Raw genomic sequence first — 142,987 nt, 5'->3', positions numbered from 1 at the left:
TAATACACAGTTTAAACAGCTTCCACAATCTCCAGCACAAATAAGCAAAACTAGTCTATACACTTATGCACACACATGTGCACACAAACACAGGCACAAACTGACTAAATCATTCTCTTAGTGCTATCTGATGGAAGACTGAGAGATTGCAACATGGATTTGTCAGGAATAATTTCTGCCGATGTCATGATAAAAGCTTTTGTGTATAGCAGTAAAATAATTATTAATGACTCAGTGTCAAAATGTAAGGATCACCAAATGGGATAAACTGTGTGCACCTGGGAGGGGTTGCAGGTACATGGGAAGATAAGCTTTGAATTCAATAGGATCTTTATCACCAGGAGAAATGGCTTAACAAAAGCAGATTGTGAAGTTAGGAAGGACTAAGTGCTAGTGTTGTGAAACACTAAATACTTGCAGAATTATAAGATGGAGAACTATTCTGAAGCAAAGAACAATTTTATAAAGAAAAGCAGGAACTTTTAATAGATTGTCAGTAGAATAATATTTTGCAGTAGATCATCCAAGTCAATAACATTGTTGACTTGGAAAAGCATCATAGTGGTATGTATTAAATATTTGTCAAAAATAGGATGTTTCCACATGAAAGTCCTTATCTAGACCTTATTTTTGGTCACCATCTACCCAAAAAGCCCATTTATCAGCTGGAAAAATCCAAGGAGTTGGGAATAATAAACAACCAAATATCCAAAACACAGAACCTGTGAGCAAACCTAAAAGCAAAAAGTTGTCATGGGAAAGTCTAAGGGAAGACCCGGCAGCACTCTTCAAATATGTAAAAGACTGTGGCAAAGAAGATGGAGCTCTTGCTGTTTACCTCCACTGGCAACAGGACAAGAAATAATAGGATTATGTTGGAATGAGATGTAGGCTAGTCACTGCAAAACCTCTCTGTGAAGAGGGCTAAGCATTGAGTTGGATGATAGACTTTCCATTACTGAAGACTGTTAAATGGCAACTCAGTCCAACATCTGTGGCAGATGTTCTAGGTAGAGGAATCTGTTCTAGGGCAGAAAAAACTTCTAAAATCTGTGAGGAGTCAATTATACAGGTTAATTTTTCTGAATAAAAGTAATTTTCATATAAATTCAAGTCTCCTTGTCAGTGCAAGGTCCATCCAGCATGACCTTTGTCATGGTTCCTCTGTGCTTTTAGCCTTTGTATACCTTCCTGTGCTATAACAAATCCCACCAAAGCATGTGAGGTGGCGTTGTGAGTAAACAAAATGGTAATTAACATAAATTACATTGGTGATGGAATTCATTTTTTTTCCCCTCCTCCGCCCAGTGGTTAAAAGCCTCCTTCTGCTTCAGTTTTGTGTCTCACAAAACAGGCATTGTTCCCAACAGAAAGATCAAAACCCAGATCACTTTTCAGTTTTGCTGCCCAGTTGACTTTCACATGCAAACATTAATGGAAGTCACTGAAGCCTGATCTGTGTCCAGGAGAAGTTTCACAGCAATAGCATGCCATTCTATGTTCATGTTTTTTTCATTTCAAAGGCAGACCATCACATTGTGCTGCAATTTGAATTTTGTAGAGAAATCTTCCTCTATATGAGCTTGTTTTTCTATTTCAAGGCAAGATGTCTATTGCTGCTCCTTTCTATTGAAGGTAGCCAGTATTTGAGGCCTTTACAAATTCATTGTGCATGTCAACAAAGTAAATTAATGGTAAAACATACCATATTTGCTCTAAACCGGAATACAATGAAGAATATCCTTGTTTAGGAGCTTTGGTTGTGGTTTGGCACTGTGAATTGTTCACTGGTAGTATTAGTTTAGAGCATTAACAGTGATGTCATCCCTTCCTGTTCATTCTTAACCTGTCTGTGTCACTCTCCCACCCCATTCAACAGAGTGCCTCCACTCCAGGACCTTTTGCTATGCCAGCACATTTGTTTGCACAGCTGCACTCAAGACTGGATTGGGTGACTTAGCTTTGCTGGATTGTTTTTTAGCTGGATCAATTCCTTGATCTGGTTTACAGGGGGGCCACATGAACTTCTATGCTGACATGGCTGTGGCGCTGTAGATCATGGTGTTGGGTAAGAGGAGCTGCAGGCAGTGAGTGGAAGGGGCAGAGAGAATGTCATCAAGATTATTTGCAGCTACACACACACTGCAGATTCAAACCACCACCTCTGGCTGTATTTTCATAAGTGATTAATACTAGAGAAGCAAAAGTCTTACTGTCTTTTCCCTTCTTTGATCCTGCTCTCCTCTCTACTGGCCCTGCTTCTCATCTACTGACCATCTTCTCCCTTGCTCTGCCACAATCTCCTCTCAACTTTTGTGTGAGTTATTTAAGTCACTAACTCAGCAGAAAACTATTTGAACTCTGCATTTTGATTTGTTTTCAGCTTGGTTAGCTTTCTGCCAGGCTTGTGGCAGGAATGAATGTATTTAAAATATCAGTATATTTATTTCTTTGTATTTCTGCCAGTAATGTGGATAAAAAGCATCACACAATGGACGGAATTATAAAAGGTGTCGTGCTTCTTCAGATTCTTCATGTTCTGTGTCTCTCTTTTTTGATTCTTCCTCCTAACAGATGCCTGGCTTGTAGAGTTGCAGTTCTTCCTCTGCTACATCTCACATGGAGCTTTTGCTTCCGTGAAGATGACCTGAAGGCATCTCACTGAAAACATATCCCAGAACAGTCTTATTTCTTTTTTTCTGCACTAGGAAACTAGGAGACAGTTTCAAACAGACTTTTGAGAGAAAGCCTGTCATGGTGGGTAAAACACCAGCCTAGGGTCTCAGTGCCATTCTTGTGTAACCTAGGACGAACCAGTAAATCTTCCCGTGCCTCCATTCCAACAAACTATAAATCACAATAACTCTTCCTACAAAATAGAAATAAGAATAATTCTTCTTGTCACCAGTCCTGTTTATTAATATGCCATGTTAGCTTATGTGCTTGTCAGTAGTGTCTAACAAAACACTAAACACTAATAGGTACAATAATAATAGTTCCTATATGAGATGAAACTACTACTTCAGCATTTTTATTACCATTTTATTTATTAGTTAATTAATTCTAAAGTCTTTCGATTCATCCATGTAGAGAACAACTAGAGAAGATTTTAATCCTCCTTGATTCAAGCTGGGCCTCCTGAGGTCCCAGTGCCCTTTCTCAGCAGTTAAATATCTTTAGTGCCATCTTCTGTACGGTAGCGGTATATCAAGTGCGATTTCTTTAATTGACATCCCAAGCGGTGCGGCAATAAGCTGAAGTGACGGCATTGTAGCCTGTTTTTAGGCTGACTGTCTAAACAGAACTATTGTCAGCACAGCCATTCATCACCGGCGTCGCCTGTTTACAGCTAGCACATAACAGCGGTTTAGGGGTCTTTCCACTATATTGTGTTTGGCTGAACAGCTATGATCAGAATAATCCTCTTCTGTACTTCAAAATAGATGCTTAAATTAGAAATAGCATGTGGTAAAACACTGATTTGGATCAATACTGTAGGAGTGACTCAGGTTCAGACTAAGATCAAGATATATCTCCTTAACTTATTAGATCTTTTAGCATTTCATAAAGCTTGGTATCTATTTTTGATCTTCTTTCTTTGTACCTTGCCATGCAAACCTGGTTCTTCTGATCTAAAAAATACCTGCCTGTCTCTTCTGTCTCCACACCTCTTAAATTCAACTTTGTTTCTGTGACAGCCAAATCATACATTGCTAAAGGCCTGTCTATGTGTGGAACAGGGGTTGTCACTGGTGTGGAGGCTTGCACAGAAAATGAAAAGTGGTACTAAAGAAGGTAATTAAAGGAAGTTTGTAAAAACATAAATGTCACGTTTCAGTTTTATTTTGTTATCTAGCATTAATGACAATGGAGGGAACCCTTTAAACATAACAAGGACGTAGGAATTTGAAGCACACTGAAGGGGCATCTGGCCACTGGCAGTGCTGTGCACTTTTAAAGATAAGTGGCAATGAGGAGGCTTGCAGGATGGCTCTTTTATGGGAACCCTTCTGTCAGAATGTTCACATGAAGAGAGACTTTCTATCATCATTGTATAATCTCAGGATATTTTCCTTCTGAATAAATTAATCAGGGAGACAAGCTCTACTTTTCCTATTTCCCTCTTACATGGGTTCAGATCCTCACATTCCAGTATGTGACTAACAGCCCTCCATACCTCCTTAATATGCTTTCATGCTTGGGCTTTCACCAGTACATAATTGGATCTTTATTTTTAAAGCTGCTGCCTCCAAGTTTCCCCCAGGGATTTTGCATCCTTGTCTATCTCATTTTCTGCAAATGTTCCAGAGGATTTTTGGCAACAGCCCAAACCTCTTCTTGTAAGAACCCAAAAGGGAATTCTTGGAAAGGCAATTGTTAGCTGATGGGTGTAGTCCAATGGTAGGCAAGCACTGTATCAGATTATCCGTGTTTAAAATGTATTGAATCCTGTCTTGGAAACCTGTGGCAGGACTGAAAGGCTGCTCTAGAACCTCACTACAGTCCCGAGCAAAAATATTTTTGTTACAAAAAGCTGTCAAGGCTGGTTTGTACAGGTGGTGAGAAATATGACTTAAAAACCTTCCAGAGAATGGAAAAGCCATTGTGGAAACACCCAATGCTTCATGCTATTAAACCTTTTGGACAGATTGGCGAAAGTGTGAGAGCTCTCTCTATCTCTCCCTAAATCAAACTTCCTGTTCTTCAGCTGATCTGATGAGCCAAGGTACTTGACTGAATGAAGAAAGTTATAAGGCAGGAATTACTGGGGCTGCTGGGATTATTTCCCGTACCCTAACACAGCATTTCATGCCCCACTGTTTCAAGATCCACACCATGATACTACTACGCTTAGAATCATGGCAGCACTGTGTTCCAGATACACCACTCATCTCTGACCAAAGCAATTTGTCCTTGTGCCACCAGTAGTGCCTAGATTAACAGAGATCTTCCTCCCTTGTGTTTTCAGCTGAAAGGGTTGTAGGAAGCAAACAAGCATTGCAGGGATTCAGGAACATGGTGATGGTCTGTTTCAGTTTGCCACCAATCATCTGCTGCGCACAGCTTCTCAAAGCAGTTCAAAATTTTTCTTGGATAGTTTTTTTTACTAAAAACTACTGTACTACTAAACTGTTAGAAACTATTTACTACACTACTATTACTAAAAACTTTTTACTATAAAACAGAACAGAGAGCTTGGGAATGACCCGTGTTGGTGAAGTTTTCATCTCTGTAGGGTAGCTATCAACAGAAAATCATATGTTATTGCTGGAGAATTGTTGAGTTGTCATGCTAGTTCAAGTCATTCTGTCTAATGTGTTCCTTTCTCAGGACAACACTAAAGAACACACAAAAGCCTAAATAAACTACAGGTGGCAGTAATATTTTTGAGTACTGATGCTGAAAATATCAAGACCCACCTTTAAATCACCATTTTGAAAATAGTTGCAGCCAATGTGTTCTTTTTTTTGAAGGGCCTGTGCACAACAGCTTGACAGCTAATCTTGACTGAGGAGAGTCTGAGGAAAATAAAATTTTAAAAGACTTATCTGTAGTGCCTAACTCACTGTGGTGCTCAGTCCCAGGTACAGGCTCTCAAACTTTGAAGACTCAGGCTTTTCATGTATAAAACTTGTCAAATTTTGTCTTGGAATGCTTCAAGGAGTTGATGCAATGCTGCCTGTACTCAGTAAGTCAAAGGACAGTAGCCACTGCCCTGAAGCACCCTGGGGGTGGAGGCCCTGTGGGGTTCTTCACGCAGGATGAGCAGCAGTGGCAGCAAAGTTAAAACCTTCCCGTGAAGAACTTTTTTTACTTTGGGGGTTTGTAGTTTTTGCTTTAAGATACACCTAACGCCTCACAGGTGAAAGCAGCACTGTCCCCTTCGACACTCCCGGGCCCTGAGGACGCCGCGCAGGAGCCCAGCCGTACGAGCCCGCCAGTGGGCGGCGCTGTGACAGAGCGCACGGGAGAGCCGTGATCCTCCTTCGGCGGCTGTCAAGGTGCGGCAGCCGGTGTCGGCGGCCCTGACCCGGTTGCCTAAGCGGCCCCTGTCCGGTTTGCAGGCGGCGCGGGGCGTGCAGGTAGCGAGAGGCTCCCTCCGCGCCGCCTTCGAGCGCAGCCCCGTGGGGCGGGCGGGCACCTGTCGGGGAGTGGGTTCTTATGCTTTTGTCCCCTCGGAGGAAGAGCCTGTTTATTTCTCAGGAAATGCCACCCTGGCCCGCGAAGGAGGATGGATTATCAGCACAGTGACAACGTTTTAAAAGCCCGTGAGAGACAGGCAAAAGCCCCGGCCCTTCGAAAGAGGCTGAGTGTGATGCCCACGGCTCTGCCAGTTGTAGGAGGCGGGCAAGGGGAGGGGAGAGAGAGAGGGAGAGAGAGAAGGAGAGGGAGGGAGGGACGGACGGAGGACAAGTGTCCAGAGCCTGCGGAGCCGTCATAGGTCCCCTGCCACAGGCGGGCTGTGGGCAGCTGCCTGCCCTCCCCAGGGCGCGTCGCCCTCCGAGGCAGCAGGTAGGGAGCTGGGCACTGGGCTCCCGGCGCGTCCTGCCCCAGCACCACCGTCGCCGTCGTTGCCGAAGCCCGAGCGAACTTTGGGGCTTTTTTTCCCCTCCTAATTAAACGAGCTATGTGCCAACACTGTCCGGACTCTTCTGAACGAGTTAATGTTTTGCTACTTAAAATAGCCTTGCTCCTGCAAAGCGTAAGTAGAGCAAGCCTGGGCTGTGCCGCTCGGCGGGCGGGCCAGCAGCCCGGGAGACTCTGCTGGAGGGGACGTAGCTGCGGGCAGACCTGGAGCCTGCTCTGGGGAGGGGCGGTGGGAGCCGGCCTGGGGCCTGTGGCCGCTTGCCGTCCCCCTCGACCCTGAGCTGGGCTCCAGAAAGGCAAGGCGAGCCTGAGTTTTGTGGATTGTGCTGAGGAAGAATAGTGAAAAGGGCTTCTGCTTTAATTATCTCCTGGTGTAAGTGTTCTCTGTTTCTGCCCCACCGAGGGAACCGTATACAGGCAGCGGTGCTCGCAGAGGGAACTGATAACTGAGCCTGGTGTGGCAGCGAAAAGTGTCCAAACCTCACAGAACATGCAGCGGAGAGAAAAGCACCAGATACCATTTATGTCTGTGATTGCTGCGGGCATGGCCCACAGAAGTGTGCATGTGTAGGGGCATGCTAACTTGTTCCTCAAGGGTTTCCACTAGCATTCGAACACGGATGTGCTCTTCAAGACATTCTTACAGTCAGGGCAAAGTTAAATCCTAAATAAGAAGAGAGCCAGAATTGCTGTCGGCCCCGTAAGTGGTCCATCATTCACAGAATGATGGATTTCAGGAGTGTAACCCAAGATGGTTCTGGGGTTTCTCAGGGTGAGCGCTGAGTTACCTGGCCCTTACAAACACTTTCTCCTGATAGTGGAGTGGCTTCCCTGCAATGACCAGGCTTTTACCTTTCCAGTCACATCTGTGGTCTGAGAGTTACCAAACTGCCAGTCACACACTTGTTCACTTAGGGTTCACATGGGTTGCAAAGAATCTGAGATTAGTAAATATTCTTTGGAATATAGTTGCAGCTTGTTTAAGTGAAAGTTTGCCAATGTTATAATCAAGAAAAGTTGTTTTGTTCATGGTTTGGGGTGCTTTTTTTTGTTGTGTTGGTGTTTTTGGGGTTTTTTTGTTTGTTTGTTTTGGTGGTTTTTTGTGTGTGTCTTTAAGACACTGGCATAGGTAATGCAGAAAGAATTGAACTGAGTAGCCAGAACTACTTGAGTTTCCCTTCAAGAGAAATTAAAAGGGAAAATCCTACTGGAATATGTTAGAATTAAACTATAAAAAGATTTAAATGGTTTCTGTAAGACAAAAATGTACTTTAAGAAGTTTGAACAGGGTATATAGCACTGTGTTCCTTGCAGTTACTGTAACCTGCCTGAAGTCCCCTCAGACTGATACCTGTCTGTTGGGGTACCTGGTTCTCTGCAGTGAAAAAGGGTCTTGTGTCTCTGAATGCCAGAAAGTCTCTTCTCTCCTTTGTATATCCAGGGCAGGGGGCGGGACACTCTGAGCTGTGTAGTTTTTAGATCCGTGTGGCTCATCGTATGTGGCACCTGACAGGTCTGTTTCATTCATGCTTCACTCGGGATGTAGGGACTGTTCCCTCACGTTTGATGGCTATTCCATAGTCCCCTGGTAGCTCCACACCCTTCACACCTTTCAGAGTTTCATTGGTAAGTTACTGTCTTTTGATTCCAGTGTAGAGCTCTAAGATAGCATTTGAGTATTCTGGGTGAGAAGAGGGGTTGCTTTTTGTGGCTGTTTTTCTCCTTCGAGTAGTGAATCAGAGCAAGACTTTGTTATGCCAGGGAACAGAGTAGATTACAGGTGGGGTGTAGCTCTCCTGGGCTCAGCCCTGCACTCCTTGCACTTTTCATTTACTCAGGCCAAACTTTCACCCAGAGGTAAGTGAAGCCAAGAAGAAGTGAAGTTTCATCTGGGGTTTAAGAAGGAGGATCCACAGCAGTAAAGTAAGCTTAAGGTAATAACACGGTCAGCTGGGGAATTAATTTTTAACAAATGTTTAAAATGCAATGAAAGTGATAATAGATGTGTTGGAAAATATGACACTCTAAGCAAGAAGAAGGGTGTTTTTCAAGTCCTTATTTAAATAGTTTATAAAGCTAATTATGAAAGCTCATTTGTGACTTATGGCACACCCACCATTGTGTTTCATATGTATGTACAGGACCAAATACCATTAGCTTCCACTGGAAATTATAGTAGCTTATTCTGTCCCTGCATATCTGCCAGTTTGTCTGGAATGACACAGTCATGCTACAGACTGTGCAGGGTGACTGCTTTTATCAGATTTAAGTTAGCAGTTAAAAACATGGTGGTAATAGAGATGCCTGATTGTTCATGTAAAAACAAAGGAAATACGGCAACTTGTTTTCTCTTTTAACAGCATTTTTTCTCATACTGGTTTATAAAATCTAGCTAATTTTGAAGATAAAAACTTAAATCCCAGTATTTTAGACTGTCACAAGAAATGAAAGAAAATGTGGACCGAATTTAAGAAATCTTATTTAGATAAGGACATCTGTTATATTTCTAGGTAATTGCTAAGGGATATTTTTTAGCTGTACTAGTATAGTTATTTATGTGTGTACATATGTGTCTATAAATACATAAACATGTACACGTACAAGTAAAATTATAAATACTTAAAATATCATATTTCACATACTTGATACATCATGATGAACCTCTTCAGTGACATAATGAGAAATAGAAATAATAACTGGCGAGTACATAGATGCCACCTGATAATTATTTCTCTCCTGTAGAGGGATATATATGGCATCACACATAAACACACCATCCAGAAAGTGTATTTGTGCATGTGCTAAACTTAGTGATTAATAGCACAGCATTGATTCTTAAACAGAAAGCCATCCCAGTTTTTATGAACTGCCCATTTTTCAATATTTGTCTCAGAGGAATGATTTTCCTAGTGACACAAACACTGTATGACTCCCAGTTCTTACTAAATTATCTGAAGGCTCGTGAAATCCTTGCTTTTTATACCAGTGAGTTAGATTGCTTTCTGAGAGATTCTTTGTCTTACCTAATGGATATTTTTGCATGAATGTCATGAAATGCAGATAAAGATGTTTCAATTCTTATCTGCATATTTTCCAAGCACAGCAAAAGAAAATCTTTCCCTTCACAATCCTTATGTAAGCTTACAATTTATCAGTTGCCTTGCTCTGTATTTCAGCAAGAGTGAGAGTAATACTGTACAATTGAAGTTTATGTCATACTACAAAAGCTTGGAGTTGTTCTTAGCTGAAATACTGAGTTGTGGCTGTTTAAACTTAGATATGGGTGTTTTATTGTTAAACTTACTGGTGACAACTCAAATATTCTGTGAGCTCTGTGAGCTCCCTAGTTTTATTTTATGTGATTTAATCATTATTTGTATCAAGGCAAAATTCTTTATGTGATTTTTGGCTGAGTTATGTTTGCTTAAAGAATATTTGCTTGGAAAACTTACTGACACTGAAGAAAAATACAGGACCTGGATTTCTGAGAACCCTCCAGCCAGTGGAGATACGTATCTTTGCATTGCTCTTAGAAATTACGTCCTTCCTGTATTTATGTACCACGGGTAATACACATTGGTAGTGAAGGCAATGACTACTGCAGTTCATCTCTGTGTGGTTAAGATGCTGTGAAGTATCTGATCACTGTTTAAACACTTCTCTTTGTGTACAGGGTCAATTTGCACACTCTGATCTACAGAAATAAATTTTAAAATTCATTTAAGTAATAGAATAGCTTTTTATAAGTGTGTATTTTAAGAAATGCATCGTGTCACACTTTTAGTGTCCTGAATAATCTCAAGCCTGGGCAATACTGCCCTGTAGTAAAAAGAGAACAAAAATCTTAAGTAGTGTTAGTGAATGAAGGATGACTGAGAATAAGTTAGATGGTATTATTTGTCATCTTTACTCTTTATGTGTTATTTTTCTTTCATTAATCACTAGATAATTCTTCAGAAAAGCACAACTCCCCCCCCCCCCCGCTTTTGTTGTAGTCATCACTTGGTGATCTTAGTAAGAGATACACCAAAGTGTACCTCTGGAAAAAAAAAAAAGATTCCTACTTCTGTTCACCTTACAGTGGAGGGTTTATAATTTTTCATGAGTGCAGATTAATTTTTTTTGAACAATAGAAGGTACCATCTGTCTTTATAAAGAGCAGTGTGTGGCCTCTGTGCCACTGGATACAAAAGTAATGGCAGCCATTCTGAAAATGGACCATAATTTAGGAATGAAAGAAGATTTAATGTGCGAACTTTTGCTGATAAATAAACTTCTTTTGCTGATAAATAAACTTTTTATTACAAGTATTACTAACAGAAGAACAAGCCACAACTTTGACTACTCATTATCTGAGCTGCCTATTTTGCTTGGTCTGGATAGAAAACAAAAAGCGAGGCAGAGGGAACTGAACTGAGGCACAGAATAATGCAAAGGATAGAAATGAAATACTGAACATAGGGTTATGCTAAACTAATTGAATCCATCAAATATCACATTATTCATTTTGCTGTTACTACATTTTCCTACTCAAAATGAGAACATTCCCAAATAGCAGATTAGTTCTGACCAAAGATGAAACTAAATCGAGTGTATCTTCAAATGGTTTAGTAAAAAAGATACAAAATTAATTAATTATTCTGTTAAAAATTAATACTGTTCAAGACTAAAATTACTTCACCTTCCAAAATATTGTAAACTTCACAAAATTAGGATTGAGGATTCAATTTTAGAATAATATAAATATATTAAACTAGGATTATAAAACCAAAATATTCTAACAATTTATTCAGTTTTCAGTTACTATTTTGAGAATAAAAAAAAAAAAGATTTAAAATTGTTTTAGGACCTGAGACACTATTACACAAAATTGACATTTCATTGTTGTTATCATCTACAGTTTATTGTGCTCTGCTGGAAAAGGAATTTTGTTATATTAAAGGAAATGTGTTTTTGTAGAATATCAAATTTCTATTTTTTAGGGGGAATTTTTGTTAAGTCAACTTTGTGGGGATAAAAAGTGAATTAGTATTCCTGGATTTACAAAAGCACAAAATATGAATCGGTGTGTTGTGTCCTTTTGTGTGACAGTATGCTATTTTGCAGTTATTGGTATTTCATTACCTCATAGTAAAATCAAGTTATTAAAAAGGTAACTTGAATAACCTTAACTAAAAGACTTACAGAAGTTCACTACAGACTTTGGAAATGCTTCATCTGGAAAACCAGTGACATCACTGTTGGAAATCACAGTAAATGTAACACCAAGGATAGTACTTTTTCTCAGTGGTAATATACTACATGTAACGATGAATGTCTTTTCTTCTTGGGAATGGCAAGATACATGGGTATTTTGACAAGAGTATAAGTATAAAAATAAAAAGATTAAAGTGTAATTAAGTCATATTTATGAAATATTTGGAGATTTTTAAACATGAAGATAATTAGACTTTTCCAGTAGCGGTGGGAGTTTTTTGTTTTCTTTTGTTTTGTTTTGTTTTTTTCCCCATGCGAATTGTTATATTTGAATGATAATTATTATGTAAGTATTTCTGAAGGTATTGAAATTAGCTGAAAGTTTTGCATTTTGTTTTCAGTTGAAGGTTGACATATAAAATACAGGTATGTTCATTAGAAGAATAAAATGTACTTCTTACTTTTTCAGTGATATCCAGTGATAGGACAAGGGGCAATGGGTGTAAACTGGAGCATAGGAGGTTCCATGTGAACATCAGGAAGAACTTCTTTACTGTAAGAGTGACAGAGCACTGGAACAGGTTGCCCAGGGGGTTGTGGAGTCTCCTACGTTGGAGATATTCAAGGCCCGCCTGGACAAGTTCCTGTGTGATGTACTCTAGGTTACCCTGCTCTTGCAGGGGGGTTGGACTAGATGATCTTTTGAGGTCCCTTCCAACCCTTGGGATTCTGTGATTCCAATATTCTTACATACGTTCCAATTAGGATCAGGCCAAGGATAACAGAAGTGACACCAGCAGGTAACAGCTTGTTTCTCAATTGAAGACATCTTGTGAGAAATCTGATCTTGCACTTTAAACCTTTCCAAATCAGAAGTTCTGTCACTGCCTAGAATTGGACATAAGAAGCCCATCATACAGGAATTGTTGGAAACTACTGAGAAGCTATACACCAATTGTTTGTCACAGAGTGAATGTTATAGGGTGTAATTTTGTATTTCTAAGAAAATCTCTGTGCACACTTTGTAAAGTGCCTTTTTTTTTTTAATAATGTTGCAATAGAGGTGGTTCAGTAACACCAGGTGTCAGGACAGTAAGGAAAATGCCATAGAAACATTTCCACCATTTCTCTCAGAAGTTCTGATACTTCCCAATATTTCAGGTTACTCAAATAATTAATTCTTTTTAGAAATCAACAAACTCAGACTTGACTAGGCTTTGAGAACATGCTTGGTGGTGGTGTACACATTCCAGAATTAAACTGTAAATTCCATAGGCTTTGAGTAATTATTTTTCTGTGTTTGTGCAGTGTGAAAATAGCAGAGACTTGGACATTACTAACTTCCTGAATGCTGGAGTAAATCCCAATAACAATAGCATGTTTAGAGTTAGGCAAATTTTGCATCACACTCTGACACAAGTGCAGTTGTGTTAATAGAATATTCATGATTGGAATATTCAGTTAAGTGAACTGGTTTCCACCTGTTCTAAAAACAGGCAAGTTAAAGGCATCTCAGGTGAAGGAAACAGAAATAATGTTTTAAAAATATTTAAATCTTGTAGAAGTTTTAGTTATAGATCTTTCTTGCTTGGTGTATATTATATATATACATATATATATATATATATATATAAAACACATGTATGAACCAGGTGTAACACTAAGCATCTCACTTCTGTGCTCACCAAAATCCACGGTTACATGGTCATGAGGCTTTGTTGTTCCTACCATAAGTGTGCCATAGTCTACAAGGAAGTGCACTTAAGAATTGTCATTTGTTGAGAATCAATCTGATGTGCCCCAGCATCGTGCAGTTGTAAGATTTTTTTTTAACACTGCTCTAATTGCTCTAATGTTCTTATTGTAGGTTATAAATCTGAAACGATGGGTGACTGGAGCTTTCTGGGGAGACTGTTAGAGAATGCACAGGAGCACTCCACAGTTATTGGCAAGGTTTGGCTGACGGTACTGTTTATCTTCAGGATACTGGTGCTGGGGGCTGCTGCTGAAGAGGTCTGGGGAGACGAGCAGTCAGACTTTACATGCAACACTCAGCAACCTGGTTGTGAAAACGTTTGCTATGACAAAGCTTTCCCCATTTCTCACATCCGCTTCTGGGTGCTGCAGATCATTTTTGTGTCCACTCCAACCCTCATCTACCTGGGCCATGTGCTGCACATTGTACGAATGGAGGAGAAGAGGAAAGAGAAAGAAGAACTGAAAAAGAAGGGGAGCATCAAAGACAGCAACTACCCAGGAACAGCAGTGTCTGGCAGTGGTGGTGGAGGAGGCAGCAATAGCTTCAAGGATCCTCTTGGTAAAAGGGGAAAAGAGAAGCTCCCGATCCGTGATGAACGTGGTCGAATCCGTATGGGGGGTGCCCTGCTCCGTACATATGTCTTCAACATAATTTTCAAGACATTGTTTGAGGTGGGATTCATTGTGGGTCAGTACTTCCTATATGGCTTTGAGCTAAAACCAGTTTATCAATGCAGCCGCTCACCTTGCCCACACACTGTGGACTGCTTCATCTCAAGACCCACTGAGAAGACCATCTTCATCATCTTCATGTTAGTGGTGGCCTCTGTCTCCCTACTGCTGAACATGCTTGAGATATATCACTTGGGGTGGAAGAAGCTTAAGCAGGGCATGACAAGCCAGTACAGCCTTGAGATGCCTGTTGCAACAATGACACCAGTCATGGTAACAGGGGAGTCCAAACCTGTTTCCCTGCCACCACCAGCACCACCCGTGGTGGTAACAACTGTTGTGCCCACCCCTGTTCTGCCTGACACCCGTGCTGTCACACCATTGCTGGCCCCAGTGACCATGGCACCGTGTTATGCTGCGGCTGCTCCAAGACCACGACCCCCCTCCAACACAGCCTCTGTGGCCAGCTACCCTGTTGCTCCACCAGTTTCTGAGGAGAGGCATCGTGCTGTGACCCCCACACCCATCTCCACTCCCATTACCATCCCAACCCCCATCCCCACACCAACACCAGCTGTCATCAACTACTTCAACAGCAACAGCCATGCCCTGGTGGCTGAGCAGAATTGGATCAACATGGCAGCTGAGCAGCAGGGGAAGGCACCCTCCAGCTCCACAGGAACCTCTACCCCCAGCAGTGTCCGGCACCCTCTTCCAGAGCAGGAAGAGCCACTGGAGCAGCTACTCCCACTCCCAGTGGGGCCGCCCATTACTGCAGCCAACAGTGGCAGCAGCACCAGCCTGAGCGGCGCAAGTGGCAGCAAGTGGGATGTGGAGGGTGAGGAGGAGCTGTCAGAAGAACGGCCTGTCTCTCCTGCCTGCACCACTGTGGAGATGCATGAGCCACCGCTGCTCGTAGACACGCGGCGCTTGAGCAGGGCCAGTAAGTCGAGCAGCTGCAGAGCCAGGTCAGATGACCTGGCTGTGTAGTGAGGTCGCCTCTCCTCCGAGGAGCGGGTGGTGGAAGGCAGAGAGGGCAGGGGAGCTGCTCGGGGCAGCCAGGCCTCGCATGGTGGGATGGCCTGGGCTTCAAACTTTGACGCTTGCTGTTTTTGCACTCTGTGAGTTGTAGTGGGAAAAAGTATCAGCATTTTCTAATAGGTCAGGGGTGACTGAAGCACAGCCAGAGGACTGATCCTGCTTCCCTTCACATGTCGATGGCAGATCTCCGAAAGGCAACTGTAGGGGTGGTCTGCACAGATAAGAGGTGGTGATGGTTGCTGGTCATGTGTCCAGAGACTGAATTTCATCTGAGAAAAATGTTAATATCCCCAGTGCCCACGTGGCTGCCTGTCATCTCCCTCTTGCCCTTGCCTTCACTTCCACCCTTCTTCACATAAGCTCTACACAAGCAGATTCTTCCCCTTAAATCTATCATAGCCCTGTGGCAAACATCAGGGTGGCATATTGCCTACTGGCACCTGTCACTTCAAAGGACCAACTTGCCATACTAAAGGTGACTCAGTCTCTTCCATATAACATGACTTAATGAAGCTTTTGTGCTCATGGCAAATTGCCAGTGTGGTCCTTGGCCAGGCAGAGTTTAGGTAACCCCTGTAATAGATTTTGGAGGTTCATCTTTATATAATTTTTTTTTTTACTCTTGACCTGTTAGGAAGTGTTCAGTTTGACCTTCTAGTCAGTGTTTGCCGACCATGATCACACCATGTTTTTAAGCCTACAAATATGTTTGAGCATGTTTGATTATAATTTTAGATGACTTCTGAAATTGCTTAGAGGAGGACAGGAATTTAAACCACACCTCAGAAATTATTACACAGAACAATTTCTCTTCAGAAAGCAAGGATTATGATTTCAATACATTGTGGCCCTATACATTGCCCATGGACAGACAATAGGATAAAGTACAGCTCTGCATTTTAGACTATTAGGTATCGGCTTAAGTTTGTTGGGAAAATGCTTTTTAGAAGTAAACTTGAGTGCATATTTTTTAGTATTTTAATATTTTGAGAATGAGTTTTGATCTGTAGGTTTAAAATTACTAGACTGTGTAATTAATCATTTTAGTTTGATCTTACAAGAAAATGTAAGGAGAAAGACACTTATTAATGGTAAAATTCCCAAAGCAACATTATTTCCTTTTGTATTCTACCCTTTCCTTTAACTACAATCTGTTGTGTCTTACAGGTCAGTGAAAAAAGATTTAGACAATATTGTATTGCAGTAAAGGTGGCTAAAATATCTGTACCACATGCTAGTGACTTGATGGGTCTGTTCTGATCAAACTGAAGTAACTTGCAGAATTTCCATCCAATCTAACAAGGAGCAAGATTTGGGGATGGATCTTGCAGGTCTTATTCAAGCAAAGCTAACATTCCCATGGAGTCTTGGGAGCCAGAAAGAATGTAGGTTTGGGGCCTTAAATAAAATCCGTTAAAATCCTGCTTTTGAAAATTATGTTTCCTTTGAAAAATGGGTGGAGGAAACTACTGGTATTTTTTTCTAAAGTGCAGCTTTCCTTACAACTGCCTCTGATCTTTATTCCTTTGTAATAAGTACTCTCACAGACATTAGTCAGAATTTTGAATGCCTGATAAGGCTTAGGAGAGTTTGGGTACAAAAGGAATGCAGGATTAGGCCCAACTTCTGTTCTAATTAAAATCCAAAAGAACTGAAGCTTAGAGTCAGTCCTATTGCTGCTATAAATCAAAAGTACTGTAATTGGAGAAGAACAGTCAAACACGCTGGGCTAACCCTTTGCATTTCAAAGTGTCTGGTCTGGCAGAAGAGTCCTTACTCAAGCAAGTCATGGTCACCCTGTGGCAAGTAGTTACAATTGCCAGTTACCTCTGCTGTTTAATGTTTTCCTGAATGTGTTTAATTTATTCAAGTGTTAAAATATATTCCCAGCACTCAAGATTAAACCTGTATTTTTACTGCTTTCTGAGTAGACACAAGTAAACACTGTGTAGTTTCTCATGATCAGAAGCACTGTTCTGCAACTCTTGGCCATGATGTCTCATTACTTCCTTGACCTGCCTGTGATGAACCAGGTGAGAAGTCTTTCTGCTGCCACTGACCTTGGGGGCAGACACTGCATTAAAAATCAATGTACAGTAGTACAATAAAGGTATTTTCTATTAGGTGTTCAGCTTCAGGCATGCTCTCATGAATTTTCTGTGTTATAAGCCATAAGAACCCTTTCTGCAAGAAAGATACAAGCTAAATTCTACTTTATATTGTATCCATGCAACTATGCTGAACTTAAGACTAAAGTTGATCAAGTTGCTTAGATGTAAGCAAAGGCATTTTAATACTCAAAAATTTGTAGATTTACTAGCATCTATGCTAGCAGTTATGTAAGTTTTGCTAAACACCAAGAACTTAGGGTTGCTGAGATAAGGCAGTATGCATCTCTGTATTTTAGCATCAAAATTCATGGGCTATGTTTTCCTTTCTTTTATGCTTCTAAAGAATAAAGTCGAAGTCTCTCTGGAGTGTATTTATAGAAACAGACCACCTGGAATATGTGGGATATTTGTATCAACGCCTGAGAGCAAAACTGACTTTTTGTTTGATGGAGCTCTGAATCTTGCAGTTCTTACTTTAGAACAGTCCTCACAGAGTATGTCCTACAGGATTGCATCTGTATGATATATAAAATATAATAACAAAGATAGGTTTAATTTAGGATCAACTGATGCCTAGTCTACCCTTTTCAAATTAACGTGGTTAGACCTGCAGAGAGTTCAGGTGCTTTTGTGGTATATGTGGTATTTTCAGGCAGGGTAACTACTGGAAAGCTGTTAAAGATAATTTTTCCTGTTAGGTGAAGCTTGGGGGGAGAAACGTAACTCCCCTAAAAACCCCTAAGAGAGATCTGACAGAGCAGCCTCTGCATCCAAACAGTACTGGTCTGAAAAAGCAAAGCTACAATTCACAGGTTGTGCTTTTTAAGTCAGCTTAAGTTCCATCACGTAACTATACAGAGTCAAGCCTTTTCATTACCTACAATTTCATTTGGAGTCCAGTAATTTTTTCTTCACTTAAGCCCAGATAACTCTTGGCAGAACTCCCCCTTAGTGCTTACTAATCACTTTCAGCTGCTGTATCACATCTGGAATCAGGTTTGATGGGAAAAAAAATTCTATTGGTGTGGCTGATTTTGAGTACTTTACACATGAATCATTACTGAATTCTACATGCTATGAGTAAAGCATAACTATGAAGACTTCCATAGTTCTAGAAAATACATACAAATGCCAAATAACTTGCTGAACAGAATCTATTGGCAAATACAATCTGCTAATTTCCAAGGGAATTATACTTGATTTAGCCTAGGCAAATGGCTGTTCAAGCCACAATCCTGAAAGATCCTATACATGTACATGAGACCAATAGGTAAGTTATTGCAAAATTGGAAATGAGAACAGAATTATGCAGTTTTAAGCAAACTGGAAAAAAAACCCCAAATACTCATATTTTGCTCTTCTCTTACTGGAAGTTACAAAAAAAAAAAAGCTAAGGTAAGCTGTGGAAAAGGAGAAAACTGAGAAAAGGATACTCTTTGGACAAATTACCATGCGCATAATGTGCTACTCTTTTACGAGTAAGTCAGTTCACTGGCACTAGTTGACCCTGGTTGGAGCATCGGGGGTTGGACTACATGACTTCCAGAGGTCCCTTCAAACCACCACAATTACATGAAACATATTTTCCAAATCACTGATTTCATTAGTACATTTTTCATTGTAGTTTCACAAAGATACAGTAAATTTACAGGAAAGAAATGCACAAATATGTAAGTTCTTGGCCATGGATGCAGTTGATCTGGTTTCTGTCACTGGGCTTCATTAATTAGTGCAGCTGTCAGATAACACAAAAGAAAACAGTTTAGCAGTTTCAACAGTTTAGACCCCAACATTTCTTCCCTTTGTATTTTGATTAAATGAAGACAGCCTGCTAGAACCTTCCCTTTATTAAAGTGGAACATGAAAATCAGTTTCTTGTATTTTCATAGATAAAAAAGTGCTCCTTGAATTTGTTGGTCCATGCTAGCATTGAAAAATCATAACTTCTTGGAAATTGGTAGCGTGCACTGAAAAAGCTGGCGAACTGTGCACTTTTCTGGTTTAAGTTGTGTGCAAAGTGGTACCAGAGATTGCTTTTCCTCAGTGTATTTGTCTATCAAGGCACTTAGAGCTAATTAAATGTCTGACATTTTGCAGCTCTTGAGATTATTTTCTGGTATGAATATGTAAGTATAGGATCAGTAAAATAAGGAAAGCTTTAAAAATCAAATCAGTACTTAGGCCCTGTTTTGGATAGTTGTGGGACCATCTCCTCAGCTGCTACAAACTGTTATACTCCACTGAGTTCATGTGGGTGTCAACAGTTTGCAGCAGAGCATTGAGCCCCCAGGTCTTTTTGTTTAATACAAGCACTAACACCATGGATTTGAACAGGCTGGGGTTTTTATTATTATTATTTTATTCCAAATGTTTTACTTTTTCTTGTGAAATGTGTGCTCTTGTAATTTTGATTTTCTGAAGTTTACATTCAGTTTTTGATTTCAGATTGCAATTTGGATAAAATAAACAGTTTTCTAAGCTTACAGTTATATAAGAAGTGAAAGAATGACTCTGCCAATATATTAAACTTAAGAGAGAAATGTCTTGCTGTAACACAGGAACTCTTCAGACATAAGACAGTCCCATTAAAGATGGTTTAACCTAATAATTGATCAGTTTTCTCTGTGTATTTAAAATATGGGAGCAGGATATATAGGGAGCACACTATAGAAAAAGATAACTTTCCATCATGAACTCAATTATTATCAAATAAACTAAGGTTCATTGTTATTTACATGCTTTCTTGTGTGTTTAGAGGTTCAATGACAAAGAGTAGCTGTGACATATATCCTTTGAGCGCTAAATTTACAGCCTGGTTTAAAATTCCAAACAAAATAAGTTGTGGAGAAACATTGCACTGTTACACTAGACTTTTCAAAAGACCAGTGTTTTGCTTTCTAGCCAAAACCATGGCTCTGAGCCTGCAAATACAATTTTATGCAAGTTATTTTTACTCTTGCAATTAAGACCATGAAAGGTAATGGGACTACTTGCATAAGCAAAAAAAAAAACAAAAAACAAAAACACTGTTGTGAAAAAGAAATTGTAGATTTGCATTTTAAGTTTGTTGTAAGATGCCGATCAAATTCTAGAAGTTTCAGTCCTTGAAGAGTTAAGCAAGATAATGTGAACATATTTTAACATGGAGAATATATTTCTCATTTCCATTGACACCGTTTCTCACAGTCAAAGGGTTGTAAAGCATAAGAAAGCTTACTGAGAGCTTTCTTGTGCTTATCAGATGTTTGTCTTTTACATGACAGAATCTGAGAACAAACACAAGTTTTCTGGGCTGTCAGGAACTTGTAACAATAGAAACAGCAAACAGAAGTATTGTCTTCAAAGAAGTGCCTTGTATATTAAATTCTGTAAGAAACACAGTTGATGTAAATGTTAATTTACCTCATATGTTTACAAAATTGTGACTAAATAAACTTTTTGTACCATGGCATTGTCTCTTTTAGATTAAATTTTCATGGTTGTATAGATGGGATTTTAAAATGGTAATGCATTTCTGTTATTGAGCTTTTTTAATTACTGCAGCTGTATTGCTAAAGAGAACTCACTTGCCTCTGACCGAGAGCACTTTTTACTACAATGTATGTGGCCAGAATATGTTGCATACTTTCTGTTCAGATAAAAGATTCATTTCAGAGTTCCACAGTTTTGTCATTGAAGAACTGCCAAAATACTCCCAAGACAGCTGACAGCATCAGCTGGTGCAGATGCAGCTGTGCGCTGGGCTCTCCCTCCCTCAGGACACAGCTACACCATCATCACCTCACAGCCACTGTCTCCTAAAGAATTTCTGACTGGAGTATGAAATATGGATGTTCTACTCTATCTCTGCAGGTTTTTGTGATGGTGTGGGTACTTTGCTGCCACATTGAGCAAAGCAGCTTGATGGAGGAGAGGTAAAAGTTGTACCCCTTTCAGGTGTCATCCACAGCTGTGTCAGGGTGCAGCACAGAGCCTAATGGTAATGGGACGAGGTGTACTGGGGGAGCTTTCTAACCTCCTCCAGTAAATCTCAGTACAATTGTGCTGATAGCCAAATGAGAGCATCCCCCACACCCTTGTACTGCTGCTATTGTCCCCAGGGCACTGGCACAAGAACAATCAGCTGGACTTTAGCAAGCATTTTCACTGTGACTGCGCTGAGTGGGATTTAACTAAGCTCATCAGTGCTTTCCCACTCCCTATCCCAGCAGGAATAGGAATATAGATTGTCTCCCAAGGAAACAGATGTCAGATAGTCAGGTCTTAGTAAGGATGACATTTTCATCTTTTATGGCAACTGGATGTGCTTCAGGTCTAACCATCTTTGTGTCTATTTTCAGCTGACAATAGAGTAAACAGATGCTTATCCAATATCATAAAATTGAAGAGAGAGTCTTCCCATAAAGACGGCCTAGGAAGAATGTGTTATTCCTGGAGTGTCATAGTCCAAGAAAACAGGGTGTTTGAGGAAATACACATTTTAGCACTTACAGGTATGTGATATTAGATATTATGGCAGATTACAGTTAACTTTAAGTACTGTTACTGCATTAGTAGAACAGTTGGATTCCACCAGCTGTTCTTCATTGTGTAAATTGTTTGGATTTTTTAATTTTTAGAAACAAATTAGTGGCATATAGCAACAAAACATTGTCCTTCATGAGTAGTTACCTCCTTTCCTTTTTCTTGTGATAGGCGATCTGTGTATTTTTGTGTCACTAGCAGTAGTACAGGGTCTATCAGAACGATTTTAGTATCTAGAGGAGAATCTTCAAGATGTGGGCTTTCACCGTACCTTGTTTTTAAGGGTGACTGTCAGCACTTGTGAGAGTGGCTACAGATGTGGCTAAAGCGCCTGGTGCCATCGCGAGCAGGAATAAGCAGGTTAACACCAAGGTCACAGAGATCAGTGTGGACTCACTGTGTTTGTCTGCATCACTGACATAGCCAAATCTAACCTGTGTTTGGTGGGTGCTTTTTCTCAGTCAGATCTCTGTAATTTTTGAGATTGTATCTGGAGAAAAAAACCAATCAAATGAATACTTGCAGTTCTTCATCCTCGTTATTTATTTGTCCCATGAAAGTATGGTAAAATATATCAAAATCTCTAGATCTTTGAATTTCTAAGTAGTGTGAGACATGGCTTTTTAAAGAGTGCCTGTGCTATCTAGAGTGTATGTTTGAAAATATCAAGGGCTTAAGAATTTCAGACTCTCAAAAGAACAATACACTTTTCTGTGGAATACATTTTCCCTGTGTTTGCACCAGATTCACCAAAGTCAGTCAACAGATGGAGTAAAGTGAAATAAAACCTTACTTTCCATGTGAGCTTGTATTTCTATACCTCTCAATTAAATGAAAACTGAACCAGAAGAGCACAAAGTTATTAGGTATCATACATCTCACTGCCCAGTTGGAGAAGATTAAACTTTCTAAAGATTTTGGCTTTAAGGAATGTTGTGGTCTTCTGAGCAGATACTAAGGAATAATCATGGTTGAACTATCCAGCCACACAGAGGAACCTAATGTTTGCTTTGCATGGCTCATGTTGTAGGGTTTGCTATGTAAATTCTGCACAAAATGCAGAACTAAGCAGCTGAAGATGGTTTGCTCAAGCCAACTAATTCATGTTTGGATTATGGATACTCTGAGGGGAAAGTATCTTCGTTATGAGCAGCGGAAGATGAGGAAAGGCAGAAACATTGAGTTAATAGTAGTTACATTTCTTTTCAGTTCCAGTGAGAACTGGAAAGAAATGTTTAATACAGAACTGTAACAGGTCTCTAAAACAGAGGTGGCTTTCATACCCCCATTCATGTGTTTATAGAAAAACTGAAATAGCAAGCAAATCTTTACAAGCCTACAAAAAATTATGTACCAATATGTCTATTCCTGTAGAAATAGCAGTTTGCTTGGACAAGTGCATTTTGAACTGAGGAGAGCCTTTGCACACTGCACACAACTCCGTGAGTTCTCTTACATTTGGTTTTGGATTAAGTGAAAGAAGGCAAGCTTATGACAAATCTGGTTGCAAGAAGGCATCTGAAGGCAAACTAGGACTACAGAACTAGATACTAGAGATGAACACAGTAAACAGCTATTTTTTATTTTCTTTATTTTTTGCCTTTAAAAGAAACATCTTGGATGTAAAAAGATCACTAATTGTTGAATTTTCACCACTGTCCTCCACAGGTGTTAGTGAGGAACTTGTAGTCTCCTTGCTAACAATCAGTTTCTGTCACCTGGCTTTGTTCTGCCACCCATTACTTTTTGAAAAGTTTCTTTCTCTTCAGAAAGATTATAGGCCCCAGAAAAATGCTTTCAGGAAGAGGACTGTCCCTGTTCCTGTTGGCCTGGTCTGTGAAATAAGCGCTCATCACTGCAAAATGATAGTTCAGCTGACATTCAGAATTTCAATTTCCCAAGGAATCCTGAGATTTCAAATCAGAATGCAATATATATATTCACAGATTCTTCATGAAACCAAGTCTGAGAAATTTTCTCTCAAACATTTTGCAATTAGAAAAATTTCAAGAAAATTTTGGAAGCAACATGTAATTGTGGAATTCAGTTATTTTTCTACTTTATATTATTTTAAAATAATATAAATGATGTGTGTGAGGCAGCTGCACCTCATGAGGCATCAAACCAAACAAAGTGGAGATGGTGATGATAGGGTGATTTCTGAGCTCTTCCTTTTAGGCACCTAAATTGCATATATAGTTGTTTTAGACACCTATTTGTTAATTTGAATCTTATTCCTTCATCCTTGGGTTGAAAGCTTTCATGCCTAGAATGCTGAAATGCCATCTCTTTTGATAATTCAAATATGAAAATAATCCTGCCTTGAAATCTGAAGAGACTATGGACTGCTTTCCATCTATGCATAATGGAAAAGCTTAAACGTATTTGCTTAGATGTTGAAATCTGTTACAGCTAAAGCCATGACCTAACTTTCTAACAGTTTTGTGTATCACTGAATTCTTTTTCCCTACAGTTGCTATATCAAGTCATGCATGACATTGAAATGTGCATTACAAGTTTTTTGGTGTATAGGAGAAGTGCAGTGATCTGCATGTAATTTGGGCAGCGGTCTTTATTTTCAGCTGAAAGAATCCTCTCAGTTGCAACAACGTAAATCCAGTATAACTCCACCACACTGGTGTAACACAGATAAGACTTTCTTTGTGTTTAAATGACTGCAGTGAACAAGATCAATTGCAAAAAGAATAGTTCTTTTTTCAAGAAAGATCTGCAAGTTCAGTACATAATAAGCCAAATTAATCTCCACTATACACTCATTTCAGTGGTGTTGCAACAGGAATGAATTTAGCCTGAAGCAACTTTAAAATAACTCATATAAGCATACACAACTAAATGTATTACACTTTAAACAAACTCAGCATTGTCTACAGCACCGTTGGTCCGCTGAACCTCTGAAGCTAGGAACTAGCCATTGTGTGCTGAGTTTGTTTAGACAGTACAATTTTTGTTCAATTGGCTACATCCGTGGTATTTTAGTGACAGCAGAAATATTCTCTTTAGCTACAAAGTGACTTTGTAGCTGTCAGACAGGATTTTTATTCTAGGATGTGTATGCCTTAACTCTTGTGTAGTTGGAAAGAAAATTATAACCCAATATAGAGAAATAGTTTCACAGGTTTGTTTCACCAATTCTGAAATATTTGAGCTTAACTCTTTGAGTTACCCCTTTAATTAAAAAGGGATTGAAATGCTCTTACAGAGGAAACCTCATGAGTAACAGGAGTCAAAGGGTGTGAAGATTAAACCAAATCTGACCCAGAAAGAATTAACTCAGCTTTAGACAAGTTAATGTAACATTAGTTTTTCTCTGTTTTCAGGCTTCATTTCTGTATAATTTTCAGTTATAAATGTTACAAGTGACACCAGCCATTGCTACACCCATTGAGCCCCTCAGCCCACAGCGAGTGTGGTTCTTCTGGAGATGAATGTCTGTTCAGACTCCACCAGAGGAATACCTGGAATTCTTTGGGGCTTCAGTTCTCTGACCATCTTGACTGACCATTGCTGGATACTCTCCAGTTTCTTCACACCCCCCTTGAACCGAGGGCCTTGAAACTAGACATGGTACTCCAGGTGTGGCCTCACTGGTGCTGAGTAAAATTAAGCCAGATTTAAACATGTTAGGGCTGTTCCTGGTAAGAATCCTTGCACTAAGAAGAATATAATCTTCTGTGTTGTGCATTGTCTATTTTCCTGTGTTGTCTAGCAAATGTCTTTTGTTTCTGCTTGGGTTTATTGACTGTGTGTTGTCACCTCATCAAACACAGAGATTCAAGTCTGTCTGAAAAACTGACTATAATGATGTAAGGTCAAGTCCAGATCTGGCAATTCTGCTTTTGGCTTGATGGGGTGGGGACAGAGGAGGTAACTGAAGAGGTTTCAGCAGGCCAAGGGCAATTTCCATTTTTTTCTTAGTTGGCCACTCTAGAAAGAGTAAGGTCACACTTACCACTTTGAATATTTATAGGGTTTCCTACAGCAACATGGTTTATAAATAAGTAGGGATCTTAGGGCAGCTTTCAATAGCAGAGAAAAAGGAAGTCTAACCTTTCTCAGGGTTTAAAAAGCTGCTGCTTGTGGTGCTTTTCCTTTGATTAGAGCTCCAGCCAGTGCCTGTGGTTCAGCAGATCTGCCTGGAAAACCTGCTCACACCCTTTTTTTCTTTTTAAAATACAGTTAACTTTCAAGTCCTTTTCACCCGCCCCGAGACAATCTTGTCTAATCTCCTCTTTGCAATGTCAGGCACTATTGTCTTGGCAATTTTTAACCCTGTCTGCAGTAAGGTTAATGGCCATATTGAACTGACACATTTGAACTGACCTGCAGCCAGCCTCTGGCATGTCTGTGGCTTAGCAGACTTTCTCCGGTATGGCTGCTGTGGCAGCCTGGAGTTAGGCAGAATTTAGGGCCCAGCGGTGCTCAGTCAAGATGATCAGGGGACTGAAGCCCCAAAGACAGGCTTAGTCAGAGATGGGCTTAGTCAGGTGTAGTGAAGGCTAAGGGAGGATGTAACAGGAGTCTAAAACTTTATGAGGGAGTTACAAACACAATAAAACCAAACTCTTCTTGGTCACGGCAAATGATAGTGTAAGAAGAAGCAACAGCCAGAGGCTTGGCTTGGGACATTCAGAATGGACATTAAGATAGTGGATGAGATGGGATAGTGCTCTTGGAATCCTTGGAAGTATTGAAGACTTGGCTAGACAGAGACTTGGCTGATCTAGTCTATATCTAGTGTTTGGGATGATCCCACTTTAAGTGGGAGGCTGAATTAGAGCTCTCCAGAGGTCCCCTTCAACCTGACTCCAGGGTACTTTTTATCTCCTCTCATTACACAAAATCACGAAGAAGCAAAAGGCATTTATGCAACTCTGACAGATGGTGGTTGCCTAAAACACGCAGCCCAGGTGTTCCTCTGATGGAGTGTGAACACACAATGATCTCCAGAAGAACCACATTCATTGTTGCTACTTCCAAATCATCTCCAGCTTTTCAAAATCCCTGTTTTTTAGTCTGCTCATCAACACCTAAATATGAGTTACATAAAAAATTGAGAGTTCAGTTTACTTAGGACCAGTGCTACCCATCTTTTTTTCTGAACCTAACCCTCGTGTAAATATGCCTATAAATTGATTTAGCTTAACTCTACCGTGAACATTCCCTTAGCGTAATTTTAAGCAGAATTTTATAGGTGATTTCTTGAGACAAACTTAAAACATAGCCTCAAAGATAATAGTCTTAAAAGATGCAAACTTGAAAAGTGCTTGGGTTACACTCTAAAGTCAGTCATGAAAAATGAAGCAGTCCAATACATACTAAATATCTCACAGATAAACACACATCATAAAGAGATTGAGACATAGAAGCCTGATTGGTTCTGGGACAGCTTCCGAGAACAGAGATCTCTGCCTGTGAAAATTAAATATTTTTTGATAGGGTGGCCAATATCAGCAGGCATGGACATGGCAGGCTGAAAGTATGCTTTGCCTCTTTCATGGCTCAGAAACATTTTTTTCCTTGAATTGTTTCATCAAACACTGAGTCCTTGATTTGACTCTTGCTCTGGCACCAGTCACCAAATTATTTCATTTCATGCTGTCAGGCATCTCTGTACTCTGCTGCAGTGATAGTGTTGACACAGCCCCACACACTGGAATCTGCTCACTTCAGGATGTTTATCTGCCTGTGGCACGAGCCCAGTCACACTGAGACCCTGTGCAGCAGTTTCTCTGGCCAGATTTTCTGCTAAATGTATGATGGGTCTTTCTGCATTTTCCCCTAGAGAAGCTGACTGTGGAGCAGGTGAGTGGGTATCTCACTGACTCCCTGAACGAGAAAGGACATGCTCACAGAATACATCCATGCTTAAATTATAAATATTTTGTACTAGATAAATAACAAATGAGTATCTGTGATATGCAAAGGGAACCTGTTTGTGTTTAACTTTTTCCAGCTACTGGCCAATACTTTTGGCTGAAAGAAGTCCCAGCCAGAGTCCTCATGTGCAATGTTCCTCTGTGTTGCAGACAGAGCCCTTTGTTGTACATCATCACCAGCACTTGGCTAGCTGGCTGGTCTTTTGGCAAGCAGTGCTCAACTGAATTTTTCAAACCCTGCTTTTCAGGCTATGATGCCTAATTTTCACATGTAAGAAACTAAGATATAATTCTATCAGTCTCAAAGCCACAATTTGTTGGCTATCTTTACATAAGCACCAAACATGGATAACCCTGAGGAGGAGAGCTAAAGAGTTAAATCTAAAATGTAGAGTAGTCACCAAGCAAGTATTTTCCCCTTCTGTATACAAGGCTGTGCAGAGATAGGTGTGAATGACACAGTGAAGTGAGCCTGGGAAGCATAATGTGCTTTAGTCCTGCAAGCTCAGCTGGTCTGTTTAGAAGAGTAACTGCAAAGTACTGGACACCAAGTCAGAAAAACACATTCTGAGTATCAAAAATCCACCTGACCTGTTGACTTAACAGAATATTTTTCAGTATCTTTGAGTTCATGTCAGAAAGGGGAAGAATTGAAACTGTGTATGTCAGCCCGGCATTTCTGAGGACGGCTAGCTGGCTGGAATAACTTTTTCTAAAAGTGACCGCCTGCCAAGACTGGATTGACACTGTGGGTAAGCTTTGGCACTCACTGCCCGTCTTATGAACTAAGTGTAGTAGCTTACCTTAATACTGACTCTTCTCCAAAATGATCCCCCAGGATTTTAGTACATTCTGTTTATGGTCAGTCTTAATCCCACAGCTATGAAACCTCACTTCTCTTAGCAATGCCTTTGCATTAACCTTGAGAAAGTCCTGCCACTGCTCAATGCCTTCTTTTCCCCATTTGCAAAAGGTGACCATGACTTTTCATCTGCTTTAAGAAGTGTTTTCACATCTCCAGATGAGAAGCCTTATATTGTACAGAGATACTTTCAGTCACTGCATTCCTGAGTTGTCTTTTACAACCTACTAACTCTGCCCCAGAACCTGTCAATGGACAATAATTACCTATGGTTAGTTTCAGAAGGCAATTAGCAATTATAGATGGCAGTGTGTTCTTTGGAGAATCTCAGGAAGTGGAGAGAAAATGCTTTAGAGTAGGCTTGAACATGAACCAGACCTTGGACAGAATGGTGCTGGGACTAGGAAGAGCCTCTGGGCAGTGGATGTGACTCCATCCAGCCTGCAGCAATGGGAATGGTACCTAGCTGTTTGTCTCCCTTCTCCCATGCAGATGTTGACACTGAAAGCAGCTGTCACAGGAGACAACTTGCTGACATTGCTAGAAATGAGGTCAAGCCCTGAAAGTGCACCAACACTTAGTCCTTCGCTCTTACTCCTCTGTTATGCCAGCACTTGAGAGTCCAGCTGGGAAGTGTGAATGGAAAGAAAGTTCTTCATCTGATCTGTTGAAGAGGACTTCAGCATCATCAAATTGCTGTTTCCCATAGACAGTAACTTTCAGCTTTGACAGAAAACTTGAGGGAAAATAGTTAACACAAAGAGAGAGATTAAATGCTTCTAGCATCTTGTTAGGAAATTAATTTGACATTGGTAAATATCATATTTCCTTTGATGTTGTGCCACACAAAGAGGATCAGAGATTATTTCTTCTAGAATAAATTAGCAGTAGATGCTGCACAGATATGACACTGGTGTACTGCAGATACAGCTCAGTGTTAAAGATAAGATACTAAAATACAAGGAAATGCTGAGGGGTGCAAGGGTGAAAGATGCAAAGACTGAGAGATACAAAGATACAGTGATGTGAGATGTAAAGACAGAACCAATGCCAAGTTGGATGTCGGCACATGAGATCGGCACATGAGATCGGCACATGAGATCTGGAGATCATGTTGTGGCTACTGCCCGGAAAAGAAACTGCTGCTTTCAGCTCTGTTTTGAGAAAAAGTAAAAAATTGAGTGACATAAAAAGTAGGATGTTGTAGCATTTTATAATTTACATGCCTGAATCTCATTTAGTATGACTGTGTTTACTGGCATTGGCCTTATGTGAGCTGTAAAATAAATGTCTAAATCTGGTAGAGGCAAAGCAGACAATGTCATTAGGGCAATGAGCTCAGGCTGCCCTGATACTTTAAACTGATTTACTTAAATATCAACACCACCATCTTTTTTGTCCATAGACCTTACACAAGATATTTGCTTCCAGGAACATACTCTTAGATAGAACAAGTTATGGCTATCTTTTTTCAATTTAATCATCTCTGTAGATTTTGCAATCTTACTGATCAATCCTGAAGGAGATTATATTGCTGATACCACTGATCTGCTTTGCCAGGAATAGAAAAACTAGAGAAAAAAATAATTTGCTAGTATTTGGGCTTGTATTAAATTTGTTAGATTTTTAATTTGCATAAATCTGTCAATATTTTACAGAACCGAGCCAGGTAACTTCAGAAAGCATTAATTCAGTGTGAAATGATTCCGCATTTCAAAAATCTGTGTGATGCAAAGTTCCTGCTCTTGCTTCTCCTTTCATAGATTGAGTAAGAACCGTGTGTTTGAAAATCCAGGTATCTGCATGGTCTTGCTAAGATGGTACCCCCACATAGGATGCTCCCTTATAGGAAGTTTCAAAATGGGATATAACCATGAGGAAGGCATATATGGTGAACATTGTCCCAGTAATGCATGTTGAACAGCTGGGTTGGCAGCCATTGGTGAATTACCTTTAAGATGGAAAATAACTTTCTAGTATATGGATTTGATCCAGAAGACTTGAAAGCTTCCTCACGTTTCTACATTTCTGAGCCCCTGGAAACAAACTGAAAAATTGTATCCAAAAGAATTAAACTGCTTTTAAAATACTGTCAAAAGATGCATTTCCCACACTCTGATTTCTACTTCCATTGTACCTTTTCTGATGCTTTACGTTTATTCATATTGCCAGTAAAATAAAGAATGATTCTGAATTTCAAAAGGGCCATACCTGCTGGAGACCTGCACAAGGTTTCCTCTGCTGGGAGAGTTAATTCTGCCTAGTTTTGATTCTACCTGGATTTTCCATGTGCACAAACCAGTAGTCTGTGTTCATCTTTTCACATGTCAGAAATATAGGCTGCCTAGGCTCCTACTTTTCTCAGAAAATGACAAGGAAGAACAATAGCCCTTTTCCTAGAAGGTTTGTGTGCTCTACTCCCTTCCTACAGAGCTGATAATAATCTTTGCTATTACTTCTAAAGGGCTCACTCAGAAGTGCAAGGGCAGTTGATGATGAAGCCCAGAGCAGTTCATCAAGTGCAGAGGATGCCTGGATGGTGGAATGGCAATTAGCATTCTAAAGGCCTAGCTACAGATAAACAATCTATCTTAGAGCAAAAACATATGAAAGTTTAGTCCTCATGTCACATTTCTTGCTCCCACCCCCTATTTTCCCATGTGAAGGGCAGAACACATCTCATCTAGCACTGGTTGCCCACTGCTCACCTGGTCCATCCCCTTCAAGCAGGGTCATCCAGCAGGCAATGGGGAGACAGTGGTATTTCCAGACAGCCATTTTATTCCTTGGTCCTCTCATTCCCCAGTGCATGACAAACCATTTCTCCCAAGTTTCCTCTGACAAGTGCTTTCCTAACCCAGGGCCAGCGTGTCAGGACTGGTGAGCCATGGGCATGAAACCCACCTCACTCCCACACAAAGGAATGGGACCTCAATGTCCATTAGGAGAAATAAAACGCTTTTCTGAGAAGTCCTTTCCTAAGGGAGTATTTATATAACAAATAATTCACTTTTCTGATGTGCTTGTTTGCTTATTGTCATACAATGTGCTTTGCTTTAGATACAGCTTCACTGGCATACTTTCTGCCATTTTAGCTGTTCATACAGCTTTTGTTAAGTGCCATTTCATTAAGGTCAGAGGTTGAAAAAACACTGATATCACAGATTGTCCACACCCAGCATCAGCTGAATAGAGCTGCCAAGGGCAAACCAGCTGTATGGGGAGGCCATGAACACTGTATAGACATACTTGTGAAGTTACCTACAGAGCAATGAGAGGTTTTTCTCTGAGAAGATGGCTGATTCAAGAAGATTCCAATGTTGAATGAACCTTTCTGGTTTCCTAGGGAGTATCTGGGTTCAAAAACTTCTACACACATGAAAAACATAATTATTGCTCTTGAGGAGGTAACAAGGATATATAACCAGGTGTCCTCTGATATTTCTCTTCCTCCAGTTTCAGAGGGCAACACCTTGCCTTGAAAAGTAATTCTCCTGGGAATCTTGAAGGAAGATGCTGTCATATGCTGATTAGCCAATGAAGAACAAACTGTTATTGTACTCTGAATGAACTTTGAGTTGCTTAGGTTTTTTTTTTCTGTTGCTGAGGATTGGTTCTTCTAATACTGTGCTGCAGTCTCAGTCTTTCCAGCAAGCTTTTCTTTGACTGATCTTCCTTTTAGTTTCTTTAGTCCTTTTCAACTTCATCATTTTAAACATAATAGATTTCCATGTTAATAATTCGGATGGGATACTGTATTGCAACGTCCTAGCAGTACTGTCTTTAGCTCAGCAGTAAATCATGCAGCTCCAAGATATCGGAAACCATGGACATGATTTCTGGTAACACACAGTAGTATTCCTTTTTTGTTGACCTTCATTTCCCTTTCCTTTTAGTAAAGCTGTGTGAAGATGTTTCTGATCCAAAGAACACATTTTGAACTCCTGTTGCTGCCGTCACTATAAGGGAGACAAAAATCAAGCAGAGAAAGTATTGTGGGCACAGCAACCAGGAGCTGCATTCTTCATTTCACCTACACTCTGCAATCTTATTCCTCCATTTGAATTTGAACATTGTGTCATGCTCTTGTCAGCTATTCAGAGATTGAAATAATGGTAGAAAGGGGTTCACATCAAGAAAAAGCCTGTATGAAAAATGCAAATGATACATAGCTGACATATGAATCATATTTCCTGGCTGCAGTTGCCTGGCTGTCAGGGATACAGAAAATTATTTTCTGCTGTGCAGTCAGGTCTGTGTCCATCTTCTCCAGTAACTCCTGTTTCACCACAGACGTCAGCATTTCCCTGTCTACAGCGAAGACAGTGCCTTGGACTTCAGAAACTTCATATGCTAACTCAGTATGATGATTTCCTCTGAGAATTTTGGCATGCATGTGAATATTAATGAGATGCAAACTTTGTAAATATTTACTTAAAAGAATTTGATTGTAGTCAGCATAGGAGACATCCTGCATCAAGAACTTTGGGGAGATTTTCCACAAATACAGAGTGTAAGAATGATTATATGGTTGAAGAACTAGAGTAAGACTGAGACACAGGTTTGGGCTCCAGCTTCGCTGCAGAATTCCTGTCTGATCTGGTTTGAGTCCTTTGCTCTCTTTCATTGATTGTTGTTTGGAAACATGAAGAATTAAAGCTTTTTGTCCTGTTTTGTCTTGATAGGTTGGCTAGTATCACCCAGACATGCCAGACCACCCAGAGACTGTGTCCACAGTTTTATCATTGAAAAAGTTTACCTGTCTGCTGGCAGTTTGAGTGCTTCACACTGATATTCTCATTTCCCCCTGCCAGAAGTTACTGCCCTTTCCTACTTCAGTGAATTAAACTAGATAAGAAATGAACTAAATTAGTCATGTAAGGCAGAATATACTCAATAGGTCAGCTAAAAGATCTGGAAAATAGAGATGGTGGGCAGACTGGCCCCAAATGGTGCAGTGTTGTAACCATGAGTTCTGAATGATAAAGCACTGGAATGTCAGACTGCATGCCTTTCCTTTGGGTACAATACTTTTTGGCTGTCTTGAACAGTAGAAAAATTTTGTGGTATGTGTAACTAGAAGATTGGACAGAGAGTTGAAGATGTGTCAAAATTGATAGTAGTATTTTCAGACTTTTCCTTCTCCATTTTGGCATAAAACAAAGTCTATAACTTAAGAAAATGGTAACTAAATGACCACTGGGAATAATTTTAGAGCAGAACTGGAGCTGAACTTTTTATATTTGCATTTTTAATAATACATTGTGAATTCACTGTTTAAACTGGTGATTTTTGTTTTAGCATAATAACCAGGTTTAGTTTTCTCTTGAGCTTAGACATGGAGGTGGATGCTGACTGATGCATCCTCATGCCCTGAAAAGACACTTGTTCTAATCAAAACCAGCTGGAAATACCTGCACTTATTTTAACTTCAGTTTTTTCCTAGTTATCTAAAGAGATCACACAGTACTTGCTTAAACATTTAAAAATGCAGTTGTCATCCATTCTATTCCTCCTGTAGCTGAACACTTTGTTGTTTTATAATAAATGGTGACATTGGTTCCTAGCATGTGATTAAAAAGGATTCATCGCACATTAGAGCCCATAATCGCAGCCTATAGTCTCATTTCTCACTGGCATATCCTACTTGACCCTGCTTACTGCAGCACTTCTATTATGCTGTCTAAAAGGACAAGAGGACTGAACAGAAGCAAAAATGCAGAGGTGACCATTGCTTTCACACTCACAGCTATGTGTTTAGTACCATTACAGCTCTAGATGAATAGAAGAAATCTGGAGTCTGGCCAACACCACTCCATAGAAATCTCCATCTTCCAACAAAAATGTCCTGATGTGTTTAAAATAAACTGAAAAACTAAACCAGTGAGCAAGAATCTTCTTTCACAGAAATATAGAACGCCACTCAAGACAACCTGATATAATACAGTATCAGTTTCATACTTCAGGCACTATCACTGTTTAGTGGTGTTTATTTTCCTTTCTTCTAATATATGATTTCTTTCTTGTAATTTCCTTTTCCTTTCTGGTAATATATGATGAGGATAAATGTCAAAAGGTTGAAGGATACTGATCAGATCTTTCTGTGTAGGTTTGTAATAGGTAATGCATCACTGACATATTGCTTCGGAAAGAAATGAAGCTATAATAAAGCAAAAACTCACCTCCATGGTTCAACTTTGTTACGCACAGTATACCAATAAAGTCATTAAAATAGTTTTCATGTCTCTATTGAGTAACACAAACAACAAACCAGATCTTTCTTGGTTTAGTTCTTTGTTTTTTTTCCTCTCTTAACAGATCTGTGTATCAAACAATGTGAAAATAAAAGGTAGGGAGGTGCTGTCTGAAACTGAGTGAAACAAGTTTTGCTAGAGCTGAACTGCTTGCAGGACTGTGCCATGGACTCCTAGGCCAGTGGAGGAACAGGGATGCTGCTGCTGGTTTTGGAATTTTGTGGGATGGGAGGAGAGCTGACAGCCCTGCTGTGGGCGAGGGAAGGAGGTCTTTGCCTCCAGCCCACAGGGCTCCAGCAATCCACACACTTGTGCCACAGCATGTTTTCTGTTCTGCTGGAACAGCTTCCAGGTAGAAATATGGTGAGGAAGCCCAGGCTCAAAAAAGAGCCCAGCCTGAGGTTTACTCTGGGCATTTCTCTATTGCTTACACTGAGTTATCATTATTCATCATTACTCATTTAACTCCTAACCATTCTTAAAGTTTGCAGTAACTTTCACATGAGGTGGCAAAGCACTACTGTTAGGTCACAACCTTTTCTGTCTCAGACCCAGCTGCCTCTCCCAGGCCACCAGGACTCAGTGTTGTATCCCAACACCTTTCCTTCCATGCTGAGGAAGTCAGCTGCCAAATCATCACATCATGGCTAAGGGTGGCTGCAGGTCTCCTGCAGTACTCTACTGCCTCTCTTCACTTCTCTCTGTTCTGTCAAATAGGAAAGAAATATGTGTAGCGCAAAACTCCATCCCCCCAGCTGCTTTTTTAAATCATATAACTTAGAATTGGTCTGGCTAACATTGGCTCAGTCTTGTCTTGCTTTATTGTAACACTGTATGTCTGGAAATTAGCAGCACTGAAAGAGAAGTCCAGGAAAAGACGGGAGTTGAAATTAGATTACTGCTTCCACCCTCATTCTTAAATAAAATTTATTATTTTTTAAACCCTTTGCTTTTTGACAGTACTATGTAATGCATGTATCTCATTTCTCTTTAAGATGAAACCGTCTGAGACCTTCATTGTTTGTGTTCCTGAGTTTTCACAGAGTTAACAAAAATGTGGCTACATCAAGCTTCCATTGTACGTGATGTCAGTTATGCGCCATGGGCTTTGTTAGGCACTGGCTGCATGAGCATCCACATGACCATCTCAGACACCTCACACAATGGCATAAAAAGGCTCTCATCAGCAGCACCATATTTGTCAAAGAAAGAACAACAAAATTTCAAATAATTGTCTTCCATTGCAAGAGCATCTATTTTAGTAGGTAGCTCTGATGTATCATATACCTTTTAATGAAATTAACATAGTATTTTGGTGCCAACAGCATCAGCTATTACTTAAGGAACTGATTTTATAGAATCATAGAACCATAGAATAGTTAGGGATGGAAAGGACCTTAAGATCATTTAGTTCCAACCCCTTGCCGTGGGCAGGGACACCTCACACTAAACCATGTCACCAAAGGCTCTCTCCAACCTGGCTTTGAACACTGCCAGGGATGAAGCATTCACAAACTTCCTTGGGCAACCCATTCCAGTGCCTCACCACCCTAACAGTAAGGAATTTCTTCCTTATATCTAATCAAACTTCCCCTGTTTAAGTTCGAACCCATTACCCTTTGTCCTATCTCTAGTCCTGACAGTAGCCCCCAATGAAGAATCCCTCCCCAGCACCCCACAGAAACTGAAAGTCTGCTACAAGGTCTCCACAGAGTCTTCTCCAGGCTGAACAGCCCCAACTTTCTTAGCCTGTCTTCAGATGGGAATTGCTCCAGCACCCTGATGGCCCTCCTCTGGACTTGTTCCAACAATTACAAGTTCAAACAGTTTCATGTCCTTTTTGTGTTGAGGACACCAGAACTGCACACAATACTCCAAGTGATGTCTCAAGAGAGCAGAGTAGAGGCTGAAGATCACCTCCTTTGACCTGCTGCTCACACTCCTCTTGATGCAGCCCAGGATGTGGTTGGCTTTCTGGGCTGTGAGCGCACACTTGAAGCTGGCTCATGTTCAGTTTCACGTTGACCAGCACCCCCAAGTCCTTCTCTGATAGCTTCCGGACAGAGCCCACATTGTCCCTAGTTTGTCTTCTGTTTGCTACATACCTATAGAATCCCTTCCTGTTATCTTTCACATCCCTTGACAGACCTAATTGTAAGTGGGCCTCAGCTTTCCTGACCTGGTCCCTTGCTTCCACCTTTTATATGCTTCTTTTTTCCCTCTAAGTTTCCTCAGCAATTCCTTATCCATCCGACACATTTCCTCGTTAGCCCCCTGCAGAACTGCAAAGCAGTTCTGGGTGGGGACATCAGATTTTATCTGCAAGTAACAGAGGAGCAGACAAGGAGGGGTGCTCACCAACAGAAAAGGGCTGGTTGGAAATGTGATGCTCCAGGGAAACCTTGGCTATAGCGATCATAAGATGGTCGAGCTCGAGATCCTGAGGACAGTGAGAAGAGCGTGCAGTAGGCTCACTGCCCTGGCTCTGAAGAGAGCAGACTTTGGGCTCTTCAGCTGCTTAGTAAGGTTCCATGGGATAAAGCCTTAGAGGGCAGGGGTCTCAAGACTGTTGGTTAATATTCAAGGATCACCTGCTCCAAGCTCAGGAGTGTTGCATCCCAACTAGAAGGAAGTGCAGCAGGAGGGACAGGAGACCTCCTTGGATGGATAAGGAGCTGCTGAGAAAAATTCACAGGAAAAAAGAAGCATATAAAAGGTGGAAGCAAAGACAGGTGATCTGGGAAGAACACAGGGATGTTGTCCGGGAAGCAAGGGATCAGGTCAGGAAAGCTGAGGCCCACTTACAATTAGATCTGTCAAGGGATGTGAAAGTTAACAGGAAGGGATTATATAGGTATGTAGCAAACAGAAGACAAACTAGGGACAACATGGGCTCTGTCCAGAAGCTATCAGAACTGGCTACCCTGGATTCTGGATGAGGTTCTTAATGACTTCTTTGCCTCAGTCTTCACTGGCAAATGCTCTGACCACACTGCCCAAGTCTTGGAAGGAAGATGCAGGGACTGTGAGAATGAAGACCTTGGGCCCACTGTAGGAGAGGATTGGTGCCACTGTTTCATTCCTTGGAGGGGACCTTTTCCAGTAGACCATGGGAATTACTCAGTTAGTGAGAAGGCATTAGCAGACAGGAGCAGCCAAACACAGAAGTGGGCAGGAGGGGCATGTCCCAGGCCAGGCACCTCCAACACTGCCAGCAGCACAGTGCCTCAGCCCCCCCACTAGACCAAATGCAGCCCCTCTGGGTGCACCTCTAGGCCCTGGTGGCAGTGAGGATGCCAGTGGCATGAAGACATCTTTTTCCTCCTGATAACCCTGATAACTCAGAAGACAGCAGTATGAGACAGCTTGCCCACTGACTCAGGAATCTCCTTTGCTGTGCCTGGAATGGCTGGGTACTGGGAAGGCAGAGCACAAAACAACTTTCTCTGAGGCCCTTCAGCTCATATGTTTCTCCCCACACTGCAGGACTCTGTCCCACGGTGCTGGGAGGAGTAGAAGGACCTGGGATATTTGAAAGTATGCAGGTTTTCTGCAAAGCAGCAACAGTGAGGAAGGGACCATTGCTCTTTCCTTGTTAATTTTGAATTCCTTCACTTGACAGTTTGTAGTAACATTCCTTGTTACTCACTTCCTCCCTACTGAGCTTTTAACAGCCCAATCATTCAGTCCTTCTTCCAGAAACTCCTTTTCACATCTTTGCTAGGCGCTAATCCTTAGGAAGTTCAGTAATTGCAGCAAAAAAGCTAATCCTTTGTTAAACTGACTGCAGAGCTACCAAGGAATTTTATGGGATTCTCTCTTATTCTGGCAACTTACTGAAACTTCACTCACCTAAGCTATTGCCTGTGGTACTGAGGATTCAGTTGTTGTGAGGAGTTTCTTGTTGCTCTGAATCTCCTCTCCTCCTTTGTGGGGTTCTCCAGTTGAAGATAGAGATCACATGATTTCATGATAAGACACCAACAACAGAGACAAAAATGTCCTTCCTCAGTGGTGAGCACACTTCTAAAAAATGTAAAAATACATGCTGGACGTTGCCTCTGGGGTTGAGGTGGGATTTTATTATAAGAATACAGCAGAAATAACTGCTTCAGTCATGTGGTCAAATCTCTGAATGAACAGCATTACATATATACACATATGATGCAATCTACAGGTAATTCCTTGAAGTATATCACTTCTAGTACATTGGCTGCAGGAGCTGTCCAAGATACAAGAATATGAACAAACCTGTTCCTGAAGACACCTGGGCTGCTGTTCTCCAACCAGCCTGAACTGAATGGACACACTGGTAGAGAATATAAATTACTTCTTAGTTCCCTCAGCTGACATAAAGTCCATCTGAAGGAGGTGTTCTTCCTCCTGTTCTCTTTCAAAACTTGTCATTTTTAATTATTTTTTTTAAACTTTCACCTGTAATCCCGATAAGGTCACTGATACAGCCAGAGCCCAGCAGAGAAAAACTGAAATAAAGTTCTAGTTCTTAAGCTAATGGAAATCAGACTCTAAGTATTTTGCTATTTACTCATTTGATTACCACCACAGAGTTGTTCCGTACAGTGTGGATGCCATATCTGGGGCTAGAGAAAAAAAAAAGAGGTTTTTTTATGTAATAAAGGGGGAGACTTCTGGGATTCTTTTATTTTCCCAGAGGTACTGAGCTGATGATTTTGATGGTGGCCTCCTTCCTTTGCCTTAGTGGCAGAGCTTTGTCCTGAGCTGGAATGCTTCCTTTTCACTTTCAAGTAGGGAATCTAAAAAAAATAAATATTAAAGGCTAGAAGTGCAAATACTAGACTTATATTGCCTTGCATAATGCATGAAGGCAGACATCATCTTCATGACTGGAGGAAGCATACTGCATATTCAGCAAACATACTAGGAAATAATATTTCATATTTTAAACCAGGAAAGCACTTCTAGCGGTTTGACACAAATGAAATGTCAGCAGTTTAATTTACACAATGACAAGGATGTTCCTGTTCATTTCCCAGAAAGGACACTGAGGTTTCATGTTTTATGAACTAGAATTTTAGTGAAAAAATAGAAGACTTAAAAGTATGTAAGCACATTGCGCATGATACAACCCACTAATGCTTTGAACACTTCCCTACACCATGACTGTGAACTATGAACAATTATTTAAGTAAATAAATCAATAGATAAATAAAGGAAGCAGATGCTACTAAACCCAACTCCCTTGTACTGGGGAGAACACCCATCCTTGAGTCCTGAGAGAAACCAGAACAGCCTGGCTGTGTTTGGAAGAACCAGCCATCAAAGAAAGTATTTATGTTAAAGCGTATGAACTCTCCCTCAGGAAACAGCCACAGCTCTAAGAAGTAGGTGGCTTAATGCTAGATTTTGTTTTTTCTAGACCTCTGAAGCCCAAACCACTGCCTCCCCTGCTTGGCATCAGCAGGCCTTGCTTTCCAAAGCTTTCACCTCCTGCACAGCTGTAAGCGCCAGCCACAGAGGAACATGCATTTTTCAAACTCTCACCATTTTGGGTCAAGTCAGGTAAAATCAGTACAATAAAGATTAAAACTTGTGGAACAATTCTGGGAAGCTTTCAACACTCAGGTCAGGAAGCAAGATAGTAGCTTTGCTGCTGCTCTGACACTGTCCCCTGCCCCAAGGTAGGGTGCCAGCCAGAAACGACCCTCACAAAGTGCCACTTGTCCAAGAAACACTTCATTACAGAGAAAGCAAAACTGAGATCATGATCAAGGCCCATTCATACTCACATCCTAGGAAAATGAAAAATTATTTGATCGAGAAATCAAAGTTGAGCTTAATCTTCTCATTGTCTTTCTCCATTTGTTTTTTGTGAACCTCTGCAGAAATTGCTATGCTCAGAAGTATTTCCAGGACTGCCACCAGTACTAGTTTGCCTGGGTAAAACCATACTTCATGAGGGGAGCAACAGAGTCTGGGTGCTTTTTCGCAGCTGTGACAAACAAGAGGCTCCTCGCCCGTAGCCAGCTCTCACATCCTGCCAGTGACAGAAATGACCGATGATGTCCTTGAAGGATTCTTCCAAGGGCTCTGATATCTTTTGGACATGTTCTTGTTTCACTTCACAAAAAAAAAAAAAAAACAAAAAAGACACTGGAGATAGAAAACATGTGATTAAGCAATTAGTTGAAGTGCACGATGCCTTGCTGGTATCAGTACCTGGAACACAATATAGTGATTTAACTGCATCCTTCCCTTCTCAAATTATGCACTTGCAAATGTGCTGTGACAGCTGTATCAGTGTCTTTAGTCCATGAAGCCAACTAGTTCTTGAGTGAGAAAATAAAAGTAGTTGCCAGGTATTTGTACTTGGAAACACTAACACACTGATAACCTGACAAAACAACTAGCCAGACTAACCTTTTTTAAATAGGCAACTTAATTTCCACATCCACTGACAGCATACAGCAGTCCCTGGGGGAAGTTCTTTGAGCCAGGCTATGCAGGAAGTTGAACAGGTGACAGAAGCTTATAAGGCATCATCAGAGTATGAGTTAAACCTGATGTTAGTTGTTCATATGGAAACAATATTTTCTGTCTTTTCTCCTTGTGCATTTGCTTACTCCTCTTGCCCATCACTACCAGCTTGTCTGCTCACCATCACATCTCTCTCTCCCTGAAGTATTTTATCACAAGTGGTGCCTCTCTCAAATCCTTTCTGATATTTTGCCTGGGAGAGCTGGGCTGGTGAGAAGGGAGACTTTTGTAATGTTAGGGTGCAATTATGCATTATTAATGGATAAGGAAAAAGTGAAATTATAAATTCAGCTCCTTCCCTACTTATTTTGCACCCAATCACGAACTTGGCTTGCGTTGTAGTCACGTTTTCCATCACAGGCCAACACCAAGGAACTCTGAAATGACTGGGAGCTCCCTGATAGCAGAGGAAGGAGCACAAGAGACACCCCTGTATCCTGCAAGCAGAACAGGGGGAATGCTGCCTTCCAGTGCTGGCAGTGAGTTGGGGCGCTGCCAGGGCAGAGCTGCTTGCTAGAGGCTGCCAATTCCAACCACAGTAGCACACATCCCCACATCATCTTTGTGCATCTGTGAGATGCCTGCTGTTCTTGTGGGTGTCCAAAAGGGTGGCTTATTACTGTTACAGACACTAACATCAGCCTAAGTTTCGAAGCATGTGCCACATTACATACTGGTTTCCAGAACCCATGCCGTGGCTCATGTGCTGAGGCTTTCAGGCTTAAACATTTCAAATCAAAAAGAGTAAAGATTCATTCCTCACTTGAGAAAAAAAGAATTACTATTGTATACATTTACATTGCTCCACAACCACAACCTTTTGTTCCATAAAAAGTAACTGTTGTAATTTATGCTTAGATCAGTAATTAGAAAAAGCTGCATTTTCCTCGATGACTGCACACAACTATTTATAGTAAAAAACCAAATTTATTTTCTGAAAATTGTATGACTTTTTCACTATTTCTCACTCTAAACTTATTTTTTATGTAATTTGCCTACTTCTGCCATCTGATTTCCTTAGCATCTTAAGCCTACTACTTCACCTGTGAGTTGTTCAGTACTAAATATCAGCCTGAGGAGATGCAGAGCACATGCTGGCATGACCTGAGAAGTTAGGAAAACTCTTCCTGGACTGTCTGCGCTGCTGGCACCATCTACAGGGCTCTGATGGACAGAGCAGTACAGTCCCCTCGCTGCAGGTCTCAGGTGAGCCACAGGGGTGGCCAGGACAACCACTTCACACTGCTCTCAAGGCAGAAAGCTAGTGCAAGTTTCTAATACTTATCACTGAAGTCACTGTATAGAACTGGAGACTGCGTTTTCCTGCACAGCAACCTGCAGGTAACTCCTTGACACCAACCTGATTCTAGTCCAGCTGCTGACAGTTCTTACAGAGAAAATGTATTTGCCCAGACCTCCTAATTATTATAAAATTGCAGGTCTATATTCTCAGAACTAAGGCATTTTATTGCATTTTGCATCACCATTCAGATTTAGGAATAAAATGCATACATTGAACCATGATGTATTCTTGACTGCACTATAATGGTAGCTAACAACACTCTGTCTAAACACACAAACCACTTGAAAAACATTATTGCCAATGATGGAATAGCTCCATCTTCTGGAATAAAAGTTATTTTCTTGACAACCATCTATATTTCCAGCATGGATCTGTATGTAAAACCTTCTATTTTGAAGCCTAACTTGAGTATTTTACTGATGAAAGGTGAACATTGGGTAAAAAAATTGAAGGAATTTAGGATAATAAAGTATATTCTGATGAACTTTCAGAAGCATCATTTTCTAATGACACGAAAAATGCATGTCCATTGCTCAACATGCCATATTTAAAACTGACCTTATTATTTAAGAAATACCTGTAATCTGATTTTGAGAACAAGTGTTTACTGTTTAAGACAGAGCAATCAACACATGTACTTAACTTCAGACCTGATTTAGGGTTCTTTTAGCCTTCACACTCAAAGTCTGTAGTTTTTAAAAAGAGTGTTTGTGGTTAAACAGTTTTAATCAGGGAGTGATTGAAGCCCCTGCTGGAGTTCCTGATGTCGGAACTGCAAAGAAGGGGCTGCAAGTGATATTTATTCTATTTCTCAAAACACTTAAATGTAGTTTAAATTAAATATTTCAAGTTAAGCACATGATGCATTTTAGGTATGTAATTAGTAATTACTATTCCCATATGTAAAAATTTAAGTTAAGGTAAAGTCTGGTCCTCAGCTGGAGAAAACAGAACAAAACCATGTCTTATAATTCCTGATTTCATCAGTTTTATGTATCATGGGCACATTCTATGGTTGTTACTTAAAAAACAAGCTTTAGTGAACTAAGTTCTTATGTATTCACGAAGGGAAAAGAGCACTGAAGCTGCTAGTGATCTACTCACTGGTGCTGCATAGTATTTGTTTTTTCCCCACAGGAAGGGTAACCAGAAAAAAAAAAAAAAGAAAAATTAAACATGGAGATATACATCTACTTTTGAAACAGTGGCACATCTGAAATTAATACATATGGATACATGAGACTAGCAGAAATTTAAATAAACTTGTTTAACAAAACAAAGCAACTGAAGCTTTATTTCTCTATATAGAAAGATGCATCCCTATGTGCATTATTTTAAGCTAAGAGAAAGGAAAATGTCATGCAGCCCTTGCAGGAAATAAATCCTCAGGTGGTAATACATATACATAGAAAGTTTTCCCTTTAGTAGATGATTCCTCTCAAAAGACACATAATGCTATTTAGGAGAGCCAAACTTAAGATTACTTCATAGTAGAATATTCTACTACATTTTTTCAGTACAATAGCAAAACCATTGCATGAACCACCATATTGCTTGCATCAGTTAAACAAGAGCAAGTAACAAAACTTAAGCAGCTAAATGTGTATCTGGAAATCAGACTCCTTAAGCAAAGTGAGCACAATGAAAGGATATTGAACAAATGAAAGGACTTTTCTTCAAAAAATTTGTCTTTCAACTTTCTGCAGCTTCACATCTTATATGGCTTTTGAATGCAGGCATTAGTTAAAAGAATTTTCCCACCCTTAGTCATGTACTGACTGTATTTAAATACAGCAATGCAACGACAAACAGAAGTCAAACATTTAGCATACCATATTACTTTATGTAATACAGCATAAAATCCCTTTTTCTAAGGCTACAAAGGACAGATTTACAGTAATATGAGGTACCAACATTTATGGTTGTAAAAGTAGAGATGGAAAAGAATTATACAGCATTGGCATCAGACATGTCTATTTTTTCTTTTCCTTTTTTTTTAAGGGGGTTTTTGTTTTGGTTTTCTTTTTTTACAAAATACATGTCGTGATGGCCACATGCTTTAAGCTTATATTCATTTGTTTTTATATATATATTTTATTTGTAGGGGCAATTGAGAGAGAGCCACAGATAAGGAAAGGACACTAAGGTTTTAATATGGGCAACAAAAAAAAGATGTCTTCACCAGAATAGATTCACATTACAGTACACCAATATTGACAGCATTCGCTTTTGTCTATTTTTGGTACATAAGATGGGATCTCTCTACATAACCTTATAAGGCTTCAGTAACTAAAAAGTAAAAAACCTATTAGTTTACAATTTGTTTAAAAATTCTGAAAGACACAGCAAGTTCTAAATTTTAGTAGTGCTACCCATACACAACCATCCGGTTTAAGAACCCATTTAAACAGCCTCCTTTCAAGGGAGCTTCCAAGAGCAGAGTTGTGCAATATTGATGTCTCTTACTACAACGGGGAAAAAAAAAATTACACATGGCACATTCTCATTCATATTTTGCAATGTAAAAAGTTACAAACATACCTAATCAAATAAATAATAATTAAAAAAAATAATCTGAAATGTGTTTGTTATGTATCCTAAAACCACTACACAGAATAATGGAAACTTTCACTTACAGATTATTTACATGGTAATACCCAGGTCAGGGTACACACTGCTACAAAACTCATAAAACAAAAGGTAAACTTGAAATGTTTTCCATAGTAAAGGTCTAGCAGCATGACTATATCTAATGCTGTTTGTTTTCTTGACAGTTTTTGGAAGTTTGTTTTAATCTATGTCTTCATCCAGTTCATAATTGTCTTTATCATAAATATCTTTTACTAAAAGAACCCGTACGAGCATATTTTCTAAAGTGTTGCGGTCCAGTGAAGTGGCAGTGTACCAGATGGGACTCTCTGCGGAGACAGAGCACTCTGGTTGCAGATAGAACATGTCCATCCTCTGATTCAGATTCTGTGGGCTATAAGGGGGAAAATACCAAGGGTCAGAAAAACAGCCTCACAGGACAAACAAGCACATTAGCAGTTCCAACATCTTGCAGAAATGAAACTCTGTGTCTAGGCAAGTTAAAAAAAAAAAGAAAAAGAAGTATTAATGTGGATTAACATGGTTCTTGTTCAAAGAAAGTGCCATGCCCAGTCTGGCCCTAGACCAGGCTATGTGATGCCCCCAGAGCATGCACTAGTTGCCAAGTATATTTCAAACAGCTGGTATTACCTTAAATTTTACAACAGTTTTATAATATTACCTTGAATTACAACATGACCTTAATTTTTACAATAGCTTTTAAAGTGTTAAATATTTTATTAAAATTATTTCCTCAAAGATATGAGGTATGTTATCAGAAGTGGAACCAGGAGAAGCAGTCTGCTGCTCTAGGTCACAATGGTGACTAACATATGTAATACAGTAGGACTTGAAATCACACTATAAACGATGCTCCGAATGGGTTTAAGTGCATTCCTTTCCTCAAACTGACATGTTTCTAAAGAAAAAGAAATTAGTTGCTCTTTCCTCCCTACCAGCCAAGTAATTAAATTCAAAAATCCAGCTTCAACTTTTTAACAATATGCCCTCCCCAAACTGTGGCAGTAGATAACGTGAAGGCAAAAAACCCCAAACCCTGCAACAATCAGAAGTAACTGAGTTTATGAAAACAGCTGCCTGCATTAACAGACAACAAGTTACTATTTATTTCTCCCTATATCATCACATACTTGTATGTCTACCTACACTGTGCCCAAGCTCGCTCTTTATTTTTAAGAATAAGATGCCGTTTCCTTACGTTTGGTCTCACACTTCACTTGATTTATTGTTTTGTATATGCAATGTGATTTCATTGCCTTGGCATCACTCAGAGTTGCATAAAATCTACATTAAAATCAGTTGCTCAAATGGCTGTTCAATTAAAGTATTTCCCATAAAATCCTATTTTCAAACAACTCTAAAACTTAGCTGCGAATTATTTTTTTTAAGAGTTGCCTAAACCTCTCTTTCTAGTGTATTAATTTCTGTGCAGATTGGAAGGAAACAAGCTATTTCTAAATGCAGGGTTACTGTCAGTAGTACTTTTTCTACTACAAAATATTTTAAGCATTCTTTCAAATGAGGTATCTCAAAAGAATCTATTTCACATTGTCTCAATCCAATTCTTACTGAAGAAACAGGGACCTCACAAATGAAACCCTTGGCAGCAAAATCTACTGGATGTCTTGCTGGTAATTCTCTGCAGAGATACATGGTGTTTCCAGGTGAGAAAATTAAATCATACTGTCATTCTCAAATGGAATCCTTGACATTTAACCTTGAAATATTCTACTGCTCCTGTATTTTCTGCATGTCTTGTTCAGATACAGAATAGGAGATATCAATGCTTTCATTTAAATATTTTTTTCAGAAGATCTCAATCCAGTCTTTGCTTCAGTGTATTTCACACTGTACCAAAACATTTCCCTTTTGTACCTGGTCTACCCTAGACAACTTCTGTATTACCCTGTACCATACTTACCTTTTAGACAGATAGCACTCAAACATTTTCACAGGGCATCTAGCTGGATCAGATGTGTTTTCAATTTGTTCAAACACTGGTTCATCATCTTCATGTTTCCTTTTTCCAGTAGTAATCTTATCTTTAAGAAGAATATCAACATCTAAGATATAACTTGAAGTTACTTTACATTTTTAAGTAAACTTCCCAGAGCTGGCAGCCCACCAAGTACCATATTTTACCCACCACAACTACGCATATGTGCAAACTGGAAATGCAACCCACAGCCAGAACAAAGTCACAGCATTTAGCATGGAGACCAGTGGGCTCAAAGAGGTCATTTAATGCAGAGACCCTGGTCTCCTCAGACCACACACTCTTATTAAAGATCTGGGAGCTGAGAGCTGCTGAACTTTATGCAAAGGCAGACCTCTGGCTCCTCGCAAGGTGTCCAGATGTCCCTCAGAGGAGTGCAGTGTGGATACTGCTACAATACTAATTTTGAACTGCCATAGTACCTTCAGTATCAGCTCTGCACAGGGAAGACACTTGATATCGAAGACAAGCTTTGCTTTCCTTTGTTAGAGGATTTTTTTTCCACTGTCTAAAAACAGTGCCAAAAGAAAGTCTTAAGTGCTGCTCCACTGTTTTCAGGCCAAAGTATTTAGTGTTAAAGTAGAACAGAGTATTCAGAAGAGCAACCGGTGAATGCGATCCTAGCTGTTTAATCCTCCAAAGGTAATCCTCTTCAACTCTAGAGAATATTGATCCTTCAGAAAAAGGAGAGAGAAAATACAATGGATCAGCCCATAAACTGTCCAGGTGCAAAAGAATCAAGTTTTTGTTTACTGTTAATAAGTGCTCATGACAGAATAGTCTAATAAGCATATTTAATTACATGTCTATACCCCCAAAACCACCTCTTCAAGACACAGATCCCCACCATTTCAGGAAGAGACAGTCAGTGGGAAATACCAGTTTCACACAGAAGACGTTTCTATTAAACTACAGCAGCACTGTTGACATGCAGCACCCTCATGTTATTACTTAAAACCAAATGCTCAAGGGTCTGATCTTAATCCCTTCATAAAAAGCGTATTTTTTATTTAATTTTATTCTGTTCAGGCAAGGCCTCCAAATAGCTGTACCTTCTTCTTTCTTATTACTAATGGACTTAGACCGCACTCCTGGACCATATCAGGATATAGCGAGCACCCTACACAGAGGCTCTTCAGAGCTGTATGGACAAAAGCCAGTATCAAGAAGACAGAAAGGGGCTGGCAAGGATAAACCTCACTCAAGAGAGAACTGTGAGAAAGTTGGAAGAACAGTAGAATCTGCAGTTGAGCACCAACATCAATCTGCTAGGGAGAATTCCTGGTTCCTCCACAAACTGATGATCCTCCTGAGCAGAAGGCCCACAGCAAAGAGTCCTTACAGTCCAGCTAAGAAATGCTAAAATACACAGCTCATTAGCTCTACCCACACATAGCCCAGCACCTGCCTGCTTCCCATCAGGAAAAAAAAGGGCAAAAAATAAATTCAGCCCAGGTAAAAAGCACAGGCTGAAGAGCAGCTGTGCATTCTGCCTTTCTCTCCTCACAATGTACAGTCAATTTAAGATTAACAAGTAGTGGCAAAATCAACTCTTGCAGCATGGATTACCAAGAAACAGTAAGAACAAATGATAAGAACAAAACAATTGAACTCTTAGATAATACATTCACGATTTTAATCAACTACTATCACAATGCTAAAAGTGTTTGCCTATACCTACATGCTTAAGAATACAGAACTATTAGGAGATTAAAAACATACATGACCAAAAAGAAAATTACCATCTGGAAGTATGCTTGGTTGCCAACTTTTTAGGATTTTATTTAATTCCTGTTCGAATGTCTGGTAGACTGGATCAATAAATATGTTGTCTTTTCGATTACTTCCATATAAATACTACACAAAAGAGAGAGACACAATATATACAATTCCAGATTAGAACAATTCTGTACTACAGGGTTATCAGTACAGTGCTTGCACTTAAAAAAAAAATAATAAAAAAAACAATCCCACAGAAAACAAAAACCCACCAGTTTCTAAAAATAAAGCAATGACACTTTTCCAATATTTAGCAATTAAAAGCCACCTCCACGATCACATACCTTGTAAATTTCTCACTGTATATGAATCACAGATTAATTGCAACTCTAACATTTTTCTCTAAAATTTCCTGTGTGCAACACTGTCAGTGACTCGGGAGTCATTAAAAAAACACCCAAGCAAAAATAAATTAAAAAGCCAACTAATTTATCTTTCCCTCCACCCAGATCTCCAAAGAAAAATAAAACACAACACACACAAACCCCACACAGTTATCAAGAATCTCCTATTTTAAATGTGCACTCTGAACACTGATAGAAGCATCTTCAATACAGCCTGGGAGCAAAAAAAAAACCCCAAACATACATTTGTGGAAATGATATACAGCAGTGCCTGTTCTGAAATCTGATTATCTTAACCCTCTTCACCTGTCCAACAGAAACTCTTCTGAGCCTTTACCAAGAAGGAACAACTGAGAGCTATACTAGTATTTGACATTATCCTCTCTGGAGGCATTTCTAAGAAATGGAAGATTGGCTTCTTAAATTTTCCACTTCAGTGTTATCTTTGCATGAACAAGCCTGTTGCTAGTGAAGGCAATAAAAGTGACAGACATAAAAAATGTACTCTCTTCTGGAAATGGCATCTACTTCTGTACACATGCTTGAAATAACATTAAACACAGCACTCATTTATACTAGGCAGTTCAGCATTATCTTGATTTCCTTATCTCTGCACTTAGTTTTACAATCAGGAAAAACCACAAACGAATACACTTCCTAGAAGTTACTAACACAACATCTTCATTTAGGTAACTATTTTATGTACTTAACTAATTCTTCAAAGCACAATATTCTCCAAAATGTGCTTGTTTCTACATATATCAGTTTTTATTTTATAAAGCAATTCTAAACCAGACAACACAGCTTACTATAAGCTTCACGGGGTTTGCCTTTGTTCCCTGACATATTTTTCCTCCATGAATTTTCTTGTTCTCTGGTTCGCATTAAACACTCACACTGAACACCAGCAATGAAACTGAAGACAGACTCAAAACTGACTCAAAACCAATGCCCACATAAGCCTGTGACAAATCAACTAAAAGTATTTGTTTCCTGGTTCAGAAGAAGTGTTTGGCTAAACCACTAGGTGCCTGCCTGACCATGCAACAAACTTTAAGAGTGGTATTTTTCAGGATCAGTGTTTCAGAGTTATCAAAACTGTTATTGAACCATTTCTGGCTGGAAGCAGAACAATTTCAGCTGCACATGAACCCGAACTGAGAAAACATACCATTTCACTTAGATACTTAAGTTTCCTGGAACAGATTTTCCAGTGTTTCCTTTAAGAAAAACTGTCATTTTACAAAGTCAAAGAAACAACCTAAGACTTGAAGCCTCCTAAGCACTTCCCCTGTGCTCAAACTGTATTGCACACAAAAGCTCCAACCTGAGCCCTTAGCCATGGTAAATGCAGTAATTCTCTTTTCCTAACAGTTTCCACATTTTTTCATTTGAACAGAAGCTTAACTCTAAGTTAGCAAATCATTAATGATATTTGGCACAACTTTATCATTAAATGGCATCATTTAATCTCCTTTCAGTTGCTTCTGAGTTAAACAGAAACAGTACCTTTTATGCAGTAGTAGTACTCTGTTTCAGTAGGACCCACACTGGGGTTGTCAGATGGAAAGGAGGACTAAGAAAATACTATAAAGCAATGGAGTTTTGTTGCACATTACAACAACTACATTGCATTTAGTGTACCACTAATTTGTTTAAATCTGTTTCTTCAGAAAGGTTGCACATGCCCATTTACATGCAATTTGGCATTAACACAGATGGCTGCTACTTGTGACAGCTCACAAGGGTGTATGTTTCTGTCCATCACTTGCTGTTTGCCTTCATGAACTGCAAACTCCACAGAGCAGAACACATCTTCCTACCAGTCTTGAGTAGCAGTGGCACAATTGGGCCAATGAAATGGTGCTGTTACTGTTACCTGAATCAAATACTGGGCACCAAGCATAACATATGATCACAGTAAAATGATCACAAGTTGTTCCCCTAATGTTCCAGTGTTGTGGACATGCATTAGGGCTCACAATTATGTTGTACCACACAAACATTGGTTCTGATGAGCTAAACAAATACCAATGAAGTTTTTACAACTAACTTTCACAGTAGAGAAAACAATGTCAGAGGCACAAAGAAAAAGGTATTAGTTGAGTTCCATGTCATAAGCACATACCTCACTTATTGCTTATTAGCTTAATGTATTTTCAGTTCAACAGACAGATACAGAGGAACGGTATATCATGCAAGTGAAGAAGCAGAAAGCTAGCTGAATTTGAAGCATACCTTGTACCAGTGTTGACTAAAATGCCAAACAATGAATGTTTCACTTCTCAAATTTCAACTATGAGGAAAAGATCCTTAATTCTGTATACTCTCAATACAGAAAAATTAGGCGAAGTACCATTTATTTTAAGATTGTGATTTTAAAATCTGTTATTTGATTCATGGTCTCTGCCTTAAGTATAAGGCCATTTAAGCAGGATTGCAAAGCCTGTGCACAGCTTGCTTTCCACATCATACACATTTTTTATTAAATTATTTTTTTCTGCTCTGAACACTGCTTATTTTTGTCTATGATTTGCCTCATGTACCAAAAATTAAGATATCCTCTACTTAAAAGATAAACTGTGGAACTGGTTTTCTAATTATCTAGTATTATGTTATTGCCTTTACACACAATGCACCTAAACTGACCCTTTTATCCTCAAAACTCAATGTAATTACAATTCATGGGCAGGGTGCGTGTAAGACAGTCAATATAGCAGAGCTTCCTGCTCTCTACAAAAAAGCCTGACTTTGACACTCTGCAGTATTCACTGAATTAGACTCTCCCAAAAGGGACACTTCAGATAGCTTGTTTCTTCTATATGCTAAGTAACTGAATTAGTATAACATTCACAGATCATGCCTTGTTTCATTATGGTTTTATATTAAGCCATCTTTAGCAAACAAAATGAAGCACAGCATTTGGAAAAACTATGCTATTTTAGATAGCAAATTCCTTGCTTTAACCCAGCAAGAAGCTTATTACAATACACCAGTCTGCATTTGAGTTTTCAGGACGGTTCTGCAAACTCATTTTCTATACAAATAGCTTTCTACAATGTGATTTACACATCAGCCTGTGTTATATTAATAGCTCCTCACCAATAAATCTACATGATCTTCATTTTTTCACTGAAGTGGCTTACAGTCAGATCAGCAGCTCTGCTTCCCACCTCTACAGCTTTTACTAACCTCCTGAATTCCAAGACACAGGTAATAGATGCTGTCAGGTGCATAGTTCTCTCCATTCGGCCTTCGAATTTCATTGACAAAATGTGTCAACCCATAGTTTAACTCAGCTGAAGTATGTGATAATAGATCTTCCTTTAATTTCACAGACTTTGCTGTAAAACAGAGAAAAAAATGCTACATTATACAACAGAATTTGTACACAATGAGGGTGGGATGTGATATTTTTGGACTGGAAAGTGGAAAACTGGCTTAATGGCCTCTCCACTACCCTATGAATGATTCTTAATGCACTAAGCAGTTGAAATGTTAGGTCTGTATCAAAGGGTATTAGAGTTAAGTTCTGTTAGCCAAATACAGTATCACCCACTGATGAATGTGCTGTCATGTACAGCTAAGGATGACAAGGAAGTGGCCCAAGATGCTGAAGATAGTGCTGTAGAGGGAGACCTTCAGGGGAAACAGCTGTTTCCAAAGATTCAACGGTATTATACAAAAGTGCTCAGACACATGTGGGAGCTGAAGAACAAGCAGGAGTAGCAGCAATCTCCCTTCTCCCTCGCAATACAAATGTACACACAGAGGAGCACTGCAGAAAGAGCAGCAAGGCTCCACAGGAACAAAGGCAACTTCGTGTCAGAGCTCCACAGCCAGGTAATGCTAGCCTCAGATGAAAATCTCTTTCCAAGAGAAAGAGTAAGATGCACCTCCCTTGCAATTTAGAAGTCCAGAAAATGGGTGAGCTTCAAGCTGAGTTAGAATACGAGGAAAATCAGGATGCAAACAAAAAAACAAACAAAAAAAACCAAACCCAGAACAAAACAAAAAAAAAAAGAAACAAAAATTGTCACACAAAGTGAGAAGAGCCAGAAAATCGCTGTCCTGGCTTGCAGAAGCAGTGTGAGACCCATCATTCTGAACCAAGTAGGGAAAACTAGGCAAGAAAAAAAGTTTGGCAACTCTGTGGTAAATAATTCCAGTTATTGTGGGCACATTACAGACACATAAAAACTCCTATTAAAAATCCCAGCTGGAAATCAGGTGAGTATAGCAATTCTCCCCACCAAGTAAGAATTTGGATGCCAAATTTTTGAGAATACTTACTTGATTTTAGTTCCTCTAATTCTGGAACGTCTTCATTTAAATACCGAGACTTCACCCAGTGCTTCCATGCATTTACACCATATGTGTATTTGAATGGAAAACTACACTCTGAGTTTTCAGAGCTGTCATCGTGAGACTGGTATTCTGACACTGCTTTCCTCTTCACTCCCTGCCATTGAAACACAGTTCATTAACACTGCTGATAGCAGGGACACGGAAGCTGAGCAGAATAAGCAAACTGCGAGTTGAATTACAAACTGAATGTTCTGTATAAGGCAACATAAGCTTCATTCAGTAGTTCCTGTATCATACTTCTAAGGACAGTTTTTCTTGAGATGACAGACATTTCTAATTCACCTTTCAAACCGATTCCTAACAGAGTAATTCTGGTAATGGAGTTGCTGTATTGGTTATATTGTATTAAGCAACAAACACATGATGCACCAAATAATTCAGTGTGTTTAGAGGATTTCACTGTGTTAATGTGCAGAAAGCTAAAATCACCCCAAATCTATGTCAGAAGGTCAGTTTTTAGGGTTAACTGAACCTATCAATGGAAAAGCCAGAACTGGTCCCAAATGAAAGCATGTCCAGCAGTGGATACGTGAATAATGTCCAGCAGATAATGCCAAGAGGCTGGATTCTGAACTTAAAACTAGAAAAACACATTTATTCTTAGAAAGTTTTGTAAGAAGTTGGCTGTTTTTCTTCTTAAATTTGCAATATCCACTGCAGTTATTGCAACAAAACCATTTCAACATTGTGCCAGGCACCAGAAACTTTATTTCCTGTTATCTTCCTTCTAAATAAAAGAATATGGCTAATTTATCCATAATGTGTAAGCTAAGATTTTTGACTGAAAATAAAATCTGGGAAAACTGCAAACAAATAAAAATGTTTAAAAAAACTGTTTTATACAGGAGATGCTATAGCTGCCATTATAATTCACGGTGATGCCAACATTCTTCCATTTGACTATCAAATTAAACCAACACAGCTTTGTTTGAAGTACAACAGCAAGTACAGTAAGTACATATACGTTAGCACATTACACTGACAATTCTACCAATGTGAAGCAAAAACGAGCTCAAAATTTAAAAAAACACATACCACAAATATAGGATATTAGGCATGAATATGCAGTAGCAGGTTTTAGAGCAGTATGAGAACTGAAGAAAAAACCCACAAAACCTAGCATATTTTTGCCCACTTAGATTTTGTGCTTTTTGGATTTTTTTAATAGCATTATCAAATTACCTTCTTTTTGGACCGAGGCCTTGGCTGTTCCTCGTACTCCTCCCCAAAAACAGGAGGTAACAAAAACTCATTTTCCGTATCAAGCTCCTCAGTTGCTGAAAATACATTAACAGAAACTTATTTCTGATCATCTTCTGAATAAAACTGGTTTGAAAAAAACCCACAATTAAGTATAGCAATGTGCATTAACATAAGGGGTCCACAACAGCACACATATAAACATTACCAAAGACTGGATTTCAGTAAGAAGAAATAAACCTATTCTTATTTTGAAAGTAAAGCAAAGCTATCAAAATATGTATCTCTAAATAAATTGTGAAAGACACAATACTCAACATTTTCAAACTCTATCTGAAGTCATTAAGGCAGCATTTCTTACTATGGACCCGTACACAATTTTTCCACCTAGGCAGCCTTTGGTATCAGAAAGTTTTAAGTTATGGTAGGAATGAGCAGCTGTGAGTGAAAAAATTACTACACTTACTACATGCACTTTTGCTCATGTATTGCCATCGTTTCTATTCAAGTTTTATATTTTATATAGCACATTATATATGTTAAAATTTATGTTAATATTTATGTTAAATTTATGTTAATATTTATGTTAAAAACATAAAGAATCACAACATAGGACAGGTAGGCTCTGTCCAACCTGGCCTTGAACACTGCCAGGGATGGAGCATCCACAACTTCCCTGGGCAATCTGTTCTAGTGCCTCATCACTCCCACAGTAAAAGATTTCTTCCTTGTATCTACCTAGGTCTCCTCTGTTTAAGCTTGAGCCCATTGCTCCTTGTCCTATCACTACAAACCCCCTCTCCAGTACCCTTGTAGGGCCCCTTCAGATACTGGAAGGCTGCTAAGAGGTCTTCACGCAGCTTTCTTTTCTCCAGGCTGAACAGCCCCAACTTTCTCAGCCTGTCTTTGTATGGGAGGTGCTCCAGCCTCCTTATCATCCTCATGGCCCTTATCTGGACTTGCTCCGACAGCTCCATGTCCTTCTTATGCTGGGGACACCAGAGCTGTACACAATACTCCAATTGAGGTCTCATGAGAGCAGAGGGGTAGAATCACATCCTTCGACCTGTTGGTCACGCTTCCTTTGATGCAGCCCAGGATATGGTTGACTTCTGGGCTGTGACTGCAAACTGTTGGCTCTTGTTTAGTTTCCCATCTTCTTTTTCAGAGCACATCAGTGTTAATCAATACCTATCACAAATTCTTATTATACGCTACTCCATAGAATCATAGAATAGAATCACAGAATAGTTAGGATTGGAAAGGACCTCAAGATCATCTAGTTCCAACCCCCCTGCCATGGGCAGGGACACCTCACACTAAACCATATCACCAAAGGCTTCGTCCAACCTGGCCTTGAACACTGCCAGGGATGGAGCATTCACCACCTCCCTGGGCAACACATTCCAGTACCTCACCACCCTAACAGGAAAGAATTTCTTCCTTATATCCAATCTAAACCTCTGCTGTTTAAGTTTTAACCCATTACCCCTTGTCCTGTCACTACAGTCCCTAATGAAGTCCCTCACCAGCATCCCTGTAGGCCCCCTTCAGATACTGGAAGGCTGCTATGAGGTCTCCACACAGCCTTCTCTTCTCCAGGCTGAACAGCCCCAACTTTCTCAGCCTGTCTTCATATGGGAGGTGCTCCAGTACCCTGATCATCCTCGTGGCCCTCCTTCTGGACTTGTTCCAACACTTCCATGTCCTTTTTATGTTGAAGACACCAGAACTGCACACAATACGCCAGGTGACGTCTCACGAGAGCAGAGTAGAGGGGCAGGATCACTTCCTTCAACCTGCTGGTCACGCTTCTTTTGATGCAGCCCAGGATACGGTTGGCTTTCTGGGCTGCGAGTGCACACTGAAGCCAGCTCATGTTCATTTTCTCATTGACCAACACCCCTAAGTCCTTCTCCGCAGGGCTGCACTGATTTTTTTTGCCCAAGCACTTTGATTATTTTTTTTTCTCCATGATTTTACTTTCCCATATACCAAGCTTCACTTACAAATAGGGTCTAGTATGCACCTGGCTAATAAACTTCGTAAGACTAAGGTAAGACTAACCCCTAGACCTGATCTTTAAATTAGACATACAGCAAACTGAGAAAGCCAGTATAGGTATCCAGTGTTGGTATCTATGACAAAAGGCAAAAGGAATCTTCCTATATGAAATAGAGAAGCCATCCATGGGAAGTATGAGAGTTGTATGTCCAAGAAAATCTATGCCAGGGAAAACACTAGCTACTGCCTGGATTGCTTAGGACATGGTATAAGGGAACAGATACTGTTGCCTACATTCTGTAGTGTGCTAGAAATTCTGATACATAAAACCAAGACCTTACTTTAAGAAAGGTCTCAAAGTAGTGATTTTCCTGCCAGTTCAAATAATCCTACCTTCTTTAAACACAGGTATGGACATTAACAAGATACTAAAAGGAAACACAAGTGCAGCTTATTAGCTTGCAATGTTCTAATAAACTTGAGTTTATATCCCATGGAAATAAGTATCTGATGTTTGAAGAATGAATTCATTACTGTTTTCTATGACAACTGACTGTGAGCCTTTAAAACAGCTTTCCTGTATCTATGTCTGTAACAGTGATGCTGCCAACTTTGTCAAAGGCTAATTCCCCCTTTTCTTTGCATTCTCTTGCAAATACTGTATTTAGAAAGATGGAGGAACTAATTCAGAAGTCCCTACTCTAGCAATGGCATGGCAAAGTTTTAACTAACAGACAGCTAAGTGGATTTTGCAATCAAATAAAGCTCTTCTGAAAAGATGATGAAACAAGGTATGACAGTTGCTCACAATACCTATTTCATGATGTTTATTAAAATGGCAGATTAAATACCTCTTGGAAAGTCTATTTCAATATCAAGGTCTGATTCGTATGGAACATCAGGCAAACTCGTCCGTGCTTCTGCTTCTGAGTTCAGTATATTTGCCTCAACTATCACACCTGTTAAAAAAAAAAAAGAGGAAAGTTCCTGTTACTTTAATTAGCACATGGATTAGTCAGAACAAGGCAGATTTAGAACTTTAGAAGCTTAGTGGTTCTAAAGCTGCCTGTTCTGTGTATCACCATTTTAGGTTTTGTTGTTCTTGTATTCTTGGGATCTCAGATTTACTTCTCCAACCCAATTTCCTTCATGCATGTAAGATATTAGTCCATCTGTCCTTCGGTAAGATGGGCCAGCAAAGCATGTGTATAGAAAATCAAATGCTGGAGAATCTGGATCATATCAACAACCACAGAATGCAAACAAAAACAAACCTGACAAACCCCATTATCTATTTTTCTACATGATTCTACCTGCAACAGAACAGACTTTCAAGTCCCTGAAAGATCCCACAAAAGCAAACATGGCAAGCAGGTAGTGAGAGCTGGCATAAGCAAAGGGAATGCCTGTATTTTTAATGACAAAGGTCCAGTACAGCACACTGAAGGCACACAAATGACTTCAGAAAATTTTCTGTATTTCAAATGTGCGAAAATGATCTTTGAAAATGTTTAAATAGTTTAGATTTCAACTTAACATAGGAACTTAATAATAGCAATTGTTGTAACTCAATCTTTCTCTAAAATAGTAAAAAACCAAAAACCCCAACAAGCACCCCTTCTTTTCATTCACACAACCCCCTCACATACACCTCACCAAGCCAAAGAGTCAAAAACTCAGCAGGAAACTCACCGGTCACACCAGAAGCTTCAGCTTTTCCATCATGTTCAGGCACCATCTCTGACAAGTTCAGCAGCTCAGTTTCTAGAGGATTTGAGGGCACTTTTCCCTTCAGCTCTTCTATTGCTGACAGGATTTTCTCACTGCTATCCAGAGTAGTGGACAAGAAAACTGGAACTGGCACCTATGCAGACAGGGAGGAAAAGATAATTAGAAAAAAAATTCCCTCTGCAAGAAAACATATACAGCAGCCAACACAGAAACAAACTCTATACCCCTCTTGTAAAAGACACAGTTAATACAGATTATAAACATATCACCTCAGTGTGGTCTAACAAAAAAATGTTGACAGGTTAAAAAAATAAATATAAATGAGAACAGAAGGGAAAGCAGGAAAGGATACAGAGAAAAATTAAATATTATAAATATACTTGGTTAAAGTAAGAACAGAAAGGACTTTGGAGGTTCAAACCTGTCTGACTGTAAATTCAGATTAACATTTTGGGCAAATCAGCATCCTTTTTTAGTGGCTTCCCTGTGAGAGATGGAATTTCAGGAATTCAGGGGGTTTTGTCCACCACTTGGATGAGATTTGGTAACCACTTAAGAGTTATTTTCTTTTGCTGGCACAACGTTAAGTTTTTTCACTTCCTCCTGTTTATCCCACTCTTCCATCCCTCCCCAAGACACTCCTTTCAGTTTCCTTGTTACCAGTGTTAAACTTGCTATTTAATATTTATTTAACAAACTCAAAAGTACCACTCAGAATTGTTCCTAAAAAGATCATCAGGGGGAGGCAGACAGGTCCTAAAGAACAATCAGGACACTAAGTGCCACTGTCAGATTTCTAATACTTTTTCAATAAATAGTGCTGCAGCACCCTGCAGTGGTTTAGACAGACCAGAATGAGAACAGCCAACAATACAAAGTGGTCCCTCACACACATGTGAATAGATGCCAATTTAAAAGTGAAGCTGAAGTGTTACTTACAGGAACAGGAACAGGAACTGTTGTAGGAACAGGAACATTCTGACTATGCATGTTCACAGGCACAGGAACATAGACAGGTACAGGAATAGGCACTGGGATATACTCTTTTTTCCAATCATCTTCTATGAAAAGAAAAAAGAAAAAGGCAAACACTGCCAGGTACTTAAATATATTTTACACCTGCAGTTTAGAGAAAAAAAAATCAGAGTATTTGCAGTATGTTCCAAGACAGACTGAAAAAATCTGCAGTGAAGAAATTAGTAGCTCCAGTACAGCTCAAGAGTTACCTGTCTGACAAGATTTTGTCTGCATATGAGGTTTACAGTACGTGGCTTTCGTCATCGTCAAAGGCTTGCAAAGAACTGCCTTGTTCTTCATTTCTCTGTTAGGTGTTGGAGAAGGTGGTGGTGCTGAGCCCTACAGACAGGCAAATAAAAAGAAATTGTGCTGTTGCATCACACTGATTTCAACACAAAGTTCTTGATTTAATGTATCAGTTGATACTTTTCCTCTATGAGATACTGAAAAGGGAGCTCACAACAGCACAACATAACAGCATTGTTCTTCTTTAATTGCAAGCTACTGTATGTTTCTAGTAAGGAGCTCCCAGTGCCAGGAATTTAACATAGCCGTATTTTGCTCAGCCAGGGCTAGCACTTTATTATTTTTTTTTAATTTAAGATACTATTTTTTTACATTCCTGTTTAAATGCAAGTGCAACTTAAGCTGGTTTCTAACTTTAAAAATGATTTTAGCTGTAAAGAGAATTCACCCTAAGTAGCATAACAGACTGCTGGTGCAAGGTCCAACCGTCCTGAACTATGCTATCATTCAAAGACTATATTTTTTTAAAAAAAGTAATTCTAAATAAAGTACCTCTGAACATTTTAATTCCTAAAGCACGAACTTCGAGCCCCCCCTGCTGGCTCTATGACAGTGACAACAAATACTTTGGAACATAACATAATGCTCAAACTGCCATCTTACAGTCAACTGGTTAAAACCCTCTTGCCCCAGACATGTTTTTGTCCCCTAACACCTGTTTTAGAACCTGACTGAAGAAACTTTTGTATAGTCATATGTATTAGTAGCCCCACATATTGTTTTAAATATGGAAAGTCAAGTCATAAGAACAGCAGTAGATCTTCACTTTCTAAAATATATTGAAAAAGCCTGTATCACACTTAGCTTTTGTATGATCTTCAGAAGTTTTTGGACTGAATTAGCATCATTAATAAAATACTGATGTTTTTACCACAACAGTTCGGCTCATCTGATGTCTCCAGCTACATAAGCAATCTTATTTCCTGTGGTTTTCATTAATTTATTTTATAATGATATCAAAATACTTTCAATTAAATCCAAGATTTACCTTACAAAATGTATTTGGATTAAAAGGGTGAGTCAATTTTTTCATGGACAAACAGTTCTGAGTTCCATCAAAATCAAAACAAAACTAAGTTTTTTTTTAAAAATCCACTAAGCTAATGAAAAAATTAATAATTTTGACAAGCTGAAGAAAACTGAAACTCAGAATGAAGGCTGCTGTTCCACTGATGAACTTCACTCTCCCAGACTGTGTGATCCTGCAAAGGGTTACATTTCCCTACTGTCACCTGCAGCCAAGTCAATCAGATCTTGAGCACTAATTCTACTCTTGGGAACTGTAATTTAAGATCTGAAGCTTTACTTTCAGCCGGTCAAAGCTGAAATACAACCATAATATCCTAATTGACTAATGAAATGTTCTTCCCTTTCTATACTCCATATACACACCTGATCAGTCTAAACATGTAAATAAGATACACATAGTTTGTGGATTAACTTCTAGAGCAATACTTTCATGCTCTATAGATGTAAAATACACAGTTGATGATTTGGTTTCCCAGAAGACACTGGGCATGATAAGCATGAGCATTTAAATATTTAATTTCAACTACTGACTGAAAAACTCTGAAAGTTTATCTTAGTATCATTCAAAGATAGTATTTTTTTGGGTTTAATAGCAACCCTTTAAACCATCAGGATCTCACATTTTAAACAGATTTAATGATATTTTCTATATATTAAATATATGTACTTACTGTTATTTTTGTTCTGGGGGTTTGACAGCCCTGATCTAAAAATATAAGAAAATATTTTTAGACATGTTTTTCCCTTTTTCAGAATCAAAGCAGATTTCAGTAAGCAACAACATCTATCATCAGGATAACATTAAATTAACAGCACTTATTAGTACTGTATCACAGATGAGAACAGCACACAAGACTTCTCATTCACAGGCACCTCACCACTTCAGCACTGAACCTTACCCAAAGGCAAAAGCTAGATCAATGTTCCACCCAGATGTGACTATACCTCTTTCAAAACAGTAAATACCAAAACACTGAAATATAAAAAGGGCCATACAAAAAAAAGTTGTGTTTCTGTAATTACATTAATTAAAAATTGATTTATTCAAACTTTGGCTGACTTGCCATTTAAACCATGTAAACATGCATCCAGCCTCCATCACCAAATTTACACAGTACCTATAGCCAACAGGAAAAAAAAATATTAAAAAAAAAACAAAAACAAAAGAGGCAGGGTATTCCTCTTCTCTATTTTCATTCCACTTTGATTTAGTTTGCATTTATTTCCTTTTAACTCCTTTTTTTTCATTCCTAGTGCATTTATCAGCTCCCTGTGACCAAAGCACATTTTGAAAGAAGTGTTTCCACAGAGCAAGTAGTAACAAATCTGAGCACAATGAAAGAGGAAAACATGTTCTGTGCCCATGACAACACAACACTAAAATTATGCTTAACTTACAAAGAAGATTTTATTTTTTTTAAGTGATTACAAAACTGTCTGATTACCTGACAATGTTTCAGGTCTCACACCATATAATGAAGAGTTAACATAAAAAAATACCAAGCAACCCCATGATGGCTCTGATGATAAATAGAATAATCTTTAATACAGTTTACTACAACAAACAAATGACATATAGCTTTGAATTTTTCATTTAAAGGAAACATTTTGTTTACCATTTAGGAGCCATAAAGCAGCACATACCATAGTGTAAGTTTTCAGGTCCTTTTTGGGTTGCCAGATTTGGTTCGTTTTGTTGACAGTAGAAACGGAGCAAACAGTGCTGATCACAGAAGTGTTTCATTTCACCACGCCACTGCACTTTCTCTTTGAGAGTTCCTTGAGACTTACAACAGTCACATCGTGCAGCCTTAATGAAAGGAAGATTTTGACATTTTTAAATGAACCTTGGAAAAAAAAATGTTTCTACATTTTAAAAGGTTATGGTTTTAAGAGTACTGAAGAAACATTACTGTTATATAGTTATCTCACTCCAGCAGTATCTATAATAGCCACCCCACCTGTTAATCTGTATATAGACATATCTAGCATTAATTTTCAACTGCTTGCTGCGTGTTAACTCCCAGAATGATTCTGCTTTGTTTCACTAAGTCTTTAAATATTGCTCACTTCTAGACAGTCAGCAAAAAATTAATTTCATGCATCAATTTTGATTATCTCCCCTGTAGCATTCTGCAAAACAATAGCAGAAAGTGACTGAGACTCCTTAATGACTCTTTTGAACTGAGAATGAGCAGAGTCTTTCCTCTCCTTCCCCCTCTCCCCCCCAAATTTTGGGGTTTAAGACACAAACAGAAACACTTCTCTAGGCATCAAATCACAGACCCTTAGTAACTTTTATATTTTCATTATTTTAGTAGTTTGACAACAATTTTAGATTCCAATTATTTGGTTCATCAAAGCTTCTCTATATTATAAACAACAATAGGTCTTAAAGTAAAGAGATTTCCACAAAATCTAGTTAGCATGTAACTTGAAACTCAAACTTTTGTTTTTTAATGTTTAGCTAGGGATTCAGAAAAGTAATGTATCTTTCACCAGCCTACATAATTTCCTGAGGCATAATTAAGACAGACACTGTTTTTTTTTCCCTCCAGATTCCACAGAATTTAATTAGCCACGCTATAAATTATCAATTATAAATTATCAATTAAAAAATAAATTATAAATTATCAATTGTGGCAGTAGCCACAATTTCAGATGCTCAAATAAGCACTACTGCTTGCCCTAATATTGCTTGCAACCTGCATACTGAAGTAGTCCTCAAAAAAAAATAAAAGCTTCATGAATGCTCAGGAATCCAAAGTAAGTTAACCTAATAACATAGCCAGGAGAGAAAGAGGGACGTTACAATAATACGCAACATAAAACATTAATACATAAAACCCATATACAACATTGCAGTTATGCACAAGGATCTGACAGCGCAGGGAAAAAAAAAAGTCCAACTATAGTTCTCATGGCTCCAAAAAGAGTACAAACAGGGCAATTAGCTCAAATTTACGAAGTAACTAAACATTGAGTTTCTTCTCTGTACTTGTACAACCCGGCACCATCCTCTGGCAACATAGGAAATTCAGCTCTCAGTTACAATTTTCAAATATTTAAGATGATGTATGGAGAGACTCGAGTGTAACACTATAACCCTCTTTAAACTAGCAGCAATAAAGCTGCTTCAGGATCCCCTTGGCTTCAGGATCCCCTCACCCTAAGCATCAGATGCCCTGGAAGTACAGGTACTTTTTTTCCTCCCTCCTCTGTCAGCAGTAGTGCTTATGTACCAGCAGGGTACACAAGGTCAGCACTGCATCACTCCCATCCTTCCTCAATTTCTGTTAAAATTGTCACTTTGACCTTCTGCTGATGCTGATCCACATTTCATTTTGCAGCACAGATGTTCTCAGTGGGACAAAAGAGCAAGTAAGATGCATTCTTGGGAGTGGGGAAGAAGATGAAGTATGGAGCGTTGCCAAAATAGCCTACATTTATCAGCTCAGGAAAACTGAATTGACACCTTTAAGGGAAATGCATCTTTCCAAACCCACTGAAAGGTTGAAATGTCAGGAAAAAAAAAAAACAAAACAAACAAAAAAAAAACCCAAACCAAGGAAAAACCCCAAACTGTACAATTCCTTCTAATTTTAAATCTCAAGCCCACCCAAGAATGTCAGTTTACTCACGTGCAGAAAAGTCCACCTATTCTGACCTGCTGCACTTTGTTTGACTATTAAAGCACCACTTCCTGCTCAATGTTTTACCTCCTTCAAAGAAAGAAAAAGGTAACAAATCTTGTTAAATGCAGCACCTCCAGCTTTCTTGCAACTGTTTCTGCCTTTCCCGGTTGTGCTGTTTTGCTTATGCCTTTGAATAAGAGTATCATTGTCTTTCCTGGGCAGCTAATAAAGTATTTAGGTGGAAAAAAAAAAATCTGTCATGCTTCCACACAGCAATTACTATTCCTTAGCAAGCCCAAGATCCCTTTACGAAAGATGCTTCACTTCTCATCTCTACATTTGCTAGGCTGTAATTCTATTTCCATAATCTTGCTTGCAGTTAATACTATACATTGTCCCATGCACTACAGCTCCTACTTGTTCTCCCCACTTCCCTGACCATGAAATTAACTGAAGGCAAAAGTGTGATCTTCTGCCTCTTCCTTCCATCCCTTCCCTATCCATTTGTTTTCATTCAGGACGGCAGCACTATAGGTTAAATATCTTAAAAATACCTGCTTTCAAATCTTTTGTCTCTCTGCTTCAGAAAAGTACATCTATAATCTCTGTATTCAATAGCACATAACACCTTTGAGACTCACGACTGCTTTTTGGTCCAATTACATATCCAGATACAGCCTCAACATGTTCAAATCAGCACAGTAAACAACTTTTTTTTAAAACCAAATTGAGGACAAAGATTAACGTTTTCACATAAAATCACAGAATCATAGAAGAGTTAGGGCTGGAAAGAACCTTAAGATCATAGAGTTCCAACCCCCCTCCCCCACCATGGGCAGGGACACCTCACACTAAACCATGTCACCAAAGGCTCTGTCCAACCTGGCCTTGAACACTGCCAGGGATGGAGCATTCACAGCTTCCCTGGGCAACCCATTCCAGTGCCTCACCACCATTAAAGAGTTTCTTCCTTATATCCAATCTAAACTTCCCATCTAAGTTTGAACCCATTAGCCCTTGTCCTGTCACTACAGTCTCTAATGAAGAGTCCATACCCAATATCCTTATAGCCCCACTCAGATAATGGAAGGCTGCTATGAGGTCTCCACACAGCCTCCACCTTTTATAAGCCTCTCTTTTCCCCTCTAAGTTTCCTCAGCAGCTCCTTATCCATCCAAGGAGGTCTCCTGGCCCTCCTGCTGCACTTCCTTCTAGTCAGGACACAACACTCCTGAGCTTGAAGCAGCTGATCCTTGAATATCAACGGACAGTCTTGGGCCCCCTGCCCTCTAGGGCTATATCCCATGGAATCTTGCTAAGCAGGTTCCTGAAGAGGCCAAAGTCTTCTCTGCTGAAGTCCAGGGCAGTGTGCTTGCTGCACGCTCTTCTCACTGTCCTGAGCATCTTGAACTCGACCATCTCATGATTGCTGCATCCAAGGCTGCCTGGAGTGTCACATTTCCAATGAGCCCTTCCTTGTTGATGCGCACGAGGTCAAGCAGGGCACCTCTCCTTGTCGGCTCCTCCATTACATACAGAAGGAAGCTGTCTTCCACACAATCGAGAAACCTCCTGGATTGCTTGTGCTGTACCATCCCTCCAACAGATAGCAGGGTGATTGAAGACCCTCATGAGGACAAGGGCCTGTGAGCGTGAGGCTGTTACTAACTGTCTATAGAGTGCTTATACATCTGTAGAGCACTTACACAGAGAGCACTAAACATGGGGGGGTTTATTTACATTTTATTTCTCCAATGACCTGCTCCTAAACTTTCTCTGATGGGTTGGACTGCTATTAATTTGGCATCATCTTAGTTGCCTATTCTGAGTTCTATCCACAATAAATAGGAAACAAGAGATAATTCCAGAGAGTGAATGATTTTAAGAGAAAGACAATCAACTGTTCTGAAACAGCACCTACTTGAAATTGAGATGCCTAACTATACAGTAGTAAAATCTGGACAAGACAAATTCAACAAGGTTGTCTTGCTGCCTATACCATTTAGATAAATGCTGGGTCCATTGTTTCAAGTTTTACTGCTGTTGACAATCACTGCTATCTAATCTCAGCAGCCACAATAATTTTTCTATGCCTACGCCTATGATTGTAGCTCCCCAACTCAGTCTGTGCAGAAGACACATGACCTCCACTGAATACAGTCATCACCATATATACTCAGTCCAATCAATACTTCACTGCAGTCTTGAATAACCTGAAAGTGCACTTCAGCTGCAGTATTTTCAGCAAAGTTTCACAGTGTATATTTGAAGAAACATATTCTGGTGCTGTTCTCAGAACTGCATACTCTTTTTTCAAAGTCCTTTCAATGCTCTAATATAAGTAACATCAAATGATTGAAACTGCCAAACATCAGGTCACTGAAATATTTATATTGAATATTCCAAAGCACTTTCCAGATTAACATTCAAACCATGGCATGCAACTGACGTTTACAGGAAGAGCTCTAACAACTTAGCGAGCTAACCTCAAGACACCAAAACTTTAAGCTTGTCTTAGAGGTGTACGGACACCATAGAGTAGAAACTTCCTCACAACTTGGCACCAGCTGGTAACTAGCTGTCACCCAACAGGTGATTAGGACTGAACTACTCCTTTTACATTCCAATCCCTCATATTAGTTTTGAAAAACACTTATAGATAACTCTGATGTGCTGCTAATACTTCTAGTTAACAAGTCTGTTGTGCTTCTACCACTCCTACCTTCTTCTGGCTTTTTGAGAAGAGAATTTTGGCATTCAGGGAGGTTCTCCTGTAATAATTATTTTTAAAAGTTAAGATGTCTTCCAGATAAATACTACACGAGAAAGATGTGTCCATAAAAAAGTAGACAAAGATGGAAACAAACACTTGTTTAATGAACACAATGACTGTGGTAAAACATTACCAGGTTATTATTACTTATTTCCCTTTATGTATACATTCGTTGAAACTCCAAAGTAACACTGGACATTGCACAAATGAGACAAAGCTCAAACATATGTGACTATGCTTTTAAGATACTAACACACAAAACAGCACATGAAGTACAAATTCAGGAAGGAGTCTATATCTATTCTGTCTTCCTATACTTTAATCATTATCTGTCTATGCCTAGATAAGAACATCAGCTAACACTGCACTTCCAAATCAAAGATAAATGGAGTGACTTTTTTAAAACAGGGAGAAGTTATCAGCAAGAATGTAAAGGGGAAAAAACATCAGCAAAACATACAATTTCCTAAAGCCTATTACATGTCTTCCCCATGTAATAAATCACAAACTTTTATAACCAGAACTGAATTAGACAAAGGCGTTAAGAAATATTTTAAAAGAAAAAAGTACAATCAACAATTCAACATCATGGAACATTATTTCCACTACCAAAAGTAAAAAAATATCTAAAACTTCAGTATCATCAAATGTATCAAAATCACCAGTTACCAGTAAGACATTTTAGACATGATGCCATGAAAAGGCAATTTAATCTAACTTTCCTGTGCCACAGCATCAACAGCATTTAAGCAGGCTTAATGGGCCAATTTAGTAAGGATAATCTGAAGCCAGAGTCTTCAGATGGTTCTCAAACTTGAATGAGAGCACAAGCTTCTCTAGAAGTTTATGTTCATGAAACTAGTTTGGTATGCATATCCCCAGACTATAATCTTTGTGAATTATCAATCTTTCTAAAGCATATCAAAGCTTAATAAAGTTCTCCATCAGAAGGCACTTTACACAGAAATAAATTTTACCCTGTATCCCAAGTTTTAAGGTATATAGATTAAATATTATAGTATGAAGTTAACATTTTAGTAAGTTTAAGAACACTGCAGCAGAGCTTCACCACCCACAGGAGATCATAGAAACACATGCTGGTCTTTAGTAGTTTCCTCTCTGCAGTGCCTAACAGGACCCTACATACAATATTCAGAATAAAGGCTTCACAATGTATCACTGTAACATTTCTCGAACCAGTCATTCCAAAGTATCAGACATTTCTTCAGATTCAGTTCTTTCATGGTAGGTAGATCATCTTGAATTACAGGACATATCTAGCCCTCTAATATTTCAAGCTTTTTATTGCCTTCCAGGCTATGTAGAGAGTTTTGGTAAGATGATTAATTTTGTACTGTTTTTGTGGTTTTGGTTTTTTTTTTTTTTGCAATTGCATCCACAAATGTAATTCTTGTGTTAATATTATTAATGTAGGTTCCCAGGATGTTCACATCAAAGATAAAGTATTTGATCCATGGTACTAATCGCAGGTTAAACCCAGTCCAATTTCAACTTTATTCCTTTGAAAACATGAAAACAAAAAACCGCTTAACATGAACTCTTTACTGGTTGTGCTTCACAAGGTAGTTAAGCTCCCAGAGATATAGAAACAGATGCCATCTGTTTCATTAAATCTTTTATTATAAATCCATTTGGTCTTGCTTTTCCCTTTGGCATCCTTTCCACTGGAAAATAATGATCAAAGCCTCTGCAGTTCAAACTGTGAGAAGGGAAAAGGCAAAAAAGGAGGCAAAAGCAGGAACAAGAAAAACTGTACTAATCTAGTTTATCATCAGACAATTTAAGGCATCATCCAGCTGCTATTAACAATGCTTTCAACATTCTGAATACACATTTAAGAAGTTTTGACAAGAAAAAATAGGGTATCGAGAGGGGAGAAAATGGAATTGTGAAGTAACAAATATACACAGTAGTTTCTTGGTTTTCTGTAACTCAAGACTTCCTTGCCAAATGAATTTATAAAATCAGGTGATAGGCTGCTCTTAAGATCTAAGAAAACCCAAATGATAAAATTAATACATTTGCTTATTGTATAGCAAATGGTTTGCTGACATAAGCCATATCTGCTGCACAGTCCTTGAGATATCCTCACATGTGCAGTGTTGGTTTTTTTAAACTGTGGAGCTCTCTCATCAAAAATTCTTAGTTACTTGCCTTGTAGTACCAGTCCTGAAATTTTTTACAGCACTCTTCACTGCAGAAATCTCTCACTACACCATCAAGTTCCTTAGTTGCTCCCTTTTTGCACAGCTGTGAGCAGTAATTACAAGTAACACATCTCAGTCCTAACCGTCTTGCAAAGTCTTGTTTATATAGCAGCTTGCAGCCTGGAAACAGATTTTAAACATTAGGAACAACGTAATTTTTACAGAGAGATATCACAGTTAAGAGTTAAATACTGAAAATTAAATGAATACAACAGCTAACAACTGGGGCTTCAGAAAAATTCAGGGTACATAATAGACTATATTTCAAGACATTTTTACCTGAACCCCTTTCCTGCACAACTCTACAGTTTCATGTGATATCTGTATCTTTTTCAAAACACTAAGCTTGAATCTGTGCTTGTCAAATCCCTGAGCAAACAGTCCCGAAAAAAACCCCAACACACAGTTTTTATATAGACCCATGCAAAACCATTGACTTGGAATTATATTGCTCAGTTACAAATCCTTAGAATGCTAGATATCCAGACAATGACAAGCAGAAATTCTAAGCTAGACAACACTATCCACTAAGACAATACCTAACTTCAAGGATCAACTTACTTTGATTTCACGCATATTTATACAACAAACCACTTAAGACAGCTCATTAATTTTTAAGAACACTAGTACAAACAAGATGACCTAAGAACTGAGGAGCTTCCTAAAAAATACCATAAAGCAAGCAGTAATCAGTACTGAGAATAATCATGCAGTGATCGGAATTTACATATGAAATTTGTGTAGATTTGTATACAATGAATCTTTTATTTTTTTCATTCCACATCAGGTCTTGGTGGATTCTTTTGTATTTGCTATGCAGTAGTAATTTCAAGGTTGCCATAATGATGGCTGTATTCTTCAACAATATGATGCTCCCTCAAGCAAATCAGAAAAGACACTCTAGGTACTAAATACATTAAAAGATCAATACTGTAGCTATTACTTAGGCTATTTTGAGAATATAATGTATTTCAAACTACCTCAAATGTAGTGTCTATTCAGGTGATGCCTAAATAATGTACCATGTATCTCTGTTACTGTGCTATTCTTACAGAAGAGACCAGTATGAAAAGATGAAGCAATTATATTAAACACTGGAGGGACAAGATAACATCTATACAGACCTTTAATCTGAGATACTGCAGCTGTTTTTATGATCTCCCACATATCACAGTTATCACCAAAGACTGGAACTCAAGTCTGCCAAGTGCCCACTCTGCTACGGCACATAGCCTAACACATGCAGACTTCCATACTTCTGGTTATGAAACTCAATATGTAACAAACATGCGGGGTATAAAGATACTGTAATTATAATGGATTCAGTAATTTCAGTTAAGTGACTTGTGCTGTTGTCTGCGAGGGTAGAATTACGCATGTGTGAAACTCTGATACATTTTAAAAATCACTAAAAGCACAAGAATGCAAGTGGAAGCTACAGCAGACAGCATCTTCCAAAAACAAAAGTTTATCGAGGAATTTTAACTTACACTACTACAAGCTCTGCTAACAAATTATATTTGCTAGCAATGTCAAAGTAAGACAATTGTAAAGTACAAATAAGACTGTACATAATACCTGTTTAAGCTTTTAGTTATGTATCTGATTCTTTAACAATAAAGAAAATTACTAACACATAAAACAGGCAGTACAGATGAAAAGTGCCAAACCAAGCAATTTTCTTTACAGTGCAACTAATTCAAATGTTAAGTACACTGTTCTGAAGGAAATAGTAATGCTGAAAACACAAGTGTGTGCAAACTACTAATTAAAAGAACCCATTAAAGCACTGAAAATTTCTTGCCAGTATTTTTTCCTGCTGGCTGTATCTCTTATTATTTATGGAGCATCAGATTCTTCCCACTTCTTTACAACTCCAGAGACAGCTCAGCACCACAAAGTATCCTCCTCTTCAGCTGTGCCTTAGAAGAGCCATTCAATGCTGCACTAACCTTTCAAGACTACAGACTCACAGAAGCACTCTACTACCCTTCAGGTAAGCTATGTGCACCTGGCTAAATAGCCTACAAAAAGGAATGGACAAAGCTCACATTCTTCTTGTCTGTTAAACTACAGGGAGTAAAACTGAGGAAGATACTGTTTGTTATGTTCAAAAAAAGTTATCAGATCAAATATCTCCCACATCTGTGACTCATGGAAAATAATGAGAAGTTAATATTAAGGGGAAACAGAAAGTCCAAACTTCAAGCATTTAAGACTACATGCCTGAAAAATGTGGAGGTTTTATAGATCACTGACTGCAGGGCTTCTTACTGAAGGAGGCCTCTACAGAAGGTAGAAAATCCATCTTTATAAAACTTCAGATGCTGATATAAGATTGCTACAACTGTGAAGACTGAAGACTTCTAAAACGGAAGTACAGTATTTTCTTTCTGCAACAGCATGAACAAAGCTCTTCAGATTTGTCTGACTTTTTTTTATGTCTTTGTAATAGGTAACTTAACCCATGGAACCAGGGAGCATTCTGGCTGTTTCAAAATCCTCTCACTTCAGGCAGAGAAAACAAAATGCCCTTCACTTGACAGCATTAATTAGGCCCTGGGTACTTTGTGCACACCTAAGATATAACTTCTTATTGCAATTCTATGGTTTTGATTTGAATAGTAAGCTTTTAAGTATGGAAAAATATATTCACCTTTAGCAAAACATTCTGAGCTCAAACAACTCACTCTTCACAGTGCAAATCCTGCATCAGCAAACCAGTAGTATCCATGCTGGCTTTGCAGATACAACCGAGAAGTGGGCTTTGAGTAACTACACTGTGTCAGAGTAATACAAAAAGAAAACTGGCTGACTGATCTTTCCAGTATCAACACTAAAATACTAAGGGTTTCGTCAGCATAACTCCTCTGTGAACTTTAAGTTACTGAGTATAAGCACTGCCTAAGACAAACAGCTGACAGCTCAAACATTCAGAACAATTTGTTCTGTAACAGGAGATACACAAGTTACAGTGTGACCAGGTGGACATGTCTACTGCTTTAAAGCAACTCTTAAAGAGAAAATAACTCTTCATTTCAAAACAAAAAATGAAATGCAGGTAATCTGGTTCAGGCTACAAAAGAAATTATTTATATTCCTTAGCAAAAATCTAACAGAAGACCATCCTGCGAGTCAACTATCTCAGAGAGGCCAGTAAAGGAGCACTTTTAGATGACATATTTCCAACTCAAAATCAGAATTAGGCAAAAATAAATTAATTTTGCTATTAGAATTCTGGCTTCCAAGAAAAACCCAAGAGAAAATCTATCCTTTCCAACAGCCCTGAAATTTGGTTCCCCACATAAACTGTATAGAGAGAATAAGGATTTGAACGCATGCAACAGAGGCTTACTGACATGACAACACACAAACAGCTCCTCCAAGCCTTTACTTCAGGCATACTGCAGGTCAAGAGAGCTTCCTTCCTTTTGGCAGACACAAGAACTGCAAGGTCCAGTTCTCCAGGGCTACCCATGGCCAGAAACCTACTTCACCTGACTGCCTGCAGACTCAGTGCATGCAACCTACTAAGAACCTGGTCCTATTCTACCAGTAGTACCTACCTGAATTACATGAAATTCCATACACACATCAAGCAGCTGTAAAAAAAGGAATGTTGAACTAGAAACACTTCTTTAGTCCTCAACACCAGTCTCTTTTTACTACAGAGAATAACACCTTTTATAGAAAATAACTGTTGCATCCTAAAAGCGATTAGCTTTTTACCCCTGAAATGCTGTACTTACTAAACTACCTTTCTCTTCCTTCAAGCTACATAACAAGACTTGCTGTTCTCTCATCTTGTAGTAACTTCAACTGTTAACAGCTTCATCTAGAGAAGAACAACGGGATTGTTATATGACAAGCCTGTAGCATCGCAAGCTGGGTCTTGAAAATTTCTCAAGATATGTTGCATCCACATCTTTCTCCTGCCTCCTTCTGTATTGATTCAAACACAGTAGCCATCTTTTCCATACCCACATTGCTAACATCCGCTGCCTCTGGCTTGACAATAAACATCACTATCCGTAGGAAAACAGATGCAATGCATCCAATTTTGAGTCCTGCTTCGACTGTGTGTAACAGAGAAGTTGTATCTCCCACTTCCTTGTCTTCTTCTTAAGAACCTTTTATTATTTTATGATAGAATCACAGAATCATAGTTAGGGTTGGAAAGGAACTTAAGATCACCTAGTTCTAACCCCCTGCCATGGACAGGGGTACCTCACACTAAATCATGTTACCCAAGGCTCTGCCCAACCTGGACCTGAACACCGCCAGGGATGGAGGATTCACAACTTCCCTGGGCAACCAATTCCAGTGCCTCACCACCCTAACAGTAAAGAATTTCTTCCTTATATCCAATCTAAAATTCCCCTGTTTTAAGTTTGAACCCGTTACCCCTTGTCCTATCACTACAGTCCCTAATGAATATAGTCCATCCCCAGCATCCCTATAGGCCCCCTTCAGATACTGGAAGGCTGCTATGAGGTCTCCACACAGCAACTCAGTTTATCCTAAAGTTTTCTGATACTAGGTATTAGCTCCTTCTTTTCTCCTCCCTCTTACTCCCATTCAGGCACTAGGTTTTTCTTATTCTTCAATATTTTCAAGTTGATTATTCTTTCAGGTTTCTAAGAAACATGTTTATAAGCAATCTTCTTGTGCTCATAAGCTCAGCACCTTAAATTGTCATCACTCCTTATCTGCAAGAGTCAACATTATCTTTCCCTTGGAGAACTGTCTCAAACATCTTCAAAAGACACAACAAGGGAATTAACACAGAAGAATGCCAATCTAACAAGGATCACTTAAGTTCAACAATGCACAGGATTTCACTTGATATAAGTTTTTAATATACCTTTTTACTTTAGAAATTAGTTATCCATGGACAAAAACAAATCTCAAGATTCAGCACAACATTACTCAAAATCTAAATGAGGTTACTTTAACAATATCAATATTCTCCCTCCAAGACAGAGGGAAGATAAGTATGTAATATCTTCCTCAGCATAGTTTTATCTTTTGATTTTTTTCAACTACAAGAACACCACCAAAAGTATAAAAAAAACCAGGATAACAAATTAAAATTTTCAAGTCATTCCGGAAGACATGCACCCAACAAACACTAACAACTACATCTACACGATCAGACTCTTCCACAAGTGGAATACCACAAGAACCAATCCTCCAGCTCTTCCATGTCGGTTTGTTTGGAAGGTGCAGACCTGTGCTTTCCTTCAGCATAGCTAAGAGCCTTCACTTGGTTCTTCTTCAGCATGGGAGCCTGCTAAGTATTTTATAAGGGACTTTTCTGATTTGAGTATGCTGTCCTTTTCTACCTTAACTCATTGCTATCAGCAGAAAAGTATTTTTGAGCTTCTACAGTAAAAAAAAAAAAAATTGTTTGGAATAGGCATTTGCAGCTCAAAGATTTAACACCAGACTCCTAAATAATACAACATGGACTGAACAACTACACTGTGCCGATGTAACAAAAACTGCCATGGCTCAAACGGATGTCAGGGATGTCCCACTGTAACTACTGCCCACAGCAGTCAAAGGAGACCATTTTCTTTCTAAGGCACCTCAAAATCCCTCCAAAGTTGTCTTCCACTTTTCTACTAACCTGATTTGTAGGAAAGGAATACTTTGCTTCAGTAACAACATGACTCTTGCAACTGTGAGAGGGCATTTTAATGGATCATACATCTTACACTGTTTAAGACATGTTTTGCTTGTCATTTGTCCCTTTTTGCCAGGATATTCCCACTCAGCACCAAATAAACCTTCAAAAGAAAGACACAAGGTAGCTGGTATTTCAGGTTATGTTAGTGGGACACTGCCAAAGGAAGTAGCCAGAAGCAAAACCAAACTGCCTGACATAGTAGGCTAAAGCTGAACAGGCCCCATAGCAAGCACAAATTATTTTAATATGGTAGGCTACTATCAGAGCTGCAGAGATGGAGACAACAACTATTGTGAAACATAAACCAAGAGCTTGTAATATAAGATTTTTATTATGCAACACACTTTACTGTGATACAAAATCATACATGTAAATATATCTCTTTCTCCTCTCCTCTATGTTCTATATTACGTATCAATCCTTGATAGTTTTGAGGTCCTCTTACATAGCAGCACACAGTTAGGAAATTCATGCCACAGGATTTTTCATTAAAATGGTTGCTTCTGTACTGTCTTCAAAAATTTGTTAGCTAGCCCAAATTCTGTACATTTTATTTTTAAAATGTGTATCAGTGTTTCAAAGTAGAGAGTTGATAATGCAAACTATAAAAAAGCTGTGTTTTAACAGTTTCTGTAGCTCTCATGTTTAACAGCAACAAAGCAAACATCAGCGATGAAAAGATTTAAGCAGGCCTGATGGCAACCCCCGTTTGCCCAGGGAATACAGCTCAGGGAACAGGGCCATCAACTTCTCCACTTACTAGAGAAGCCCATAAACAATAAGTCTTAGCCACACTTCATATGACACATCAGTTTTTAAATCAGTCTGTTAATGTTTTTAGCAACAACAGTAATTGCTATAAATTTTAGGTAGTATCTTAACTGGCTGCAAGACATTCACATGTAAGCACTTGTATAAAATTTAACACCTATGTTTAGGCTATTTCCAATACTTGTAATATTTTCATACACATAATTTCTGAAAATCAACTTAACATTTAATAGTATACTGTACTAAAAAAAATCACTGTGCAGCAGTGGTTGGAAAAACACCACTCTAAAAGTCTACAATCTACAAACCCTACAATATACATTTCCTAGACATGCTCAGTTCTGAAACCGCTTAATTTCCTAATTTTTTTTTCCACTTGTCACCTATACAAGTATTTCAAAAGGGGTTATCTCTACATAGATGAAACATCAGAGTTGTCTACATGAAGTTTAATTTGCAGAATCTGTAATTCCCTGAAACTTATTAGGATACTATCGAGATGATGGTACAGTTGCTAATTTCATAGCTGCATTTTATCTGTATTATCTATTTGAAAGGAACTCCCAAGCATCAGATAACTGAGTCACTCCACAGTTTACTGACCTTCTCCTTCCAAGAAGCAGACTAATGGATATGAATCAATGTTATTAAAATTCATGTTACAAAATTATTACAAAGCCTGTGTTATTTAAATAATAATGGTTCTATTGAAAAGATGAACTGAATGCAAAATACAGGTGAGAAAAAAAAAAAGTTATCGTGATACTTATCATAAAATAGTTCCATTGCTGGGTTGCCAAAGACTGATTCATTCTATTACACACTCAGAAGGGATATATATTGAAAAAACCCAAAACTCAGTAACCAAGATTTCCCCAAGATTAAAAACTTGGACAGTCTATTCTCAGTTGTTACTCATGCAACTATACATACATAAAAATCTCCAAGCAACTTCATCTTCTTGCTTTAGCATATACAATATACAACATATTTAATTTAGAAACTGGTATTTTGGAATGAGGCATTCTTGTGACAAAGCACCAGGACAGCTTAATTTCCAAAGCCTCAGCACTGGGGAGGAGATTGATCTCTTTCGACTAGTCCATTCAGGTTGTTCATCCTTCATGTAGTATCCAAGTTTTGGACAGACACAGAAAAAGCACAGTGTACTCCATGAAAGAATTAATAACCATGTTTAGCACAAATGTTAGGTTGGTCTAATTATACCTTATTGCAATGGAAGATTCAGCTGGCCATTGCATTTATTTTTTAATAAAGAAAAGCTTTTAATAAACAGAGTTGGAATGAAACTACACAAAAATACTGATCCCAGAGACTTTAATGTGGGTGCCAGGGTTTGTGTGTAAATTTATACATATGTGCATGTGTAAAAAAACCCCTCAGGTATGAATAATGTGAGCAAAGGAGTGACATCATCAGTACTCCAGCTAGGCAATCATAAGCAGTCTAAAGGTTATCTGCGGGTGATCTTATACATACTTTCCTATCAGTTTGCTTGAAGATGAACAAATAAGCACTCTTGCAGAAATTTCAACACCTGTTTAACTTCTGATTTTCTCTAGAAGCCTTCTCTTATAAACCTGAAATTTTCCAGTATTTTCCCTTGAGAGTTCAGTTTCTTCCAAAAACACCAGTAACTTCTGTGACTGAGTGCCTGAGGTTATTCCTTCTCAAATCGAAATACACTTGTCTTCTGAAGACTAATTGCATACTTAACAAAATAATCTATGTTGATGAAGCTTCCTGAATATGTTACAATATCTAAACCCCTGTGGCCGCCACATCCAAGAAGTTTATTTGGTACATCTACTAGCTTTTTTACTTTACAGGTGGACATATTTCTGGAAATGTTACAAGTTAAAATTAGTGGTGCCTGGATACCTGGAAAAGGGAGAAGAGAAATCTATCACCTCTGATGACTGAATTTTTTGTTGACCTCCACTCAATCCACCTAAAGACCTAGCCCTCTCCCCCCCACATCAGATTTGAACAATGTTAGCTCCTGAATTCTACTATTTCTGCAGCAATCAATGACAAATCCTTGGTTTTCCTTTAAAATAAAGGGTGTAGGTTGTTTCTACAGAGCTTTTGTCCAGGTCAGCTATTTATTTTCACTGGGTAACACAGACAGCTATTTTCATATGCACCACAAAGCAGACCTAAGCTACAGCTAACAGATGTGTGCCATATTTATTCAAGTTACATTTTACTTAATGGTGGCTTTGACTACCTTCTCTCTCTGGTTTAGTTCAGATCATCACAGTAAGCCAATAAACTTTGTTTTAGTGGCAACATTTGGCATATTCATCTTAAAGATCAGCTTTGCTCTCAAGCTGGTCCAACAAATGCAAACTCAGACCCACACTAGACATCTAGCAACTGATTCCCCCCCATTTTGTAACTGTATTCATGCTGGAGACTGTTTTTATTTCTTTCCTTCCTCAAATTCTCCAATAGAAAATACAAGTTCTCACTTATTTCAAGCTTCCTGATATAAAAATACATCTATGAAAGTAGTAATGCGGCACAGATTGCATTATGAATCTTACTGATTTCATAGTGATAGCCACCAGGCTTTAACATGAGGGAGTCCTAAGTATTCACAGTAATACCAACATATACTGTAATATCCAGGCAAAAAAAAAAACGTTTGTTCTTGTCTTTGAATAAATTCTGTGGAATTGTTTTATTCACACAATTTCCAAGTAGATGTTATTCAGCACTGTAACGATACACTGTAAAACTGGGCCTTGCTTTGTCCTTTTTTCCTCTCCAGCTATCACTCTGCAGTCCAGAACACAAGAAGAAAGTAATAATGGCAAAGAAACCTAAGCCACCACACTCCATCAGAAACAAAAGACTGCAGAGCTCAGAGATGTAAGGGAATCTACACAGAAGGAAGGCCGCCTCTGGCTTCACACTCTACCCCTCTCCAGCTTAGTAGGATACTGCTACAAATAAATTGACACATCTGCTGTTTAATATGCTTGAAAACAGAGATCTTCAGCAAAGTTTATCAAATGATAGTGAAAGTATTATTATTATAACTAAAGGAAAAAGTATTTCCTGTATCTGCAGCAATAGGTCATCCAAACTTCTAGTTAAAACTTGTAAGGTAAGGATTGAAGGACAGCTCACCTGAAGTGGATAAGTTCTTGTTAAGACTGTATTTTGCTGCTTCTATTAAAACAGTATCTTAATGCAATTTAAACGAATCTTATGCCCATATACCTTCATTACAGTTTCTTTTTGAAAACCAAAAAAATTAGTCAGGAAAATGATAATGACAGTAATCAACATACACCATTCAAGTTACTGTTTGAATAGCCATTCTAAACCAATGTAGAATTTCCACTCTTCTATTACATTTTTGAAACTATTAACTGAAGAGAAAGCTTCGATTTTCTATTTCCCAGTGCAGTTAGTGCTGGTATAAGCTGTGCAGCATACATTTCAAGAAAAGAATTTCCCTATCATTTTTTTTGTACATATGTATACATGCATGTGCATACATGCGTATGTATTTATACACACAAGCTTAAAAGCATTGCTCACTCTTCCTCCACCTAAGTGGTGAAAAAACCCAACAAAAAAGTCATAAAAGCAGCTCACATAAATTAACAGGTACATGCACTTCATTAATAATAATGAAGAAACTTCTGGTTTAGCCTCAAGTACAACAGAATGTTACCTTAAATTTTAGCATTACATATGAACATAGTAAGTCAACTGCAGTAAAACTACAATGCCAATACCTTAGGAAAAAACTAAATACATACAGACCTTCACTACAAAAGGGTCTTCTGACGCCAGAGAAATTCACAGTCTCATGCAGCGTTTTCTCTTCTTGACAGTATTCACAGTATGTAACTATGCAATGCAGTTTCTTATAATCATCAGCACATGCTCTGCTGCAGAACTGATACACTTTGTTCTAAAAGCAGAGTTGTAAAGTATCATGAATAGGGATAAAATCTAAAGATTTTGATAGTTCAACATTATAAATAACAGTTCGCCATTAAGACAACTTTAACATGAAAAGTAAACAGAAGCGCAAACACATCATTTGGGCATGACTTCTAATGCTAAAAATTAACAACTCTCACTCAAGCTGACCACAAGTGCTACAAATATTCATAATTTCGTATGAAAATGCTAAGCAGAAAATGCCAATCAATATTAGCACATCCTCTTCAGATATTTCTCTCAGTTCAATAGAGAAGTGTAACAATGGTCTATCATATCTACAGTCACACAACTGAAGATGAAAGCATATTTCAAGCTTACAGCTGATCTGAGAATTTACTTTTTTCTTTAAATTCCACAGATGCTTTGTTATTTATAAACAGATTTCTGCTTTTATCAATACTAAAGTTAAATGATATTTTACAGAACCAGGTAGACTTTATCAGCTTAATTTTTTAAGCTTCACCACCTCATAAAGTACCTATCTACAGCAACTGTATTGAAACAACAGTTTACATTTGGAAACACTTCATCATTCTAAAAGTAAAACAAAAACCCCTCTTACCTCCCATTCCAGTACTTCTGGCTTCGAACAAAAAGAACTTTTACAATAATTACATTTCAACTGAATATCACTGGGAGAGACAAACTGACCATTTGTTGAAGACTGCACACTGAGAGTCTGAAAAACATAGACAGACATCACTTCATAGTTACTTCTAGAATGTGTTTTCAATTAAGCCTAAGTGTTTGAGAATCTGAGAGTTCATAAGCAAGCTCAAGGGCATTTCTGGAAAAAGCACAGTAGGACAGTCTTTTGCCTTAATTCCTTTTCCCTTGTCACCTTAGGTTTTCCAATCTTGAATCCTTACCCTTACGTCCACGATTATTACTTTAGGCTGTTTTTTCTCATATCTTACCTTTCTAGTACCTGGTATGGGTAATTATAAATGCCAAAAAAAAAGTTTCCCAAAGCCAAACACCTCTTAATCACAAAAGATGTATTTTCAGATAAATACATTTCACAGGTTGCTTTATTTTGGTCACAGAAGTTCAAAGACCTATAAACAACTACTTTCATATTTAAACCTCACCAAGGCAGATTATCAACACCTTAAGCAAACCCCTTTATACTACAAGTATTAATGTAAAAGGCCTTCAGCAAGAAACCCCGTTTCTACTCACATTAAGAGAAAACTAGCTAATAGTCCTAGTTGGCCTCAATCACCAGGCAAGAAGATGCAACCATTCAAACAGCCAGCCCGTAAACAATTATGGGTTACCAGGTTGAGAAAAATTCTGCAGATTGCATGTATAGGTATGAGAATTTAATTCTGTAATTGAATCATTAACTTAATGCATTTCTAAGGCAATCGTACACACAGAACTCAATTTTACTGTAGGTCTTAACAAGTCTACAGATACAGTCTTTAGTATGTTCCCTAGATCAAGCAACAACAAGTACTGTATTATGCATGTGATGTTCAGGATAAAATCTGAATCAGTAATAATCACAGTCACTTGATCATTCAGGACAAATTTACTTCCATCTTCTCAAACTTTCCCACATCATTTGCAACAAGACAAATATATTTGAGGAAAAAAAAAGTTATCTTCAGAGAGATTGTTACTACTTTGTAACTTTGTAACAGTAAAAACCTTAAAACATTTTTTCAAACTCTCCTGTTACTAAGGGTTTACCTACACTAAAAATAACATTGTAATGAAACTGATAGTAACATAAACCCTTACATAAGTGAAACAATACTCCTGAGTGCTAGCTAGCAGTGCAAGTGGTATCACCTTATGCAGATGCACTAAATCTGTACAAAAGTTTGCAGACATTAAGTAATCATGTACAGTTCCCAGTCATGGACAAGATCTGAGAACAAACTGACATATACAGCAGAAAAGATGTCACCTTTATGCCAGTGGTCCATTGTCCCATGGTTGGACTTGATCTTAAAGGTCTTTTGCCACCTAGATGTTTCTGTAACTCTGTAATGACTTTAACACAGTCTGATGCCCACATACAGTATTGTCATATTTTTCCCATTATACCCAGCAAATGTCCCCAAGGTTGAGAGAGGACTACTAGACTTCGGCTGCTCTAAACAAGTCATCCACAAGCAAAATGAAAGGTACTAAACCAAATGAGAAAGGAACCAAACACTCCCTTTATGGTCATGCACACACATATCTTCCAGCCTCAACATGGAAGACTCAATTATTTTTATTATGATCAGTTTTGGAAAAATATTTCTGACAAGCGTGTCAGTCTTCCTTCATGATTCCTGCCACAACACACTCCGTTTTTAAAATATATGTAGGTGTAACGAAGAGAGTTTTAAGGTATATAATGAAGAACACTTACAGACACCCCAATGATGGCCAAAGAGAACACAAGATTAGCGAATAACCAATGTGAGTAACCTGCTAAAAATGACTGTACTTGTAATTCTTACACATACTGGTCCTACAACTCTCCAGAGCTATCCATAAATTGTGCGGTCAAAATCTCAACATTTTGTATAGACTCATGTTTTGCAACACAGCTTGTACTTTAAGACATACAGTTTCTAACTCTGGGAAGACACACCACAACCTCCATGTTCACAATACATAAATTAGCAGTTTGTTTTTCCATAACAGACAAGTTCAGAACAAGGTCTTCAACTGACCCAGGCTTGAAACAATACAGCTTCTGAATAGTTTTGTCTTAAACTTTGCAGTAATATCCTCCAAGACAGAGCGTGGAAGATGACAAAACACGGTCACACTATTTTACCACCAACTATCACACATGAAAAAAAAAAAGAAAAAAATCACATCAAGCCAGCTATTTTTCCTCTTTTATCCTCTTTCTTACAAGGCTGACTACTCTTACAAGCTCTCCCCACAAAGGAGAATATAGATATGGACATAAGTTGCACAACAAGCAGCTCAACCAAATCTTTCAAATATTTTAGTACATTAAAATTGCTAGAAACAAAAAGTTATTTATAAAGTAAAATTACAATCAACCCTAAAGCAGTGTAAACAAACTGGGAATTTAAATATTCCAACCCATTTGTAAACCAGAAGGACTAAAATTTTTGCAGAAGGGAGATGCAGACCTGAAATAAGTTACTCTGTTCTGAAAATGGTAGCCCCTAACAAAGAAAAAGGTATGGGAAGAATAGGCACAGTAGGTAAAAGGAATGAATATACATGCCAGAAAATTAAAGCAAGATTTATCTGCATTAGTAAACAATAAAAAAAACAAACACCAGAGTTCCAAAGTAAACTGGTAATTTTTTTAAGAGATCACTGCAGAAAGCATAGCAATTGACCAAATGGATTAAACCATTTTCTCAGTGTGGGTTCAACCCCTTATGTGTCACTTAGGCAGAAGAAAGTCCTCAAAGGAACACTTAACAGTCCAATGCTCACATAATGGTATACTGTCCTTTCCACCTAAATACTAAATTAACGGAACAAAGAAGCTGGTCTCATACAATCAACTCTTATTTAATGGTGAATGCATTTTATTCTTCTAGACAGTGAATATACAAAAACTATTCTGAGATATGTGAGCAAACTAACTGTAAGCAAGTGACCATCTACCCATTGTTGATCTTAGTTACTAAGAAATGAGACTATATGGCTGCTCTAATTAAACTCCTTGCCAACATTAGAGAAATAGATCTACATGTAACACAAACTGCAACAGAAGCATCAACAAGGTCTCAGCAAGATAAGAAATCCACAAGAAGGATCAACTGATCCAGCAGTTATATTCAATAATGTTGCTTAATATTGACTTATGTGCAAATCCAGGAAGGCACAGGCTGTATTTGTCATTCACTAGCTTTATTTTTCTCACTCAAATAGCAGAAAGGTTTTGTTCTGAGAGCTCTTGGGGCTGCAATTAATTGTAAGACTATGTAGAATAAAGTAGATATCAAATAAGTTTGACTGTTACAGACCGGTCATTACATACTAACAATCTGCATCTATTCTGTTAATTGGTCCTACTGACAGACATCTACTAAATTGGTTAAAATAAAAGCACAGAGCAGGGCTACATGAGGGAAGGCCCTATCAAGGGTGTATTAAGGAAGCAATTAAGAGATTGATTTGTTTTCCAGCTGATGAAAAGAATGGAGTATAATGACAAATGGGAAAACCCTGTATGGGTGTAACTGTTCAACAACACATGAGGAGGCAGTTATCGATTACACAGTCCACATCTGGGAAAACTACTTTTACATACAAAAATTGAAACACTGTCTTTTAAGTGTTCTTCAATCACCCAGAGATTAATGACAAAAACATATCTTACATATGCTTTAAATCTTATTAAAAATCTGCCAATTTTCAACAAGCATAGCAGCTTTGTCCAGTGCACATCCCATTATGCTTGCAACACTCTGATTCCTGGACATAATTTAAACAACTGGTTTTGTCAATAAATGCTCTCATTGCCTAGGTGCTAAGCTTTCATTTCAGAGACAGTCACTATTCCCCCACAACACACCTTTCTACAATATTCAACATTAGAGTGTTGTTATTGTATTTAGCATGAGAGATTAAATCTGTTGATCTTCAACACAGAACAGCTCATCTCCATAAAGGGGCTTGGGTGGTAAAAAGATTACCAGTGATATTACTTTGTGTTTTCTTACAACATCAAGGAGAAAAGGGTTATTATCAGATTTTGTAAGTTTAAGACAGCAGTCACTGTTGTCATTATGAAAGAATACTGTGCTCAAAGAAATTGTTATGAGTCAGAAGCATCTGCTATGTTAATTATAGCTCATAAACACATATATACAAGTGAATTAAATATGCAAATACTTAACACAAACACAAGTACACGAATATTTAGGGAGGAAAAGACTTAACACAACAGCTAACCTGAAATTTAGCTACACAACTGGAACTGCAAAAGCTGTACAGTTTTCCATCAGGCATTGTGGCTTGATATTGAGGTAAACAGTTTCGTTTACAAAAGTGGCAAATAATTCCCATACCTAAAAGAAAAACGTAGTTTACAAACAAAATTAACACAAAATAGTAGCAAAAAAAATATAAAAATAAAAATATACTGGATTACAGATCAGCTCTTCTCACCATTTCAATGTGAAAAGCTCTGATTTGTCTGTTTTCCAGCCAGCTTCTGAAAGCCACATAAACCAAAAGAAATTAAAGAGGTTGAATTCTTCCACTAAAGATCAGCATTAAATATGAAATTGCACTTTTACTATAAAATTAATTAGAACATTTTCAACTTTTGAGTTTGCTGAATTGAGACCTATGCCTACTTCGCATATATGAAGAACACACATTTTGAGTTACTGACCAGTTCCTTTAACAGATTAAAAATTCTATCTGGACAATATCCACATATATTATAACCAACTCCATCCTTCTCCAGTTGTTACTTGAGGTGATAAAACGGCATGGGGTTGGATCACAGACAAAAGAATATTAATTCATATGCATGAAAACTGCACTATCATTCTGTGACACACTAGAGCACATTATGTCTCAACATTTTTTTTCACAAAGCCTTAAGAGAGTTGAAAACTGTTTCCGACATCAAGCAAAGAGGCCAGGGGAGAAAATGACCCTTCAGGAGTCATTTACTAGTGCTGAATATAAGATGTTCTTTTTGCTTTGTTCTGGGTTTTTACGGGTTTTGGTTGGTTGGTTGATTTTTTTTGAGTTTTTGGGGGAGGAAGTTTAGGGTTTTTTTTAGGGGTAGGGGGAAGATAGAGAAAAGAGGGGGAAAATAGGGGCTTGTCATTTTTTAGTTAGTTTTAAAACCCTGTGAAGTCACAGCTGCATAGATTAATTCTAAAACAAAACCACCCACCCCCAGTGTTCAAACCTAAAAAAAAATTAAAAAAAAGTCTAGTCTTAGCAGTGAAGATCCATCATCCTTTTCACTTACTTTGTGATTCTGCATATTTTGATTTGTGTGTATTCATGCATACAGTTGAGCAGTATGGCTCCGTACATCCATTAGGTTCTATGAACCGAATCATGTCAAAAAACCTGCACTGAGCTCTGCAGCCACTACAAGATGTTAATTTGCCATATTTCTAAAACATAAAACAAAGCAAAACAATACATCAGTTAAAACTATGGTTGGCTTTTAGTTTTAAATTATGGTATAACAAACACAAAGGAAAACTTATTTATTTACTTCTGCAATTTGCTTCCCCATCAGAACTTTTCTATACTAACAAACTTTCATGATCATCCTCTCCAGAGCATTCAACTCTATGGTTGGGTCTCTTACTCCTGTGAAGAAGCAGGCTAAAACTAAACTTCTGTGTGAAGACAAAAACCAAACACACCTATCAAAAAACCACACGCAAATGAACAACAACAACAACAACAGAAACCAACAACCCCCCAAAACCCCAACACATCCCAAAACACACTGCCCCAAACCATACCATGTGCAAACTATGAACTGTAGTAAGAGTATACAAGTTGTGTTGAGCTGGAGACTCACTGATGGGACAATGGTTCTAAGACAAAAAATGGAATCTGATATGGCAAAGATGAAGGATATAAAATAGGTGCTTCATTTAAAAAAAGAGTAAATTATACTCTCCAAATTATAACATCCTTAATATTATCAAGAATGAGTTAAACATAGCAGTTTCTTGGTAACAGCACCTCTGGGAGAACATTTAACTTCTCTACGAGTTCTAGTTCTCCAGGCAGAAAAAAAACCCTGCATGGTTCCTATGCTCCTCATTGAATCCAACGCGGAACTGTGACTCCACGAACCTGGTTAACAGACTCAATTTTGACATCTCTCAGAGAAGTCAGTCAATAAACAGTTTCCCACAAAAGGGAACAAATGTTCTATAAAAAGCACAGAAAAGTCACACCAAGCAAAAATACCAATGACATAGCTGACACACAACATCAAGAATTCTGATCTGCCACATATTACATGCTTAAGTGTTAGGCAAGTATCTCAAGCACTATAAATCAAGTTTGAAGACGAAATGTGTAGACACCTTCCCTGCCCAAATAAAGTGTCATGATTTTGACACTGATCACAGAATTCCTTATTTGAACAGCAATGAGTCTCTTATCACAGAATTAAAAAATGCCTTGAGTTGGAAGGGACCTGAAAGCTCATTTAGTATCAACCCGCTGCCACAGGCAAAGACACCTTCCACCAGGTTGCTCAAAGCCTCATCCAACCTGGCCTTAACATTTCCAGGGATGGGCCAGCCACAGCTTTTCTGGGCAACCTGTTCCACTGCCCTCGTAGTAAAGAATTCTTCCTAATATCTAATATAAATTTACCCCTCTTTCAGCTACCAGACAGACTCCCCCCTTTTGAGGCTACTGACACTCAAGCACTTCTTCCCTTCTGCTGAAGAATGATTCTGGCACTGCCTTTCCCTCCCTCTTTAAGTACTGAAGGAGGAAGAAAAGGCAAAGCATGTTTCATAGGTGCTTCACTCTGTTCAGAGTAACAGGAGCTTCAATGTGTAACTTTACTCTTCCTATCTTTAACTGCCTAAATTTGAGAACCAGCTAAATCCAGTCTTGCAAACAGCTAGAGAAGCAGCTGTTTTACAACATGTACTGCCTTTCCTATATTAAGAACATGTATATAGAAGTTTACAAATAAGCATGCCTCTGCCACAAATAGGCTGTATCACCTTGCAGAAATTTCAAAATACCAGACTTCACAATTTCCACACACTACTTTGATTAAACTTTTGATGTGGATTTCCATCATGAAATACCTAGAGAAGGGTATTTTATAAAACTCCAGGACCCTTCCTTCCCATCTTCAACTTTCCCATCTGCCTTTAAAAACGTTACCCAGCATCTAACAGTCCTCATAAACAGCCACAATATTGACAAAATCTGCACTAAGTACCAAGACCAAAATGCAGCAATTACACTGTTCTATACTGAGTTGGAGCTATTCTGCAAATATACACTTATGTTCTCTGACAGGCTAACAGAAAAAACAAGCAGGCCATCAAGAATAGTTCAAATTACATTACCAGTGAGGATACAGGTCAGTTTACAATGGATTTGACTTCTTGAACAAGCTTAACTGACAACAGCCACCAAAAAAATCTGCATGCACAAATAATCTTGGTACCTCTAGAATAAACCAAAATGTAAATCTAGAAGTACTCATGCAAATATGCTAAGACCCTAACAAAGAGTATTCAAGAATATCATCAGAAAACAGTGTACAGGTAAGTGAAATTTTTACAAGTTGTAGGTCTGAAAGAAAAATTAAAAGTATTAAAAAACAGGTTTAATAAATGAATTTATAGTAAGCTGATCAGAGCATAATCAAAAAAGCTTCACTGTGTCACAGACCACATTTCTACAAAAATCCCTTGAAAGCAGAAATAGCTTTTTCTAACTGCATCTGAAATACATTATTTAAATGATGTCAAGAGAGAATCATGCACACAAAGTACAGTGGAGCAACATGTCCACTGCTTCTAAATGTCAAACACCCTCATAATACCAGAGTTCTTTACTGATTTTACTCTAGATATTTCAGATTTAAAAAGAACAAGAACAATCTTTATTAATATCTGGTAATAATCTAGGAAATCTAGGTCTAAATTATCAAGAATATGAATTGCCAGAAAATACAAAGATGTAGATTTTGCAGGTAGAAACAAAGGCACAACAGCAAAGCTTTTACTTGACTCTTGTCACAGCAACTAAGAAAAGTGTTTGTGCATTTCTGCAATATTAGAAGTTCAAACATGTTGTTACGGAAGTGAAGGCAACAGGACACTAGTGAAGAAGAAAAACAAAAACTTAAAATGCCCAAAACCTCTTCAGATTTATTGCTCCTGAAATCTTGTAATCGTCATCTCCTTCAAGTTGAAGTTCTCCTGCATTATTACTCTTGCCAGCATTCTCCAAATTTGTAAGTTTGAATACTCAAAAGGAGTACCTCACTATTACAAAGATCGACACATACCTGAATGTATTTGATCAGCATTATACAGATGTTTCATTTATTAATCGGAGCAATCCCAGGCACAGCTACAGGTGGGGCAGAGAAGAGATTCAGAGCAGCCCTGCAGAGAAGGACTTGGGGATGTTGGCAGATGAGAAAATGAACGCGAGCTGGCTTCAGTGTGCACTCACAGCCCAGAGAGCCAACCACATCCTGGGCTGCATCAAAAGGAGTGTGACCAGCAGGTCAAAGGAGGTGATCCTGCCCCTCTACTCTGCTCTTATGAGATCTCACTTGGAGTACTGTGTGCAGTTCTGGTGCCCTCAACATAAAAAGGACATGGAACTGTTGGAGCAAGTCCAGAGAAGGGCCTTGAGGATGATCTGGACTGGGGCACCTTCCGTATGACAACAGGCTGAGAAAGCTGGGGCTGTTCTGCCTGGAGAAGGCTGCATGGAGACGAGAAGTCAGCATGGAGACCTTATAGCAGCCTTTCAGTATCTGAAGGGGGCCTATAGGGATGCTGGGCAGGGACACTTCATGAGGGACTGTAGTGATAGGACAAGGGGTATGGGGTTAAAACTTAAAACAGGGGAAGTTTAGATTGGATATAAGGAGGAAGTTCTTTACTGTAAGGGTGGTGAGGCACTGGAACGGGTTGCCCAGGGAAGCTGTGAATGCTCCGTCCCTGGAGGTTTTCAAGGCCAGGTTGGACAGAGCCTTGTGTGACATGGTTTAGTGTGAGATGTCCCTGTCCATGGCAAAGGGGTTGGAACTTGATGGTTTTAAGGTCCTTTCCAACCCTAACTATTCTATGATTCTATGATTAATAGCGTATCTAACTCAAAGCCTTCCTTCATCAACACCAGCAGAGAACATCATACTGTACTACCCCATGCTTTTGCATAGCCACATGCAAATCAAGAACCTTCTCTTGTTCTTAAGTGTCAGATTTCCAGATAAGGCACTCTTCTCAAGGTTTTCAGATAACTTAAGATTTCTACTCTCACATTCATGATGTTATCTGTAATCTCTAAGAATCTGCAGATTAATTTCATTCTCCAGAAAAACACAGCATCTGAGAATTCTTTCCCTAGAAATAGCGTTCTGGCTGGAATAAACAGAAGATTCACTAAAACTAACGAGAACTACAGAAATAAACTGGATCAAAGAGCATTCTTAGAAAGATTTTTGGCCTGAAAATTAGACAACTTCAGAAGATAACAACAGAACCAAAAACAGTATCACGTGGGATCAACTGTTATTTTTTCTAATACTAACAATTATGGGAAATCACATGAGAGTCAACAAAAGTTATTTCAAAACAAACAAAACGAGGCAAGCTCTTCACGTGGCAAGCAGGAGGTCAGCAGATTGTACCAGTGTCATGGATGGAAAAAATGCTTGTGTGTGCCCAAAAGGAGGCTGGAAAAGAACTAATTAAGGCTATCTGCTAAAAACAGCACACAGGAACATCGCGTAAAGTTCAAGAGACCCCTTGACCTCCGGAGTCAGAAGATGAAGAGAATGCTTTGAGAAATATCCTAAGTATCTGCCCTGTTCTTACTCTTCCCTATGTGCCCACTTACATATACTGCATGACTTTCTACCCCTAATCTGAACCAGAACAGCTGTTCTCATGTTCTTACTATAGGTTTTTACTTAATTATTTTTACCATCCGCAAGGAAAGTGGGTGTTCAGAAAAGAAATTCCAGAAAATGTAAAGCTGTGTCATGCTGGTATTTCAGGGCAGCAGAAAAGAACAAACTTCACCAGCAAAGCAAAAAATAAATATTACCAAAAACTTCATTGCTAAGTAACCCCCCCCCCAAAAAAAATCCCCAAAACACCAAAATGAACAAGCCAAATCAAAACCCAAAGAGAACCCCCCCAAAAAACACCACCCCAAAAGCAAAAAAAAAAAAAACACCAAAAAAACCCCACAAACCACAAACCCAAACCACAACAAATTCAAAACATCCTGACTTTTTAAGGTCTGAATTACGAAATCACAGAATCATGCAGGTTAGAGGGAACTCCCAAGGGTCATGTGCAACCCTGCTCAACGTAGGTCCAGAGCTGGGTCCTCAGGATCTTGCCCAATCAAACTGAAGCATCACAAAGAAAGAGCATTCCAAAACATCCCTGGAGGTTCCTTTTATCTAAATCAAGTTTCTCATTGTTTTCAAGTTGCATCTTTCTTCCACTGTGCACTTCTTGGAAGAGTCCAACTTTATACGCTCCATTAGATAACCAGTCCCCCTTTAACCTTCTCAGAGTTGAACAAACCAAGATCTCCAAGGCTGTCCTCCTACATCATGTGTTCCAGCCTTTTAAACATGTTTATAGGTTTCCACTGTCAGTATGTCAATGCCTTTCATCCTGTGCTACCTAAAACTGGATGCAGAGGCTCCAAATGCCATCTCAGAAGTGCAGCATGGGGGTTGCAGGGCATAGAAATCACTTCCTTTGACCCGCTGCCTACGCTTTTGCTAGCATAATAGCAGGCTCAAACATACTCAAAAGGACAGGGTCCTGGACAACCTGCTCCATGTGACCCCACTTGAGCAGGGGTGTGGACAAGATTTATTTCCAGAGGTCCCTTGCAACCTTATGCATTCCATGATACAACCCAGGATGCAGCCAGCCATCTTTGCTGCAAGGGAACATTGATAATTCCTGTTCCACTTGCTGTCCACCAGAAAAGCCAAGGCTTTTCCTCCAAAGCTGCTTTCTTTGCAGTTATCTTCCATTTCAGATAAAGTACTGGCTTCATCTTGCATTCCCCATGGTATTTCAGTTGAAGGCAAAAGTGATTACAGACAAAAACCTTCACATTCAAACTATTCTCAGCTTCCAGTTTCATTCAAAGATGAAATTAACCCAGAACGAGTCCACATGAAAGTATCATGCATTTTCCTTCCATGCATCACTTTTGGCAAATTCAAATCTACAGCATCCTATAAAAACATAGTAAAGTTTAAGGACTGCAGTCTTAAAAGAAAATTGTAACTGTAATACTGCTATCAAATAGTAAAGAAAATTGTAGCAATTAGATTGCTAAGCCCCAAAAAGTTAAATTCATCCAGAGAAAAAAAATTGTAGCTCATAATGGCCCAGTACCCTCTAAGGGGAAGACTGATGCTAAGTAGCTCAACTATAACTCTCCCTTCACCACTACATCTAGATTCTACATTGAGATGACCTGATTTTAGCTAGATCCCATTACATATTTGTTATCTTCCAAAGCATAGTCTAAGATAAATGCAGAACCCTGAATATTCTTCTGTTCTCACCATATTTTATTCTAAACTCATTCTTTCATGCCTTGTGTGCATATCTGATTAGAGACTTAATTCTAGAAATAAGGTTTACTTCACAATAGGCATCTCACAACAGGTAACTAAGAAAAGACATTAAGATACTTCATGTGACTTGAAAATTCTTGTAAGGTAACTAGTTCTATATATATTCCATATCTTCATTTTGTCTATTAGAACAATGTTGAACTCAAACTGGCAACTACAGAAGAGGCTATCAGGATGTAAAATCAAACAGATGAATGGGATGTATTCCAGAAATACAAGTACTGTTGCAACAGAAATCCAAATTCTTGGAAATACGAGAAATTTCACTTGGAAGGTTTCCAATGAATTTTTATTCTTGCCATTATAAGCACTAGACAACTTAAAATGAATCTTGATCTTCCATCTTATTGAGAGGATTATGAAAGCTGATGTCTAGATCTCTTCTTGTACACATCCTACTTAGAAAAAAGACTGAGCCCCCAGATAAATATCAGACCAATACTGTAATACCATGGTATTTCAGAAGTAAGCCTCACTTCTGTTTGCAACTGAAACTAATGAAAGTCTCTTTTCTTAAGCCTTCTGGCTGCAAAACTGTAAGCACTTCGAATCTAGGCACCAGTGCTATAGTTTTATTCTTGACTGAGAAAAACAGTATAATCTGCTTCACATGCTTTCAGTAGAGAGCAGGACGAAGAACATGCCTGCAGTGAAGAAACCATTCTTGCTACTTCTCCTCCCGTCCACAGGCCAGCCCACTGAGAACACTAGAATGCCAGCTGATTACTACACCACTATGTAGCAGCCCAAAGATTTGTTTTCAGTTGACAAAAATGCTTTGCAGTTTATTTGATATGGTCCACAGTAGAACAGACTAGTACATACTTGTCAATCCAGGCAAACTTCTCTCTGGTAGCTTTACAGAGTAACTGTTTGGAATTAGAAGTAATGGAAGTAGCAGAAACACTTCTATAAAAGAATATTCTGGAACAGAAACACAGTCAACCTGTGTTCAAATAGAAAGGTTCAGAAGAAAGAAGTTTTCTGTAAGTAGCAAAGCAGAGATATTCTCTACATGGAATTCTGTAACAGAACCCTTAGAATAAGGCAATCAAGAAAAAAGCAGCTAAACTACTTCAGATTTATTTGAAAGAAGGGTGGTCCAGATGGATCCAGAAGCAATATGCACGTCTAAGAAAAGAATCAGATGTCAGCAGAATCTGTAACAGCAAAGAAAGAAGAAAGGGTATTATTTATTCAGTCTTTTAAAATACTGCACCCACATAATCTCTCCCCCAAGAGCAACAACCTTAAACTCTTCCCTGCTCCAACAGAAGAGATTAAGATTAGTAATTCCCCAAAAGCATTTGCCCAAGTCTTAAGAGCAAAAGCTGAAGTAACTGCTTTTGTGGCCCTTGAATGTCAACTGATTTGTGTTTACATTCCATCAGCTGAACTCTACAAACAGTCAAATCAATAACTTGTCCAACTGCTTTTCTCTGGTATCTACAATTGTCAATGCTCCTTTTTCTTGCAAGTTTTTTTCCTGCTCAAGGCTTCATGCATTTGAGAAAAGCAGAGCTGAAATCCCTGCCTCAAAAAACAAGTTACTTCTACATTAATTGAATATCTGTTTCTGTTTTGCCTTTTCTACCTCTTCCCCTCAACCCCATTCAACTATTTCAGGCAGAGCAGTGCACAGATGTTGGTTATATCCATCCTAACTCCAAAACCTAGATCATACCATCTCCTTGACTCCTCTTCCTATGCATTTCCTGTGCTCTCACACAGATCACACCTCATCACTTTGACTACCCTAAGTACTTCTTCATAACTACAAAGCTGTACAAAGTTCTCTGATGTACCTACCTCACTTTAGCCACAAAGTAACATCCTGAACATTTACTAAGAAAGATATTGAAGTGCCTAAGGAAGTTGATTATATAGTTTTTATTGAGGAGCTGCAAATTCTACAGTTGAAGACAGACACTGAAGCAGAAATGGCAGAATAAATGGATGCAGAAAGCAGGAGTAAATAAAAGTAGAAGAAAACGTACAAGAACAGTATCATCTCTAGAAGGCCTTGATTTGCAGAGCTGCAAGAAACTGGAGGCATTAAATATAAAGAAGCTTCAAGAAGAAAAAAAACAAAACCAAACCCCACACCACTAAGCAAGAAGAAAGGGGAACTGTTTATTTCTTGGTTGACAAAGATTTCTGTCATTTAGCCACAGCAAATGAGGTAAAAAGCAGCTGGCTATTTCCATTTGTAGAAGTGTATACGGTATCAGAGATTACTTAATACAAAACTAATACCTGAAATGAGACAGAAGTGATTTACCACTTTAGGAAGAGACTCCACTATAAAAAACTGGCTAAAACCACGTAACTTCTCCTTTGTAAGTGACCAGAAAAAAAATATTGAAAAAATTCAGTATTTATAGTATTTCAACATCAAGAGGTTATTCAACTCTCAGAATTACTGGTTTCATGAACATTACTTACTCTCAAAGCAGACACTTGGAAGCTACAGTTTACAAAGCAGTAACAATGGCAGGAAGCAGCAGATTTGTGGTTAATTGTGCTATCGAAATAAAAAGGACAGATCTGTCTTAATAGCAAAGCAGCAAAGAACAGATACTGCATGTGACAAGACAAGCTGGAAACCCTAGATGCTTCCACTGAAGTACTGCACAGCAAAAAACCCTATCATTGCGTTCAATGAGATTTAAACCAGTAGATAACAATACATTTTGTGAGAGTAAATACAAATCCTACAAAAGCAATGAATAGTAAGCTGCAGAACTGATATATGCATATCACTGTATACAGTGGAGGCTCCTAAACCCCTCCACACAGATAAAGCAGACTGAATGAATTTTCAGAGTTTTATAAAAGCATGTTTTTTTGCAAGGAACAGAATTTGAAAAAAGGAAGCACAACTGCCTAAGTTGTATTTTTTCTACTGGTTGCAAAGGATACAATAGCCTGGCTAGTCTTGAAACATGTTCAGTAGAGCAAGTGTTCATCTAACCAAGGAATTCAACCAAATGCACTTTTATTCAATACTGAAGGAAAATTCTCACTAGGAGAAGAGACACTGCAAGCATCCTCTCCAACTAGGAAAACACCCACTTGGCTTGTATTCTCCCAGTACTCACTTTATTCCAGGGCTACTAAGAAACCTATAAAGAAACAGATAAGAGCTCCTTCCTCCCTTTTTTTTGACAGCACATGAAGACCATCGCTTGAAAGAAGTGCCCAAAGCAAGCAAATCCCAGGTCAAATTGCGTTAAGAATTTTAGTTACAGCAGCAGAGAAAAAAAAACAAAAACACAAAAAAAACCCAACCAACCAACCAAACAAAAAAGTAAAGGAACATTATAAACTAGTAAAACATTAAATGATTAAATGCTTTCATGACAGAATCAAGAGCACTATGGACTGATCAGATCAATAAGCAAAGCAGTTAAAAACTGTTTTTAGAAGCAGACACCAACTCAGCTTTAGATTAGTTGAACAGCTAAAAATTAAAAGGTATGGCTGGCTGCACAAGAAAAGTCACAGAATTCACTTGTTTGTTAGAACAAGGTTGTCAAGCCCGTACCCAAATCCAGCAAACCACAACACAAACATTGCAACTGCTTTGAAAAGGAAATAGAGACAGAAGATATGCAACAGCACTAAAACACTGAAACAACATATGTATGTGCTTTTAGTCTATATGAATTCATGACAGGCATATTTGGGATGCTTCAATCTGTTGCATACATACTGATTTTTAAATTAATTACAAAAGTAACTGGTTATCACTTTTAGTTATATGAAATGCCTACCTGAAGAAACAAAGTACTTCAGTATTTGCACAGACTGAAACACCTCAGCACTGAACACTTTAGCCACGTCCTTGTCAAATGTGATCTCACCTTCCATCTTTATTCTCTAGTCTCATGTTTTGTTTAGCATCATTCTTTAAGTCCCTCTTGCCCCTCTACATGTGAAGAGTTTGAATTTCAGTGCAACAGGTAATGAATTTATGGTCCAGTAACAGTTATTTTCAGGTTTTTAAAACAAAAAATAAATAAATCCACTACCAATACAGGTTTTATTTTGACATTTTTTCTAAATTGTCAGGATTATTTCATTTTAGGAGGAAGGAATTTACCATTGTTTCCTTCCTCTTTTTCAAAAAAGCTTGACTTGCATTTAGCTGTCTTCATGAATGGCTGTTGTACAATCAGAAAATTAACATGGTCTTGCATATAACCACAGTGAGCATTAGTTAGCACTTGTCTTTTTTCACCCCCTTAACACAATTTCTTAATCTGTTTATTTTTATAATGTTTTTTATAGATTTTTTTAAGATGAAAGAAACTTCAGTTCTGTAATTACTACAGTTTTCAGTAACAAAACACTATCACTTCACAGAAAAGCAAAGCATGATGCAAAATCCAAGATTCATTGTGCCTCAGTTTTAAAGCAGGTTCTGAAACTGGTACATAGAAAAGTAATTGCACCTATCACCTTGAAAGGTGATTTAGTCACTTCAGAAAAAAAACTTCTCCCCATCCCAGGAATAATACCGTTTCTTACTCCCACAAAGAGTCTAAAGCAGAGGAATGAAACCCTCTGTAGCTAATGGATTATTTGCACTTAAGTGGCTGTTCTGAGAGCCACGGTAGTTTTTATTATCCACAACTTTAAGTTTCTCATTCCAGGAAGAAAAAAAATGTCCGTGATAAGTTACTGAAAATTAACTGGTCAAATCAGTGTAGTATTTATTCAAAGAAAATAGGGATGAAATAGATAGTTACATGTCATGGAATCAGTTTTCATTTATTACTACTACATATTGATAAGTGTGACATGTACAATATAAACTGCTTAATACAACGCTCATAACTAGCAAGACCTACATATTTTACAACTGTTTGTAATAAAAACATTTGCTAAAATTGTTGTGACACACAATCGTAAAAACAATGCTGTAATCAAACGACATCAATTTTTCCTGTATTATTGATTCCACTGGGTTTATTTCAGTGTGTAACAGCAACTCTCCCATGTTCTCCCCTTCACCGGTTCTCTTTTAAAAGCAAGATCTAAAAGAATTCCAAGAAACATTGTTATGACTGAACAAAGCAACCTACAATTTACCACTGTGGCCCAGTGAGTTGGCAGTGACACTTGCCAAAGTCTAAATTCCTTTTTTAAAAACACAGAATTCCTTGAAAACATTCAGTTAAAAAAAAACAAACAACAAACCTCCTAATGTAAAAGGAAGTTCAAACCTAAATAATTCCTGCTAGACAGCTAAATATTCTCCAATAATTGTGTCTTAACCAACTTTGACACCTATAAAATACACTACAGAACCTGATAGTTTGAGTTTCTCTTACTATCAAAAATACCCTCAAACCCCCAAACTCTAGGAACATTTGAATCCTTAATCACCAGTCCAAACCAGATGCACAAGAGCACTAGAATTAAGGTTCTCACAGCCTATTACGGCTGCCCAGCACCAAATATTTCTACAAAAGAATTAAGAACTTGCTTGAATAAACTCTGCTATCAGAACTGGATGCACCAAAATAATATGTCTCAATTTTAAAGGTTTTCTGAAGGCTCATCACAATAATGCACAATACCTGACACTCCTTGTGAAGATTCCTGGTACTATAAACTGCTCCTCTCCAAATCAAACCAGAACATGTAACTTGCTACCCGTATCCTTCTCATTTGCAAATACATATCTAAACACAAAATACAGTTTCTAACAAAATAGAGTACAGTCTGTAATGAGTTAAATACAGATTTATCATTCAACCTCTCAAAATTCCATGTTCTTTTCACAATTCCATGTGCACTGAATGTTATACTGGTTGTGTGGAAATGTCAAGTTCAAAGTTAATCTCATGTCTTTTTGTTTCTTCAAGAGACAGTATTCAACGTTTCTTCGCGTCTTTCCATGGCTTCTGGGCATGCCTATGTTTCTAGTATCTTGGAAACCTATCCTGTCCCTTTCCGTATAGCTGTGATGAAAGAATAATGTTTATGTTACGTTTTCAGTTATGCTGTTTACATATGCATGTTTCCAGATGTGCTGTTTGCACACTGCATACACATCAGAACAACCATTCCCAAAAGCATGAGAACTGAATGCTCAAAGAGAAAATACAAAGATGCATCACACAACATTAAAGTACTTAAAAACATTCAGCACTGCACTCGCATTTTTAAGAAACCAATGATCCAAGAGAAAAGGAAAGAGTAAGAGAGAACCCAAAGCAATGTGCAGCACAGGGGGCACTCACGTATTCAAGTGTGAACTTCAAAATCAGAAAAAGAAATTTCTTGCTAGTAAAGTAGTACTTTTGTGTAACACTGTCCCTATGAATACAGAGCAGAATGTACAAAGGAAAAAAAAAAAACCAAAAAACCAAACAAGCCACAAAGGAACTCCCCAAACTGCATATCCCCCATCCAAATATTTAGTATTTCAGAGGTATACTATTATATCATAAATACTCTGATTAACATTTAAACCTTCCAGACAGCATTAGCAATGACTGAGAGCTAAGCTGGCTCTGTAATATGTAAAAGACATCAATATCAGATTTCTTAATTTGGAATTATTTTTAACCACAGTAACTATTACTATCTTAATTGTCTTACACATAAATAAACCCCAAATCACAAAATTTAACACATGGTAGAATGAAAGTAGAAAATTTTGAAATCCAATCCTGTGACATTGAAGGACATTAGACTTAGTACAGGTATACAACCAATGCGTGATCAGTTAGAACACTCACTGCAATATGCAATTTGTATGGTCTGAACATTTCTGAATGTTCAAGTTGCATACAAGCAAGCTTTTATACCTAAAAGAGAACATCACTGAAAGACCAGTAAGCTTGTGTGTCAGGCTTGCCATCAGCATACTTGTGATATGCCCATTATAAAGAAACAGAAGTTAACAAAGGGTTTCATTTCAATTATATTTTCATTAACAAACAGGTATTATTATAGCACCATCAAAAAATGCCACCAGTAAAAGGTCTGTTATAGCTAGTCTGCTCTCACTGGCATTAATTCATTTTTAGAAGTCTTTGTTAGTTAAGACTTCTAATAAGAAGTAAAACCATCTTATACATAACAGGATAAATTTAAGAACTATTAATGTCTCTAAGTTTAAATTATAGATAAATACCATAATTACCTGCTTGTATTCACCAACGCAGTTCTGGCAGCAGAATCTTTTCTGCTGACCATCAATAGTAAGAACATTGTTTCCAGCTCCTTTGCTGGGTAAATACTCCCCACAATGCTCACAGCAATTCATTATTAAACCATTTGCCATCCTGTATCTATTGAAGCAATGGTCACTGCACAGCTTATGAGTCATATTTTTAAAGCTAACTTCATGACGAATCTAAAAAACAAACATAAAAAAGTATTCTATCACCACACAAGCACAAAGTAGCCTGCAACTACCAGACAAACTGCAAATCTTACATTCAAGTACAGTAACTGAAGTAAGATCATACTAGCTATTTCAGAAAAGATACACTTGAAATAACCATGAAATACAGAAACATAAATTGGTGTTTCTGTTGTGTTGGAAGTTCTAGGAAAAAATTCTCAGACCCATCTGCTCATGCAGCCTAGAAGCAAAGATGACTGGGAAGGATGTAATAATTTCACATTCATATGAAGACAGGCTGAGAAAGTTGGGACTGTTCAGCCTGGAGAAGAGAAAGCTGCGTGGAGACCTCATAGCAGCCTTCCAGTGTCTGAAGGGGGCCTATAGGCATGCCGGAGAGGAACTATTCATTAGGGACTGTAGTGACAGGACAAGGGGTAATGGGTTCAAACTTAAACAACAGAGGTTTAGACTGGATATAAGGAAGAAATTCTTTACTGTTAGGGTGCTGAGGTACTGGAATGAGTTGCCCAGGGAGGTGGTGAATGCTCCATTCCTGGCAGTGTTCAAGACCAGGCTGGATGAAGCCTTGGATGACATGGTTTAGTGTGAGGTGTCCCTGCCCATGGCAGGGGGGTTGGAACTAGATGATCTTAAGGTCCTTTCCAACCCTAACTATTCTATGATTCTATTAGAGCAAGTCAGTGTATGCAAATTTGTTAGATACTCAATTAGCAGGCTAACATGCCATATAAAGACTACCCAGACACACATGGTGTATGAAGAAGTAGGTCAAACTATGGTGGGCTCAGTAATGACATCAAGAATAAATTACTACATTACAAGAATTTTAAATTTTGTATATTCTACAGATCTCTCAAATTTGCACAATCTTTCAAAACATACAGTGAAAAAACGTAAATACTATAGTAAATCTTGACTTTCTCCACAGAAATTTTTCTCTGTGTGAGATATGGGTTAAGATTCTACACCTAAATAAAACTGTCAATAGTAACAATCAGAACAAGGTTCTGAAACAAAAATCAAGTATTAACCTCTTTGTATTCTTTCTTTTATTCAGTTGCTCTTCATGAATACTAAGCCTGTATATCTTAATAAATCACTGTATATGAAAACACTGAATCAGATTTTAAACTTCCTTATATTCAGTTCTCTTATTTCAGAACGTAAGTTATTAATACTGTCATTACCAAGAAAGAGAAGATTAAAAAAAGGTGCATCAGACCTCAGTTAGTTTACCACAGATAGTGCATCGTGATTTATTCAAAGCTCCTTTCGAGGGATTCTGTTTATCTTCATAGAAGGATAAACACGATGTACTGCAAAACTCCTGGAAGGACTCGCTTGAATCAACCTGCGCAACAATGGTGCCTTTCATTGTTGTTATATCTCTGAAAGACAAAAAACCCCTCTATAGTGTTCTTGTCTGTAAATACACATACATATATTTAAACAAGAAAACTTTACATCTTGTAAGATTCATTCTTCGTTTTAATGTTTACATTTCAAACCAGTTTTATGGGTGTAGAGTTGCTAGCGACATGTCAAACACTAGGTTTGATAATTTTTTACTACTTCAAGTACAGCAAGTTCTATGTTTTCCCTGTGTAAAACCCCATTTTTTTGTTTGGGTTGTCAATTTCCCTCCCCCCATTACATCATTCCAGACCCAAGTGACACCAACACACTGTTAGGTACCAGTTGTGGTGAACTCAATCTTATTAAAAAAAGTAACTCTGAACCTTTTGCAACTTTACACAAAAGCTATACTTTCAATTTATATAAAAATTCAGCTATATAGTAAAAGGCAAGAAATGGTCTCTTATTTGTATAGAATTCCCACTATTTCCAGTATTAATCTTTGTACGGGATGAGAGGTTGTTTTCTCATAAACACAATCAAAAAGCTTAAAACCCTACCACAAACTTACCTAGAAAGCCCAGCATTTAAAATTTTTTAAAAGTTAATTTCATCATTAAAGTTCCAAACTACCTGAACAGTTCATGCAGTTGCCCATGAAACTGCACCAATTAAATGCAGACATACAATCATCAATAAAATTAATTTGAAATAAAACAAGCCTTCTTCTAATCAAACTTATTTACACTGTTGTTCACCGAAGCTGCTTTTGGATTTCCTTGATCTTTAATGTTATGCTGCACATGCTGCAAACTTAGCAAAGTCACTAACACCATGCTTGTCAGTGTACCTTTGTAATCAGCTCTCTCAAACTTCTAAGGTCATTTCTAAGGTAGCTTAACTCTTAATCAAACTATTGAATACCATAAATTAGGAGCAGTAAGGAGAAGAAATAAAAGACTCCCACTTTTGCCTAAGCAAACAAAAAAAATATTACTGACATCAGAAAACGCTATAAAGCAGAATAAATATAGAACTGGGCACATCTGGAAGTCTTTTGATAATCATGATAAATCACCAGTTGGAAAAGACATAACCCAAACAACCCATACCTGGGAGCCCTAAAACTAGGATGAGTAGAAAACATCAGAAAAATTCTGTATGCTTCCCTAGAAACTTTTACTTGAAAATAAACTTGTACCACCCCTAGATATTCTTCCATCAAAGGAAAAAATCAGCAGATTTTGGCTTACCCTTTGGCATGCTAATAAGGATTTGTGTTAGGGAATGTTATCACTTCTGTTCTGCAAAATAAAGCCACAGCTCCCACCCTGAGGAGCTTACAGTTTCTGACTAGATTCCACCAGGACTTACAAACATTATTAACTTCTATCAAAGCACATACTAATTTTTATCAAAGGACACAAGTGTAAAGTCTTAAAGTAACACAAGTGAATAAAACCTGTAAACACTGAGGAGAATGCCAGGTATTTCCTATACTTTCCTTCTTATAGTAATTCCTATGCTAGTTACGCAGGTATGCTTGTCATTCTTTAAAGGTTGTCATAGTTGTCCCTAACTATGGGGAACATCTAAGGTTTCTCCACACTGCCAACAGTGGAAGAGCTCCCAGTTTTCTCTGAGCTTCTTTCAAACATCAGTTCCTCCTTTGAAAGCCTCTGGGTTTTTTATCTTCGTCTATCAAAATGAAAGCTTTCTATACAACACAAGGTTCACTTTTTCTCATAAAGGACTAAAGATACAGAAAATATATCTTGTCAGAAGATATAAGAACAAAACCCCAGTAATTTTTAGTGCATTGGCTTTCACAGAAACTATCTGCTATACTACAAATTCAAAAAATGGTACTTCTGTTGCAGCTGGCACAGTGAGTTCAATATTTCCAAACAACATTAAAGTGACATTATTTAAAGTACGAGTATAGTCAGACTTTGTACCATTAATGGAACAACTATCATTCATGCATGAGAATCTCAAGTATTACTGGTTTTAGCTGCTAATATGAAACAAAATTTTAAAATTACTTACTTTCTGCACATAACACAAAGTTTCTTTGGAGTGGGTTTGTGTGAGAAAGATGAGAGGCAGGCAGTAGAACAAAAAAGGTGAGCTGATCCTTTCCGCTGATATGCAGTCTGTCCTTTTTGTAAAGGCTTTTTGCAGTTTGCACATGTGACTTTAACTTGTTTAGAAGGCTGCTGCTGGGCAGAAGGCTGAAAAATCTGTTTAGGAAGTGATGCTACAGGTGACAATGAATCCACACCCGGCTGCTTCTGATTCCTAGGGAAGGAAGCTGACTGGGATATCCAAGAATCTTCAAGGAAAAAAACAAACATAACTAAGTGAAGAGATATGTACATAAATATATATATACACATATACACAGAGAAAGATAATAACAGTCACAAATGTATGAGCATGAAATCATTTTCCTGTAAAATACTATTTGGTAGTACCAGTCTCCATTATTACAAAGCTTTGGAATATGAACAAATTTCAGGATGGTTCCATCCTACATCTAGTGACAAATTTTGCAGGCCTCAGTTCACTTGCAGTGGATTTGCAAACTGGTATTTTTATCTCCAGAACACCAACAGATAACACAATTTCTAAGCTAAGGTGTAAGATACAAACTCTGCAAATCTACAAAAACATGAGATCTTAGATCTTCATTAGTTATTTTGTTCTAAAGCTTTAAACAAACATCACGTCTGGCCTCTGTGATAAACACTAGAATTGGGGTTCCTCATACTCATTTCCTAGTCCAGCATGTAGCCAGAGAACTATACTGCAGCTAGAGTGAAGAGCAGTAGCTCCACATCTGGGATCTGCATCAATGTCCTTAATTTCTGTAAGAGTTCCTGGTTTTCTCAGTAAGCTTTTCAATGCAATGAATACCACTTAAATGCACAAAAGTGGCAAAGTCATGGCAGTTCCAAATCTTCCTCTGTAGGAATCAATGAACCTACAAAATACATTTACCTGGGGGAAAAAAACAAAACATTTTCAATAGCTACCCCAAACACTATGACAGTACTTGGCACTTACCTTTCAAGCTTTTTATTTCCAGCATCTAGAACAGTAAGTCACCATTACTTATTGAATAGTAAACACCTGCATAAATATTACTGTACTGGATAGTACTTGTCCTACGACTTTTAAATAAGCACAGTATTTAATGTAATTAAATAAAAACACTAAAGCCTTGAATGTCTTATTGAGTAATTCAGCATATTCCTAGAGTGTTATTACAACTAGTATTAACAAGCAAATATAAAAAAGGTAATTTTAAGTTCTATAACTTCAGATAACAAAAACCTTAACCCACTTCAGATAACAAAAACCTTAAGAGTAAAGCCCAAGCTTTACTCTTAAGAGACATTATCTTGGTCCATAATCATTTATTAAATAGAAGGCACCCTTTCCTCATACCATTTCCTACGGTCCTCTCTTTCCCAAAGATGGTTTTATTAACACATGTTCTGCTCCATAATTTTTAAATTAATTTTAGGGACAAAGTTCTAGGAACCCAAGGACAACAGCAAACATGCATTCCTCAGCAAGAAGACAGTAATTTCCCACTGTGACTTTGCAGCTGTAAAGGATGCTGTTTCTTAAACATGTAAGACAAGTTGGAAATTTACCCAAGGTAATGCTTACAGGTAAACAGAAGAGCTGGGACTAAGAGGGAAGGAGGTGAAACAAAATACGTTCCTCTTTAAACCATTCTTACTATAATGGTTGTTCAGGGTGTTCTCATTCTTTTCCACTTGGTCCTGCTCTAATCTGCTATAAAATTATTCCTTACTCGTACCAATACATTTACTTGCAGAGACATCTTGCAAAAATGGTTCAATGAAATTATGCCTTTTTTAAAGAAAAATAAAAAAAAACCAACCCAAACAAAACCCTGCATCAGCACAACACAGAATCATCGAATCACACATGGCGCAGAGGTGGGGAGAGTTTTACAGAGATAAGCTGCTCCTGAAACCTTCAGACACATCTGCATTAATGACGTGGTTCAGATCAGGGCAATCCTGAAATCCATCCTCAGTTCATTAGGTTTTGTTGTTGGTTATGTTGTTGGAACAGTTTTGATACACAAAACAGGATTACATTCAGAGAAAAATCTCTGGCAAGGTGGTTGGACTAAATGATCTTTAAAGGTCCCTTTTCCAATTGAAACCATTCTATCAGATGCACTCCCAGTGCTTACTGGGAACACCAGGTTCTGAATTAATGTGTTGGACAGAAGTGTCTGCTATGCAACTTCTAATTTCCATACAGTGGAGGCACTTAGCTAAGGAGAACAGACCGATCCAGAAGAAATTTTCCAAACCACATATGCAATCATTGAATCATTTAGGTAAGAAAAAGACCTTAAGATCAGAGTTCAACTGTTAATCTAGCACTGCCAAGTCCACCACTAAACCATGTCCCCAAGCACTATACCTACACATTTTTTAAATACCTCCAGGGATGGTGACGCCACCAGTGCCCTGATCAAAAAAATCTCATCTGCTATTTTCCTAACAACATGTAGATGTCACATGTCCCAATTCCTGTGTCACTGCGGAGAGAAAAGGGGGAAATAACAAGGAAACAATTCATGCTTGCATCTTCAAGGCTTCAAATCCTCTATACAGGAAACAAACATGAATAAATCTTGTCCTAAATGTAAGAAAGAACATCTTCAGGTAACAGACTAGTTCCAAGATTTGCAAAGCTGCTCTGTAAACTGATGTATTAAGTCCTTACATAAATTTTTATGTTAAACAAATGCTAACTAGAAAATCCCTAAAAGAAAGTTGTGATATCTGGAAAAAAAGTTTGCTACCCATCTTCTTAAATCTTATTTCTGAAGTGTAAGCTATGTTTTTTAATCTATGATCTTCAAATTATATAAATGAAAGTATTTTTATCATCAGTGGGCTTAAATTAACTAAACAGAAGTCTCCACATCCATTGGAAATATTTTAGAAATCTGGAAATCAGAACAGATGGAACATCACTGATCCAGAAATGATGAATCTATCCTTAGCAATCTTAGACTTTTATTGTGTAGAATATATTAGACATGTTTAAGATCAATTGCTTCCTGTTACATTATCAAGATTTCTAACAGGCAGGGTTAATTGCTACTGACAAGATCTTCTAGGAGAAAAGGAAGCATCTTCCAGGCAAAAAGAAGAAAATTGAAACTTACAAAGGTGGAAAGGTTTCAAGATACAAGCACAAAAACTCATGAATGACCTACACCTACCATATTTCAGGCTTTTTCTTGCATAGAAGCCATTTCCACTTGTCCCGGTTTGAGCAGTAGCAGTCATTTTTCTCCTTGGTAGCTGGTGCAGTGCTGTGTTTTGACTTTCGGGCTGGGAATGGTTGCTGATAGCAAGTATGTTTTGAGTTACTGCTCATATGTTTGGTTTGGCCAAGGCCTTTCCTGAGCTCATGCTCTGCCGGGGGGGGTGAGGCCAGGAGGAAGGAGAGACAGGACACCTGACCCAGGCTAGCCACAGAGGTATTCCATACCATAGCATGTAATACCCAGGATGTAACCGGGAGAGACCCGGAAGGGCTGGAGCTCTGGGGGGATGGAGGAGGTATCAGTCGGTGCTCCGTCGGGCAGGGTGGGGTGAGTTATGGGTCAGTGGCTGGTGAGGTGTTGTATTTTCTTCACTTGTTGTTTGCTTTATCATTATTGTTTGTAGTAGTAGTAGCAGGAGTGATTTGTGTTATACCTTAACTATTAAACTGTGCTTATCTCAACCCGTGAGGGCTACATGCTTTGGATTCTCCTTCCTAACTCTCCGGGAGTTGGGGGAGTGAGGGGGGGGAGTGAGTGAACGAGCTGTGTGTGGACTTGGTTTAAACCACGACACCACTATAGCCATCTTCCCTCCTTCCTCCTCTTGTTTATTCTCATGTTTTTTCTAGTTCCTCGTTTGGTGTTTTTCTCCTTTCCTCTTACCTGTGACAGCCTTTTCTGCTTGCTTTTAAACCTACTGCTGTTTATTTTTCACATACAAAATCCACAACCATAAATAAAATCCTATATATTTAAACCTTGAAATAAAAACCTCATATCCACTTGTAAATCTACTTTTCCCTCACTTCCTCCGAGCAGGTCTTTTTCACCAAGTCCCTAAAAGGACTTCCAGCCAATACTCCAAACTCAATCTATTTCAAAACCTCTATGGTCCAAGTCTATCACACTTAATTCATATTGGCAAAGTTCCGGTACGTCTCTGTTAATAACATCAAAAATGCAAGTTCAGTAGTTTTAAGGGAAAGCACAGGTTGATTTTCCTAAAATGCGCTTTGCCCAAGAAAAACAAAGGCACTACATTAAGGTAACAAATGCTTCTCATCCACACCTAGTTGACCGTCTGTGATAAAGCAAAAATCATACCCCCTGCCTAAGAGATCAACCAGCAATAGTGGGAATGTTGGTTTTTAACAGATTAGGAGCTGATTTCCTAAATTATTCAGGCAGACATCCAAAGTATAATAGCAGCTTTCAACTTCAGGAGTCAAATTTTGAATTCAGTTTCAAGCTTAACACAAAACCCCCACATGCTAACATCCAACTTAAAGCTTGGATTCATACTAGTGTTTCCATAATACAATATGAAAAGTATTAATGCTTATGCAAAAATACATGTGGTAGTATATGACCAAAAAGAAGAACTGTATCTGCTGAAGAACAACTTAAAACACCTGTATTTTAATCAGCAAACGAACAAGTTAAGAAATCATGAATTAACAAGGGTCTATTGCACCTAGATTGTAATGGGTTTAAATTTTCCTTTTAAAATTACCCTAACTAGTTTGAAGTTAGGCCAGTAGCAAAGGTGGTAAATTTGGGTTTCTCCCCACTTTTAGCCTAACAGGGCAGAAGAGCACCAGTATATGTTTGAACCTGGAAGATTTTAAATTACTCATGTGAAAGCTTAAATTCTGTAGAATAGCAATTCCAGAAGAATGGCTGCCCCATTTGGCTTTCAGCAATATCTGTTTATTGGCTAAATCAGGAGATAATATACTGCTATTTGCACAGAGATATACAACAAAACCAGCAAATTTAAACTAATATTGTATGATATAAATACATATTATCACAGGTAATTAAAGAGCAATTACGAAGTGTGTATAAGTTACTGCAGGAACATGCAAGTCCACAAGTAACTTGGACCCCATTGGAAATCATTGTAAACACTAAGAATTGCTTGGTATGCAATGGAATTATGACAGCTAGCTACTTACAACTTTGATCATATGATCAGACTTCCAAGTTCTCTTACTTTGCACATCAGGCTATACTCAAGACAATAGATCGGAAGTCTTCAATGACTTTAATCCATTAAACTGGTCACAGAACTCCACAAAAAGGTGTAAAAGCTGCATAAATATGCTAAGCTTTAGTTGTGTCAGTTAAAGGGGTAGACTCAAATCAAAGAAAGCTCTGCTTTAGATACAAATACTTATGTCTCAAACCACCTGAAGGTATCACTAACTGCTACGCTGGTATAGTTTACCTAAGAGTTTATGTCATTGATCATATTTTATTCTGGAGTCACAAATAGGGTTGTGACTGGGATGAAGAGAACAAAAAATCTTCCAGGTGAATTAAGCTAAAATACTAAGCAGTGCCAATGCCAAAAGTATTTTAATCAAACATTCTATTATTTATTTTCAGCTTTCAAGGAAATGTTGAGAATAGCAACTTACCTGGATTATGATGAGTCACAGATTCTCCATTTTGAAATACATCTCCAGCCACGTTCATTCTACCAGGATTGAAAGGTCCTACACCAGTCTTGGTCTGTGAAGTCAAAGATGGGGTGTATGTTTGCATACTAGCACCGAAATTACTTGACTGCAGTCCGTTAGATACATCTCCCAAGTTCGCATTCTGCAGTGAGGTTACATGTGTAATCATTAAGTTCATGTCACGCCCTTCAGCATTTTCTAAATGACCATCACTCACAGAGCTCATAGCACCTGTTTCTAATGTAGTAACATTAGCAATCTGAATTTCAGAGTCTGGTTCTGTGGTTATACCACTATTACCTATTCCTGAATTTACCTTACTTCTCGAAAAACTGGAAGGTGAGAATTCCATATCGTTGGTTCTGTTTTTACACTCTGGAAGTCTTCGTTCATTAAAACTGGAAGCATTCTTCTCTTGTCCTCCATTTGTTTCAATATCTTCTTCATCATCAATAATAATAGTTTCACTTACACTCCCCTTTTGAGAATTTAAATCTTTTGGAGGAGAAAGCATTTTGCAATCATTTCCCTGAAGTTCTTCATTTTTTGATGATGTAAAAGCAGCATTCCTTTGATCTGCTATCACTGATGTAGAGTTTTGTGGAAGTTGTACAGGTTCAATAAAAACTACATCATCATCATCTTCTATAGGTGAGCTTTGAAATTTATTAGGCCTAGAAACTAAAGAACTTGGTGGGCCTCCAAAAGTATTTCCTACATTTGCAAGACCTGCTGCCATGGTGGTATTCCCTAGCAGACCAGGAGTACGTTCAGAAAGTTCTAATCCTCCCAGAGGACTCACGTCCATTCCAGATCTGCTGTTTAAAGAAAAAAATAAAGCAAGAAAAAACATCCAACTTCAGAGTAAGATAACTTTCCAGTAACAGTTCTTAAACACACTACTGCTAATAGTTCCAGCTTTTACTTAGTTTTCTTACTAGATGATCATTAAGGTCCCTTGCAATCCAAATCATTCCATTATTCTCTTCCTGAGATCACATAAAGAAAATACAATTTCTCTATGCTCTTCTTGGAGCCTCGTAACATTCATTTACTTTCTAATGCTACACTTTCAAAAAAATACCGCCATCACCAACATTTCCCACATATTAGCTACACATCATTATTTACCAATATATATAGGAAACGTATACGTATGTAGGAATACATGTATATATATATAGGAAACAGAATCTTTCATATTTATTGCATGATACCCATTTCTCAGCCTCTTTCCCACCTGTATATGCACACAATGATTCTGTAATACTGTTTTTACCTAATCTGCAAAGCAAGACCAAAAGGTAGACATGCAGAAAGAAAATCTGACTGCCTATTAAATTTCATTCCTATTAGAAATATATAGGAATAAGACTGAAGCACACATCCAAGTGCCTAAAAACAAAGAAAAAAAAAGTTGTTCTGCATAACAACTTTGAAATTCTACTGATTTTCCTCCAACCCTACACTGACAATGCTCCTTAGGTGGCCCAGTACAAATGGAGCACAGGAAGTAAGCAAAGAAGATATGAAACACATGATGAGAACAGATACATTATTGAGCAGCAGAAGATGCACAGCAACCTCTCATTACTAGCCACTACCATAGGCAGCTCATTTAACAGCCTTAGTATCTCCTGTTCCACTGCAGCTTTCAACAACTTAATTTCTCTCTTTTTTTAATAGCAAATGACACTTCTTTAGGCTCTCTCCCAGCAGGTACTTTGCCCGGGGCTTACTGTTTGCTTTTAGTGATTGTTCAGTTTGAGGAATCTGTTCTTTATAATTGTCAATGCTATCATGAATTAAAAAAATATAAAAGGCAACCTCAATATGGAGTTTCTGTACCTGTAATTCCAAACCAGTATATAACAGGTGCTGAAGGACCTAAGATCTCTCTAAAAAGAAATCTGTACTAAAAACTAGTAAGTTAAATTAATCTTGATATACACAACAAGAAAAAACAGATGTAATTCATTATAATTTGGCTAAGTCTTGGGAGCACACACTAATATGTTACATCAGTGAGTTTCTGCGAACTAGAAACTTTTCTATGCTTTTTTATAAATCCTTAATAAAGAAAGGTAAATAGAGGATGTAGGAATATCCTTCTCATCAATACTTACCCATCAAGAAATCCACTGCAATCTGTTTACCTTAGTAAGTTGCTCCAAGAGCTTTTATTTTCTTTCCTGTGAGGAATATGCTCTTGTATCAATTTGCTGCCCTCCACAAAAGCAGTGTGTTCTGAAACTGGGTTAAAACAAGTATTAGATATCTGAAACAGTTTCTACATCTCAAACCTTTCTTACCAACTGTTCATTAAACTGACTTCCTCCTAAATATACAGTTTAAATTCAAACCTGACTTTTAGCACTACCATCCTACAATCCTACATCCTAGAGAATATTAGTCTATACAATCATTGCCATGAGTAAAGCAGCAATACTGTTTTCTTTGAGATTTTCTATTCTGTCACATCACATTTCCAGAATCTTGTGCCTGATGCTTTATAGATAGACAGTAAAAGTACCAACATTTGGCAAGAGACAAACAGACATACCTACAATTAAGTAATCAAACACTACAATTAAGAAGGGTATCTGTAATGGAATATTAAGGAAATAAATATTTCAGGTAAACTGAGCTACTGAGAAAAGAAACCTTACCAGATACATTTCTTTGCTTTTTATCACAATAGCCTCCTTGATGCTTATAGCAGAATATACTATGCTAAAATTAAGATACAAGAAAAGGAACATCACAGGACATCCATTATAAGCCAGGCTTACAATGCAATATAAACCTTACATTGCTAATAACTTTCAAATTGCGTATGTGCACTCCAATGATACTTATCACAGACTCAGGCAGTCATAGCTTACATTAAGACATGTGATCATCCACAAGAGACTGAAAATGTTCAAAGTTCAAGCCTGTATTTATTCTTCAAGTTTTATAATAGTCATTAGGTTTCTCAGACTTGGCAGCATTTTTAAAATAGAGTATCAACTTTTACGCATTTACAGAATTATTCAAACCCTCTTGTCCATTAACTGAGTAGCAACAGTTGGGGGGGGAAGTGGGAGAGAATGTGTGCATCATGTCATAAACTGGAGACAACATGACCAAAAGCAAAGCTGTGAACCAGATTAATCCTAGAAGAGAGGCAACCACCTTTTAATTCCTTCCTAAGTTAGCCTTACAGCCAAATGCCATTATGTAATAGCATTTTAACTGCAATAAAGGTAACATTCACTTTAAATTTTCTGAGATTTTCTGGAGGGAAAAAAAAATATTATCAATGCAGTTGGCTCATACCTCCCTGAAAATCAGTCAGTTATAATGAAGACTAATTTAATCCACTATTCTCTTTTATGTATCTTATTCTTCCCTCTAGGGCTGAATAATTCAAAGATTTCTCCACATGTCAGCTTTTGCTACAAAGAACTACTTCATTCACTGATTCTTAAAATTTACCAGGTTTATTCCGTATATTTTCTTTCTTTAGAATGAAAAAAGAATCACAAGCACATAAAGCTTTTAATAACAAAGTTTTAAATATACCTGAACAGATGGGAGCAAAGAAGAAATGAGACTATGCCAAGACTGTATCTTAGGCCTAACTCAAACCCTTGCTATTCCTATTTTCACAGATCCTTAGAAGACAGACAAACTTGGGCTGATTTACAGTACATGCACGTAATATGTAGCAAAGGTAAGACCAAAATGTATCTTCTTGCATAAGTATTTTTTCCAACAAAAGCTCTTCAAAAGGCTCTAATGGCCTGTTTTGGTAGGTATGACAAAACTAAGACAAATTTACATGCAAAATGTTGGTCTATAGCCATAAGTAAAATCTGCATATTTTCCCTCTCAAGCATTAGTTCTTACCAATGCTAAACTCAACAAGAAAACTGCCAAGAAAATCAGATTTAAAAAAAAAAATCGCAAATCTGGGTAGTTTGTTTTCTTAAAAATACTAGTACCAAGGAGAAAAACAAAACCTACACAGGCAATGTCACAGTCAGTATTTCTAAATGGAAAACTACCAAAAAGGAAGTACCTACAGAGTTAAAAGAATAGGGTTAGAATGAGAAACTAGGAAAAATCTTACACTTGTCTACTGGTAACAGAGAAAGACGCTTAATAACACAACTGCTACAAACCTGTAAGAGTGTACACTGATCACACTGGATGAATTTTTGAGACAAAAAAAAAACACAAACAAAAGACAAACTGGTGAGACCTAGTCTGCAGAAAATGCATGTTCAATAGTGCTGCAGAATGAGCTCAAGGCTTTATGGTAGCACACAGACTCCAAAATTAGAGCTGGACAGCAGCAGAGGCACTACCACTACACAACGGTACTTCCCGAACAAGGTGTTGTGTAGCCCACAAGCCATTGCAAGGCCATGTAAGCCACTGTCCATCATATCTGAAAAATCATGGCAGTCAGCTGAAGTTCCTGACAACTGGAAAAAGGGAAATATAACCCCATTTTCAAGAAGGGAAAAACAGATGAGCCAGGGAATTACAGACCGGTCAGTCTCACCTCTGTGCCTGGCAAAATCTGGGAGCAGATTCTCCTGGAAGGCATGCTAGGGCACATGAAAAACAACAAGGTGCTTGGTGACAGCCAGCATGGCTTCAATAGGGGAAAATCCTGCCTGACCAATCTGGTGGCCTTCTATGACGGGGCTACAGAACTGATGGACAGGGGTAGAGCACTTGATGTCATCTACCTGGACTTGGGCAAAGCATTTGACACTCACATGACATCCTTCTCTCTAAATTGGAGAGATATCAGTTTGATAGATGGACCACTTGGTGGACAAAGAACTGGCTCGCTGGCCACACACAGAGTTCTGGTTAATGGCTCAGTGTCCAGCTGGAGACAGGTAACAAGTGGTGTCACTGCAGGGATGGGTGTTGGGACCGGTCTTGTTCAACATCTTTGTCAGTGACATTTGACAGTGGGATTGAGTGCACCCTCAGCAAGTTTGCCAACGACACCAAGTGTGTGATTCAGCTGATACACTGGAGGGAAGGAATGCCACCCAGAGGGACCCTGACATGCTTGTGAGGTGGGCTGATGCCAACCTCATGAAGTTTAACCATGACAAGTGCAAGGTCCTACACCTGGGTTGGAGCAATCCCAGGCACAGCTACAGGTTGGGCAAAAAGGAAATTCAGAGCAGCCCTGTGGAGAAGGACTTGGGGGTGCTGGTCAATGAGAAAATGAACACCAGCCACTTCAGTATGCACCCAGAAAGCCAACTGGCTGCATCAAAGGGAGCATGACCAGCAGGTCAAAGGAGGTGATCCTGCCCCTCTACTCTGCTCTCTGAGACCTCACTTGGAGTATTGTGTGCAGTTCTGGTGTCCTCAATATAAAAAGGACATGGAGCTGTTGGAACAAGTCCAGAGAAGGGCCATGAGGATGATCAGGGGACTGCAGCACATCCCATATGAAGACAGGCTGAGAAAGTTGGGAATGTTCAGCCTGGAGAAGAGAAGGCTGCGTGGAGACCTCATAGCAGCCTTCCAGTATCTGAAGGGGGCCTATAGGGATTCTGGGCAGGGACTCTTCATTAGAGACTGTACTGACAGGACAAGGGGTAATGGGTTGAAACTTAAATAGAGTAAGTTTAGATGGATGTAAGGAGGAAGTTCTTTACTGTGAGGGTGGTGAGGCACTGGAATGGGTTGCCCACAGAAGTTGTGAATACTTGTCCTGGGTTCAGCAGTAGCAGTCATTTTTTTCTCCTTCTTGGTAGCTGGTGCAGTGCTGTGTTTTGACTTCCGGGCTGGGAGCGTTGCTGATAGCACCTATGTTTTGAGTTACTGCTCAAATGTTTGGTTTGTCCAAGGACTTGCTGAGCCTCATGCTCTGCCAGGGAAAAAAATCTCATGCCCGGAAAAAATTTAATGCCTGGGGAAAAACTCTTGGTTTTCCTATATCGTCATTTAACCCCAAAAAAGGCCCACACCTGACTCCACTTAACTCTTGAGATCAGACGAAATGATTGTGGGCAAAACGCACTCTATGCGTGCTACCATGGTGATCCCCATCACAATCAGCATACAAGTTTCAACAGTATTAAAAGGCCATTCAAAAACTTCAAAACTATCAAATGATGCTGTAAACCGTCTGGGGAGGGCACTGGGAGGATAAAAGAATGTCTCCTTCACAGGTGGACCACCTGAGAAGGAGAAAAAAGATGTGTAATTGCTAAACACTTCTGTTATATACCTCCCAAAGTATAAAGTTGGTGACCACACCAGGAACATAAACCAGATCAGTTTCATGATGAGTGCTTCTATTGTATTACAAGTCATTAATGTAAACTATAAGGAGACAAGAACCTTAGCCCAAGCCCCATACTTGATAAACACTAACACAGAAAATACAGGCCCTAAGTAAGCTACAACATTCTGAAACTGTGAAATCAAGAGAAACAACTTTGAGATCCAATAAATCAGCATTGTGATGAGTGACTGTAAATCCTGTCAGATCTGCTGCTATCTCAACCCCTTGTGCCCCACGTTGGGTGTCAAAAAGAACTGTCCTGGTTTAAAATCCCACCTCATTCTCCCTCTCACTACACACACACACACCCTCCACTCCCGGAGGGATGGGGAGGAGAACCGAAGGAATGCGACTCCCATGGGTTGAGATAAGAACAGTCCAGTAACTAAGGTACAACACAAATCACTACTGCTACCACCAATAAAAACAATGACACAGGAAATAAACAAGGAGAGAGAATACGATGACCTGCAGAAACAAGCCCGACCCGGAAGAGAGCTAGCCCAAGGCATTCTGGCCAACTCCCAGTTACCTCCCCGCCCATGACATGCTGTGGTATGGAATACCTCCTTGACCAGCTTGGATCAGGTGTCCTGTCTCCGCTTCCTCCCAGCCTCCCCTCCTTCCCTGGCAGAGCATGAGGCTCAGAAAGTCCTTGGACAAACCAAACATTTGAGCAGTAACTCAAAACATATGTGCTATCAGCAACGTTCCCAGCCTGGAAGTCAAAACACAGCACTGCACCAGCTACAAAGAAGGAGAAAAAAATGACTGCTACTGCTGAACCCAGGACATTACTCCATCCCTGGAGGTGTTCAAGGCCAGTTGTTCAAGGCCAGTTTGGACAGAGCCTTGGGTGACCCTAATTATTCTATGGTTCTATCCTCTTAAACTGGCCTACACAACTCATCTACGTAAGTCTTTATGCTGAAATTAATTACAATGCCATAACTACATTAACGGCCTCATTACTGGAAGAAATAAGAGAAAAAACGCAGCCGCTTCTCTAGGAGCATAGCAAATACTATAGCTTTTATGACAGCTACGTAATGCTCCACAGACCAAGTCTTAACTTCACTGTTTAATGATAAAGGGTTTTAAATTTATCATGAATAACTGAAATTGAGGGGTTTGTGTGTACCTAGGGAAAAAAAAGGCAACTCGACTTAAAAAAAAAAATATATATATATATAATTTAAAAGTCTCTACCAAGTGCCAATAATAACACCTGGGATGAAGGTGACATAAGAACATCATCATGGTTACATACACTTGACAATCAAAAGGAGTGACTGAAAAACAACTAAAACTACAGTTCCACTAACACAGAGTGCTTGAAACATATTCAAAGTAGGACAAAATAGCATGTGCAAGTGCTTCCATATAAAGGCTAGAAGCTTAAAAACAAAAAAGGAAAGCTTGAACTACTGTTTTTGGGAGAATACATAACTGAGACATCTTCAAAAGTGAAAATATGAACAAGATATAGGATACAGTAATATACTGAAGTACAAATACAGGGCTAAGAAGAAAGGGACTCATTTGCCTCAGTGAAGGAACACTGCTTTCTGCTAGGAAAGCACTGTATCCTAACTCAATTATTTACCTCAACAGGTACTGTGCTGCACTTGAATTCCATATCCAAATTACAAGAAATAGTATACTAATGGTATATTATTACATAACGGGAATGACAGAGACTGCAAAGTAATAACTGAAGATTTTGACTACTGTTGTGCACTGAATGATGGAGACGTTCTCACAACACAGCCAACTGCAACCAGCTAGGAAACTAACCAAAGAAAAAACCAACTCCTGGTCTAATTCTGAACAACACAATACAGTTTAAGATGCAATTATCTAGACAGCACTTCAGAAGAACATATTTAAATTCCCATGGGAATTAAAAATAAATAAATAAATAAATATAAAAATTACCTCAATATTTGATTTGAAAAAGGAGAACAACATGCAAGGAACCCAATTAAAAAGGAAACAAAATGGTGCAGCTAGACAAAAATATTCTCGAGAGCATGGATGCCATTTAAAATTTCACCATATCAAGTACACAACCAATTCAAAAAGACCCCTCCAGAAAAACATGAAGACTACTATAAGGAAGTCTGAGTTATGAAGATGCTGGAATTGTAGTAGTGGAAAGTTTCATGTACATTTGCCCTGTTCTCTCCTTTTTGATACGCATGACTCAAGACAGGCTACTGAGTTGTCAGAGCAAAGGTTTGTCCAAAATGCCAATTCTTGCAAATTTCACAAACTGTAACATTTTTGTAATGAAACAGAATATCCAAGAAGCCAAAACCACAGTAGAAAACACAGAAAAAAAACTCTGTGCACTGATGTTCGTCAAGGAAAAGATCAGAAGATCACATCTAAGCTCTCTTTCTAGGGGTCATGTCAGAGGGAAAGTGTCATAGCAAACTGCTAACAAAAGATTTTAGAACAAATCATGAGGGGCACATGGTAGCCACTTAAGATTTCTAAAGACAGTCAGCAATATTCTATTTCAGTATCTGTAACCAATTACTTCAGGGGAGGTCAGTATCAATTGCCCAAATAATTACAGTCTACAATCCTATCTCATCTAGACTGACAGAAACTACAGCTAAATAAATACACAAAAGACAAAAATATACAGGGAGAGAATTAATATGTTTTTTGCAGAAGAGGTAGTGCCTCACTGGACTACTGGAGAGATCTTTTGAAAGGTTCATATACCTGTTGACCAACCCTGATTAAACTGGTATATATAGCACATAAGACTTCCAAAAGGCCTTCAAACACATTCCTCACTAGACTGCAGTGGAAAATGGTTAAGTCTACAAGGAAAATAAAACACATAGAAAATGAGTGCCTATTTGTGTGTTGTAAAAAGGCAGCCAGTGAAATAATTAAGCAGCTTTAATAATCTATTTTGCAGGAAAACACTTTTTCTGCATTGTGAAGTCAACTGCTGTAGAAGGCTACAGAGGCCTGAAATGCAACCAGGTCAAATATGGATCAGGCAAACATGAAAATAAATGTCCTCATAACTGTTAAACACAGTGGTCCAAAGGCAACTCTGCTGAAGTTCTTAGCCAGCCAGCTGCTGAAAACCAGAATACACCTACAGGGGGGAAGATGGGGATGGGGATGGGGGGGTTGTGAAGGGGAAGGAAACAACTCACACTATAGCTGCCAGGTTTCTATTCTTAGACATCACTGATGCAAATGCAACAGGTTACTGAACTGTCTGCTAACCTAGTAGAGCAATTAATCTTACCAACAGAGGAATATTATTCTTACATACAGAAGACTTGCCACTAGCCTCATGGAAGTTTTACCCACTTACCCAAAATCTGAATTTTGGCCTATGACTTCCAGGCTGATTTCAGATGAGGGTAAGAGTCAACACTTAAGTAAAATAATCAGGTAAGAGGCTAATTTGAATTCATCTCAATGTTCTGTGATCAATGTTTTAATGATGAGTTCCTCACCCTGACACTTATTTGACCATAACATCACTTAACCCCTTAATCCAGCTACTTCCAAGAGTTCCTATCCTTATTACAGAAAGTCATTTTTTATCACTTAACTTTTCAGAATTCTGATGATCAAAAACTCAGTCTATTGTGAAGACTTACACAGCTATCAAGCAGCTCTCTAGCTTAACAGTATGCTGTAACGTGTTACTACAACTCAGGAACAGTCATTCCCTACACAATCAAATGCAACTACATACCTTGGTATGAACTATCAACTGAACCCCAGTGACTAACAATGTATGCCACAGTTCACCCTCAAAGCAAAGTAAACCACTCCAATTAAAATCACCCTTAAGTAACTCTTTCACATTGCAACTAATGCAGTTTAACAGCCCAACTATGTCCACTCATAAGGATTGAAAAGTGCTAGAAATGGAAAAGTAATCCAATATTTTTAAAGGGCTGCAATTTAAGCCAGGTTTAAGCTCTATCTGAATGCTGCTACTGCAGCCCCATCTCAATTTGAGTAGTGAATAACATATACTGTGTATGGACAGACACCTACCTATGTGAGTTACACTCCATGTAAGGGTGGTGTTTGTAAGGCCCTTCTGGGTCATCAGATACATAACTCCTACCACACAAAACCACACAATAAAACCATTTTTGTTAAACATTCTAACTATAAATATTCACATTTTTTCCGGGTGGTGGGTTTTTGGTTTCAGGTTTTTTCCTCCTTATATCCTTACTGAGGGATATCTAGTAATTGATCCTAGTACTCTATGTTCAGATATACGGTATCTCTTATTTATTGTTAACTTTCACATCTGACTTAACTAAAGTTTTAACACTACTGAAGGTCCACCTAGTTATCAGGTCCACAGATTCATTTTGCTATGCCATGTTGTGCAGCTGTTTCTCCAACCACACACATAAGCAGACAAAAGTTGATCTATCTGGCAGATTTTCCTGCTGGAGCTCCTTTCCAGTCAGATCAGTTCCCCAGCAGAAAAATATCTGCGTAACACCACTAACAGCTGTGCCTGAACATAACAGGGTTGGTGCTGCAGCTCTTAACTTCAGTGTAGAGATCATTTTAGTAGACACAATAGTTGTGACAAACCAAGAGGCACAGAGAGAGTTGCACTACCCTGACAGCAAATTCTGCATGAAAACACTCCAAAATGCACATACTAACTTAAAAGGAAGCAAACAGGGACAGACTGAATATTAAAACATGTCTATCCACTCATCACAACCAGTAAGATACCTGAAACGTGTCAAGCAAACCCAACATACTACATTACAGCCACAACAGCACAACTACTTCATCAGTTTACACACAAATCTTGCTAGCAAGTTCAACAAATACTTGCATACTTTGAGCTAAGCCCAAGTGCAAGTATTCACAATACCAAAGTAAAAGAAGGAGCGGTCTTAAAATACAAACTCATTATAAATACTAACGAAGAATCTTGATAATATATGACACTAACCCATCAAAATACCTATATAGCTGTTTTTTCAGAACACAGTTGGGAGCTTTCAGGAACAATATACCAAGTTTATGTCTACAAATCTGATCTATCCATTGCCTGAGCACCATCACTGCAAAAGCCTGAGACCTCATTACTTCAGCCTAGAGACACTACTCCAGAATTTATTTTCCAGAAGGTTTGGAGCAGCTTCAAATTTCATTCTTTCCTCAGATTTTCAAAGGATCTGTATGGACTGAAGAAATTAGCTTAATGAAATGTAACACCCAAAATGTGTTTGCCACATAGATGCTAGTGAATTAAAGAGGCCATACACAAAGACCTGTAATCTAGCAAAGACACAACTAAGAACAGTAAAAAGGCAAGATCTACGTAATGGAGTAAGTATCTTGAAGCAGCTCAGTCAGTAAATTTTTGCCTTATTCAAAAGTGAGTATTTCAAAACTGAAACTAAAGCTGAAAACATGCGAACTTCATTATCACCTGAGCACCTTATCTACACTGTAGCCACCTGTATTATATGTGAATGCTGACATCTGTTTTCCAATTGGTATCTCCAGGAACATTTGAATATCTTAATTTAACACAGCCTCCTCCTTAAGTCTTCCTACTCAACCAAAGCCAAGAAGTGCTCTTCTGTATGTGTGCACAGAATCAAAACTCAGGGTCAATCTCAAACTTTATTCAGGTTCAATCTCAAATGAAAGTGTATCCACACCAAGCACACTACAAGATTACTCATAAGAGAATTGGTGGCACTTGGCATGGCAGTTCACAGCAAATTGGAATCATCATGTGGACTAACTAAGCCTAAGTTGAGGCAGCCAAAACACTATGTATCTTCCTCCTTAAACACACACTTTCAAAGTATTTCATGGCTGTTTAATCATGAAAAAACTGCTGATCAGCAACCCATGCCAGTGCCTCACCATCCTCATAGTTAAGAATTTTTTTCCTATTATCTAATCTAGCTCTTTCATTTTAACACCATTCCCCTTTGTCCTGTCACTAGAAGACCATAGAAAAAAGTCCCTCTCCAGCTCTCTTGCAGGCCCCCTTTAGGTACTGGAAGCTGCTCTAATATCTCCCCAGAGCTTTTTCTTCTCCAAGCTGAATAAACACAACTGGGGGTACAGCCAGTCATAAACCAATCAAATATTAAAAAACAACCAGAGACAGAAAAAAGAGAAATCTCAAGCATAAGGATGAGACTTACTAGATTTAATGCATCCTGTAGAACCTATGTATCTAGAAACTGAGCAATTTATTAACCACAGTAATGTCAATTCTGTGAAGAAGTTAACCTTCCCTGTAAAGTACACCTTAAAATGATCTCAAATGTACTGACTTTTTAAGAAGCTGTTTTTAAACAGTATTTCATGCAGTTACATTTTATTAGTAATTTTACCCAAACAGGACAAATTCTTACTTTTGTGTTATGGGGGACAGAAAGCATTCAAATTGACTTACAGTAAGTAAAGCACTGCATATCAATGTGCCTAGTCACTACATGGTATCAGACTTCACCTAAACACTGCAAGTTTAACAGAACAGCTGATGTTGGAAGAGACCTCTGGATATCACCTTATCAAAATCCACCCCAGCTCGTGACAAACTAGAAATGAGTTTCACTTTTGAAGTTATGTCAGCTTTCAATATCTATAAGGATACAAATTTACCAGCCCCTCTGCTAAATTTCACCCTCTTCCACTGTATGATTATCTTAGCTATTCAGAACTTCCCTTGCTGCAACTTATACCCATTACCTCCCATCCTATCGATGTGCATCCCCAGGGAGAGCCTGGCTTCATCTTCTCTATACTTTCGCATTAATTAGTTGAAGACTGCAGTAACATGTCCCTCCAGTCTTCTCTTCAGACTGATCACACACATCCCTCTCAGCTTTTCATTGCTCCAGTCCTCTAAGCCAGTGGCTCTCCACTAGGCTCACTGCAGTATATCAGCATATTTATTATAACAGAATCTACCCAAATCTGGACTAAACACTGCACATGTGGCCTACCAAGTACCAAACAGTGGGGAACAATCACCTCCCTCAAACTGCTGGCTACAGTCCTGCTGAATTCAGCCCAGTATGCTGCTTCTATTCACCTCTGCAAGGATGCATTATTCATGATCAACTTGCTGCCCAGCAGGACTACCTTAAGTTGCTTTGCATCCTGAGGGCCCAGCATATACTATTCCCCATACATTTTGGAAACAAAGACACTTTATTGTCAACAAGGATTTTAAATGCTATTCTTTGTTACTGCTTCCTCTTGTTTGGTTAGGGCTTTTTCAAATTTTCTCTTTTAAACTACTATACAGTCTACATTCATATACCTACAGCACATGAAACAAGTTAACTGTGCACAGGTAACTGGTAACTGCCAGGCCTGATGTCACATTCCCAGTTTCAAAGTGTCTGACTGCACAAATATTTTTAACTAATGCTTTTTTACATCTATTTAGAAGAGCAAAACCTGTCATGCCATAGTTTGTAAATGAACAAGTACTTTGTAGATAGACCATTTTCGTTGTCTTTAATACTAACTAACATCAGTTAGTAGTCTCAACCAGATTCTTCACCCCCAAGAAACACTCAAGTATCACCTAACAACCTAGTATTTGTGGTCCAGTATGGACAAACTTCTTCAACAGTTTACCTGCAGTGACTAGCATTCAATGCATCTAGTAATTCAGAACAAGGAAATACAAATATAATAGAGTATGTGACTACTATGCTACATACATGTGGAAAATCCATGTAGACTATGATCAAGTAAACAACTGAAGATGCAGTATAACAAAGCAAAGAAAAAATCTTAACATAGCAAACAAAATAAGATAAAAAAAAGGGAAGGCAGAGAAAATTAAAAAGCAGCCACAAAATAGTTCAAGTCCTGTGCTGAGGTAAGGTTGACAGAAAATGGAATCCAAGGCAACAATGGATACGGTCAGCAAGGCAAGTTCGATAGGTTTTCACAGCTGCAGTCGTGGGCTGGCTGCAAGCTACATTATGCAATCAAGACTCCAGCTTATTGAACTAGTTTTAAAAAGTAAAAGGTATCTTTACTTTTAAACAAGATGCATACTGTGTTTGCTAAGGCTGTAGGTCCACATAAATAAATAAACCACATCCAGACTAGGACAGGACTACCCTGGTTTTGAATTCCCACTCCTCTCCCACTTTCTTTACGACAACTCTTTCTCCCTTTCTCCCTGTTTATAGCCAGTCTCTCATGGCAGCTAACATGGTAGAAAGATGAAATACAAAAAACACAGCAAACATCCAACACCTACACATCCCCTCCCCCAAAAAATCATTTTGATGACTCACGGGGCTAAACTGACTCAAAAAAAAAAAAAAAAAAAAGGCTAGTGCTGTTACAAAGAAGAGAGGATAGCAACAGTTCTAAATTAGGTTGGTTTAAACAGTCATGCAAGGAAGCAGGTATGCTTATTAGAATTTAATCCCATGGAAAATATACTATACTGAATTTGTTCTAAACCAGTAAAGACTTGCAGAATAAAGTGTATTTGAAGCCCCTGCCTCCCCAGTCTAACTTTGCTAACTTTTCAAATCCTCTTTAAACTTCCAACTCTCAGTTATTCTAACTGCTGAACGGCTACACATTGTTCCCTGCATGAATTTGTATCGCTTTTGCAATAATCAGCACTCACAAATTAAACCTTCAATATTAGGGGGGTGGGAAAAGCAATGTAACATGTTATTGGGTGCACAGTCTCTTGTACACCAGGATTAAGTCACACCCTAATCTATTCTCTTTTAGTTGAGGAATAGACTTAATTTCTACAGTCTGTTAACAGAAAGCATGTTTTCTTCTTGTCCTTAAATCATTGTCAGGTCTTCTCCAAACTCTCCAATTCTTTTCAATTATTAAAAAACACTATTCAGCTCATAACTGTTGTACTGTACACAGTTATTAGTCAGACCATCTCAGTATTTCTATTTGTTAATTCTCTGAATAGAAGCATACATAATGATGGCCAACAGTGACAATGGCAATAATTCCAAGATATATCGAACACTTGTGTCTGTAAAAACCAACCAACCTTTGCTGTGCTCACCATTTTCTGTCACTTCTAGACTGCAGTTATTTATTCCATGTATGACAGAACTTCATGCCTGGCCTTTCTAAATATGTCTTGGCTTATTTAATAAGGCACCACACACCAGAACAAAACTTCAACTTCCAAATGAACATTTTTCGAAGTAATACAACCACCACAAGCAAAGCTAAATAAACAGCACCCTCACCCCCCAAAACTACTGCACACAGAAATGCTATTGCTATTAATTCAAAACAAGCCTAGTAAATTCTTCCAGCTTCACAACAGTTCTTAAATGTATATAGGATGATATATTTATCATCAATTCTTGCTCAGAGAAAATTATGACATGATTTCAGGTATAACAGAACACTAGGTTCTCTTCCCCCTTCCACACACACACATTTAAAAAAGAAAAGAACAGAGAAAAAAAAAAAAGGAGAAAAGACCCTGATGCCACACCCATATATTGCAACTCTTATCACAGGCTCCTAGGAGACAAAGTTAGGGACCACATTACACTAGCCACTGTAAAAGCACAGAATAAGATTGTTCAAAGAGCAAATAACCTAAACATAAGGGACAACAGATGGAGAGAGACAAAAGGGAGAATACAAGGAAACAGCACCACCATAAACAACAGTTAGAATTAGTTCTTGTTCTAAAGATGGTGTGCTCAGTCCCAGGGCAACAGGAAAGGTGGTGGTCTGGCTTTGTTTTCAGCAGGCTTTGTTTCCTTAAGTTAACTTCTTCTGCATTACCATGTTGCAAACTGTTTTAAAGAATACACACAGGGTTTCTCCATGCATGAGTAGCATCACCAGAGAATGAACAAAAGTGTGTTACTACCCATGATGTCACTTCCTAAACAGCACTCAAAATCTCATTAACAACAAAAAAGACAGATAATATCCTTCACAGCTAAACCCCAACTTTAATTAAAGGCAAGTAACCTGTTATTTTTACAATCATAAAATACAAGATGACCAGTCAGTCAAAGCAGAAGACAAGGAAACCACTTTTGTTCAGGATTCTTAACCCTTACCATCAAAGCAGGAACATTTTTACAACTGTAAGAAAAAAGTGTTACAAGATAAAGAGATTAAAGGTGAGGCATTACATTTAGTCATGTGATTTATTAACACAACTAAGTAACAAACAATTAAAAGACAGCTTACTAGGTGGAAGAAAGCCACAGTCTGTTAGAAGAGTAGTGTGTGCTGTGTCAAAAACAAGGGCTAGGTTATGAGCTTAAACCAAAGATCTCCTGACAATGCTGTCCACAAGTGGTGACAGACAGCATGGAGTTTTCTCCTTCTGGGGGATAAGGACTGCCTTTGTGATAGCAGCCTGAGCTAAAGGTCAGACATCCACAAAAGGAAGTCACACACATCCACAAAAGCACACACTGAGATTTAGCTGGTATAGAGGCAGCAAGTCCAGAAAAGTGACTTGAAAGTCATCCATACATAGATGATAGCTGAGTTTATGAATGAGATTAACAAAATAACTTTTAGAGAAATATAATGTAGTACTAGGGGTAAATGCCAAACTGGAGAGGTTTGACATGAATCTAAAGAAAAGGAACTCCAGAAAGAAGTTCAATTTTCATCAAGGTTAAACTTTCAAGGGGAGGTGGGGGGAAGTTGTAACATGAATGGGCTTTTGTTTAATGTTCAGGACTGTTATATAGCAAAGAGCCTAAAGGATCACAACATGCCAATATGCTTCCAACAAAAGTCTGCAGGAGGAAAACAAACATACAGGTCCATGTTTCTAAGGGTGACTGTGAGCCATAACAGGCCTAAATTAGCAAATGATACACAGTTACTCTACAGGTTATGCCCTATTTTACCATCTTCTTCCAATGTCATCTTTCACACATCAAGAGAATTGAGGAAACTTCATGTAGAAAGCAACAAATTCTTCTATAATGACACTGTCCTCTCTTAATGATCTGCTTTGTTTGCTGGCCCCTCAAAATTAGACCGGTGGGCTATAGTGCAAGTATCTAAGCAACTGTTCTATCCATTAACAATGCATGAGCAAGCATACATCACTGCTTTGCACAATCTATTAAGCAGAGGAAAAGGTGGAATTAAAACTATATAGCATGTGTCATTAAGTACTAAAAGTAATGAGCAGGTACTGTTCCTTGACAGACTTTGATACAGCACTAGGTACAGAGATTTAGGTATTACAGCTTTTAGAAGTTACAATGATACAAACTGAAGGGTTCTTACAGACTTGCAAGAGTTAAGAAAAAAAGTTCATAAACCTCCATGTACAGTTAAGTACAGAGTGCCTAATTCATTGATTTTAGATAAAAAAGAAACATACTAAGTGTTAAGTATTTGCCAAACCCAAAAATACCCTTTCTGCACAACAGCAATGCATCATAAGTAGTCCCATCTCAGAGAAACAAAGGAAACAAAAGAACCAACACAACCCTCATGTGCTACAAAGGCTCAGTAGAGTTGGGGAGAGCAGTGGTAATGCCCAAGTACATTTCAAACCATTACTGCAGCTACTCTGCTCACAGCACTGAATACTTGCTTCTGCACTTCTGCCTCGGTGATGAACCCCTGCCACCCCCTCAGATTATTCTCCAGTGACTGACAGTGGAAGAAGCGTAAGAGGAAGTTACAGTCAAGGTAGCTCCAAAAGCTTCAGAAAAAAACAGAAAAAGGTTGAATGCTTAAGAATTAGGACAAGCTTACAAAGCATAAATACCCTCTAAACACAGAACAGTTTGAAAAAGACACTGGTGGCAATTAGTTGACCAAAAAATTGTATAATCCATTATATTTATATTGGACTAATAAAATCTGAATTTGTGGTCTGTATTATAAGCACTGACAAATAATTTTGTTCTCATAGCAAACTGAAACAAGAAAACAATTTTCATCATTGAATCCATGAGATGCTTCAGGTGAAAGCTTGAGAACCACTCAGTGGACAGTTATGATCTAACCTTCTTGAGGACAGCTATTGATCTTCTCTATTGCAACTGTTGATGTTCTCATCCATACAGACATATAATCTTATTTTTCTCTGTGTGTGAGTCCTACTGAACTCCAGTGGCAGAGCTTCACAGAATAAATAGGATTTTTGTCTTAAAATTAGTAATTTCTGGAAGCTCACATAAAAGCCTTAAATCGCTAAAACAATTTAAGTATAAATAAGTGACATAAAAATAATAAAATCTTTCAGGTTGGAAAAAGACATTTAAGATCATAGAGTCCAACCATAAACCCAGCTCTGGCCACAAAACCATGTCCCTAAGCACCACTACATGCCTTTTAAGCACCTCCAGAGATGGTGACTACCCCACTTCCCTGGGCAGGCTCTTCCAATGCTTGACAACCCTTTGATGAAGAAAGTTTTCCTAGTACCCAATCTAAACCTCCCATGGAGCAACCTGAGGACATTTCCTCCTGTCCTATTGCTTGTTACCCATGAGAAGAGACCGACCTCCACCTTGCTACTACATTCTCCTTCCATATAGAGAGCAAAAAGCTCTTCCGTGAGCCTCCTTTTCTCTAGGCTGAAAAACCCCAGTTCCCTCAGACACTCCTCATAGGATTTGGTCTACAGGCCCTTCACCAGCTTCATTGCCTTTCTCTGGACCTACTCCAGCACCTCCAAGTCTTTCTTGCAGGGAGGGGCCCAGAACTGAACACAGGACACAAGGCACAGCCTCACCAGCATCAGGTACAGGGGGCACAGTCCCTTCCTAGTCCTTCTGGCCACACACTTTCTGGTACAAAACAGGGTATCGTGGCCTCCGGGGCATACTGCTGGCTCATACTCAGCAAAGCCAACTGGAACAACAATGGATGCTCCTTAGCTATCTCAGTGGGAGTAAGGGATGGAGATCCACACAGCAGTAAGACAGAAATCTTGCTGATGTATTAAAAATCAGGGAAGCACCTGAGAAGTCACATAGGCATTAGGACTTCTGCCCAGAAAAGGCAGTAAGTTAAACAGCTCAACTGAAGTGAACATAAACCAATGTATGCAGCATTGGTAACAAATGGGAGGAGCTGGAAGCCATTACACAGCTGGAAAACAATACAAAACCAGTACAGCCCAATGTTAACTGAAGAGCACATGCCACACAACTACATTCCGTAAGTCTCACACTGTTTCCTTCTACTTAAAATTTCTCTTAGAAATACAAAACACTCTGACAGACACAGAGATCTTGGTCCAAAATGAAGACTTCTAATGCTAGCATCTAAATTGAGCAAATAATTCATATACAAAGTTAGCATCTACTGCCAACCCCATCTGCCAGCAGCATGTAGGGTTGGCTACAAGTATGGAAGAAAAGTGAGGTTTCCTCTGCGCTGTAATCGCTCAGAAACCCAGTTATCCTCCTGGATCATTAACCTAGTAAGTTTAAATAACTGAAAGCAAGATAAAGTAAAAAAAAAATTAAAAAAATAAAAATCAAATGTTAAGTTAAACTCAACATTCAGCAGACTACATAACTCATGTAGCACACAGGGCTTTTAAAAAACTCATGAGGGAAGTATGACCTCAAACTTCTTGGAAGGGACAACTTACAAGTCTTTTGAACTCTTCCGAATTTCAAGTTTCAAGCCCCTTCCACAAGTAGGTTAAATTCACTATTATTTGTGATATAGCTGTATCTTGTAAATAAGAAACAGTTCTTCAGGAACAGTGGATTTTCCATTAATAACAATATTTGATACAGATTATTCAGAGAACTCCTCAACCTGCTTTTGCTGCAGACTATAACAACTGGTTGCAAACTGACACAAGATGACAGAACTTCAGCACTTCTGTAGTTAGTCCTCAAGACCAAAATGAAAGCTACTGTAATAATGCAGTATTACTCATGATGAACATTAACTGCTCATGATGCTGCTGGAGAAATAAAAAACAAACCTTAAAGCCAGCAAAAATCTTAAAGAAGTTGTACCAGTTTTGGTTCCACATTCCTTCATATACTTGAATAAGCTCTGCAGAAGACACAGAAACTTGCTTTCCCTTTTTCACTGGCATTTGTACATTCTTGCTAATGGAAATCTCTCTTAGCATATTACACCAGGATAAGAAACAGTAGAATGCAATCTGATACTTGGGTGAAAGAGTATTAATAATAATGTAAACCAAATTTACTAGACAGTCTGATAAAGACAGTAATTCATTATTTAAAAATAAGTTACTTAGTTTAACTACCTAATAATGTCCCCTTTATGTCACAAATTGTGGAAGTTCGATTCCTAAAACTGATGTTGCAGCAGTCAGCACCAAATATATTTCCTCATGCAACAGCATGGCTTATCACATGCTATAGGGTACACTTTTTACCTCTACTCATGTGCTCAAGACTGTACCACCACAGTTGGAGGATAATGCGCCATCTACTAGGATGGTTTTGTACAAGACATTAGTGTAATTCACTAAACCAGCTGGCAACTGCTTATTGAGCTTTACTGAATCTTATCTCTACAGCTGTTCTTGGCAGTATCCTCATCTTTTCATAGGCAGCCACACAAAGCCACAGTAATTTTTTCAAACCAGCTCCAGTATACATCCCTTTCAACTCCCAACACAACAGCCTCCCTTCCAAAGCATTATTTGCCTTGATCACTCTTAGAAGTAACTTTTTCAACATGAAGAGTAAGAAAAAGCAGAACAGCTGCTAGACTGGAACATACAATGAATCAGAAGTAAAATTAGATGGCACCCTTAAATCAAAGATGTAGTAAGAGTTAAAAATTTTAAAATTACAGCAGGAAGCAAAGGTTTAGAACAGATTATTAATGACAACAGCCCATACAAACTCTTAGTGTCTTTCATGAGGTTTGTAATTTTAGCAGCTCAGAGTGATTCAAAATCTGATGCCTTCCTCCCAAGCAGTGAGGTTTTGCAGAGAACCACTCATTCTTTGTAAATGTAAGCTACCAAAAAGTGACAAAGGAAGTTGCAAACTATGCAAATGTGGGAAATTACTATGTAGAATGTCAAGGAAGAAGGAAAAACTTCAAGATGCAAGTGGTGGGGAAGACTACACCACCTGAATCTCTCCACTGCCCAAGCAAAGAACCCCAAGCACAAGAGGCACTACCTCACTGTTCTTCCTCCGGATGAATGTTACCACTGGACCCAGTGGCACTTACCACCGCAGCAACCACCTCCCAGCCCACAGCCCCTGAACCTCACCCCATGTATGCACACACCATACTACTTTCCCTTCAGCTGCGCTACTTGGTGATTTCAGGATCCTCTACACAAAAAGGAAACCAGAATTATTAAACAGGGCACAAGCCAGAGACAAATCACACCCAGCCCTAAACAGGAGTTGCTAATCCACCTTTCCTCAGCCAATCTAACACCCAACAGAGATCACAACCTGCTCTGAAAATCCCAGAGGTATATCAAAAATTCTTACTAATAAAAATCTGTGCGTTTCCCCAGAGACCTCCAGCTTTTTGGGGAAGGGGCAAAGCAGATGGCTCTCAAGCCCAGTCAAAAATACAAACTGCCAATGGTGCCCAGCAACATCACCTGAGCAAATCTATGGGTGTGAGGAACCAGCATGAACACAAAGAAAGATGCTAGACTACACTCTGAGAACTGCCAGGCAATATTAAACCTCTCAAACCTCATCTTTGCTTCAAGATATGCAGGACACGAGACTGAAGAAACAAGGGGGGGGGGGAAATGTAAAGATGGCTAAAGACGTCTCGTCACGGATTTTAATACACGCTCCAAAACTCTAGAGGGCACCCGAAACATGCCCTCCCCCTCCCTCCTGAGCTAGGTAACGCGAGCAGCGGCAGCAGCCCGTCGTCTGCTTGCCGGAGTTGGTATTGCAAGAGCGATGTCTGCAGCAGCAGCGCCCACCCCGAGAAGGAGCCGCCTCACAGCCATTACTGGGGCTTCGCCCCAGGGCAGCAACTGCTGAACCCAGGAATTTCTTTACTCAACCCCAGAGGCCCCTCCTTCTACCCCTGCCCCCGGGGAATATGAGGGAAGGTGGGTCAAGCCCTCCCTACGCAGGTCTAGTAGAGGCAAAAAGATATACAGAAATAGCACTCACAATGGAGCTCCCTCTCCTTGTTGGTCTCTGCCAAGGCTGCACCAAACTGGGCTGGAGCCTAAGGGAAAGACACAGGGTTAACGTGAGGCAGGCAGCGCCCCCAAGCAGCGATTCCTTTGCCTGGCCCGAGCAGGTACCGCCTGCATCACCCACCACTTCCATCTAATCTCAACCCTCTAAATAAATAAATAAATTGGAATTACCCTCCCCGGGGCAAAGGACCGCTCCTCCAGCCGCCGGCTCCTGCTGAAGGAGAGGGACAAGGTGCCGCCCAGCAGGCTTCTCTGCGCGAGTGCGGGGGAAAAGCAGCGGCGGCACCCACGGCCGGGAGCAGATATTACCTGCTAACTTGCCTAAGCAGCCCTGAACGGGCGCCCCGGGGGCTCGCTAGGCCCACAATGGCAGCACCTCGGCGTTGGGTGAGCGCCTCGGCCGGCCGCACGCTCCCGTGGCAGTTGCCCCTGGTCTCGGGTTTGCCCCCCTGCAGTCGGCCAGCAGCACTGCCGCCTCCTGTCCGCCATTAGAGGGACCCAGCCAAACAATACGGGAATGGAGCAGCGACGACGGCAGTATCAGCGGAGCGCCGGGCAGGGGAGGGGAGGGAGGCACACGCGGGGGGGCGGCGAAGGCGGTGGGTGGGGGAGGCACAGGGGCAGAACAACAGCGACGACCCGGTGAAGAAGGGAGGAAGAGAGTTAAAATAGGAGGCGCTAAACTAGACCCGGCCCTTCCCCCAAATGCCCCCGTCCCCGTTCCCCCACCCCCCCCCCCAAAGCGTTACCCCAGGCGCCCCCCGTTTACCCTCCGTAGCCCACCTCTGGGCCACAATGGTTATCCGCGGGGCTGCCCTGGTCCTGCCCGCGCCCCCGCCACAAGGGGTGGCGGCGCAGCAGCAACGCCACCGTCGGGTACTTATCCCGGGTAGCTCGGAGACACGGCGGCTGCTCTCCCATCCCCGCCCTGGGGGCAGTTCCGCGCCGCCACCCGCCCGCCAGCTCGCCCCTAAGGCGCAGCACCCCACACCCTTACCGTACCCGGCTCCCCCACTACTCGCGGGCACGGACCCCCCCGCGGGGGACGCACGCACTCTGCGCGACTCCTCCGCCGTCTCAACTCTAACTCGGTCCAGTCCCGAGCGAAGCGCAGCTGCTAGCGAAGGGGAGGAGTAACGGGGCCAAGGGAGCTCGGGGAGATCCGCCTCCCTGCCCCGCCATTGGCTGCCTCAGAAGGCGGGCTCTCGCGCTGGGCTAGCGGAGTGGGTGGGCAGCCCGTCCATCAGAGCCGCCCGCAGACGGTTGACCCGATAAACTGCCAATCTTTCTCCTGGGCATGCCTGGGGTTTTTCTCACTTTGATCCGTCAGGTTTGAGGAACCCGGATCGTTGCCCACCGGATTATTACCCGCTTCACGAGGGTTGCGCTCCTTGACAGCAGCAACTTGCAGAAGTTCGCACTGCCGCCTGCCCATGTTCTGCCGGCAGGGAGGGTGCACTGCCCGTCCTAGCCCTGCGTTCAGGTCCCTGCGGGCACCAGAGCCCCAGCCGTGGAGTGCGGGTTCACCTCTCCCTCTCCGCCCCCTAGCGATGGGGCTGGCGGGGCTTTTTCCATGATCCCCCGAGCGGTCGGACCCCGTTCCTTCCCTCGGTAGGGCTTTGCATCTTGGGCCATTTCCATGAGGGACCGAGGATAATGGAACCGCTCCCCCACGGGCAAGAGAGAGAGCACTGATCCAAGGGAGGGCGCTTCGCCCGGGCTGGGCAGCCCGCCGTGCGGAGCAGCGGCGCCCGCGCCCTGGGACGCCCTCTTGCCCCAGCCGCTGTGAGGGAGGGCGCCATGTCAGCCACCGACATGGCTCCTGGAGGAGCTGCTGGTGGTGGTAGTAGTGGTGGTAGCAGTGATGACGTCCTCCATTTTGTCGGAAGCTGCTGCGGGGAGCTTGGGACCAATTCGAACCAATGTGGGGCGCCCATTTGAGGCACTTCTGCGCGGCTCCCGCGGGAAGAGGAGCTGGGTGCCCCCGGCAGTGCCGTGGGGTGGGAAAGAGTGTTGAGGACGGCTAGGCGCCGGGAGCCAAGCTCTCCGCCCGTCCTCCGCCAAAATGGAGGATGCGCACTTCCCTTGCGCGCCTCCTTCCTCCCGCGCTGCCCATGGCGTTCACGCCCGCTCCTTCGAGGACCGGGAGAGCTCAGTCTCCCATCTTGCGGGCTGGTCTCTCTCTACCTCATTTACTCATCCTCCTCCGCCCATTAGAGGGGGACAGAATGCGCAGTGGCCGCCCTGCCTCTAGCCAGTGTCGGTTCGTGTTGACCACGCGGAGCAGTGTCTCCTGGAGAGATTGTCTTGGCGTGCGCCAGGAGACCTGCTCGAGCCGCTGGCGCTATTTGCAGCGCAGCGCTGGGAGACTGCCGCGGGATCTGCCTGGGGAGCCCAGGAGCAGCCCTGCTCTTGACTGTCGCAGAAGTCACTTGAGGGATGGCTCCTTCCTTCACCACCCTTGATGTGTTTGGTTAATAGTTTTTATGTGTGGGAGAGACCAGAAGTTTTCCATCTTCTATTGTCGCAACAATACATCGAATTTCTTCCCAATGGTCGCACCCGGAGACACAAGCTTCAGTCAACAACTCAAGCCAAAAGCTTCTCCAACACTGTTACTGTGTGTTGTGGATGGAAATTAATGTATTGGGGTTTATTCTCACACCATTTTAGACATCAGAGGAAAGTTGGAAGGGCCACTTGGTGCGTGGGGAGAGAACCACCTCAGGGCTGGAGGCAGCTTGTGCCACCATTGCTTCTGCCTGAAAAGAAGAAGTGAGCTGATGGCAAAACCAAGGAAGAAGGTGCCATGGAGATGAATCACCACCCCTTTAAAAGGTCTCATCAAAGTTGCCCTGTAAATTCATAAACTTTGTTGTACAGCATCACACCACACCTTTCCGCCTAATAATGTTCAATCATGTTCATAGTAACCAGCAGCTTTTGAAATTTCAGCATTAAGTAACGTGTTCTATCAGGTCAGCTGGCTCCTGACCATTTCTATTATTAGCCTTGAATATTTTCTAAGTTGCTAAAAATCATCCTCCACGTAACATATTTTCCAACCTTCCCAGTTGCACATCTTAAGAAGACCTCTTTTGTTCTAAAACAGTGCTTATCCATAAATATTTATGTTCTGACAGAGTTCAGAAAGAAATTCAAGAAGACTTAAGCACCTGGTTTTGAGAGCTTTGATACATCCGGAGATGGATGGTAGAAAATGAGTGGGTTTCTAATTTAGAACTTCTTAACTGAAACTTATCACTTAGTAGTCATGAAAAAAGGAATCAAATAGCACTTTCCTCTTACCACTGCCCTAGTAATAGACACTGCCTAACAGTGTTATATAGAACTTTAATGTAGCAAGGTAGCAATAGAGCATTCCATTAATGTTTTAGATTGTATAGTTCAAATAGATTTTAATAGTTTTGCTTGCAGTTTTGGAACTCTACTGAAATGTATTTATATATAAAAGTCTGTAACTCCACAGAAACCTTGTCACCTTATAGATATGTAACCCTATTTTTTAATTCACATGTTTAAATGTAAAGAAAAATCATGACATACACCATGACTTTTCCATTATTTTTTCAGCTGACATCAGGAAAAAGGAGGAAACTGTTAAGACACCTATGTAAACTCCTCATCATCTGTAAAACCATGTATAATTCAGTTTATTTTTAACAGTAATCCAGATCAAATAATAATTTTTTTTTATGGTTTGAAAGAGTTAGTATTAGCTCAAACACTAAGCAGTAAAATCGCTTAATGAAAACCAGAGAATGGATGTATTTATAGGCTCCACACCACTGATTTCATGGACAGGCCTGATTTCAGCAAGTTCACTAAAAAATGTCAAACGTATTGACTAGCAGTAGATAAATTCAACAAAACTGAACCAATAGTATGCTCAATGACTTACAAGAAGAATGACATCTTTCTATCTGTCATGGAGTAAAATTGTCTCAAAAAGCACTTCACTGTATTTGGGCTGAGAAGTAATCTGATCTATTTTAAAGAGTTTATGTTTCAACAGGAATCTTAAGAATATTACCCAGCCAACCTTCAAGTGATGCACACTATATTCTAGGAACAGAATGAACATAGTTTAAAGATGCCTGTTGCTATCAGAAGTATTTATCGAAGATGAAGAATAGAGACATTTGTTCCAGAATTAGAAGGAAACATATTCCTTTCACTGAAAGGCTTCTTCAGCCTGATCACTATTTAGGTTTACATCAATCTAATTGTCTGGGTGTCTAGAACAGAGTCTGAAAGAATGAAGAAGAAATTACTTCTTTGCCTCAGTCTTCACTGGCAAATGTGCTGACCACACCACCCAAGACTCAGAAGGCAGAGGCAGGGACTGTAAGAATGAAGACCTCAGGCCCACTGTAGGAGAGGATCTGGTTCAAGACCATCTTAAGAACCTGAACATACACAAGTCCATGGGACCTGATGAAATCCATCAGCAGGTCCTGAAGGAGATGGCAAATAAAGTTGCTAAGCCACTGGCCATCATATTTGAAAAATCATGGCAGTCAGGTAAAGTTCCTGACAACCGGAAAAAGGGAAATATAACCCCCATTTTCTAGAAGGGGAAAATGGGTGACCCAGGGAATTACAGACCGGTCAGTCTCACCTCTGTGCCTGGCAAAATCTGGGAGCAGATTCTCCTGGAAGGCATGCTAGGGCACATGATAAACAACAAGGTGCTTGGTGATAGCCAGCATGGCTTCAATAGGGGGAAATCCTGCCTGACCAATTTGGTGAGCTTCTATGATGGGGCTACAGAACTGATGGGTAGGGGTAGAGCACTTGATGTCATCTACCTGGACTTGTGCAAAGCGTTCGACACTGTCCCACATGACATCCTTGTCTCTAAATTGAAGAGACATCAATTTGATAGATGGACCACTTGGTGGATAAAGAACTGGCTGGATAGTCACACTCAAAGAGCTGTGGTCAATGGCTCAGTGTCCAGCTGGAGACCAGTAACAAGTTGTATCCCTCAGGGATGGGTGTTGGGACCGGTCTTGTTCAACATCTTTGTCAGTGACATTTGACAGTGGGATTGAGTGCACCCTCAGCAAGTTTGCAGATGACACCAAGCTGTGTGGTTCGGTTGATACGCTGGAGGGAAGGAATGCCACCCAAAGGGACCCTGACATGCTTATGAGGTGGGCTGATGTCAACCTCATGAAGTTTAACCATGACAAGTGCAAGGTCCTACACCTGGGTTGGAGCAATCCCAGGCACAGCTACAGGCTGGGCAGAGAAGAGACTCAGAGCAGCCCTGCAGAGAAGGACTTGGGGGTGTTGGTCAATGAGAAAATGAACATGAGCTGGCTGCTGTGTGCGCTTGCAGCCCAGAAAGCCAGCCATACCCTGGGCTGCATCAAAGGAGCATGACCAGTAGGTCAAAGGAGGTGATTCTGCCCCTCTACTCTGCTCTCGTGAGACCTCACTTGGAGTATTGTGTGTAGTTCTGGTGCCCTCAACATAAAAAGGACATGGAGCTGTTGGAACAAGTACATAGGAGGGCCATGAGGATGATCTGGACTGGAGCACCTCCCATATGAAGACAGGCTGAGAAAGATGGGACTGTTTGGCCTGGAGAAGAGAAGGCTGCATGGAGACCTCATAGCAGCCTTCCAGTATCTGAAGGGGGCCTATAGGGATGCTTGTGAGGGACTATTCATTACTGACAGAACAAGGGGTAATGGGTTAAAACTTAAACAGCAGAAGTTTAGATTGGATATAAGGAGGAAGTTCTTTACTGTAAGGGTGGTGAGGTACTGGAATGGGTTGCCCAAGGAAGCTGTGAATGCTCCATCCCTGGCAGTGTTCAAGACCAGGCTGGATGAACCATTGGGTGATATGGTTTAGTGTGAGGTGTCCCTACCCCTGGCAGGAGATTTGGAACTAGATCATCTTAAGGTCCTTTCCAACCCTAACTATTCTATGATTCTCTGATTTTGCTTGAACAAGATGCCTTCCCTACTTCATGTATGTAACCCTTGAAAAGTAGCGGTTCATGAAACCCTTTAGAACACAGTTTATTGCAACTGTTTTGAAGATTGTCTTGGGGAAAAATGCATTTGGAATGCAGGTAAAACATATTTACAGAACTGTCTTTGTTTCTACCTCCTGTAGATGTAAAAATGGAGAGTAGTCCTTTGTAATGTATGGGACCCCAAAATTTCTTTAATTTCATTGTTGGTTTCTACACTGCCCTGCCACACAAACCTTGTAGTCTCTGCCTCACAAAGTTTTATTCTTTTTATCTTATTCTTTTATTTACTTTCTTTCCCTACTATTTCTGCCACTATTTGTCTTGCTTTTCAGCCCTTAATCTCACTTACTTGTCTAACTTAGCCTCTATCCCCATTGGCCATCTCAAGAAAGATGTGGACAAACAGTATTAGTTGATGGAACATGTCACATTTTCATGGTCATGGCATAATGGAATTCTGTTGTGCTAGATGGTTGCCTGACACAACTTCAAGAAATTGTGTTTCCTCTGAGAGGAAAATGATTAAAAAAATAAAACCAGCCAATAAAAACCAAAATATATAGAATTTTAAAACACCTGTGGCCAGTAACACCTTGATCGTTTTGGTTTGTTATCTAATATTCCTTCTGCTGGTTCTGCTTTTTGGGTTTCATTAGGCATTGTAGTTAGTCTTTATAGACTGAAGCTCTTAATGTAAAAATACCATGTGTGTGTATGTTTTCGTGTTGCACATACAGAACCCACACTATAAAAAAAATGAAAGAAAATTGCTTCCTACAAAACACTACATGTGGTTTTCATTATGGTTGTTGAACTACATATACTTTCCATAATATTTACAAACAAACCAATATATATATATAGAAATAAATAGCTTATAGCCGTTTAATTTGCAGCTTATTTAACCAAAAGGGATCTTTCAAAAGGTAAAGTAATGAGACAATACACACTATCCTGTGAGATGACTATTCACTGCATATGTCTTCAACTTCATATTCTAAACTGGGCAACTACCCCACAGAAGACATTCCAATACAGTAAAGCCTAAGAATGTAATACCGGATAAAGTGTTATTTTGAAATCACTTGCAGTGAGTTTACAATAATCAACATAATTTTTAGTGGCAAAATAATTTTTATTAGTTTTTAAACATTTGAGGTGTTCAATTGGATAAAATCACTTGTCTTTATGGAGTAGTAATGACAGTGCAAAACAGAATATAGGACCCTAAGACTAGAAGAGACTCCCTAGGTCACTGAAACCAGTTTCTTGCTATTACAGGAAACCATGTCATATAATCCCATCCAGAAAATTTTCAAGCTCCATTTTAATGGTAGTTTGATATGTTTACCCCTACTCCTGTTGCAGATCTGTTCCAGAACTTCATTGTTTCATGTTAAAAACCTTCTGATTTCCAGACTAAATTTCTTCAAGAATCCATTTGCTTTTGTGCCAGCATTTGTCCTTCAACTTAAATAGCTATTCTCCCTCCCTGGTGTTTAGCCCACTATATTTATAGACAGTAATCATATTCCGTCTCAGCCTTCCTTTTGCTAGACTAAACAAAGATCTTTCAGTCTCTTCTTGTTCAACAGATCTTCATTTCACTAGCCTTTATTGCCACTTGTCCTAGTCTGAACTCATCTGTCTTGAATGTGGGTTTAAATTCCCATCATATTCCATTTAAATTGAATTACTGCATTTTAAAATGCATTAGTATTTCCATATCTCCATGGAATACTACAGTCTTGGGTGTGCAGTTGCTTTTTGAAAAACTATAGTAGCTAACTACCTTCTATTGTAGTAGTACCTGTGTTCTTTTCTACACTGCTTATTTACTGGGGAAGTTCTCCATTAGCAGCAAAATTTTTATTAGTCTCCAAGGGTATGACCTTGCATTTTGTATTCGAGCAGGTTGGTTTGTTTCCATTAGTTCAATCATCAAGGTCATTCATTGTTTTTTCCAGATGACATCCCATTACAGTTGTGTTGATGATTCTGCTTAATTTTGTGAAACCAGCCAATGCAACAAAAAAACTCCCAAAGAAATTTATTAGCAAACACGCTCCACTTTGATACTCTCCTGTTTGGTACTACTTGCTGCCATTTCCCTTATTCTGCTCTGGAAAATACCATCTCATTCCTGTGCTTCTTGATGGGTAGCAAAGTTTCTTTTGCCAGTCAGTCCTTCTTTCCTTGAAAGCTCCCTTTTTGTTGTGTTATCCTTTTAATACACTGTGTTAACACCAGCCTGTTGAAGAAGGAGTAACTAATTCCTATTTCAAACTCCTGGCCTCCTCAGTTCACTTGACATGATTAACTGGTTTAGCAAAATTTGCCTTAACAAAATCAAGAGGCTTAGACACAGACCTCTTTTTGTTTTTCTTTCCATGCAGTTCACACTAAATCAACTTGAGGGTAACTTTTTACAACTGTCTTTTCTATACTGTCCTCAAACTGCTTGAACTGTAAGACCAAGTCTAAAATAGCATCACTTCATGTTGGTGTAGTGACATTTTGCTGAGAAAAACTATCAGCTATGACATTAAACTATGTTTCTGGCCCTGCCACCGTTAATAATATTTGAACTCCAACCTACTAAACCAACTGGGGGGGTCGGGGGGGGAAGGGAGAAGAGGAAATACCTTTTTACCACTTATTTTGTCAGGCAGGTACTGAAGCCCCCACATTGACAGCACAGAAGAGTGTGCAGTCTGAAAGAGGATGAAATTACTTCATTTCAGCAGCAGGGAGTTGATGCACGAACCTAGCTTTTTGTCTTACCATAACCTATCTTTGGAATGATATATGTGTATGTATTTGTATATATAAATAAAATTACTTTTCTTTCTAAATCCATCTTTTTCTCTGGGTTTTTACTAGTGAATTTCAAAAACTGTTTGATCACAAATAACTAATCAAGTACTGGATTGGGTAAATCAAACCTTTTCTTGTCTCCTCCTAAACAAGATCTTTCTACTTACAGGTTGAAGGTTCCTTCACGTGGGGTCTGTAAGAATAGTAATGAAAGAAAGAGCTTCAGCATACAGGAACCTTCAACTCAATTTCTTTCCATTAAATCTGGCATATTGTATTACTTTCTTTTCTGATATTTCTCATACTGAAGAGCTTGAAGAAGATCAGGCTCCATAAGGTTTAGTATGTGTTTTCCCCACAGGCAAGCTGCTGCATGACAAAGCTGCTGCCAAAAGTAGCGATCCTGTCCACTGCTCAGTGACTGGCTATAAATTAGTCACCTTTCTATGCTGACATGAGCATTCGTGTGTCTAAAAACTGACCAGTTTTCAGTTGGACCAACACATTTGAATAGTGCCATATAAGGGGATTCAATAGGAAGCACAGGGGAACAATGTATATCCCATTTGTGAAACTGCACTGCTAGCCTGCATAAATCAAAGTGGTACTGCACAGATGAAAAGAAATTAGTAGGTTTCAACTGGTGATCTGGCTTCTGCTTTGTGTAAGGCAGATCCACAGTGTAATTTTTAAATGGTTATTAGCATTGTTTAGAGCTGGCTGAGAGAAAAAAATCTGCAAAATATGAAATTGTGAAGTGAATTCAATTTCATAAGGCTTAAAATTGGTCAATTTTTAAAACATTAAGAAAATTCTTGCAGAAAATTTAATTAAAAGTAAAATTACTAAAAATCAAGATTCTCGTACTGCAAATCCCTGTAATGATAGTTTTAACAATGTTTTGACACATGCTACATAGACAAAGCTGGAAAAACAGTAATTTTTGCAAACCTTTTCATTTTCAAAGCAAAGCCTTTTTTCTTCAGTGTCATTCAGTGTCTGAGGCGGCTCTAGCAATGAACAAGTTTGCTTTTCTAGGCGACTTGTCCTTTCCTGTTGGATGAGGACTGTGCCACGGTCATCAGTACCTTCAGATTGGATTAACGCATTGCTGAGTTGTACGCTAAAAGGCCATTTGGAAAAACAAGTTAGGGCAGAATGCAGTCAGGACATTTACTACAGGATCTTTCCACCGGGACTTCAGTGAACTATAAGGTGGATGGGAGAGTACACTAAGACCCTCCCTCACCATGAGACTCAAAATATGTGCCACAGAGTCCTGCAAATGGGAAGGATCCAACCCTACTTTCCAAGAAGACAAGATAGTATGATGAGATTCTCATAAGACTCCTTGCAGACCTTACCATTTCTTCCTTTAGAATGACTACAAAACGAGATTTTCGCTTGTGGTCATAAAACTAGAATCCTTGTTATTTAGATGTCTGTCATGATATTGCAACCTCTTTTCCACATACTCCAAATTTTTCTTTCTTCTTCATTGCATTAAGCAGTGCTTGATCCTCAAGTTCAGTCCTATCACTGATTCACCCTCACCCCAAAACTGAATCTTTTTGTGGTCTTCTCTTTACTTTTGTGGGCCTCTAAATGTCCATCATTCCCTAATGTCTCTTAAGCTACCTTTCCTTCAGTCTCTTGCTGTTACTCTAAAACTGTAATTTTCTTTCACAAACATTTCTTCATTTTGTTCTAAACCAATCTTATGCTTTCCATTATAAACAAGTATTATAAACATATACAAAAAAGTAACTGAAACAATACTAACCTTGCAGAGTCAAATTCTTACACGTTAGGAAACGCAACATTCCCTACATGCCCATACAACTTCAGTTCAGCTCTAAAGAGCCAACTGTGAAAATCACAGCCAATTCATGACATGGCTTTTGGGAAATGCCTCCCATATGCTCCACTTCCTGGAGCTACTACCTTCTGCCCTTGAGTTTCACTCTCTACACTCAGCTCAACATGCAGCTCCGCATCCCATTTTGTCAGCTCATACTAAGTCAGATTCAAAAATCCCCACCCTGTGATCTCACCTTCAGACTTGCTCCTATGCTTTCCACCACCTGAACTATTTATTAAATAGCAGTGCAAATTTGAGAGTATGCATTAGTGTTCCTTTTCATATCACCCCTGTCTTAGCATATAAGGTGAACAACATTCATGAATACCCTCCAGTATTTTGTTTTATCTCAATGTCAGTTCTTGGGTTTTTTAAGAAACAGAATTCCATGCTCTAAATGATTTTCCTTGTGATGGTATAATCTTGGATGTATGTATAAAGTAGGGAACAAGAGCCTTGGGTGCAAGCACAGACCTGCAGAAAGGAATCTGGGGGTTTTGTTTGATGGTAAGTTCAATATGAATCAATAATGTGCCCTAGCAGCCAAAAGGACCAGCTGTATCCTGGAGTGAATTAGGCACAGTATAGCTAACTGGTCAAAAGAAGTGAATGTCCCACTATACTTGGCATTGATATGGCCTCAGCCTGAGTACTGTGTGGAGTTTTGGGTTCCACAAAGTAAGAAGGTGTCATGGTTTGAGCATGTTTTGAGGGTGTTTTTTGTTCAAGGTTTTTTTTTTCCA

At 39.1% G+C, this 142,987-nt stretch overlaps 2 protein-coding genes across 4 annotated transcripts; one reads left to right on the top strand and one right to left on the bottom strand.

The window, feature by feature from the left end:
- The first annotated feature begins 13,668 nt into the window (after window positions 1-13,668).
- On the top strand, window positions 13,669-15,335 carry GJA3 (gap junction protein alpha 3). The gene has a single exon (XM_005149748.3). The coding sequence runs from the start codon at window positions 13,669-13,671 to the stop codon at window positions 15,202-15,204; it is 1,536 nt and encodes a 511-aa protein (XP_005149805.2). The 3' UTR covers window positions 15,205-15,335.
- A 28,650-nt stretch (window positions 15,336-43,985) lies between these two features.
- Window positions 43,986-132,646, bottom strand: ZMYM2 (zinc finger MYM-type containing 2). Of its 3 annotated transcripts, XM_031049522.2 has the most exons (26): window positions 132,553-132,646; window positions 131,519-131,576; window positions 111,199-111,325; window positions 109,389-109,890; window positions 109,031-109,124; window positions 103,322-103,607; window positions 101,139-101,304; window positions 99,689-99,901; window positions 86,131-86,281; window positions 85,092-85,207; window positions 80,758-80,874; window positions 80,010-80,160; window positions 69,690-69,862; window positions 62,751-62,916; window positions 61,778-61,812; window positions 59,981-60,110; window positions 59,694-59,815; window positions 58,716-58,887; window positions 57,875-57,982; window positions 55,002-55,096; window positions 53,745-53,913; window positions 52,644-52,795; window positions 49,071-49,185; window positions 47,751-48,002; window positions 47,254-47,374; window positions 43,986-45,705 (listed from the first exon to the last, which is right to left on the bottom strand). In XM_031049522.2, exons 4-26 carry the CDS (start codon window positions 109,878-109,880, stop codon window positions 45,513-45,515), a joined length of 3,789 nt encoding a protein of 1,262 aa, XP_030905382.2. In that variant the 5' UTR covers window positions 109,881-109,890; window positions 111,199-111,325; window positions 131,519-131,576; window positions 132,553-132,646; the 3' UTR covers window positions 43,986-45,512. The 3 variants fall into 3 exon arrangements, with proteins under 3 accessions (XP_030905382.2, XP_030905383.2, XP_033929001.1); XM_031049523.2 differs by lacking the exons at window positions 85,092-85,207; window positions 86,131-86,281 and having other exon boundaries at window positions 109,031-109,890; XM_034073110.1 differs by lacking the exons at window positions 43,986-45,705; window positions 47,254-47,374; window positions 47,751-48,002; ... (14 more) ...; window positions 86,131-86,281; window positions 99,689-99,901 and having other exon boundaries at window positions 101,133-101,304.
- Between the last annotated feature and the right edge of the window lie 10,341 nt (window positions 132,647-142,987).

This window comes from Melopsittacus undulatus, chromosome 2, assembly GCF_012275295.1.
Source record: "Melopsittacus undulatus isolate bMelUnd1 chromosome 2, bMelUnd1.mat.Z, whole genome shotgun sequence".
Lineage (NCBI taxonomy): Eukaryota > Metazoa > Chordata > Aves > Psittaciformes > Psittaculidae > Melopsittacus > Melopsittacus undulatus.
Note: the sequence above shows the minus strand (reverse complement) of the source record. Positions and strands in the feature narration are given on the sequence as shown.

What these genes read in the sequence shown, in the direction of transcription:
- GJA3 (XM_005149748.3), top strand. Translation starts at nt 13,669, where the DNA reads ATGGGTGACTGGAGCTTTCTGGGGAGACTGTTAGAGAATGCACAGGAG.
- ZMYM2 (XM_031049522.2), bottom strand. Translation starts at nt 109,880, where the DNA reads ATGGACGTGAGTCCTCTGGGAGGATTAGAACTTTCTGAACGTACTCCT. An exon ending in TGAAATAGACTTTCCAAGAG is followed by an intron (nt 55,097 to 57,874) that starts GTATTTAATCTG and finishes ATGTATTTTCAG; the next exon opens with CAACTGAGGAGCTTGATACG. An exon ending in GGCCTCGGTCCAAAAAGAAG is followed by an intron (nt 53,914 to 55,001) that starts GTAATTTGATAA and finishes TTTCAATGGCAG; the next exon opens with GGAGTGAAGAGGAAAGCAGT.